This window comes from Sphaeramia orbicularis, chromosome 15 (assembly GCF_902148855.1).
Source record: "Sphaeramia orbicularis chromosome 15, fSphaOr1.1, whole genome shotgun sequence".
NCBI lineage: Eukaryota > Metazoa > Chordata > Actinopteri > Kurtiformes > Apogonidae > Sphaeramia > Sphaeramia orbicularis.
Window position 1 is genome coordinate 46669465 of NC_043971.1, and position 144179 is coordinate 46813643.

General features: G+C 40.3%; 1 protein-coding gene and 1 long non-coding RNA gene across 8 annotated transcripts; both read left to right on the top strand.

Moving 5' to 3' along the window:
- Nucleotides 1-28718: 28718 nt before the first annotated feature.
- On the top strand, nucleotides 28719-111453 carry LOC115434130 (polycomb group RING finger protein 5-B). 7 transcript variants are annotated; one of them, XM_030155876.1, is made up of 9 exons: nucleotides 28719-29223; nucleotides 35219-35866; nucleotides 47341-47437; nucleotides 50283-50338; nucleotides 54412-54471; nucleotides 54744-54928; nucleotides 55110-55208; nucleotides 78568-78653; nucleotides 109292-109921. In XM_030155876.1, exons 2-8 carry the CDS (start codon nucleotides 35752-35754, stop codon nucleotides 78625-78627), a joined length of 672 nt encoding a protein of 223 aa, XP_030011736.1. In that variant the 5' UTR covers nucleotides 28719-29223; nucleotides 35219-35751; the 3' UTR covers nucleotides 78628-78653; nucleotides 109292-109921. The 7 variants fall into 7 exon arrangements, with proteins under 7 accessions (XP_030011736.1, XP_030011737.1, XP_030011734.1 ...); XM_030155874.1 differs by lacking the exon at nucleotides 109292-109921 and adding an exon at nucleotides 111066-111453 and having other exon boundaries at nucleotides 28721-29223; XM_030155873.1 differs by having other exon boundaries at nucleotides 28723-29223; nucleotides 78564-78653; nucleotides 109292-109917.
- LOC115434133 (uncharacterized) lies at nucleotides 95355-98159 on the top strand. The gene is made up of 2 exons (XR_003937480.1): nucleotides 95355-96941; nucleotides 97224-98159. It is a non-coding gene; the product is annotated as an uncharacterized LOC115434133 (long non-coding RNA).
- Nucleotides 111454-144179: the final 32726 nt, after the last annotated feature.

Sequence of the window (144179 nt, forward strand, 5' to 3'; positions counted from 1 at the left end):
ACATTACCCCTTGCCTCCCCTTTGGGAGGTGAGGTGATAAGAAAGTATCTTCTGGCAGCATGGTGGTGCAGTTGATAGCATTGTCACCTCCCAGTGCCAAGGTACTCACCCCCGCTGTCTAAAGACATGCACTTTAATATGTTAACTGGTCAATCTAAATTTCCCATAGGTGTGAATGTGAGAGTGAATGGTTGATTGCCCTGTAATAAACTGGTGACACATCGAGGGTCTACCCTGCCTTAGCCTGTTGGGTTTGTCAACAGGCAAAGAACTAAGATTGGGACTTATTGGGACTAGTATATTTGAACGTCATCTGTGTATTATGAGTCTTTTCTCCTGCTGATATCCATCCATCCATCCATTCATTTTCTGAACTGTGAAATCATCAGGGTCAGGGTCACAGAGGGCTGGAGCCGATTCCAGCCACCAATGGGCGAAGGTGGGTTATACCCTGGATCAGTCACCAGATGAACAACTATTCACTCTCCCATTCACGCTGTGGTTGCCTTTCTGTTGACATGATATCACATATACTGTATATGGTTGATCGGACTGGTTTATAAGGAGCCACAGAGAAGACAGAGATAATTGTAGAAAATGATAGGGTTGGTCAGTCTGTTTTTTTTTTTTGTTTGTTTGTTTTTTTTTAAACAAATGTATTTGCTTCTATTAAAAATAGCAAAGACTTTTTGAAATAACTTTTTAATCAAGTTTTAGCTTTTGTGTTGAAAATAGTTGGCAACACTAAGGAAATTAGCTCAAGAGACTCTGATAGCAGGAATACTAATAATAAAAAAAAAACTCCTCACATGAAATATAATAATACATGTGTTGTCTATCTTAAACTCACACACACGCAGTGCTATATATAAACCTATACACATATATATTTAGCTCTGTATCTATGTAGCTCTATGACTGTGTTACACAATAGGTGAAGGCTGACGAGTGTGATTTAAATAAACCGATAAAAATATAAGCCGATGAGGCTGTTGCCATGTTGAAAAGTATTCTAACAATACACGTCTCTCTTAGACACACACACACACACACACACACACACACACACACACACACACACACACACACACACACACAATTTCTTATTGTTAATAAAAAAAAATTTTATGACTTCTTTCTTTGCAACTGTCTTTCTTTGAAATCCACCCACTTTATCTGCATCATGTCAACGTTGTGTTCTCATATCGTTTACCTTCTCACGCCCAGCTCAGCTTGCATTTTTCACTCTGTTCATCCTCCTTGGTTTTATTCTTTCTGTTTCTCTTCAGTCTACAGTGTAAATCTCTCTCATCACTTACCTCTTCTCTCTGTCTTCATTCCATGTGGCTTTTTTTCCATGTGGTTATTCTGCTCAGTGTGGCACTATTTTTCCCTTCTGTATTCAGCCCCCTCCTTTCTCATATGTAATCTTCCATCTCCATTGTCTGCGATGATAGTTTATACCCTAATTTAATTTGACATCGTCACTACACTAATCCTTATGACTGGAACTAATTGGTCTATTGAGAACACCAAGTGGCAGGTCAAAACTTTTAACTCTAGTTTAACGCTATTTTGATTGACACATTAAAATCCTGTGAAATCATTGCATTCATTTTTTGTTTGCTTTTTTTTCCTTTGCACAAATATTCAGACACACTTTTGCAACCTTTACATAGATACATTTCTGCTGCTAATGTTCATACACCCAAAGTTGCAATATATGTAATACGTTCACATTAAAATGTCAATAAATGATTGGTAAAGTTTTCTATATTTCGTCATCTTATCCCTACATTTTCTAAAATGTTTTCAAACTCAGACACCATTGCATTCTGTGTGTTTAAAGTAGAAATCCTTATTTGCATTGGACTAGTATGACTTCTATTGATTTGGTAATCAGCCTGCCACATCTTTATTCAATGCAGCACATTCACATGGGATAAGCAAAGTCTGTTTTTTTACTTGAATTTACAGACATTATTCCCAGGTTCTGATGTCAAGGGTGGATTCACCATTCATTGCTGAAAGATCAAAAAGTGTTCCTCACTATAGCTGTCATTCATGCCATCCATCTCATCATCTGAGATTTTTGCTTTTAAGGATTTAAGTTTGCTATTTTGGAGAATATCTGGTTATCATGACATGAGCCTCCAGAATTTCCACTCAAACTTTTATTTATCACCAGCAGAGCCTCTATAGTCCTCAACTTAGAAGTAGATTGAATAAACATGCTGTGGAAACCCCATCAAATTAGATCTAATTCTGTACTGGACTAATGCTGAAAAGGGAACGTAATTTGAACTGGAATTTTTATTTACAAATTACAGACATGGCAGATTTATATTTGATTAAGACGATAGACAGCCTCCACAAATACTATTACAGATTACCAAAGGTCAGCAGGTGATACTAGTCCTGTGCAAAGAGGGCTTGAATCTGAAGATTTTTCTATGCATCTGCGTGATAAATCCTATGTAAAGACTAATGCTGTGTGATTCAGGCTCCTTGATAATCATCAGCCTGATTGTGGTCCGTTCTGGCAGATGTAGTCTGTTGGTTCGTAACAACCCCAGTGTTAAGGCTGGTGGTACGTGAACTGAACCCAGATGCAAGACCCTCAGACAGGAATACAGTTAAAAGGAATTTATTAAATACAGTCAGAGTAATTGGTTCACACAGGAAAGTAATGAATAATTCTTCAGTGGGACTGTGCTGGGGAATCGTCACAGCTTCAGATTCCAAGTGAACCACTTTACAGCCCAGGTCGGGAGCACACGAGGGGAACCCAGCTAGGAGAGAGCAAAGGAGAGTCAGGGGACAGACCAGGTCATACACGGGAGGACAATCAGACAGGCAAACGTACATAGGGATAGGCAGGCTCACGTACCTATAGTCCAGGCAGGGGGTCAAAACCAGGATAGAGCACGAAGGCGGATGAACAGACAGGGGTCAGGCGAATACTCAGGTGTGGAGTAGTGATGGGTCCGGCAACACTGATGCGTCGGCACATGCGTCGAGCTCATGGAGCAAACCCCGTGTCGGTGCGCGTATCGCTTTAAGAGAGTCACGTGACCGATACAGTTGCTGTGTCGCTGTGGCGCCAAACTGTGTTTAAAGGGAAGCGCATCTGTCACCGGGATGTATCACAAACGACTGCCAACATTTTGTAGCGCTTTTTTTTTTTGCTCTATCTTGTCACTATGGAGCCCAGCAGGAACAGAAAGGTTTCGGCCGTGTGGGATCACTTTGATCTTGTTTCGCCAACGAAGGTATTTGTTTCTATTTCCTTGTTTCTTCCTGATCCTCAGTTTCCACTGGATCTGTCAGAATTAAAATCCATTTCAAAGTTACCATTAATTCAGTGAATTAAAGTAAGTTTTATTCATTCATTTCATTTTACTGCAGGTTAAATGTGGCATCTGTCAAACAGGACTATCATACACAAACAAAAGCACATCTTCAATGCTCAGGCACTACAGAGCACTTCATGAAAATGAGGGCGCAGAACTTCCAATCTGGAGTCACTGACTGTGTTGACACTATCAACACTTCTTGACCCAAGATTTAAATCACTCGGTTTCCGAAGTTCCAACAAATGTAGCGAAGCAATAAGTAGACTGAGAGCTGAATGTGCTGCTTTAATGAGCCACACATCAGCCCAGCCACAGCCTGGACCTTCCTCTGCAACAGCTTCAGGCATGTTATTCAGCCTTATCTGTTTATTTGTGCATTTCATTGTTTGCAAATCAGGTACTAAAATACCCATCTGTTGTTTCTTAGACAACCTGTGGCAATATCTGGACAATGAAGTTGGCAGGCAAACCACCAACACCAGAGCAGATGCAATAACTGAGGTCCAGAGATACATGTCAGAAGGCAACATCCCCCGTTCCAGTGATCCACTGAAATACTGGGACAGTCAAAGAAGAAATTACCCTCACCTGTTTCAGCTCTCTTTACAGTTTCTTTGCACACCAGCCTCCTCGGTGCCATGTGAACGATTATTTTCTAAAGCCGGAGAAATTGCATCAAAAAAGTGAAATCAGCTGAAGGCCAAAACTTTGGAAAGGCTTATTTTTTTTAAATAAAATTTTGTAAAAAAAAAAAAAATCCCAGTCCACAAGCATCCTCATTCACAACACGTTCACTTAGATTTTCATATAATGATACATGTTCACATTATTTATTGACTGTATCTAAAAATATCAAAGATATTTTAAATTTAAATGAAGATATGAAATAATACAATATAAAATACAATGACTTAAATTATATTATTGTATATACTAGGTCATTAAATCAGTGTCAGTTGAGTCTGTACACTAGGTTGCCTGCAGGGATTTTTAAAGTCCAGCAGGTGTCAGTATTCAGTGACACAGTATCAACACAATGTGTCATTGTGTCGACACGCTTCATGAGGCCTCATCAACCCATCACTAGTGTGGACGACAAACCAGGTCGAAGTCAGACGAGCAGGCAGACGAGGAACAGGCAGAGTCGGTGGTCGAAGGGCAAAATGGGTCACAACAGGTAGACAGACAGACAGGATCCAAAACGCTGGTAAGTAATCACACCGAGACAGAGGAAAACAAACTGGCACAGAACAGGGGAAAACACAGGGTTTAAATACACAAGAGGGCGGGAAGACAATTGGACACAGGTGGAGACAATCTGGGAGGAGTCAGGTAATCAGCACAGGTGGACACAATCAGGGAAGGGAAGTAAAGACACCAGACATGACACATGAGGGAAACTTAACAAAATAAAACAGGAAACGACACACAAGACAGACAAAACAAGTAAAAGTCCGGGGACTGATATGACACCCAGAGCAGGCTATCTCAGGCTGTCTCTGTGGGAGTTTATTTGTGCATCCAGTCTCTCCTGCTCTTCTCCTGTTTCCGCCTCTTTGTCTCTCCTCTTCTCAGGTGCTTGGTCAGGTGGGCGTGGTCCTACAGCATTTAAAGTCTGGCTCTCAGCGTCCGCGCACTCTCTCTCTGCTTCACTGCATGCTCTCTGGTGCTGCTGCTACTGCTTGGCTGCCTTGCCTTTGTCTCCCTTTGTTGTTCACTCCTTAGTTGTTTTTCCACATTTGCTAAATGTTAATACATTGTTTGAGCACTCTTATGTAAATAAATCACTTTACATTGGTAACCTTCCCATCCCATGCTTGTTTGTGTCAAACTCTTTGAGCCAAGTTTGACAGGCTTCTGTCAGGAACAATGGCAGATCATCTAGTGTGACAATCATTTTATTTCCCGTAGTCCACAGAAACACTAATGTGTGATTTTTTTGGTTTTCAACAACTAGCCTTCTTCAGTTGGGACTGTGACACTGACCAACAGGAACTAAGAGAACTCTTTAAACATGGCAAACAATTGTTATTTTAAATTCTTTCTGAAGGACTGCCAGCATATACTGTCCTCTTTGTATGAAACAACAACATCACTCATTTAACTTATGGCAAATGACGATTGGCTCAGGAGCATCTGTCAAAGGTGAGAATTCATGACATTGTAACTGTGTGATATGCCCCAGTGACCATATTGACAGACAGAAAAATTGTATGGCAAAATCCTGATGAAGTAGCATAATAGCCCCTCATCTCATCCTCCCCCATCATGTCCACTAAAGTTGTGAAAGACCCTCGTTAGATTTATGCCGCGTTTCCACTGCGTGGTACCGGCTCGACTTGACTCAGCCTTTTTGCATTTCCATTACAAAAAAGGACCTGAAATCTGGTACCCGGTACCAGTTTTTTGGTATCACCTCCACCGAGGTTCCAAGACTGGGGAGCAGATACTAAAACATGACGTGTAAACACTGCAGACCGCTGATTGGTAAAAGAGTTGTCTCTGTGACCCGCCATTTTACAAAAAAACAGATGCGGAATTTGACAGTAAATATAGCGGTAGGTTAATCCACATGATGACAGCCCGCAAAACGAGCGAATTTATCAGCAACTCTCTGAGCAGATGACACGAAAGTAACGCGCTGTTTTGTCCAAGTACTCTAAAGTCGGTAGTATTCTGTAATGGAAACGTCCTCCAGGAATAGTGCCTGGTATCCGAGTTGAGCCGAGCCGGTTCCACATATTGGAAACGTGGTATTAGTGTTTGTTTTGTCCTTGTTAAACCTAGACCTGAAGCAACCTCAGATCATCACACAGATATCACAGGCTTGTGCTGTAGGCACTAGGCACAATGGGTAATCACTTCATTAGCCTCATTTCTCCCCCTTATGCACCCATCTGTCTGGAACAGGGTCAGTCTGGACTCATCAAACCACATGACCTTTTTCCATTGAAACACGGTCCAATCTTTATGCTCTCTATCAAACCAATTGAATTGATTGATTGATTGATTGATGGATTTTATCTATCATTAGACAAAACAAATCTTCCTTGCATCACCAAAAAAGGAACAGAAACGATTAGCACAATCAAAATCTGGACGGCTAGAAAAAAGTACCACTGCAAAATTCTGAACATGCCCTGGAGTTCAGTTAAATCCATAATTAAGAAATGCAAAGATATGTAAATCTGCCTAGAGCAGGACAACCTCACAAACTGAGAGATCATAAAGGTAGAGACTAGTGAAAGAAACCCCTGTGAGTACTCAGAAGGAGTTAACGGATTCAGCAGCTGTGATGGCATGACTGTGCAGACAAAGTTGGTAGGTTAATTCACCGGTCAAACCTTTATGGAAGAGTGGCAAGAAGGAAAATGCTGTTGAAGAAATTTACATTAGAGTTCACCCAAAGGCATGTGGGAGACTCCAAGCTCAACTGGAAGAAGGTTCTCTGATCTTACCAAGAAGGAACTTTTCAGCCAACAGAATATGCACATCACCACAAACACAACATCCACACTGAGAAGTGGGGTGGTGGCAGCATCATACTGTGAGGACACTTCTCAGCAGCAGGACCTGAAAGGTTTGTATAGGCAGAGGATAAAATGAATGCAGAAAAATGTACCTGTATGTTAAAGCCCAGATCTTAAAAAAAAGTGTATCTGTTTCATTTTGTCATTTAAGAGGATTTTTCTCCCCCGGTGATTTTTTGTCAAAAAATCCAAACCTTATTGGCCATGACTGTATTGCACATTGGATTGTACTTAAATAATATAAAATAAATAAATAAATAAAATAAAGGTGCATCTAGGACTTGGCAATCTCACAATCTTAGATATTAATGGTTCTTCTTGTTTTCCTATGATCTGCTTTTTGATCTAGGAATTGTGTAGATTCCAAATCAAACGACTAGTGGTCAGTTGACAGCTCTGCACCTCTCTTCACCTGAGTGTCCAAAACATACGGTTGCAGGTCTGATGATATGACTACAAAGTCAATCATAGACTGGCGACGTAGGATGTCCTGGTGCCAAGTACACTGATGGGCATCTTTATATTTGAACATGGTGTTATGTAACCAGGTGGTAAAAGAAGTATATCTAAAGGATGGTGGTTCCATGTGGTTCCGGTTCTAAGTTGTGGCAGTGTGGCTGCAGTTCTGATTTTGGTCAGCAGAGGGCGTATGGATGCCGTTGAACAGCGCCGTATGTGTGCTGAGAGCACTGAATTATTGGAAAGTTCAGGAAGTAGCCAGCGTAACGTGGTCTTTCCCATGGTAGATAGCCTGTTGTTTGGACGGTGAAAAACGTTCATGAAGCATCCTATGTTGTTGATTACCGATGTTTGTGGATCAGAAACCTAGCATACAGAGGACGTTTGCTGTCTGAATTTGAAGTGTGCCACTGCAGTACTTTTGTACTGTATTTACACTTCAAGTATTCTACATTTGGGTCGAATTGTCATTTATGTTCGAGATGTTTTTTTGGACTGAAACGGCACTGAACTATTTCGTTTTTGGAAAAATTTGAAAATCGCAATTTGAAGGACATTACAGCAGCAGAGAGAAAATAAAGTCCCCACAAAACTGTATTTGAAGTTGAGTGTAAAATTTATCCCAGCTTCAGTTAGTTAAGGCCAAACTTTCATCACACAGACCCGGTAGGCCCAAATGAGCAATGCAGGTCTGCTGGGAAGAGGAACCTGTCAGGTTAATCTTCAGCTCACACCTCTGGCAGAGCTTCAACCCCATCCCGAGGGCAGAGGGGGACATTGAGTCCAAATGGGCTCTGTTCCACTCTGCCATTGTCAAGGCGGCTGTGGCAAGCTGTGGCTTGCTACGGTGAACATGCTGGCGAACCTGCTGGTGGATACCAGCAGTGAAAGGAGCCATCAGGCTGAAGAAGGAGGACTACAGAGTGTGGCTGGCATGTGGGTCACTGGAAGCAGCCGACTGGGACCAGTGGGCTGAGTGGTGCGTGGCTGTAGTGGTCTCTGAGACAAAAACTTGAGTTTGGGAGGAGTTCGGTGAAGACGTGGAGGAAGACTACCAATTAGCTCCATAGAGATTCTGGAAAACCATCTGGCACCTCGGGGGGGGGGGGGGGGGGCAGGAACTTGCCCACACTGTGCACAGGGGGGATGGGGAGATGCTGACATCAAGTGAGGATATAGTGGGGCAGTGGAAGGAATACTTTGAGAAGCTCCTCAGTCCCACCAACATGCATTCCATGGAGGAAATGAAGCAGAGAGATCGGGAGACAAATGGATCAATATCCGGGGCAGAAGTCACCGAGGTAATGAAACTACTCTGTGGCAGCAGAGCTCCAGGGGTTGATGAGATCTGCCATGGGTATCTCAAGGCTCTGGATGTTGTAGGGCTGCGTTGGCTGACACGCCTCTGCAACACTGTGTGGACATCAGAGACGATGCCTTTACAGTAGCAAACTGGGGTGGTGGTCCTCATCTTTAAGAAGGGGGACCAGAGGGTGTGTTCCAACTATAGGGGGACCACACTACTCAACCTTCCTGGTAAGGTCCCCACCAGGGTACTGGAAAAGAGGGTACGGTTGGTAGTTGAACCTCAGATTGAGGGGGAGCAATGCAGCTTTCATCCCGGACGTGGAACCGTGGACCAGCTCTATCCTCCTGCTAGGGTGCTGGAGGGGCATTGGAGTTTGCCTACCCAGTTCACATGTGTTTTGTGGATCTGGAGACGGCTTACGATGGTGTCCCTGGGGCATCCTGTGGGGGGTGCTCCAGAAGTATGGGGTGGATGGCCCCTTGCTAGCAGCCATTCAGTCCCTGTACCAAAGGAGTGTGAGCCTGGTCTGCGTAACCGGTAATAAGTCGGACCTGTTCCCAGTGAGGGTTGGACTCTGCCGGGGCTGCCCTTTGTCACCAGTTCTGTTCAATAACTTTTATGGAAATAATTTCTATGTGCAGCCAGATGGTGGAGGGAGTTGAGTTTGGTGGCGGGAGGATCTCATCTTTGCTTTTTGCGGATGATGTGGTCCTCTTAGCTTAATCAAGCAGTGACCTCCAGCTCTTGCTGGGGCTGTTCGCAGCAGAGTGTGAAGCAGCTGGGATGAAGATCAGCACCTCCAAGTCTGAGGCCATGGTCCTCAGCCGGAAAAGGGTAGAGTGCCCACTCCAGGTCGGAGAGGAAGTCCTGCCTCAGGTGGAGGAGTTTAGGTTTTATTATCTCGGGATCTTGTTCACAAGTAAGGGTAGGATGGAGTAGGAATTTGACAGGTGGGTCGGGGCGGTGTCTGCACTGATGTGGATGCTAAACTGGTCCATTATGTTGAAGAGGGAGCAAAGACGAAAGGCAAAGCTCTTAATTTACTGGTCAGTTTATGTTCTGACCCTCACCTATGGTCATGAGCTCTGGGTAATGATCAAAAGAATAAGGTCACGAGTACAAGCAGTCGAAATGAGTTTCCTTCACAGGGTGGCTGGGCTCAGACTTAGAGACAGGGTGAGGAGCTTGGACATCCAGGAAGGACAAAGACTAGAGCCACTGCTCCTCCATGTCGAGAGGAGCTGGTTGAGGTGGTTCGGGCATCTAGTGAGGATGCCTCCCTGTGGAGGTGTTTTAGGCATGTCTATCCAGGAGGAGACCTCGGGCTGGCCCAGGACACGCTGGAGGGATTATGTCTCTCAGCTGGCCTGGAAATGCCTCTGAATTCCCCTGGAAGAGCTGGTGGAAGTGGCTGGGGAGAGGCCTGTCTGGGCTTCTTTGCTGAAGCTGCTGCCCCTGCAAACTGGACCCGGATAAGTGGATGAAGACAGTACGGTACGGTACAGTATGGAATTCTGTAGATTGTGTCATCAAAAAAACAAAAAACAAAACAAAAAAAATTAGGATTACGTATAATTTTATAGAGAGCATTGGACTAATGCATGGTTTCAAGCTACTTAATGTTTTTCACAGTGGCCCCAAGTGAAACCCAAATGAAACTTCAGGTACAGTGAACATCAGTATATCGTAGGTGCAATATGACCTGCTGAACAGATGGTCCGGCTGTAGGTGACACTGCTGTGACCCCTTCACTACATGGAGAAAACCCACTCCCTCTGTACATATAAATGACCCATTCAAAGGTGAGGAAAACACTTATTTACAGTTAATTACACACTATTGAAAATTTCATTTCTGCAATTAAAGCTATACCGTATGATGTGGCATTTTTACACTCTTCTTTTGTAATCTTAAAATGCTCCTAATAAGCATGTGACAAACTAAAATCTATAAGAAATTCACCAGGTTTTGAAACTCAAAAATGTTTAATTCTCATATATTTCTGACAAAAGTCTGACCAATCATTTTATTCGATCAGAATGGAATAATTGGCCGAGGCTGGCTGAGCCTCCTGTCAGTCATCCATTACCGCCATCCCGCATCTGATACCGGTACTGTCATACCTGCAGCCAGACGTTAGTCTGGTTTTGTCTGTCTTTTATGTTTTGTTTGTCACTTCCTGTTTTATTTTGTTAAGTTAACCCTCATGTGGCTTGTCTGTCGTCTTTACTTCCCTTCCTTGATTGTGTTCACCTTTCCCCTGATTACCTGTCTCCGCCCTGATTTGTTCCACCTGTGTCTAGTTGTCTTCCCTCCCTTTTGTGTATTTAAACTCGGTCTTTTCCCCTCGTCAGACGCCAGTTTGTAACTCTTGCAGTTCTTACCAGCGTTTTGATCTTGTCTGTTCGTTTGACTACCTGTTTGTGACCCGTTTTTGACTTCCCGGTTTTTGCCTACTGCCTACTCCCTGTCGGTTTTGTCTGCCTCATCTGATACCCTGGTTCTGATCTTCTCGCCCTGACTACTGGTACGTGAGTTTTTTGCCTTGTCCTTATGTCCTGTCGCCTGATTGCTAGCCTACCTGTGTATGACCTGTTTCCGTCTCTGACCTCCCTTTGCTTTTCCCTAGTTGGGAAAAAGACCCCAAAAGCCGCACGGGGAGACGGATTGTCGTTCTCGGTCCGGAGGACGAATCCGAAGAGGAAGTTACCACCCATTATCCTCAAGATTTTGTCACTGATATTTTTATTACACCTGTGTGTAACTAATAAATCTTTTGAACTTTATTTTTTGAGTCTGTGTTCTGCATTTGGATTCAGTGCCTGTACTTACGTTATCACAGGTACCTCTGAATCTCACGCTTCACTCGCGCTGCTCCTGTCACTGACCGTAGTCTCCTGTCTAGGCTGTGAATGAATAGGACTCAAATGCAGGGTGTGGAAGGGAAACAACTGATTTATTAACAGAAACAACAACAACAAAGGGGAACAAACAGAAAAACCCGATTGCAGCAGTCAGAGTCCAGTGAATGAAGGATGGAGATACAGTCTGGGAGTTGGATGTACTTGACTCCACAGACAGGTCTGCGCAAAGCGACCGCAGTGTCACTCAATGTAGAATTATGTAGGATGATAAATGTATGAATGCTCAAATGTCCACGGACAGACTCCACAGACCAGACCCTTAAATACAGGGTCTCCTAATGAAACAGTCCGTCACTGCTGTGCAGCAAGTGGATGACGTGTCTGATTACTGAGGGAGGGGTCCGTGGCCATGCTGAAGTGGACCAGACCACCACCTCCACCTCCGCTTCCATCAGGTAAGAGGAGGGGAGCGTCCGAGCTCAGGCAGGGGGACGCGGGCAGGGCTTTGAATGGAGGTGGGTTGTTCATGTTCAATTTTTTACTAAGTGCTCTTTGAAATGCAAGATGGGTAGGAATAGCTTTAAATGTATTTGGATTGGGGAGATGACTTAACGACCAGTGTCCCCGCCCCATTTTGCCATTTTTAACTTACAGGCGCCAACAGTCCCATAGCAGTGCGTTCATAGTTTTGGTAAATGATCTGTAAAATCTGTCTGATCAAAGATGCCTGGGAGACACTGCTGCGTTAAAAACTGTTTTAGTTACTCCCTTGATTGACAGCAAACATACAGACCCAGAAGTACGTTATTTTGGGTTTCCGACTAGTTTAATGCATTTACAATTCCCTTACACTAACCCACTCACCACACTACCAGGCTATCACTAAACTAGAACTGAACCCCAGTCACGTCACAGATACATGGAACAAGAATGTAGGAGGAAACACTAAAAACATAAACAATGCTGTCTATTGACTATGACACAATATTGACAGTATTTCACCATTACTACCCCCTTGATTATAACACATACACTCAGGCTTACCTCTGACAGCACCACAGTGTTTTCATAGTCATCAGGATTGTAGATCGCCAAACCTTGAACTCAGCCAAAACTGTCCATAACTGTCAAGGGACTTGAGGCTTTTGGATTCTTGCACTGTGTTGTAACTTAAGCTGAAAACGAGATAGTTAACTAACTGCATGTAGGTACAGGGTGGTGGAGAGTCCAGATCCCTGCACCAGTCGGACACCGGTGAACACCGGTAGTTCGTAGGGGTCTATATCCTTCATATCTCTGATCTTCTCCAAATACTTTTACTTAGCAGTTATGTTGAGCTTCAGCTGATAGGGACCCTTTACTTTTGCCACCGCCTTCTCCTTTTTTTGTTTCTTAAATCTTGATTTATATGGCTCTTTCCTGCACGTCTGTACTATGCTGTTGCCCATAGCAACCTATAACTTGTAAGTTCAAAATGGTGCAGCCTTCCAGATATGTCACGTGATATGACGTATGTCCTCATTCCTAATAGTAGCCTACCTAAATATTACACAATAGACTTTACAATACATTTAAAACACTGGAAACAATTAACCTATGAAATCAGTGTCCATCTTCTCATGTTGTGTGTGATCTGCATCAAATGATGTGCAGATTCAATTTTGTCACTTCTTGTTTTCACAAATAAACTCTACAGCATATATTGTTAGTGACTGACTAAATAAATGTTTGCATTGCTCGCACAGGATTGCACTGTTTATTACTGAGTTGGTTGGCTTATTACTGTAACATCAGTGTAAAAAATGTAGGGTACCAGTTGTCACTTGTAGAGGAAGTTACATGTATTCTGTATATATTTGCATGCATTCTATTTGTCACATAGGCTTTTACATCTATTCCCTGTGTCTTCACACAGACCACATAAGAGTGGATGACTTTCTTTGTAGTTTATGACACTTGTAAATTCTTAACCTTTCATGACCTTTCTTATTTGTTGTGTTTAGGTCACAGACCAGTGTGACACTTGGGGGGGGGGGGGGGGGGGGGGGTAAAACTGAGATCTCAAAGACTCTCAGAGAGGCCTTATCTCTGAGTTCTGGGTCCCTCTGGCTCTGGTATAAGACACAGAAACTCAGATGATTCTTGGGACTCTCAGACAGACAGCCTCAGCCTCTTTCTGATCTGTACCCCTTTATTGGAGCTCCAATAAAGTTTCTTCCTTGAAGACACTGATCGCTTGAACTGACCCTTCTTTATTTTAGACAAATTAGTAGAGTATTATTTTTTCCATAACACACTCCCTCCAGGATATACACCACACCAAAGTTGTCCATCACTGATAGATTTATTCATCTGAGCTCAACACCGGTAAATCCACCATTGAACTAAGCAACACACATATAAGTACACAATAAAACACACATACACATTGACTGACACAAATACGTGTGACACAATATAACATAAATAAACGTACCTCGCTGGCTGCACAAAACCAAGAGGGGGTGAAAACGGCAAACACAAATCCTTCAGGGAAATGAACAATGCAAAATCCTTTTTGAAGCATCGAAAGACAAACTCTGTTTTGTCTTATAGAAGTCATTTTCACTGTCTGACAGAAGTAATTTATATTATCTGATGAGCGTAGCAAAAATGTCTCATTATGGTCTTCATGCTGTGGCAAATGCTGTGACAACTAAAAGTGTCCCTGTGCAACACAGACCACGAACAAAGTTCCTACCCATTAAACAAAGTCACAAAATAAATTATATACATAAAACATGTCATCAAACATAAAATTACATAAATGAACATCAATGCCTTTTATGGCAGTTAAACTCCCACTAAATCACAAATTTGTGATTTCCTTCACAAGTCAACATTCATTTTATTTGTAATCCTAATAATTTCAATAACCTTACCAGTCATATGAACAACCATGACCTTTATTCTGCTACAAGTAGTAAAACAGTCTTGTGTACAGGCCTATCAAGATAGACTTGTTTAGTGATGCATTTCCCATGGTTGTCTAATGTTGAGTCACCCATTAACAGTTTTACTTTTTTGACTGTGCTATCAGCAGTGGGATGCACCTCTGTTACTTTTGCCAATCTCTACTGATTTCGTGGAGAATCATCCTCATGAAGGATAATGATGTCGTTGACCTTTGTGTCTCTCTTGTCCTTTTGCCAGACTTGTCTTTGCTGAAGATGAAGGAGATACCCCTTCTTTCACCTAGTCCAGAATTCCTTTGCTAAGTACTGCACCTGACGCCATCTCTTACGTAGGTACAGATCCTGACTTACAAACTGACCAGGAGGGGGCGATATTATGCTGGACTTCATCATGAGGATGTGGTTTGGAGTGAGAGGTTCAAGACCTGTAGGATCATTTAGGTATTCTGTTGTCAGAGGTCTGCGATTTACAATAGCTATCACTTCATACAGAAAGGTTCTGAGAGAGGCGCTGTCAAGTCTCTTAGCAGACTGATCAAGGATTGCAGTTAGGACACTTCTGATTGTTTTAATTTGTCTCTCCCATACACCTCCCATGTGAATTCATGGTATGTTGATTTTAAGCTCACATCCATGTTCTTTTAACTCCTCATGATCCAGGTCTTTCATGGCATGGATGAACTCTCTCTTCGCGCCAACAAAGTTGGTACCTTGATCACATCTCAGCTGTCTCACATTTCCATGTATCGCAATGAATACACGTAATGCATTAATGAAAGCATCTGTAGTCAGATCATCTAACATTTCAACACGTATGGCTCTAGAACACATACAGGTAAAGAAAGACCATACTTTTTCAGTTCCTTTCTTGCTTCTTTCACATAGGACGGTCCGAAGCTATCTATGCCACAATATGTGAATGGAGGTGTCATTTCTAGGGATGTCCGATAATATCGGCCCACCGATATTATCGGCCTGATATTGGCATAAAAATGTAATATCGGTGAATTTCGTTTTTTTTGCCTATCATTAAAACCGATAAAATAATGCTTTGATGTCACCGGCACTTACCGACGATTAAATGAAGCATTGTTTGTAGCTGAAAGAAATGTGCAGTTTTCAAAATTGTACAGTAGAGTTGCCACACTGTAATAGACTCATGGAGGGAGGGAGAGAAAATAAATAAATATGGCATTTTTTCCACAACTTAACTCTGTCCCTGCCAATGACGAGATTTTCTGTCAGGCCGTGTTTTCACTGTCTAGTAGTAGTCTAGTCTAGTAGTTGAAGCTGTTGCGGATCGTGTGAATTACTTTCCTCAGTCCAGAAACAAACAATTAAGCAGCTTTTTCAGAAAAATGACGGACCGGGTTTAATGTTTTTGCACTGGAGTCTCCGTATCCTATGGCAACGCATCCAGCGGCAGTCACTGAATGAGGAAATGCAGACTGTGCAGGAACCGCGCGCAGTTTCAAAAGCCTTAAAGATGATTATGGAGACAGAGTCCGACAATTCAATATATGATGGAGCTACAAAAGAACCATTTAGAGACAGGGACGGAGAAATAGAAGGTGAGGGAGACGGACACGGAACACGGGAAACACGGATCGGCTCAGGTCCGACACGGAGATGAGGAAGAGGAAGGGCAAGGAGCCACACGGAGACAATGACAGACAGGAGGAAGAGAGAAGAGACATTTATAGAGAACATTGAAGGAGAAGACAGACACACAGACATGGGACAAGACAAAGGACAGCTAGTCTGCATCTGTTAGAGTGAGTTCAGATTCAGACTGTGGAAAGAGAAGAGATTCAGCTGTATAATGTCAGCGGGTACACAGGTAAGACACTGTTTGATTTGGCTTTAGTAGGAAATAAATACATACATATATTCATACAGAGATAAATAACTAGATGTCCGTATAATTATTTACAGATCAAACACAGCAGGTAGGCCAACAGGAGGATGTGGTACAGCCAAGGAAAGGCCAGAAATCTACAGTATTTAGTGAATTTGTTTATTTTTTTCTTGAAAATGAGGAATATTGAAGTGTTTATATCAAAAAACTAAACTACTATGTGGAAGACTTATAACTGATGTATGTAAATGTGTAAAGTTTAGAAGGAACCTGGTGCTTTAGAAGATGTTTGGTCTAAAGTTTGGTGTGGATTCCTCTAATATTTTGTGGAATGATGGGATATCTGAGAGCTGTTTGTTATTATTATTGTTATTATTATTTTATTTTGTGATTGTGAATACAGTGTTACTGTTGGTAAATGAGAAAGAGTCAAAAATGTAAATAGGAAATCAATTTTATCTTGAAAATCAATATCTTTGGAAAAAAATGCAGTTTTCTCAGTTTCTTGCTCAAAATTCATTTTTTTCCTGAAAATGACCAATATTCAAATGTTTATATCTCATGAACGAATGAAGATAGAATAAAATCGTTTTTTGTGTTTAAAAGTTGATGTTCTGTTCTTTCGTTTGATGTATTCAGTGTTCACATACTCCTAACACAACATTTTCAGTGAGCCTCCAAAGATTAGTGAAAATGACCAAAAAGGCTGGCGCTGGCTACCAACTCACTGGAAAATGCTCTGGCGTGGAAAGAGTTAAGTTGAAGTATGTATTCTTTGCACAGACAGTGTTTACATTTTGAAAGCCTTGTAGCATTTGAGAATGCATCCAATGGGGCATCACAATAAAATTAGGCATGATGTGTTAATTCCATGAAAGGAGATATGTGATGTTACCTAAAATTAGTTTAATATCCCACATATATCGGCAGCGATATCGGTAGATATCGGAATCGGAAATTAAGCGTTGGACAATATCGGCATATCGGTTTTTGGCCCAAAAGCCAATATCGGACATCCCTAGTCATTTCCATTCTTTCTTCTGGCAAATCTGACATCTTTGGACTTTGGGTGTTCCATCTGTACCTTCTGCACCTTGTGCACTTGTGGATGTGTGAGGCAACTGCTCTGCTGCACCCTATGACCCATACACCATTGGATCACAGTTCATTTACAGTCATTCCTCTTCCATGGTGATATCTTCTCATGATGGTGCTTGATAAGTAAAGAAGACACATGACTCTCCTTTGGTAAGATGGCAGGATGCTTAATATGTGGGTGAAGACTAGATCTTCTCAAACGCCCTCCAACCCTTAGCACACCATACTCACCTACAGATGGACTTAGTTTATGTAGCTTGTTTGCCTTGTTGTTTACTTCTTTGCATTCCTTTAGAACTTTAATCTCACTGCTGAATGCTTCAGTTTGAACCAATCTGATTATGAAAAGTTCTGCTTCCTCTCTTTTCTCAACACTTGTGCCTTCACTGATTTTAGGTTTGTGACCCTTGATTTTTCTACCATAGTGCTTGAGGCGAGCAATGGCTTTGACAGCTCTTTTCCAGTCAGAAAACTTTGTCAGACGGTCTAGCAAAACACTGCCTTCCTTTGTTCTGGTGTTGAGTACCTGAACCCTTCAAAGTTCTGGATCATTGTCACTAACATCTTGCACCTTCACATCTCCTGAAGATAGCTCTTTTTCCCACAGGAAATCTGAGCCAGTAAAACAGTTTGAGGAGACAAGCTGATCTACCATCAAGCCTCTCGAAGCATGATCTGCAGGATTATCTTCAGAACGTACAAATCGTCATTGCTTGGGATCAGTAGTGGACTTTATTCTTTGGATCCAGTTTGCAACAAAAACATGAAACCGTCTGGCATCATTATTTATGTATCCAAGGATGACTTTTGAGTGTGTCCAAAAATACTCTTGTAGACCATCAATTTCAAGCTCGTTTCTGAGCATTTCACTTATTCTTGGTGCTACCACCACAGCAGATAACTCTAGGCGTGGTACTGTGGTTACCTTGGTGGGGGAAACTCGCGCTTTCCCCATAACTAGAGAGCAGTGGACATCTCCATTGGTATGGATTGCTCTGAGATAAGTGCACTCCCCATAATCAGTGGTACTAGCATCTGAAAAGTGATGGAGTTCATACTGCTTGACATCTGTAAAGTTTGCTGGAACATAGCACCTTCTGATCTTTCCACTGGTCAAATTCTCAAGATCTTGTAACCACAATATCCACTGTGTTCTTAGCTCTTCTGGGAGTGGCTCGTCCCACCCAACCATGTCTCGACAGAGCTGCTGTAAGATTTGCTTCCCCTTGAGAATTAAAGGTGCTAAGAACCCCAAAGGGTCGTAGATGGAAGCCACAGTGGATAGCACTCCTCTTATTGTCAGTGAGCATTCCTTGGCAGTAACTCTGAACTGAAAGTTATCAGAGGATACGCACCACTGGATTCCGTGAGTTTCCATGAGTGGCTCTCCTAAAGCCATATCCAGATGCTTGACACTTTCTGCACACTCCTCCTTTGGTATTGATTCCAATACGTTCTTGCTGTTGGTGACGAACTTATGTAGTCTCAGCTTGCCCGTGTTGCAGAGCTTTCTTGCTTCCTCAACAAGCTGGATCGCCTCAGCATCAGATGTTACACTCACAAGTCTATCATCAACACAAAAATTTCTTTGGATGAATTTAACAGCGTTTTGGTTAAATTGATCCTGACCTTCTGTGGCTAGATATTTAAGGCCAAAGTTGGCACAGCCAGGTGAGGAGGTTGCCCCAAAAAGATGGACTTTCATCCAAAAAACTAATAGCAGAGACTCCATATTGCCGTTCTCTCACCATAAGAACCTCAGTTAATCTTGATCTTCAGGCTTTACATGAAACTGATGGAACATTCATTGGACATCACACAAAACAGTGATTGGGCCCTTACGGAATCTACAAAGAACTCCCATCAAAGAATTTGTGAGCTCTGGTCCAGTAAGAAGGTGTTCATTCAATGACTGGTCTTCAAACCTTGCAGAACCATCAAAAACTACACAGATTTTTCCGGGCTTTTGGGGGTGGTATACCCCATGGTGGGGAATATACCAGACAGGTTGATTGCCGATTTCCTCCTCTGGAACCTTCTCTGCATCGCCTTAAGCAGTAATGTCTTCCATGAAGTTGACATAGTCAGAGCAGTACTGCGGATCTCTCTTAAGCTTCCGTTCTAAGCACTTCATACGCTGAACAGCACATGCCTTATTGTTGGGTAGATTTGGTCTGTCTTGTTTGAAAGGTAGGGGCATTTCATGATGACCGTCTTCTTTGTGCCTGATTCCATCTTTCAGCTTAGCCAGAAAATGAAGGTCTTCCTGAGAGACAGTTGTATCTTCAACTCTTTCACTGAAGTCAGACTCAAGTGCCTTGATGATATTATCAGCAGTGATCATTTCTTTGATCTGAGTCTTGCATACATAGTGAACTTCATTCTTAAGTGTGACTGATGGTCTGGTTTCAGGCATCACTTGCCTTACTATGATGCGATGACTAACTCCAATTGCATCACCATAATGCTCACATGGGTCCCCAAAACTCACTATGCTCCAACCTAAATCAGTTTTCTGAGCAAACGGTTGGTTTTCCTCCCCACATACAACTTACCTAAGCATTAGAGCTTGTGGTCAGTTGTATTCAATCAGAAGACCTATCTCACATTCCTTTAGTGGAGCAATGTGTTCAGCAAGGTGTTCCAAGTGAGGCCATGCTTTGACGGTCTCTGGAGTTGGGATATGCATGTGATTAACAGGGATGAATTTATGCTTGTAAACTGATGGCACTGTGAGCTTCTTAAAAGAGAACAGCCTTTGAGTTTTTTTTTTACAGGATACTATTGTCGCCTTTGATGACATTGTTGATAGTTTCAACTTCACTTGTTCTGCATTCATATCTAGAACATCTGCCACTTCCTCTAGAATGAATGAATGAAGAGTCACTTTGCAAATCTAACAGAGCATAAGTGAGAACTTCCTTGTTTGAATCACCTGGTGTTGATACATAAACAGGTACTATAGCTGAGGTTTGCATACTGCTTCCATCCTGGAGAACTCTGTTAGATGGGGTTTCTTTGGTGACACCTTGTAGTTGTGTTGACTGTGATTTTCTTTCCTTATTGTGGCTTATTTCCTTACATTGTTCTCTCTGTGGTTCTTGTTTTACACGATTTTCATGTGGCGTTTGGAGCAGGTGTCACAGACCATACGGTTACTGCAGCTCTTGGATTGATGGCCAGGACTCAAACACCCGAAGCACAATCTCTCACTCTGAACAAACTTGACTCGATCAGCAACTAGCCTGTCAGCAAACTTGCGGCACTTACGTAAACCAAGTCCTGCTTCTTACAGAACATACAGGTGATCATGTTCACTTCACTGGTGTTGGTTGTGAAGATTTTTGCACCTACAGTTTGGTTCTTGGAAGCCACTATGTTTTGGCTCTTGATCTTGGCTTTATCAGGTTTGCTTTGCCGCAATGCATGGTAAGATATTATGGGGTTGCATGCAATACTAGCTTCCACTGATAAAAATGTTACAAAGAAACTGAAGCTTGGGAACTTCTTGTGTTCCAGTTGGTATCGTGTGGCCTTTCGGTTCCATCTGGTGCTCAACCAGTCAGGTAGTTTGGCAGTGAGTTTTTGATTTTCCACTCCATCAATAAGAACATTTAGATTGTCATTATTAGCGATTGCAGATACATAACTGCGTAGGAAGTCCACAAATCTTATCAACTCAGTAGTCTCCTTTGAGGCTATTTTTGGCCAAGCATATAATTTATCTCAGAAGGCTTTGGCAATGACAAAGGGTTCGCCGTATCACTGGTTGAGAAGGTCCCATGCTGAGGAATATGAATCTTCTGAACTAATCAGAAAATAACCTTCAAAGGCCTCCTTGACTGCTCCTCCAACATACTTTTGAAGAAAAAAGATTTTTTCTGAAGTTGGAATATTTTTCCGTGCGATTAATGTCTCAAATGATTACTTCCAAAGATTAAATTTAAGTGGATCCCCAATAAAGATGCCAGGCTCTGGAATGGGTAGCCTATTTGCTAATATTGCCCCAGCCAAGACCTTTACAAGTTCTCCTGAGTCCTCCTGAAGCACACTTATTGGTTGTAAATACTGATGCTGATAGACAGAATCAACCAGATTACTTGTTTGCTCCACTGTTGGTGGTTCAGGGTTCTGTGCTGCTAGTTCTTGAAGTGGATGAAAGTCTGTTTCATTATAGACCTGAAGCCTTGCCTTAGCTGCCTTTAGCCTTTTTAACTCCTCCAAACGCTCAAGTTCTCTTTTCAAGTCTTCTACAGACCTTTGTCTTGCAGCATTTTCTTCTTGCTGTTTCTTTAAGAGAGCAGCTTCTTGCTTTCCTTTTCTATTTTACGTTCAGTCTCTTCCTTTTCTCTTTGAAGATGGCGAGTTAATGCAGCTGTTTCTTGTTCTGTAACTATCAGCTTTTCCATAGCTTCAAGTTCTCGTAGTTTCTCCTGGTGGTGCTCTTGCTCAGCCATAATCTATAATACAGCTTGTGTAGCTGCATACTCAGCAGCAGCTTCTTGCCTTTTGACAGAGGATACATTAGAGTGAATGGAATTAGCATTAGTACAAACAGAGGCTCGTGGTGAAATGCTCAAAGTTGAGGATGCAAATGCAGAGTTGGCTTTGGGTCACATCAGCTCCTCATTTGTTCCCTGAATCTGAGACTGAGCATTCGCTACAACAATCCTGGTGACTGATGCACAGTTGTCCATCTTGCGGCGCATGTCATGCGGTGGGCTGTCAATCCTTCGATATTCATCGTAGGCGACAGTCAGCTCAGATAACTCTTTCTGAATAGTGCTAATGTGTACTTGTAGGATGTTACTGGGATCCTGTTTTATTACAGATCTTTTTGTCACCTTAGTTAGAGCTTTCCTGCGTTCATAAATGCCATCAAAACGAAGTAATAGCCCCTTGAGCTTATCTTTCTGAAATTCTCTTCCTTCTTCTGTTAACGTACAGGCTTTTTCACTTCTACGAGGCTCTTCAGACTGTACTGCTTGTTGTACAACAGATTTGTTTGTCTGCTCTGGGTTTGCCACTGCTTCCATGACAGTTACTTCAAACAAAGTTTCTTCATATGTTTGTGACATTTTGAATTATGTGACAATTCCCTTACATAATCAACTTGTATCACACAAAGCAGTGTAGTTAACAACAAACATTTACACAAAAAAAGCTTAAGTGAATGAGCTAAACTAGGTCAAGTCACTTTCTTTCCAAAAAATTGATCCATTGAAGCAAAAGAAATCTTGAAATATTAAGCCATAGGATCAATAACAGTTAACAAAGGTCCTTATGACACTAGCATCAACTTGCATAGAGAAATATTAAACCATGAACAGAAAACTGCCGTTCAAAATACATCAGCTTATTAACTCTTTCCCCACCAGAGCATTTTCCAGTGAGTTGGTAGCCAGTGCCAGCCTTTTTGGTCATTTTCACTAATCTTTGGGGCTCACTGAAAATGTTGTGTTAGGAGTATGTGAACACACATACATCAGAAGAAAGAACAGAACGTCAACTTTTAAACACAAAAAACGATTTTATTCTATCTTCATTCATTCGTGAGATATAAACATTTGAATATTGGTCATTTTCAGGAAAAAAACTGAATTTTGCGCAAAAACTGAGAAAATTGCATTTTTTTTCAAAGATATTGATTTTCAAGATAAAATTAATTTCCTATTTACATTTTTGACTCTTTCTTATTTACCAACAGTAACACTGCATTCAAAATCACAAAATAAAATAATAACAACAATAATAATAACAAACAGCTCTAAGATATCCCATCATTCCACAAAATATTAGAGGAAACCACACCAAATTTTAGGCAAAACATCTTCTAAAGCACCAGGTTCCTTATAAATTTTACATATTTACATACATCAGTTATAAGTCTTCCACATATTAGTTTAGCTTTTTGATATAAACACTTCAATATTCCTCATTTTCAAGAAAAACAAACAAACAAATTCACTAAATACTGTAGATTTCTGGCCTTTTCTTGGCTGCACCACGTCCTCCTGTTGGACCACCTGCTGTGTTCTGTAAATAATTATATGGACATCTAGTTATTTATCAGTGTATGAATATATGTATTTATTTATTTAATACAAAAGCCAAATAAAACAGTATCTTACCTGTGTCCCCGCTGACATTATAGAGCTGAACCACATCTGTGTTGAATCTGTTCGGTGTCCACAGTCTGAATCTGAACTCACACTGTCTAACAGATGCAGACTAGGTGGCCTTTGTCTTGTCCCACATCTGCGTGCCTGTCTTCTCCTTGAATGTCCACTATAAATGTCTCTTTGTCTTCCTCCTGTCTGTCATTGTCTCTGTGTTGCTCCGTGTCCCCCCCGCCCCCTTCTTCCTCTTCCTCCATGTTGGACCCGTGCCTCCGTTTTCCCGTGTCCTGTGTCTGTCTCCCTCACCCTCTATTTCTCCGTTACTGTCTCTAAATGGTTCTTCTGTAGCTCCATCATATATTGAATTGTCAGACTCTGTCTCCATAATCATCTTTAAGTCATTTGAAACTGCATGCGGTTCCTGCAGAGTCGGCATTTCCTCATTCAGAGTGACTGGCACTGTATGTGTTGCCATGGGATATGGTGACTCCAGTCCAAAAACGTTAAACACCGTCCATTTTTCTGAAAAAAGCTGCTTGTTTGTTTTTAGACTATGGAAAGTAATTCACACAATCTGCAACAGCTTCAACTACAGTATAACAGTGAAAACACGGATTGACGGAAAATCTAGTCATTGGCGGGGAAGCGTTGGGAAGCAATTGACGGAATATCTCGTCAATGGCGGGGTAAGAGTTAAAGAATGTGCACAAAGATTTCCTTTTTAGGTAAGAAAATTAATCAGCCTTCTTCAGTTAAACAATCAGTCAATATAAATCAACCTATAATCAACCATATGCCCAATAATATCTTGTGAAACACAGTTATCATGATTAGGTTACACACAGACCGTTGTAGTTTTCAATAATTAGCCATGTCCCTTCAAACACAAACTTTAGTGTTTTCCTTATAGACGTCTTCATGCAAAACAATGCTGATCTTGTGTGTCCTTCACGCTAAAAGTGTCTTATTTGAATCTCCTGTCTTGACGAAGTGTCAGGCACAAGCAGGTAAACTGGCGACACGAGCAGATTAGGGAAAGTTCACGCAGGTCCAAATTTGGCTCTCACTCCCTCCAGGAAATACACTATGCCACAGTTCTCCATCACTGATAGATTTATTCGTCAGAGCTTAACACTAGTAAATCCACCGTTGAACCAAGCAACACACATATCCTTTGAGTTAATAAAACACACATACACACTGACTGAAACCAATATGTGCGACACAAAATAAACGTACCTCGCTGGCTGCACAAAACCAAGAGGGGGTGAAAATGGCAAACACAAATCCTTCAGGGAAATGAACAATGCAAAATCCTTTTTGAAGCATAGAAAGACAAACTCTGTTTTGTCTTACAGAAGTCATTTATACTGTCTGACAGAAGTAATTTATATTATCTGATGAGCGAAGCAAAAATGTCTCATTATGGTCTTCATGGGGTCAAAATGCTGTGACAACTGAAAGTGTCCCTGTGCAACACAGACCGCGAACAAAGTTTCTACCTGTTAAAGTCACAAAATAAATTATATACATAAAAAATGTAAACAAACATAAAATTACATAAATGAACATCAATGCCTTTTATGGCAGTTAAAACCAGTTACTGCTCTTGAGGAAATCCGGAGTTATTTCTATTTTGTCAAGTCATGTGGCAGGTAGGGAAATAATGCATGAAGTTTGGGCCAACTTTAATGAGTCCTACATGCACCTCTGCTGGGAGGGGTGTGTGTGCCATAATGACATAGAAACACTATTGCTTGACAGTGTTGATTTATGTCCCTCAACAGAACATTACACATTTTGAGTGAAAGTGGTGCCATTATTTCACTTTCTCATTGACCGTCTCCAGTTCTGTCATGCAGTATGACTTAGAAAGTAGCTGTTGCCATGGACTACTTCCTGAAACAAGAGGTCACATCCCGCAGGGTGATGCCACTGAAGGCTTTGTTTTCCTTGCGCTGGCCCCTGATGTGCGTCAGTACCACAAAAAAAAAAAAAAAAAAGTCTGCAAGAAGAAATGCGTGAGAAAAAATACTGGCAGAGTGCTGTGGATTTTACACATTCCAACTGAATCACTGGAAAACATGGTTAAGTTGTGGGGTTTTAATTGCAAACTTGGCTTAAGCTATCCATATATTAGTTTTATGTTTCCATTTATTATCAACACAGTGTTTCAGGATCATGTTTGGAAACACCACTGACTCTGACTTAGTTTGTAAACTCAAGGGATGCATTCCACCAACAACACATCTTCATGCCTTAGAGACAGAATGAGTTCATTTCCACTCACTCCCAAAATGATATCCTGTCTGTGCATGAAGCAGGCAAAAATATGATCACTAGTGTTGACAAGTACTGCATATTGTAAGTATTACATTTAGGTTGTGTGAATGTCAGAAATGTAAGAAATGGAGAGCAGCATTTTTTTCTGACAACTGGGTCTGGATGTCTATACACTTTCATCAGATTTTTCGTGAGAAATTTTAAAGGAAATAAACTGAGATGCATCAAGACACTGGCAAAGTTTTTACTGAACCAAACCACATGTATTTAATTAAAAATACATAATAAGTACTACTAAAATCCCAGCACATGGAAATGCAAATGGTTTTTGTTTTTGGCAGTTTGGTTTGTGATTTCAGTTTCACTGGATTTTATGCATTAAGTGCAATAGTAGATTGGGGCTTTGTGTTGATTACTCTGCCCCCGAAGGGGAGGCAAGGGATATTGTTTTTGGTTTGGTTTATTTGTTTCTTTGTTTCTTAACACTCTAGCAGCAAAACTATTGGTTGAATTCAAACCAACTTGGGTTCATAGATTGCCAGTGACCCAGAATAGATGTGGTTACATTTTGGGAAAAATAGGTCAAAGTTCAAGTTTTTCCCCCTATTTACTTAAAATTGGCGAAATTTCAAATGTCTGAAACATCAGTTTTACAGTTCAACAGTGGGTGAAACTGAACTGATTTTACCTGCAATTTTACAGAATTTTAGTTTGTGTAGCATTTTAGTTTGACTTTGCATTCTTAAAAAAAACTCATCTTTATTTATTACCTTTGCCAAGGAACGGCGGAGGTTATGTTTTCATCAGGGTTTGTCTGTTTTTTTGTTTGTCTGTTAGCAAGATAACTCAAAAAGTTATGGACAGAATTTGGATGAAATTTTCAGGAAATTGTGATACTGGTACAAGGAAAAAATTATTAAATTTGGTGGTGATCGGGGGGGGGGGGGGAATCTGCCTTGGCAGCGGTCTGCGCTCTCTGAGTGCTTTACTGGTTAATGTATTTTTTTAATGACAATGTTTTTCACCCATTAGTTTCAGTCTTACATTTTGTTGCTAACTCCTTTATTTTGACAAATGCATTGGTACCAAAAAACTTTTTTTAACATTTGGTGCCAGGCACAACAAACCCCTCACAAGCATTTTGCCCATAATAAGTAAATAGGAAGATTTTTTTAATTTTTTTTAATCATAAAAAATGTGAACTTTGACCTACCTTTCCTAAAATGTAATGACATCTATCCTAGGTCACTGGCAATCTATAAACCCAATTTGCTATGAATTGAACCAATAGTTTGGCTGTTAAAGTATTAACAAACAACAAATCGAACCAAAAACAATAACCCTTGCCTCCCCTTCGGGGGGCCGGGTAATTTACAAACAAACAAGCAAACAAGTGGAACCAGGCACAACAAACCCCGCCACTCACACATATTGTAGCTTATTTTGGCATCGATCCAGCTGATGTCATCATGTCTATGCATATGCTGATGTCAGCATATCAATTGCCTCTAAATATATGCCAAGTTTTAAGTAAACTGAAACAAAATTGATGTTTTTATAGATATGTTAAATGTCGGCCATTATAAGTAAATGGGACAAAAAAAAAAAGATTTTAAAAATTCTTAAAAATGTTTAACTTTGACCTACTTTTCCCAAAACATAATCACATCTATATTGGGCCACTGGCAATCTATAAGACTAATTTGGTATGAATTCAAACAATAGTTCCACTGCTACAGACATTTGAAATTTTGTCCATTATAAGTAAATGGGGAAAAAAAGATTTGACAAATTCATAAAAAAATTTAACTTTGACCTACTTTTCCCAGAACATAATCACATCTATACTGGGCCACTGGCAATCTATAAACCTAATTTGGTATAAATTCAACCAATGGTTTTGCTGCTAGAGTGCTAACAAACAAACAAACAAACCTAAAACAATAGTTGGCAACAACAGGAATGCCAACAAACGTCACATCTGGTTAGAACCGAAGAGGAAAACAATCCGGTCTCTACCATTAGCTGTAATGCTGAAGAGTTGTTGTGTGCCCTTTTCCACCGCAAATAAACAAAAAAAGTCACCTATTAAAGTCTTACATTTTACCAAATAATAAAATGGAATCACAAAGGAGGACAAAATGGCTTCAAGCTCTCACAAGAGGGGATTGGTCTGGCAGATTATGGGATCCAACATCAAAACATGTGTATGTCTGCAATCAGCACTTCACTTAAAGTAAGTTTAATGTAATGTTAACCATTTCCAAACAATCAAAGACTGTCAGGGGTAGAGGTAGATTAACTGTTTAAACACTAGTGAACTTGTACTACATTTGTAATTTGTGTGGATTTCCCCACAACGTGTACAAAAGTACACATTCAGCACCTAAGAAGAAGTACAGATCCTTGTGTACACAAGCCTGATAAAAGTAGAAGCACTAATTAAAGTTCTTTTCTGAGTACGATATTAAAAACAAAAAAACAAAAAAAGTACTGGCTCTGAAATGTACTCCAAGCATAAAATAAAATATAGCCCCCTGATGGACATTTCTATTGCCTGTTTCTATGCAAAGCTAAAAGAAGCTCACATCATATTGGACCAACAATTAGATGATTGATTGATTTATTGCTAACTTTTCAATCAGTCACCAACTGTTTTAATGTTTATTTTATATTAAATTTATCATTTTGAGTCATTTTAAGAAGAAAAACAACTTGTTAGCGTTAAGCAAAACAAATTTAAATTTTGTGTTTTACAGTATGGCGGACGGGAGAAGGATTGTTTTCCCCCTCGGGTTTCCCCGTGACGTCATTGCAGACTGTATATTATTTAAGTCATCACATTAAGCCGTCTGGTGCAGTTACGGCACTACTCATTAACAGCGTGCTTCATACTTCAATCTGGGGCATGTTCTTTTAATGAAGATTAACATGATCAAGTGCTCTTGGATGTATATTTTACCACTTGTTCTGGTCATGGCCCTTTTATTAGCCTGTATTTTGTGGGAAGTGAATAATCAAACCAAACTGAGCAGACATTGGTCCTGAGCAGCTGAATAAACGGAGTTGCGGCGCCTCCGCGCTTTGTGCATGTGCGCGTATGTGTGCGTGTTGTGGGCCAATAGTCACTCAGTTACACAACCGCTTTCAGTTTCCGAGCCCTGCCTGCCTCCCTGGTGGCTCCCCGCCCACCGCTGCTCTCTGCTGCTTGCCTGTCTGCTTGCCTGGCTGCTGGGCGGACTGGGGTAGATCCGAGCCGACCAGTTCCGTGTTCTCTCCTCGCCCAGTACAAGGACCAGGACTGAACGGGAAGACCTGACAGTGTCATGGTGGACATTCCTGGGCAGCCACGGCGACCATAACTCTGGGGGCAGCGGGGAAGTGTTTCCGGAGGTGAGGAATGTGTTCTTATTTCGGGTTCTTTCCGCTGAATTGACGAGCCGACGTCGGTCGCGTTTGGTTCCAGCCAAACTTTGACGCTGCTGACTGGACCTCCTCTCTCTCCCCCTCCCTCGCTCTCTCCTCAAACGCAAAGTGCACACACGCATGCGGAATTACGGCACTATGTTCACGCAAACGCCAAATACCCCGCTTGCCTTGCGCTTCCCGTCCACATCGAAGAAAGGCCGTGACATTAAGCTCTACAACTTTTCCGTCGATACGTGTCGCGTGCGTGTGTCTATGTGTGTGTGTACATTTGCAGCTATACAGTAAGGAGCTGCGGCGCGCGTGTGTTCGTGCATACACAATCATTTCTACACGTATCTAAAGCCGTCTTGTGCGTGTCCGCGTGGTGTGCGTGTTTGTCGTCCATTGATGTTATTGTGACACGGGTGACGTAGACCGTGACGCGCCTTAACGATGAGATAAGCAGATCTGTGTGAATAAATACCACTCCGCGTGCACGTCAGGGCACGTGTGCATCTCATTCAGGGACGTTGAAGGGGGATTTCTGAGCTGCGCACTTAAGATTTTTCTAGCAAGAAGCTACCCACGCTGAATGAAGCCGGAGTCTGGAGTGAAGTACTCACTGTTTCCTGTGTGTAGTTCGTTTCTGCAGGGAGTAAGCGGCTTGAATCCACCTCTGCACTGTTTACACACCTGACACTGAACAGATGTCCACATGCAGTTTAGCTCATGTGACACCATCTCAAAACCAAGGAAGAAGTACATGAGAGGGGAGCCCTGGGTGAAAGGCACCACTGGGTTGTAACTAGGTCCTTTTACTCAGGTCATGTACTGAAGTACCATCATACTCTGGTAGTTGGTTCATTTTAGTTGTGGCTGTGGCAGGTAGAGGTGGTTGTCGGTAAACCGGAAGGTTAACCTGTCTTGTCCACATCCAGGAGTGTCCTAGGGTAAGACACTGAATCCTAAGTTGAAGTTGTCCAAGAAGCTGTGCCACTATTGTATGAATGTGTGTTTGTGTGTGAATGGGTGAATGAGAAACATTGTTGAGCACTGTGAGTGCCAGTGAGATAGAAAAGCACCATGTAAATGCAAGTCCATTTGCCATTAATGAGTGTATTTTCTGCTACTTTATAATTATGCTTCACATCTGAGAGGCAAATATTATTATTCCATTAGATTAGTCCATTTACTCATTGCTTTTTACATTTAATATTGTAAAAGTGCTTTGCCATAAAGGTTCAAAAGGAGAGTGCCTTGGAAAGTGTACGTCAGTCAATTTGATTGAAATTGAAACACATTGATTATGAAGTTTAACTTTTTTTTTTACAAAAATAAATCTTTTTTTGGGGTAATTTAGTATGTGGTTCCCCCATAGGACGATATACTAAGGAAACAAATGTATTTCATTGAATTCTTTCTGCATCACATTGAATTACATTGTACATTGTACATATACTGTATATGATTCAGATGCACCCATCTAGTACTGTTACATGATGTCAGTGTGATACTGACCCAAACACTGGATTTAGGTGTCAGTGAGAGTGGTTTTGATCTTTTGTTGTTTTAGGAAAACTATTCAGACCACACATTAATTTCTCGATCTATACATTAGGATACATCCAGGATCCAAAGACATTGATGTAAATACAACATTAAAACATTGCAATGAGTAAATGGACTAATCTAATGGAATAATAATATTTGCCTCTCAGATGTGAAGCATAATTATAAAGTAGCAGAAAATACACTCATTAATGGCAAATGGACTTGCATTTACATGGTGCTTTTCTATCTCACTGGCACTCACAGTGCTCAACAATGTTTCTCATTCACCCATTCACACACAAACACACATTCATACAATAGTGGCACAGCTTCTTGGAAAACTTCAACTTAGGATTCAGTGTCTTACCCTAGGACACTCCTGGATGTGGACAAGACAGGTTAACCTTCCGGTTTACCGACAACCACCTCTACCTGCCACAGCCACAACTAAAATGAACCAACTACCAGAGTATGATGGTACTTCATAAAGACCCAGTGGTATTTTTGTGTCAGTTCCCAAATGAATTTTCTCGCTATTTAACATTTGTTAAGTGATTTATCATCATTTATTGCAATACTGTCTCCTTTATTTTTGCACTTTTTCAGTAAAAATCAGGTATTTTACTACATTTAATTCAGTGATCATGTGGATGTTCATAAAGGCTCAGATTAAAGTTAGGGTTTTTATATGGAAAACAGAAGAAAACATGACTTTTTTTTTTAGCAAAATATGTAATTTACTGAACATAAACCAAGTGTCTCTATCCACTGTCATTGATCAAACTCCAGAGATTTTACTGGTGAATCGATGTAGAAAATTGTGGTGTTTCCACGGTAACAACGGAGCCTCTGATCATCCAAATGGGTCATATCTGATGACCATGAAAAGATGAATAACTGCATTTACACCAGTTATTTACATTTATTGATAGAATTATTAGATCAACAGGCATTAAACATTATAGATAAATAGATGCTTTTGGTCACCAGTGGCAGTTTGGGTCTTTATGGGTTAAAAACAACAGTTTCATGAAACATTTTCCAGAAACTGAAGTGTCAAGTATTAATCTGACCTCCATTTACAATTACCATGTTTTTAACAGTTGCTTGTAACTCAGTTGTATGTGATTTACTGTATTGTGGTGTTTTTCACCAGGTTTGATTCAACACATGTCAATCATTTCATTTAGGTTTCTTTTTATTATGGGAACAGAGGTCATACCAAGTACTGACTTATGCCTGTAGAAGATGTTTAGTTCAGATGTTTTTGTAAGTGTTTAATTCTGTGCACATTTTTCTAAATATTTCCTTGGAGTATATAAAAGAGACTGAGAAGTAAATATGTAAGCTCAATTTATCCCAATGTACTACATTTTCTGTACATACTGTATATATTGTCCTAAATGACTATTTTTAAGTGGTAGGGACAGTGCAGGCAGTATCAATATTGAGATTTTATAGCATTTTCTAATTTTCAACCTTTGTCCTAACACTTACATACACTGTGCTGGAATTGTTTGATATTTTACTTCTGCCTCTAGCACTGCAATATATTTATAGCTTAAATCTGTGTTTTTAGGACTTTTAAGCTCTATTGAGTTTAAAACATTTGTTAGAAGAGTAGCCTAAATTAGAGAAGTAGAACTTGGCACTAAGCTTTAATACTGTTATGGCACCACCCAAATTGCTCACTTTTGAGTAATGTAAAATTCCTGGTGTCATTAAATAAGAGTTTTCAGTACCTAAAGAGTAAGCCCCATCAGGTTTGAGCAAATGAACAAATAAAAGCATTTTTGTTTTTATGGAAGTTTAGAAAATAATCCTGTAAATGGGGTACAGATGTACAGCTAAGAAAACGTGGACAAGTGCTTACTCCATCGGTGAGCACATCTCATGTTTCTTGTCACTATTGCAAAAATAATGCAATAATATTAGTCCATAACAAGGAGCAAAGACCTCTTACCTTTAGAGTACCTCTGTAAAGCTCTCTCTCTCTCTCTCTCTCTCTCTCTCTCTCTCTCTCTCTCTCTCTCTCTCTCTCTCTCTCTCTCTCTCTCTCTCTCTCTCTCTATATATATATATATATATATATATATATATATATATATATATATGTATATATATATATATATATATATATATATATATATATATATATATATATATATATATATGTATATATATATATATATATATATATATGAATATAATGTTTTGTTTTGATTTTTTTTTTTTTTTTTTTGGCAGGAATCATTCTGTAGTTATTTATTTTATCTGGACCCTCTAATAACTGATGTGGTCCACTCAGATTTCAGGGTGAATAGAGGACTTTGGTGGGTGTCTTCTCTGTCACGGTTTGATTGACAGGTCTGTACAATGGCTCACTCAGCTGCAAGTCACAGTTTATATTTCTTTAATAAAACACACTTTCCTTAATAGTCACCTTCCATGTAATTGCAGTTAACAGGTTCATGTGGTTCCATCTGGTTCCAAAATGTCAATATAGTGACAGCCAATCCCAAACTACTGACTTTAAAGGTCAGGTCAGACACTGGTGGGTGATGTTATAAGGCCTCTGTCCACACTACTTATATATAGAGTGTAATATTCATGGAAAAATGATAGTAGTTTTTAATGAAATAACAACAAAAAAGCCCTCACACCATTGAAACTTAAGACAACTAGTAGAAAAGTGGTTTGGTTGTAACTACAATACATTTTAGAAAAATTCAGAAGCTGTGATTCAGCGCATGGGTTATTATAATAGTCACAGATCTTTTTTTGTATCCTGGTTTTATCACAATCTTTTGGCTCGGTTGGCCTGTCTTCCAGTTTCAGTTCCATGCTTCTATCTCCCTTTGAGCAAACTCCGGTGACTGATTTAACTCTGACCTGAATCATAGATCAGCTACATTCAGCGATGGTTGGTGAGTGAGAATCACTAACCATCAGTCGTATACTGTGAACGACTGCAATGTCTGATAGTCATTGCAGTTGTTCACAGTATAATACCTTGTTTGATGTTATAAAAGAATATACGCAGACAGCTTTGTGTTTGCCAAAGTAATGAATCAGACCTGAGATCAGTGACTAATGGCATGCAGATACATTTACTGGCTCACTCACTTCATTTACTGTAAGTGCAGCTCTGACACCTTCCCACTAAAATAAATGATTCATAAAAGGCTGTCTGTGTGCAGTAAATATGAAGCTCGTGAGAAGGAGTTGTAGCCACCACTTTAATACTTATTATTCAGACCAATATCTATATTTGAAGCAGGGAAACCAAAATTCATTCAGATCCATCAATGTGGGGATAGAATGGGGGCAAATTGGAGAGTTTAGCTATTCATAGTAATGGAAATCCAGAGACGAATGCATGTAGGTCAGGCAACTATCCTCTGGATGGATGTTCTATTCACTGTTATTTAATAATATTTATAAATGTCACCAAATGCTCCAATCATGCCATGAGTCATACTCAAACTACAGTTCATTATTATTATTATTATTATTATTATTATTATTATTCTAAGATTCTCCTCTGTTGGTGAAGAATCATACACAGTTCCTAACAGGAAAATTGATGTCAGATGTGTTGTTCAGGTGTATATAAGATGTTGGATAATATAAGATGTGAGTGATGTGATGTGCTGTGTCTATTCTGACAGTCAGAAGACACAGACTGTCTATTTTGTTGATTTAATGGTTACTGTGTTTCTTTTGGTTTAATATTATTTATCAGTTGCATGTTTTTATTTTATTTAATGCTTATTTTTTCATTTTTTATTTAGTTCTTATTGTTTATTTTGAATGTTTATTTTTGGGTTTATTTAGCATTTACTTTGTTGATTCAATGCTTATTTTTTTCACTGGAGAGGTTTTTAGTATTGTGATTTAATGTTGATTTAGCCCTGAAATAATATATTCAATTTTTCGAACGTCATTCTTAACATTCATTTAGAGATAAAAATTGTTAATTCTGTTTCAATGCTTAATTGTTCATTTGTTAAATTAATGCTCATTTGATTTGTTTTCCTTCCGTTTGTTGCAGTCGTGTTTATTTAGTTTATGTTGCATAATGTTTCTTATGTTAATTTTTGTTTATTTTGTGTTTATTAAATGGTTAATTTTCATTTTGAGTTGATGTTTGTTTAGAATTTAGCACAAACCAGGAGGTAAATAAATCATTGCATTCACACAAACAGAAATAAACAATACTATCAAGAAATGACCTGTAGGCACAATTTCTTAAAAGGATCTAAATATCTTGTGCAATGTTGTTAAGTTGTCGAAGTGATTATTTATTTTAATTGTATTTGTATTTTGTTTGTTTTATTATAAACAGATGCATAATTCTACTCTGTGGACATCATAAAGGACACTTATGCACCTGATCCCATGGTATATTCTGCCTGTCTCTCCCCAGTGACTTCAGCCTGGGGTTCAAAGGTCATCATAATGATGAATGAACAGACGAGGATGAAGCAATCGACACAGAGGTGTTAAGGATCTCAGCCCTTTGGATTAAAAATGGATCTTTTGCTGCAAGAGAAAGGAAATTCTGGGGATTCCAGGAATTTCATGAAGTTGTTTATTTGAAACAAGACTGGATGACCTTGATCAACCTTTTTTTCATTTGGACTAATATGGATTAACAGTCTATAGGGTTGGAGGCATTTCTAACGCAAAACTGGCTATGAACTAGACTTTGGGTCAAGATGGAGCAGGATTTTACACAGTAACAGCAGCAGCTCTTAACTGCAGTTAGTGTAGATTTGAATATATTAGCCTGTACTAACATTAGCCGCTGCTTGTTCACCCAGTAGAGTCAAGTGCTATTAGTAACTGGATTGGCCAACTATTCCACTCAACATTATTGTGAATGGACGTCTGACATTTTCCCTCAGCTTTGAACTTTGCCTTCTGGTCACCACAGCATCACTAACACAATCTCAAAACATGGCTGCCACAGGAAGGAAGCACTTGGTGAAAGACTTCAATCATTTCATCACCTGTTACCTGTGCCGGGGATACCTGATTAAACCGACCACAGTCACTGAGTGCCTGCATACCTGTGAGTAGAACAGCACACACATTCCCTGTTGCTTCAGCAGACAGAATGCCTGCTTGCTTGTCCTATAATACATTTTTCTGATATTAGTTTAATTTACCAGTTGGCAGTTATCTGCTTTAGAGGTCAGGTAATGACCACTACAGAGGGGCCTTTCACACCAGAGTCAGAACTGAATGCCATGTTTCTGTTCCATCTATTCACTTGATCTGCTTTAGCGAACACACAAAAGGACTTTGCATGTCATACCTGTTTCCTGTTGTGCTGTCTTTAGGGCTTTCTGACAGAAAGACTCTCATTCTGCTGTTGTAAAAGCATGACCTTTTCCTGAACTCAACCAGCAAGTTCCGTTACCTTAACTTGTATTGTGTTGCCTAAACCTAATCAAGTGTTTTCTTACCTGAACCTAGCCAAATGGAGCTTACAACAGCTTAAAAACAAGACAGAGTTTGCAGACCCTTGACCTTGTAGATCATGACCATCAGACTGAATAATTCCACTATGTTGTGAATGCATCAAAAGAAATATATACACTACAATGCAAATATCTTGATGCCACCTTTAGCTTTGTTATTTGTGCAGGGTTGAAATGACCATACCCATGTATTTCTCATTATTTTTTCTTCAGATACAACAAGAAAATACAGGAAATATGTACACAAAAAAATAACTAAATACGTTCTAAATGTAAAAGTCACAATTTGGTGTGACACCTGTCCCATTGACAAGAAACACGAATGGTTAGAAACATCTGACATGCTGAATAAAGCTTTGTATAAAACATCAGAAAATTAATACAATAAATGTTATTTGTTTGTAGAAGCTGGTTTTTCCCTGAAACTTTTGTTTTTGTTGCTGTACATACTTCCCATATATCCAGAAATGCATATGCATGGTCATTAGAACTATATTAATCCAATAAACCTTATATTGTCCTCAGACTTTTGCACAGTAATGTATGTAGGGAACCACGATCAAATATGGTGGATATCAGGGGGAGAAAATATATTTTCAGCTCTGGGTTGTCTTCAGGGGCGTAGAATTGGATAGGAATGCTAGGGACACAGCCCTACCAATGTCCAGCCACTACCATGTTGTCATTATCAATGCAACCACTGTCTGAAGTGTTTAGTCAATGGTTATGGCACACAAAGGGTTTGCAGTTAGTCTCTGCTACAAGTTCCGACTCTAACCTAACTATTGCTCTCCGGTTGGCTTTGCTGGTTTGTCACTAATGTACATCTGATTAACCATCCCCGCTGACACTTTATCTGCTTGCAAAAGCTACTTGCAACCTGCAAGTTGGACAGGACAGGAGGCAGTTCATATGTATTTGCAACCAGTGTAAGTTGTCAACATGTTTGGCATTTGTAAATATAGTTTTTTCTTTTGTTCAGACAAGGAATAGTTTTTAGTTTTTAGATGTTACCTGCTCGACAGTTTTGACTGTGACTCCAGTCTTCCTCAGAAGCATCATCCGATGTGTTGCTGACGTGTCATTTATCAGCTGGTCGGCTCGACGGACCAATCAGAGCCCGTTGAGCCGACTGTGCCTCCTCCGCCTTGGGTGGTCTCTGGAGGAGGGAATCCCAGGTGTGACAGAGGGTGTACGCCCCCTCGTCCTGGTTGATGGTGTCACTTGCCCGCTTCCTGATCTCTATTGCCTCCTTGATCCAACGTTTGAATTTGTTCGTTTTGGATGTTATGATTGTGCCCTTGTCCCAGTCCATGATATGGTTATGTCTTCTGCAGTGGTCCGTGATGGCCGATTTTAAGTTCTCCTGTTCTGCTTTTTCCTTTTGAGTCCGTGTGAATCTCCCCACTGTCTCCTTTTCACATTCTTTTTGGTGTTCTTTTTTCCTTGTGTTGAGTGATTGTCCCGTTTCCCCGATGTATGTTTTGTTGCATGATTTGCACGGTATCTCGTATATGACATTACATTTCTGTTCCGGTGCTATTTTGTCCTTAGGGTGTACGAGTAGTTGGCGGAGTTTCGTGTGTGGTTTGATGACAGTGTTGATGTGATGTTTTTTCATGACCCTCTGTATTTGTTCTGTTATCCCCCGGATGTATGGTATGGTTATGAAATCTTTTGGTTTATCATCGGTCTTTTTTTTTTATGCGTTTTGTTTTGTTGTCCTTGCTCTTCTTGTCTTTGTTTTTGACTTGTTGTCTTCCTTTGTTGATGGCCCATTTGGGGTACTGACACAGTGTAAGTGCGTGTTGAATATGTTTTTCCTCCTCCTGTCTGTCGTGTTCATCAGTTATGATGGTGGCTCGTTCATATAGTGTTCTGACAACTGATAGTTTGTGTGCTGTGGGGTGTTCTGATGTCCAGAGGAGGTACTGGTCGGTGTGTGTGGGTTTTCAGTCCACTGTGATTTTAATGCTGCTGTCTTCTCTGTGGTGGATGTTCATGTCCAGGAATGATATGGTCCGGTTTATTTCTTCTTCGTGGGTGAATTGTATATTGCCAGTTTTATCAATGCTGTTTAAGTGGTCTGTGAGTTCTTGTGTGTGTCCGGTTTCTGTTTTTTCCAGAATGTCGTCTGCATATCTTTTCCACAGTGATGGTTTGCAGTGGGTGGGTGCTGTGTGGATGGCTTTGGTTTCCAGGTCCTCCATGAAAAAACTGCTCATGATTGCAGATAGTGGGTCTCCCATAGCGAATCCTTCTTTCTGTCTGTATATTATGTTTTTGAACTGAAAGTATGTGGATTTGGCAACGAAATGTAGAAGTGTGGATATGTTATCAGCTGTCAGGTTTGTGCGTTTTTTGAGGGTCCGGTCTTGTTTTAAGCGTTCTTGTACGATGTGTAGTGTGACGTCTACGGGGGTTTTGGTGAACAGGGATATGACATCGTGTGAAATGAGGATTTCGTTTTTTTCTACAGTTATGTTGTTGAGTTCTTGAGCTAGTTGTTTTTAATTCTTACAGTGGTGTTGTGTTGTGCCTAGGAGGGGTTTGAGTATTTCTACTATGGCTTTGGAGAGATTGTATGTGACTGAACCGATGCTGTCTGCTATTGGCTGTAGAGGGATGTCCTTTTTATGTATTTTGGGGGTTCCGTATATCCGAGGGATGATGTTAGCTGTGGGTATGAGGTGGTCATATGCGTCCTGTGTTATTTTATTGTTTTCCAGTAGTGGTTTCAGTAGTGTTTTTAGTGTCCTTTTCTTTTCTTCTGTGGGGTCCTTTTTTCAGTATTTCATATGTGTTTCTGTCTCCTAACATTCTGTCCATCTGTTGTTCATATGTTTCTGTGTCCATTACAACTGTGGTTCTGCCTTTGTCGGATGGTAGGATGGTGATGGTGATCTGACAGTAGATAAATGACACGTCAGCAACACGTCGGATGACGCTTCTGAGGAAGACTGGAGTCACAGTCGAAACTGTCAAGCAGGTAACATCTAAAAACTAAAAACTATTCCTTGTCTGAACAAAAGAAAAAACTATATTTACATAAACAGAAGACAAAATGAACGTCTTTAGCCTTATGTTTGGCATTTGTTCTGCCTTGGTCTAGCCTGGCCAGCCATCCATCTTTCTCACTGAGAAATCTATCTGGAATTGTGGGGCTTGAATCCAAATATGATGGTGGGACTAACAGGCACTGAGTAAACCAATCACAGATAAGATGGACATAATGCTTATGTCAGAAGGTGTAATCTGTAATTCAGTTCTTATTTCTGAATCGAACAACTGACAACAGTTGTAAAGAGATTTGTGGACTTGGCACTGACTTTGACTTGCGACAAAAAGAAGTCGTGCATATGATGCATTGCGAAACACTAGCCCCCCAGACTTCTGATTGGTCTGGTATAAAATAGATCTGGCATATTTCACAGCGACTGGCCCAATTCCAGACGGTTTTCTCAGTATTGAATACACTGAGAAAACTGGATGGCTGGTCAGGCTAGCCTGGGTCATGTCAGCTAACGGATTTTAATATCAGTGGTGTCATTTACATTTGTATTTGTATCTGTTTGCGTGCGTGTTTGCGTGTGTTCATATGTGTTTGAAGGATGTCAAAGAAAAGAAAACTGGACATAAGACACTTCTTTAGGAGTCAAAGTGTAAATTAAGTCCAAGTGCAAGGGTATATAACTGCGAAGGCTCAACAAAACAGATATTGAATAAAAGACAATATTTAATGCCAAAGAGATACACTTTTTTATAGTTATTTTTACTTATTTTCATGTATTTGTGTGGAAGAGAGCAACTGTTTAAAAAACAAAAATAAAGCAAATTTGTGGGAAAAATACAATAAAACCTCAGATTCTAGATGCTCATGTGAATTAATATATCCATATTTTTGGGGAATAAATCAGATGTAATAATTGAAAGTAAAAGCCTTTTTTGCTCAGGCAATAACTGTACCATTGAACTCTATGATCTTTGTATACCTAATCTGTTCATATGTCATGCATCAACATATTTTTGTCAGGTGACAGACAGTAGAGAGGCTGGAGGAGATGGAGGAGGAGAGGCCAGAGAAGGTAGAGGAGGAGAGTGGAGGTGGAGAAGCTGAAGGAGAGGCAGGAAATTCACAGCTGAGGTTAAATAATGATGGATGTGTTAGCCATGAGATTCAGCATTGTGACAAATTTTAGTGTGATGATGATCTGAGTAACAATGCATGCGGCTTTAAAATCAGAGTTTTACATTAAGACTGGTGTTCTAAGAGGCCTCATCATGTGAGCACTTTTGTGTCCCCACCAATGTCAAAATCAAACCTACTCCCTTGGTTGTCTTCTGGATCTGCCAGAGATAGATAATATCATGTAGATACATATTGTCATGCATCATCTTTGAGTAAGACAAAGATAAACCAATGAATGATGCACGATCTGAGTGCACTGGTAGAGAAGCTGTGAGTGATTGAAAATTTTGGAGTGATATCAAGATGCATCAGTTTTTGAATGTTTGTAGTGATAAAATTCGATCCATTCAATAGAATATATTTTTACTTGCAATTAATAAGTGTTACTGTTGCTTGTTTGCTAAATTGAGTCACAAAATATGTTCCAGAAGATTGCTGTGACGTCTTCTTGGTCAAGAGTAGTTGTTTTCTGTCCAGGGCCTTTACTTTCCGGAGTGATTTTTCTACTGTATTTCTTTTGTATCCTCTTTCTTTGAAGGGGTTTGCCATCTCAGAGGCCTGGATATCAAACTCTTCCTCTGTGTCACATAATGTGTTTTAATCGCTGAAACTGGCCAAAAGGAATATTATCAATGAGAATCCTTGAGTGGAAACTGTCCGCCCTTAAGATTGTGTTCCGATCAGTGGCTTTTCTGTAAATAGTTGTGTGTAGAGTCCCATCATCAGTTTTTGTAATTCTCAAATCCAGAAAATGTATTTCCTTTTTGCTGTATTCCAGAGATAATTTCAGATTCTTGTTGGTGTTATTCAAGTATTTATGAAACTCTATTACCTCAAGCACACAGACAACTGAATGACATCCACTACTATTCCCGCATTGACAGAAATCCACTGAACAACCTGCAGTGTGAACTTATGAATATGCTAGATAAAGCTAAAGCTGAAAAGTGGATCACAGATAAAGAATTTACATTTCTGTTTGGAAAAAACCCAAGACTACCTTGTTTCTACATGCTGCCCAAAATACACAAAAATCTGTTAAATCCACCTGGCTGACCCATCATCAGTTGGAATGGCTCAATTCTAGAACCCATTTCAAAATACATTGATTATCACATTAAATCCTTTGTTCCCGAACTGAGATCTCACATCCAGGACACTACATATGTATTAAACAAATTAAATGAAAGAAAAAATATTGGAGACACATATATGATCACAATGGGTGTGGAATCTTTATGTACTAACATAGATCATGAGGAAGGCCTCCAAGCCATGCAGCATTTCTTACAAAAGAGACATGAACTTACTCCTCCCACAGACTTCATTGTGGATCTCACAAGATGGACACTGCAAAATAACATATTTATTTTCCAGGAGCAGCTGTACAGACAGACACGAGGCACGGCGATGGGGGTCACATATGCACCATCCTATGCAAATCTGTTCCTAGGAATATGGGAAGAGAAATATATTTGGAGTCCATCTAACCCCTTTTTGCAGAAAATTGAATGGTTTGGATGCTACATTGATGATCTGATTTTCTTTATGCACTGTGAAGAGGATGAGGTAATAGAGTTTCATAAATACTTGAATAACACCAACAAGAATCTGAAATTATCTCTGGAATACAGCAAAAAGGAAATACATTTTCTGGATTTGAGAATTACAAAAACTGATGATGGGACTCTACACACAACTATTTACAGAAAAGCCACTGATCGGAACACAGTCTTAAGGGCGGACAGTTTCCACCCAAGGACTCTCATTGATAATATTCCTTTTGGCCAGTTTCAGCGATTAAAACGCATATGTGACACAGAGGAAGAGTTTGATATCCAGGCCTCTGAGATGGCAAACCACTTCAAAGAAAGAGGATACAAAAGAAATACAGTAGAAAAATCACTCCGGAAAGTAAAGGCCCTGGACAGAAAACAACTACTCTTGACCAAGAAGAAGTCACAGCAATCTTCTGGAACATATTTTGTGACTCAATTTAGCAAACAAGCATCCCAAGTAAGAAATATCATAAAACACAACTGGAAAATTCTTCAGAGTGATGCATCTCTCAGACCACTGTTCATGGAGCTACCTCAGTTCTCATACAGACGTGCACCAACCCTGAGAGACAAAGTGGTACGGCATTATCTCCCTCCCCCTGAAAAAACTTCTTGGTTAAAAAAAACCCTATGGAACTTTCAAGTGTGGAAGGTGTAACTACTGTGACAATGTGAAAAAAAACTGATGTATTCCAAAATGTAACAACATCTCGCATATATAAAATGAGAACTTTTGCCAACTGTAACACCACACACGTGGTTTACAGATTGGAGTGCCCATGTGGCTGTTTTTATGTCGGACAAACAAAAAGAAGGCTCAAAGATCGATTGGCGGAGCATAAAAATGCCATCCGTACAAGAAATGTTGATTATGCTATGGCATCACATTATATGGAGGTGGGACATGGAAACCCCACACACTGAAAGCGGTCGTTCTGGAAGTTGTAGAAAAGGACATCAGAGGAGGTGACTGTGTAAAAGACTACTCCAACGGGAGACTTTCTGGATTATTGAACTACAAGCAACAAAACATCCAGGCCTCAATGGAGATGTGGACCTCTCTCCTTTTTTTTAAAGGGTTATTTCATGAGGGATATTTGGTTATGTGGGATTGGTAATGAGAAAATATGAATTAATAAGATTTTAAAGTGTATTGCATTTGAGAATGTGGTACTAATAGTGAGACCTAACTTTAGAAGTGCCCCCCCCCATATTATTTTGTTTTATTTTATTATATATGTTTATATATGTGTATGCATGTATGTATGTGTATATGAATATATTTGTGTGTATGTATGTATGTGTGTGTATATATGTGTGTATATGTATGTGTGTATGTATGTATATATATACTTTTTTTCTTTTTTTTTTTTTAAATACTTTTTTTTGTTTGGTTTATTGACTTGTTTTTATTTAATTTTTTTCCCTCTTTTTTTCATTTTTTTCATTTCTATTCTTTTTTTTTTTTCTTTTTTTTTGTGTATATATGTGTATGTGTGTGCATATGTATATGTATGTCTGTATGCATTTTTTTTTTTTCCTCTCACATCTCCCTCCTTCAGGTCATTAAAGTGATTGTATGAAGGTGTGCAACTCACTAGTGAAAAAAGCCCTGATGAAGACCAGAGGTCGCAACGTGTTGGCTGCCATGAATTAATAAAGGCATTTTATTTTTATTTATAGTGTGCCTTGGATATATTTTTTGAAATCTAGCATGCTAATGCAAATTTTTTTGACTCTAAATAACCAGACACACCACAAGTTTCCAAAGAGCACCTGTGGATAATCACCAAGAAGAAGACCCAGCAGCACTTCCACTTTGTTGGATTAGTATTTTATAATAAACTTTTCTGCATTTTGTGATAACATATTACATATTGCAGCAGTTGTTATAAAATGCGGGTGTAGCACTTTTTTAAAGGAAATATAATAATTTGGTGCATTAGGTAATAAAGCATTGAAAAACCATTGATATTGATGCCTTCACCCTTAGGTCCCCCTCGGGCATTTTTGTATGTTTTTCTCTCTCCTTTTTTTTTTTCATTTGTTGATCATTTTGGATGTGTTGCAGCTTTTGGCATGAAATTTGGCAGAAATGTTTCTTTTAAGTTATATTTTTGAAATCCAGCATCTTTTACTCTTAGATGTGTTTCATTTTCCCATGAGGCATTTTGCACCCTCTGGTCACCCTCAAAAATTTACATGCACAAAATAACTGCTATAAAATCATCACACAAATGTGATTTGTTTGTGTGTGGGTATATGCAAAATAGTTTTAAAATCAACATCTGATTCATCAGTGTGAACATTCATTAATTTTCTGATTCCGCTTCATCCTCACTAGGGTCACAGGGGTCGCAGGGTGTACTTATGGGTGAAGGTGGAGTGCACTCTGGACATATCACCAGTTCATTGCAGGGCTGACATATAGAGACAGACAATCACTCTCACATTCACACCTATGGGCAATTTAGATTAACCTATCGGTGCATGTCTTTGGATGGTGGGAGGAAGCCAGAGAACCCTGAGAGAACCCATGCAGACACGGGAAGAACATGCAAACTCTGCACAGAAAGGTCCCACCCTCATCGACTGGTATTGGAATTGAACCCAGGTCCTTCTTGCAGTGAGGCACGAGTGCTATGTACTGCAGCACCGTGTCGCCCTAGTGTGAATTGTAACATCTTTGAAAGCTTCAACAACAAAAGAGACACAACAGAAATATGAAATACAGTATGAACAAATGAGAAACAGAAACATACAGGCTTTGAATATGTGACGTACTGTATATGGAGCAGATGAATGGATGTAGAGGATGTATGTGCGTGTGTTAGTTTGCGGGTGACCCCTAGGCATCCTCATGTCATCTTCATTTGCTTTGATGTCCTTCAGTGTTTTGATTCTGTTCACTGTAGATGACTTTATAGCAATTTTTGTGTGTGTACATTTTTGTCCACAAGGGTGACCAGAGGGTGCTAAATGCATCATGGGAAAATAAAACACATCTAAGAATAAAAGACGCTGGATTTAAAAAATATAACTAAAAATAAACATTTCTGCTAATTTTCATGCCAAAAGCTGCAACACAGCCAAAATGATCAACAAATAAAAAAAAAAAAGAGAGAGAGAAATTTACAAAAATGCCAGAGGGGAAAGGCATCAATTAATTAGTTAAGGCATCAATTTCAATGATTTTTCAATGGTTTATCAAATAATGCACAAAATTATTACATTTCCTTTAACCCTTTTTGAGAACCTTAATCAAGATTTTCTTTTTCCTGATTGTTTTTATTCTTCTTTAGGCATGAAAAAAAAACAATGTGATTGAATTTTTTTTTTTTTTTTTTTTTAAATCAACCTGTTTTTCATGGAGTTACAAAAATGTCCACTCAGCTACACCATGGATTTTATTCTTGACGCAAGAAACATGTATTCAAAACCCAATATCATAAAGTGATATGAAAACAGTGAAATGAAACCATGTTTAATGCAGCTAATCTGATGTTTTCTCACATTTTAACATATTCTAATACTAGTTATTACTCACTTCATGGAGATAATATTTAAAAAATAAATATTAGCAATGATTTCCACTCAAGAACCAATCAAGAACAGCAAAGTTGCAATAATGGTATGAATTGCAGTTAATGAGATGATGCATAAGTGTCCACTGTGTTGGTTGATATGGAACTAAAACAACAAAACCCATGAATATACAAGAGTAAACCTGTAGAATAACTCTCCACTGTAGTGACCACTATGCATGAAAGTGTTAAAAAAAAAAAAAAAAAGTGCTACACCTGCAATTTGTAATAACTCCTGCAGTATGTAATAAGTTATTACAAAATGTGGCAAAGTTTATTGCAAAATGTGTTCTAGAATTTTATTACAAGATACAGTGTTATTACATAATGGGGTGAAAAATTGTTACGAATTGCACCATTATTACATCATGCGGCACTACACCCTCCTTTTACATGTTAATTTTCTTCACCCTATCTAAATGTCTGGGATTTTTATCTGTATTTTAACTCTACTAAAATGTGGGAAAATGTGCCTAAAAAGAGGAAACTAAAGAAATGCTTTTTAAAATGTGTTGGTAAATTCTAATTAATAATTTATTTATGAGGAACAAGTTAGGACACCCTTGTCTTCATTATTTAAAAGATAGAATTTAACAATCTTCAACTGGTTTGCACCTGGCCTGGTGCACTCAAACTTCACTGTAGGCATTGTAAGTAGTAATGAACGTAAGAGTGTCCCAACTTTTCCTCCCAAATGTATTGAATTTACCAATATATTTTAAAAAGCATTTCTTTAGTTTAATCTCTTTTGGTATATGTGCTCCATATCTTAGTATTGTTATAAAAAAAAATCAGAATCCCAGATATTTATATGGTAAAGAAAACAAAGATTTAAAGGGGGTGTCCGAACTTTTTCATGTGACTGTTTGTGAGGCACATGTTCTGAAATTGTTTGTGAAAAGTTATGGTTTTATTTGATAAATAAATAATCAAGCTCATTGAATTGCACTGCATATTCTTTTACAAGAATGAATTTGTTGAATCAGAATGTGTTAATCGCTCTGTATCATGATTTGGGTGTGAATCGGATCGGATCACTGGATGCCACACATAAATCTTTAATAAAAATCTTTAATATCAGATTGGAGATGATGTATTGAGATGCGTATCGTATCGGCCTTACAACTAAGATTCCCAACCCTAGTGAATATACAAGAGATCAGCCTCTGAATTGCTGTCCACTGTACTCACCACCATACATGAAAGGTTTAAACAGTGCCACTACTTAGTTAAGGTAAAATCTCTGTAAGTTTGCTACTGTTGTTATACATTGTTGCTTCGCTCAGTGATGACTGTTTTGCGTTTACAACATTATTTCCGTCTACCAAACTGCTGCTATCCATGCTTCTGCTCAAACTGCATTGTTTAAATGTCCATCACATGAAGCCAATCATCGGGGCTGCACATTAGGCCATACAGGTCAAATGGATTGTGTACAATTGTCTTTAACTCATAACTCAATAGTTTTAGGACTTAACTTTGTTTCGTTTTTTGTAAGCGCCCAGGCATACTGTTTGATGAAGCTACATACTATCAAAAGTGCCATTGTTAACAGACTTTGATGTGAACGTCCTGACAAAATGTTCAGTGGCTTTTTGCTGCCTGTGGTGCACTCTGGGATATATTTCCGAAACTTGGAAAAATGATGATGTCAAGCTATTTTTATGAAACACCAGTCATTTGACACACAAATGTTGTCATTAAACATGTGTGTGTTGTGTCTGTTGCAGTCTGTAAGAGCTGTATTGTGCAGCACTTTGAGGAGAGTAATGACTGTCCTAAATGTGGCATTCAGGTGCATGAGACGAACCCTCTGGAGATGCTCAGGTGAGATGTGATCTTCCAAACACTGGTTATCACTTATCTTTGTAGCCGTTCCTTTGTTCACTCCCTCCCAACTTCTTCCCTTCATTTCTCCTCACTTGTGGGCCTGCTCTTCACTATCTCCTCCTTTTCTCTATTCCTTCTCTTCTCTTTATATTGACCTTTCTCTCTTTTGCACAAGCCACTTCAGTGTGTCCTCTTCCTTCTCCTCTTCCTCTTTAACAGTGCTGTTATTCTGGCAGAGTGAAGTTGGTTCCATTCTCAAAACCATTTCCAAGAACCATAAACGGAACCGATTATGTTTACGGAACCAGTTTTGTTTATGGACCTCGGAACCAGTTCCGTTTACAGAACCATTTCCATTCGAAAATGGTTCCAAGATCTGTACATGGCACCAGTTTCATTTACAGAACTCGGAACCAAGCTGTGCTACAAGCACCGAACCCCGGCTTCACCCTGCATCAAGCCATGCTCCAAGCTCCAAGCCCAACTCCTGCCGGGCTTGTAGGTGCACTAAGCCACGGTGACACGGGACACCAAGCTGCAGTACAGATCTCCAAGCTCCAGGCTCCATCAGCTCCCAGCATGTTTGACTTAAACGGTCCTCGGATTCAGTTCCAAGTAAGGCTCCATCAGCTCCCAGCTATGTTTAATAGCCAGTTGTGAGGAGCGCACAGCCGGTGCTGTCTGGCACACAACTGGTGCTCTGTGAATCTGTTTATTTGCAGCTTGGTGCCGGGGAACCAGATGCTGAGGCTTGGTGCTGGCATCGTGCCCCCAGGAACTGTGGCTTTGAGCGTGGAGACTGGCCTTGCTGGGGCACCATGGCTTTGTGCACTGGCAAGCACAAAGTAAATGCTGGTTCATGATGCTGGGTGGTACCTTTATTTCTATTATAGCATTTCCAAATAAAGATAATTATGGAACCCCGGAGGGGCTGTTTACCCCTCATATACAGTGTGTAATTCAGCACCATGGACAGGGCATGAGTCTAACCATAAAACACTCAACTTACAATCACATGTCTTCATATTATCAATGTTCCTCAAACTTCTACCATATGACTTTATTCTGTTTCCCATGGAAAAATAACAAGAGTCAGGTCTTAGGCTCAGAGTCTCATATTGTCCCATCATTCATAACAGCATTTGTGACTGAGGCTTTAATCAGAACTGGGGGCTGATGGAAAGCCTTAAATGGAATGAAACCATCCAGATGGTGTCTGAGACAAATAGGGAAAGGTCAAATAAATTTGTTAATTATGGAAATAAAGTGACCACCATTACTTTATTCCTTATATCACATTGTAGATCAGATTCCAAAACTCAGGATAAGATGTTGATATGCTTTATGCGAGCACGTACAAAAGTTCATTGGTGAATATTGCAGGAAGTGGAACCGCAACCGTATATAACTTTAAACATGTCATAAAGTTCTATAATTATACCAACTGTTCAAGGAAAATATGACAGTATGACACAATAAGTCTATGTAACCCATAAAGGCCCAAACCATCACCGACCAAAACCATCTACTGATGTAAAATGTTTAACCCTTTCATGCACGAATTGTGAGAACCTTAATCAAGATTTTTTTTCCCTGAGTGTTTTCATTTCTCTTTAAACATGAAAAAACTATGTGATTGAAAAATTTCTTACATAAAAAAAAAAAAATAAATAAATAAATAGATAAAATAAATAAAAAGTAAAAAATAAAATAAAAAAAGAAAGTAAAAAAAGAAAAAAAAATCAGCTGGACACCTTGTGTTTTATTTTTGAAGCAAAGAAATATGTATTTACTGATAAACTGTGTGAAAAGTATGAGGGGGGGCTTGTGATTCTGGGGGTTTATGTTCAGGGGAGATCTATACAAGGTTAACAATTCATGTCAGAAAATATATGTAATGTCTTAAAATTTTAATAAAGATATGTGGAAAAAAAAATCCATGAAAATACAAGAGAACAGCTGTAGAATAGCTGTCCACTGTAGTGACCAGTATACATGAAAGGGTTAATAACTTCTTAACCACTAATCCTATCAATACATGTAAATAATTGGTGTAAAATGTAGTTTGTCGTCTTCATGGTCAAAGTGGAACTTGGTTCTGAGTTCTGTAAAGGAAACTGGTTCTCGGAACCTCTTTTTGTTTACTTCACTCTGCATGCCGGGCTTGCCGGTTCAAAAAGTAGCAGTGCCCCAGCGAGGCTGGTCTCCACACTCCAAGCCACGGTTCCTGGGGCACGATGCTAGCACCAAGCCGCGGGTACCCCGGCACTGAGCTGTGAATAAACAGACTCACAGAGCTCCAATTGTGCGCCGGACATCACCGGCTGTACACCCATCACTACCGGCTGTTAAACGTAACTGGGAGCTGATAGAGCCTTACTCTGAACTGGAGCCTTACTCTGAACTGGACTGGAGCCCAGATTGCTGGGACCTGGTGGAACCTTACTCAGAACTTGATCTGAGGTAGCTGGGAGCTGATGGAGCCTTACTTGGAACTGGATCTGAGGTCCGTCTAAGTTAAGCGTAGCTGAGAGCTGACGGAAAGACTGGAGCTTGGAGATCCGTACTGCGGCTCGGTGTCTTGGGTCACCGCGGCTTTGCGCACCTACAAGCCTGGCAGGAGCAGGGGCTTGAAGCACGGCTTGGTTCTGAGTTCTGTAAACGAAACTGGTTCCCTTTACGGATCTCGGAACCAGTTTCGAGATCCGTAAATGTAACTGATTCCAAAATCCATAAACAGAACTGTTTCTGTAAACATAACTGGTTCCATTTACGGTTCTCGAAACTGGTTTTGCAAATGGAACCAACTTCACTCTGCCTGTTATTCTTCCCATATTATTAGGTTGGACAACACACTGGAGGAGATCATTTTCAAGCTGGTGCCTGGACTTAGAGAAAGTAAGTTTTCCAGATGGTTTCATCATTCTGTCTCCTCAGTTTGATGTCCAGGTTTAATTATGTGATTCATGGGTGGTAAAAGCATATAAGCAGCTCATACACCTGGTCTGCATGCATTTTCCAGTTCTAGCTCTATCCCTGGCATCTATCCCTAAATTGAGAAAATAAGACACAGCATCCCGATCAGTATCAACATATGTTAACTATTTGTATAGTTTCCTTATAAACAATAAATAGATTAATTAATGCAATCCTGCATCCAGTTCCTGCATAGATCTGTAAAATGTTAATGTCAGTGTCACATCGCTCATAAAGAGGAAGAAGATTAGCAGCTTAAAAAGAAAGATGGTGACATACTATACATCGTTCTCTTTGCAGAAACTCTGATGAGAAGCCAAATCAACACGTCTAACTAGAGTTGTGATGGCACTATATTGTTATACCTCTGTTACTGACAGAATGCTCTGCCAGCTGCAGTGAACACTAGATGTATGTGTAGCTTATGCTGTTTTGTCATTAGTTTTAAAATCAGCCTCTGGATTTGATTTTTTCAATATTCCTGATTTGCTCCACTAGCATGCGTAAAGTCCACTGGGTTGTTCTGCCATATTCATGCTGAACTGATGATGTCACCTCAGCATAGTCTGTATGATTAGTAGAGGAACTGTGACATCACCCATTGCTTTCTGATCTGCTGTTTTAAGGCCAATAGTCTGTGATCTGGCCATCGCATTTTGGCTTTTTAGATGGAGCTAATTTCCCCAAGCATTTGCAGAACAAAGTCAGTCAACATTAACTTCATTTTAGAGTTGAGGTCCTTGCTGCTTCCACCTGAACTACAACAAACAACAGCCTAACATTTTTTAACCTTTATTTAACCAATAAAAAAGACTCGAGATTGAAGATCTTTTTTGCAGTGTCCTGGCCAAGACATAGATAGATAGATAGATAGATAGATAGATAGATAGATAGATAGATAGATAGATAGATAGATAGATAGATAGATAGATAGATAGATAGATAGATAGATAGATAGATACATACATACATACATACATACATACATACATACATACATACTTTATTAATCTCAAGGGAAATTCAAAAGCAGCAGTAGCAGAAGTTACAGACAATAGAATTTTCATGTATACATGCACTCTAAAATGTACATAAAACTCAGTTCTAAAACCATACATAAAACACAAAAAAAACATACATATATAATATAATTAGCAATTTAAAAGGTACTAAAAGTATACAGCAATGTCCCTTAAAAGCATCTCAAAGCTGAGCCAGATTCAATCAATTAGAAAAATGTCTACATAAAGATTTAGCCCTTTCCCATAAATTTAAAATGACTTTGAATGTATTTACAGAGTCCCAGCTTCTTCAGTTTTAGCTCCTTCAGTAGGTTGTTCCAGGCAGTGGAACCATAACATTTTAAAGCTTCCTTTCCCAGTTCTGTTCTGACTTTTGGAACAGATCCTGGGACCAGAGAGTGTAATTTTTAAAGTCATTCCAACAAATCTAAACTAGTAAATATGATGGAATCAGAAATAAAATCAATTCATAAATAAAAGAATACCAATGTTTCAGTCAACGTTTAAAAAGATCTGTCCATCCAACTCGAGTGTATAAAACACAGTGATGAGTTAGTGCCAAACCTAAGAGCACAGTGATAAACCATATCAAGAGCATGTGAACACTGTGATGAGACATTCAAATAAATAATGTCCCCATAATCCAGTACAGAGAAGAAAAGTTGCAACAGTGTACTTTTAGCCTCAAAAGACAGGCAAGATTTTATCCTGAAATAGAAATTCAATTTTAGCTTCAGTCTCTTAAAAAGTTGCTGAAGGTGAGGAGTGAAAGACAGTGAATCATCACTCAAATTACAAAGATATCTGTACTCAGATACACACTTCATTTGATGGCCATGAGAAGTGGTGATTAAAGGAAGGCCCAGTAAAGTAAAATTCAATAGATCCGCAACAGCATCACCAGTTTGATTCTCAAAATAGAGTTCCAAGAAAGTCTGGGGGAAATTGACTTTTGAAGCATAGTTTTTGGTTCTTCTGTTATAGAAAACACAGTCTAATACAGTTAAAGGTTCTTTGTTAGACGTTTGTGTAATTTGCGCTGTGCTGGTCTGTTGACAGATGATTGGATTTGTAAGCAAACAGTAGCTAGTGTTGTACACAATAGAAAGTTTGAGGATAAACCTGGGAGCCAGCTCAACATTATTTATGGAAAATCTGACCACAGTCCTGTACATAGAAATCAATATATTGTGGCTGTTGTTTTGGATGTAGACAGTCATTGCGTCAGTATTTTAGTAATGGTCCTAGCTAACGTGAAGAAATGACCAGCACCAAATTTGAAGTAAATTCACATGCAAATCTAGCATCGATTTAGAACAGACGCTTCCACTCAACATCATTTAACCCTCCAACTCCTCTCACCTTATTGTATCACACAGTTTCCAATTGTGGTTTGATCCATATATGCCTCATGTCAAACATACTGGCCAGTTTTTGAAAAGCAGGAAATCTGTGTCCATGGGAGTAGAGCCAGACACATCTGCCAGAGCAAATAAAATATTAGTTTTCAGATTTGTGTGTTTCCCAGGCTAATGAATTGGTACATTTGAGAAGCAAAGGTAAAATCATTAAAACCCAAAATCCATTATTATAATATTTGCAGAACTGTGAAAATGCACAGATAGACAAACATATTTTTTTTCAGACTATGCTACAATTTAAAACATAACTGTTTGTGATAAGTATTACTCATATTTTCTTTCATCTCAGGGCTCAGTTGGTAGAGTCCAATGACCAAAGGGTCAGCGGTTTGAATCCTCGCTCCAACTGTCCACATGTTGAAGTGTCCTTGCACAAGACACTGAACCCTAAGTTGCTCCCAGTAGGGTCTGGCAGTGCCTTGCATGGCAGCAGCCGCCTGCTTGTGTGTGTGTGTGTGTGTGCGTGCGTGCATGCATGCGTGCATGTGTTCGTGTGTGTGTGAATGGGTGAATGTGAGGCCTTGCAAAGCACTTTGGACACCAGGAAGGTGTATAAAATGAACTAAATAAGTGCAGTCCATTTACCATTTTACAGATAATAAATATAGTGAAATATTGTAAGTGTGAAATTATTGCTTATGGCTCATATTAATCATTTGGTTTTCTATCCTTTGAATCACTTAATACAAATTAGCAGGTCTTGTCAAGAGCTTGTATACACTGTAATTTAACATGAACCTCTTCATATTTCCCTTTCCAAGAGCTTCAGAGTTTGCAAAAATGTTAAACAAAACCAAAGCTTAAACCTTTGGTTCCCAACCTTTTTGGCTTGTGACCCTATTTTAAAGTCACAAATTTCTGGCAACCCCAGACATCCAAAACAGAGACATTTTTTTGCTAAAATGAATTTGTTTTTGATAATGTCATAGTTTGCTGTACTATGTTGCAAATAAATGTTAATTTTAGACGACATTTAGGCTATATAATGTATATTATTAGGGACGGAGGCAGAAAAGCCAGATGTAGATTACTGCACAAAGTGATAATTTTATTTTCCTTGGTCAGGATATGTACAGTCAGCCAAGCTTGTATTTACAAGGCTGCAAATTAATACTGAAAAACAATAACTCAAAATATGAATTATGAACGAGCTGCAGCATCTTAACCCAGCCACAATGAACATTTGAAAGATAAACAGTACCACAGTGATTCAGTTTCAGCTTCACAGTTTGTCATGTCTTTTATGTATTGTGAATGTCTATCTCAACTCACCATATATTTTTTTTATTAGTAAGTGTTTTCTTTAATTGTTATTAATTACTAGAAATTTCAGGTGACTCCATTTGAATTCCAGGCGACCCCACGTGGGGTCCTGACCCCAAGGTTGAAAAACACTAGCTTAAACAAAAGCTGTGTATCTTGATAGGATATCAATCAGTGAAATTGATCATATACCATCAATATCCCTCTCCCTCCTCTGAAGAAATAAATGGTACCGGTGTGAAGCTGGTTTCTGTAACACCATCTGCCTTTTTGTCTCTGTGTGAACTAGAAGAGGAACAGCAGGAACTCGAATTCTGGAGGAAGAACCAGCCCAAAGAAAATGGCCAAGGTAAAAGCTCACTGATATACCTACTCACAGGGATGTAATATGTTGACCGTTAAAAAAGAGCTGTGCAATAGGGGTTTTGTCTCTGGTACATAGTTTCTGTGTTTACCTAAGGAGCGAAGTTAAATCAGTATACTGTACATGGGGAAGTCAGAAAGACCAGAAAAATACTAAAGCGAGTCATTATGTTTGTTGGTCTTTAATACCTGTGGGAGGGGATGGGAAAGAAGTAGCAGTGTCTCACCTTTCTGTCTGTGTTTGCCTCTAAATCCCAGTAGAAAACCTGATGTGTCAGAGACTCGGGCTACCCGATGTTGGGGGTGATGGTGATGGTGGTGGTGGTGATGGTGATGATGGGGAAGGTGGTGGTGATGAAGACTACCACAGGAGTGATCCTCAAATAGCGATATGTCTGGACTGCCTGCGCAACACGGGACAGTCGGGGGAGAACACAGTCACGGTGGGTTTGTATAAATGGAAAGTTTGGAAAGTGTTTCACCTGTTTGTGATCCCTTTGGTGTGACTTTTCTGTTGGATCTTTTTTTTTGTTGGATCGAAACATCAGCTCATACATACATCATACATCAGCTGTTAACAGTGTGTCAGTCGACACTAATGCAGTATGTCTCTCATCTAATTAGGATCTGATGAAGAGGTTCATCCGTTGCTCCAGCAGAGTCACCGTGGGAACAATTAAGAAGTTTCTCAGTCTTAAACTCAAGCTTCCCAGCTCTTATGAGGTGAAGGACACAATCACTGCACCAGTTTGCAACTAAACACATTCAGCTTTTACTGTAGAGCCATTTGCTGTTTGCTTACATTTTATTTTATATATCAAAGAACATATGAAAAAATATAAATATAGTATGAAAATATAAAATACCAGTCTTTATTTATTTACCTTTATTTAACCAGTAAAGTCCCATTGAGATTAAGAACGTCTCATACACCAAGGGAGTCCTGGCCAAGATTGACAGCCAAAAATACAAAACACAGTTACAAGATTTCACAGTTAAAACACAAATAACTGACACATTTCACAATATATAGTTTGTAATAATGTTATTTATGAGCAGATTAAGAAAAAGAAGTCCATATTAGATTAGTCTACATTAGATTGAACTTTACTGATAGTTTGGGCAGAGCCTTCAGGAAATTAAGCTTCTAGTAGCAGCACAGCACCGAATGTACTTATATAAGAAGAATTACAAGACAAAAAGGAAAGAAAATACGAATAACAATTAAAGCTGCAAGCGGCATTGAAAGGCCCTCACCACGGGCACATCCAGTACAAGTATGTCCATCATTTAGCAGGCTCTAGCACCAAATTTTATGTCTTCTGAGGAATGGGTGTAGGCATGTGAGATTGATAACTGATTCAAATTTGAGGCAAATCGGAGTTAATATGTACGAACTGAGACAAGTTTTGTAAAGGTAAATTTTTAGGGGGCGCTATAGCAGCAAATTTCAATTTCTTCTGATAAATGAGTATAAGCCTGTGAGATTGACAATTGACTCAAATTTGAGGCAAATTGGCGTTTGTATGTCCGAACTGAGCAAATTTTTGTGTAGGTAAATCTGTAGGGGGCACTATGGAGCCAAAATTCAATTTCTTCCATTGAATGGGTGTAGGCCTGCGAGATGTACCACAAAGTAAAATTTGAGCCAAATCGGTGTTCGTATGTCCAAACTGATGCAATTTTTGTAAAGGTAAATTTGTAGGGGGTGCTATTGAGCGAAATGGCAATTTCTTTTGATAAATGGATGTAGGCCTGGGAGATTGACAGCTGATTCAAATTTGAACCAAATCTGTGTTTGTATGTCCAAACTGAAGCGGTTTTCATAAAGGTAAAGTTGTAGAGGGTGCTATAGCGCCAAATTTCAAATTTTTCTGATAAATGGGTGTAGGCCTGGGAGATAGACATCTGAGTCAAATTTGAGCCAAACAAGTGATCGAATGTCCGAACTGATGCCGTTGTCGTAAATGTACATTTGTAGGGGGCCCTATAGTACGAAATTGCAATTTGTATATATATATATATATATATATATATATATATATATATACATATACAGGGTGTCCCATAAGTCTCCATACATAGGAAAAATAAACGTTTCTTGACATAAACCATTTTTATTTATATAATATGCTCTATATGACTGCCATTTTGTCGGGAACACATTTCAATGCGTGTCCTCCACTGCTGAAGAACTATAAAGAAGAAATATAAAGAAATACATGTTAGAACCAAATGTATTATGTCTCCTGTGTATGGAGACTTATGGGACACCCTGTATATATACTGAACAACAAAAGAAACGCAAATTTTGGTCGTTAATTTAGGCAAGTTAGCTGTCGTGTTAAGTTGTCAACTGAGATACACATTAAAATAAGTGAGTTGTAACCATTGGAGCGAGTGTTTGCAGGCAAACACGACCACGAATGGTGTTGAGCATGTGTACAAAGTATCGGAGGTGTGGTACATTTTGAGTGATATGGTAGTGGGAGCAACAAATGGGAGTGGCAATTCCCTTTGTTTATCCGGGGGCTATAAAAAGAAATGGTAAGATTCAAAAGTTACTGCATTACCACGATGCCTCGCCTTAATGATAATCTGAGAGAATGTGCCATTGGTATGCTTGATGCTGGTTTAACGGCTCGCAACATTGCACAAGTCCACAACAAGTCTGAACAAGTGCACGAGTCCACCATCAGTAGGCTGAGGACACGATTCCGTGACACAGGGACCACTCGGGACAGACCAAGATCTGGAAGACCATGTGTGACCACCCGTAATCAGGATCGCCATATTCGCTTGGCCCATCTCCGTGACTGTCAACTCAGTGCTCATGGACACAATTCAATGTACTGCCACTGTAAATTTCACAGCTGGATATAAATATCTCATATGAAACCAATATTCATAATAAAACTCCCATATAAGCCAATACCGAAACATACTTGCGTTTCTTTTGTTGTTCAGTATATATATATATATATATATATATATATATATATATATATATATATATATGTATATATACTTATATATATATATATATATATATATATATATATATATATATATATATATATATATATATATATGTACAGGGTGGGGAAGCAAAATTTACAATATTTTGAGGCAGGGATTGAAAGACAGTGTATGACCAGTTAGTTTATTGAAAGTCATGAGAATTTATTTGCCACAAGAAAATTTACATAATAGAAAATATTCTTATTCTATGTGTCCTCCTTCTTTCTCAATAACTGCCTTCACACGCTTCCTGAAACTTGCGCAAGTGTTCCTCAAATATTCGGGTGACAACTTCTCCCATTCTTCTTTAATAGTATCTTCCAGACTTTCTCGTAATAGTTTTGCTCATAGTCATTCTCTTCTTTACATTATAAACAGTCTTTATGGACACTCCAACTATTTTTGAAATCTCCTTTGGTGTGACGAGTGCATTCAGCAAATCACACACTCTTTGACGTTTGCTTTCCTGATTACTCATATGGGCAAAAGTTTCTGAAAAGGTATGGATAATAGTGTTAGGTATGATTATGACATCAATATATGTTTGGTTTCAAAACAATTGATGTAGTGCCTGCTGAGAAAAAACAACTAAATGTTCATTGTAAATTTTGCTTCCCCACCCTGTATATGTATATATATATATATATATATATATATATATATATGTTTATAAAATCTCAGTTGGCTTCAAGGTGGCCTCCAGAGTCATGTTGCACAGCCTCATCGAGTTCTGGATGAACTCTCTTGGGGCCTGATTTACTAAAATCGCAAAAAATCAGTGCAAATTTGCTTGCTCGCTGCAAAAAATGCGCATGCTATTGATTTGCGTGTCACAGGTGATCAACTAAGGGTGTATTCACACCTACCACGTTTGGTCCGTTTAAAATGGACCAGAGTTCGTTTCCCCAGAAAGTCCGGACTTTTTTTAGGTGTGAATACAAACATGCGAACTCTGATTCGAACCAAAGAAGCGGACCGAGACCACCTAGAAGAGGTGGTCTCAGTCCGCTTCCAAACGGACTCTGGGCCGGTTCACTTCTGGTGTGAATATAACCGACCTCGAACCGAACCAAACCAAGGAATCTTGCGCCTTTTTGTGCTTGATGAGCCACCATAGCTGCTGAAAGTAGCCGAGGTTTATGGGTGGTCAGAGCTAATAGCAGCAGCTATGAGCTATGGACAGACGTGGAGCAATGAGGAAATTGAATGTGCCATTGACTTTGGTCAGATGCCCGTATTATGAAACTGGCTCCGACTGAGCTTTTCTCGAGTGTTAACATTATTTTCAAAAATTTGTGTCAGTAAAAATACAATTTATATTCCGAAAATGATAACTGGATGTAGGAGTACCACGATTATTTTCATCAACACCGGCTGTCTCTGGTTCACCCCGCCCCCGACTTTTCTGTCCAAGGCTAGCGCAGTTCGTCACATGCGTGCTTGCGTTCACACATTTTGGTCCATTTGCAAAAAGTGCAATGTGAATGCGATCCGACCCAAATGAAAAAAATAAAGTCCGCATTTGATCCGAATCAAATAAGCGGACCAAAGGACTGTTCAGGTGTGAATACACCCTAAGATTGCCTGCGCAAATGACAACAGGTTCAAAGTCTTGGAGACCACCCTATTCAAAGGAAGGTTTTGTGTGCGCTACTGGTTGTTGTCACAGAGACAGTACTGCTGTGGAATATGCCAGCACTAATGGCAAAAGTATGCTGGAATGATCCAGATGCACAAAAATGTAACGTTGCAGGGAGTTTTTTCATAGAAGGTATTGCATGACTCCTCCTTGTGACTGGCCCCAAATCATCCCCTACTTCGTCTAGAACAGTGGTTCTTAACCTTGTTGGAGATACTGAACCCCACCAGTTTCATATGCGCATTCACCGAACCCTTCTTTATTAAAAAATAAAATATGATTTTTTTCAAATTCAAGACACAGGCATATGTTTTACTGGTGCACAAAATGAACCGTGCATTAACATCACTGTTCAAAGAACAAAACCAATACAGTGCATGAACTCACAACAAATTACATACCTTTTCACAAACACATGACCTTTTTTAATACCACCACACTGAAATGGTTTTAATTTTTAACCTTGTGTATTCCAATAATGAACTTATTGTATTTATGCTATTTATCATTTTTAACATTTTAACACACACCCATCACCTAATTTCCATCAGGCTACATGTATGCATGTATGTAGTGTATCAAAAAAAAAGTTCTCGTTATACTCCTTCAGTATTTTTGTGATCGTTGTTTTATTACGGCACTAGCTCAGCTTTAGCGTAATACGATTTCTCCATCCGCGACGGAGCGTCGGTCGTCACATGATTGTAACTGACCAGTGTGGTGACCGAAAAATGTAAACAAACGCTACACATGGCTGCCTCCGTGGTTAACAGGAAGTAGCAAAAGTCATAACAACGATGTGGAAAATACTCAAATAATTCATCGTCAGACAAGTGGAAGAGATTATAAACACTTCCAGATGTGTTGTAGTGCTATAAGCAACAACAATACACCGCGTATATTGGATGTCAATCAGAGAAACAGTCTCCGAAGCCGTTTGTTTACATACACGGACCTAGCCCGACACACACACCCGACTAATGAGTCGAGTGTGTGTCTTGACCTCCGCCGAACCCCTGAGACTGACTCACCGAACCCCTAGGGTTCGATCGAACCCAGATTAAGAACCACTGGTCTAGATTTTGTAAAATGACATTGCTGGGCAGCAGTGCCAGATTCATTTTAGAGGTGGGTGCGCCGTGGGGATTGTTGAATTGAATGACTGTCAGGCACACAATATTTTGTCACACTGTAGCCCAGGGGTCTGAAACCTTCATTATCAAAAGAGCCCCTTTGCCCCCTCTTCCACCAAAAAAAAATAGTCTGGAGCCGCAAAAAATAATAGAGCTTATAAACTTCTAAAAGTTTTAATCTTTTTTTACATTTTATCTGTTACAACCACTGAATACAACAAACAGAAGTGCAGTGTGGAATGGATTCTGGAGTATGATTACTCTAAAAGTACACAGTAAAAGTAGTTCATAGTATTTGTGCTAATAGTATATGAAGTACTAATACCAAAAATACCAAATTCACGAGGTACTTATTGGAAAAAATAATTTTATTCATCATTATTTCAGACAAAAAAACAAATACTTTTGGAGCTTGGAAGGGATTTTTGAGTATGATTACTCCAAAAGTACACAGTTAAAGTAGTTCATAGTATTTGTACTAATAGTATATGAAGTACTAATACCAAATATACCAAATTCCCAAGGTACTTATCAGAAAAATTAATTTTATTCATCATTGAATTTAGTCTTTTACATTATTTCAGATGAAAACAAACACTTGTAGCTTGGAATAGATTCTGGAATATGATTACTCTAAAAGTAAACAGTAAAAGTAGTTCACAGTATTTGTGCTAATAGTATATGAAGTACTAATACCAAAAACACCAAATTCACAAGGTAGTTATTTGAAAAATTAATTTTATTCATCATTGAATTTAGGGGTGGTGGGGGCGACACGGTGGTGCAGTGGTTAGCACTCGTGCCTCACAGCAAGAAGGTCCTGGGTTCGATTCCAACACCAGTCGACGGGGGGTGGGACCTTTCTGTGTGGAGTTTGCATGTTCTCCCGTGTCTGCGTGGGTTCTCTCCGGGTACTCCGGCTTCCTCCCACCATCCAAAGACATGCACTAATAGGTTAATTGGTTAATCTAAATTGCCCATAGGTGTGAATGTGAGAGTGATTGTTTGTCTCTATATGTTCAGCCCTGCGATGAACTGGCGACTTGTCCAGGGTGTACCCTGCCTTCGCCCCTATGTAGCTGGGATAGGCTCCAAGCGACCCCCGTGACCCTAGTGAGGATAAAGCGGGTTCAGAAAATGAATGAATGAATGAATGAATTTAGTCTTAAAGCCTATTCAGACGAAAAACACACTCTTGTAGCTTGGAAGGGAATCTGTTGTAGGATTACCCCAAAAGTACACAGTACTCATACTCATACAGTCGCTCTATGAAAAGTATCGCTGTTTATGCAACTGATTCTCTTCAAAACTCAACACTGCCTCCGCAGTTCCCAGGTGTACTGCTTCATATTCTCCATCTGGGTTCATGTCCGCAAGCTCCCGGAAAACGGACAGAATTACTTGAGTAATATACAAAGGACGGACAGAACCCTCCGTCCATATCCGTCTGCATCTTTAACGTAGAGCATAAATGAGCCCTTACTTTTGTTTTCTGGAAGGCACATTCACTCCATGCAGCTCATCTACCGTAACTGTCGAATGAGTAGCGCACAAGAAAAACACTAGCGGCTTCCTTGACCGTGCAGAGGAGAATCGCGGCAGGCTTGACCGCAGTAAAGGGAGCCACTACAAGGAGGCTGAAAAGCCACATGTGGCTCTGGAGCCACAGGTTGCCAACCCCTGCTGTAGCCTAATGTGAGTGCATATTTTTAATCACAATCATCAGATCAAGTGGAAAAGTTGCCTTTGTTACAAGAGTCTCTTTTGAAAATGGAATTGAGAATGTATGTAACAAACTGCAGCAATCATGAATATGAAGTTGCTCTTTTTCCACACAGAGGGGTGGATCTGTTGTTGTAGTGTCAGTTGATGGAGTGTCAGTGGTAAAATCTGTTATTAGTGAAATACAAAGCTCCTCTCTGTATGTCACTCTGTATGGCGAATGAAACTTTTAAGCCCTTGGGCATGATACAGAAACCCTCTGTGTGCTTATATAGTCAGTTCAGGAGTCCAGTCACAACACTGTGGACAGCAGTGTGTGTGTGTGTGTGCAGTGCTAGAACCCGTCCTGTTAGGTCTCCACTGGCTCTCCACCCATAAAGAGAGAGAGAGAGAGAGAGAGAGAGAGACGCCAGTCAGGTCCTGGCCTAATAGTGATGTGCCACTGGTGGAACCAGGCATGGGAGGTAGGCCCGCTAAGTTGGGGGGGGCGCATACATCTCAATTATTTTTTATTCTGTCATCCCAAAAATGTTAATCTGAGCAGAAAAGATAGGTTCTCTGCGTTGCCTTTGGTTGTGCCTCTGCCACCTCACCACAACAACTGCAGCCATTTTTGCATGAAGCTGTGCAAGTTAAAACCTGCTTTTCAGACGTGCTATATATAGATGCAAAATCAGCCACCGCAATCACTCGGTAAATAAATATTTGAATTTACTCCTCCCAATAATTTTTCGCATTCTGGCAGAAATGCCCATATTGCATTTTCATCAAGGCAAACACGCTAAATGGGTTGTGCAAGCTATTTTGCCCATTTAAGAGGAGCAACCCTCAGTTCGTCCTGTTAGTAGATTATCTTCAATGTGTTTTTGCGTGTGCAGTCAAGTTTGCGCATGTTATAAAGCTTTAGGCACTCCAGTATCCGCGTGTATTGAGTCATAGGCTTCCATGTTCTCAATCCAGACAACGCACTCATTGGTGTTCCTTATCTTACAGCCTCGGACAATTGCACTGTCAACCAGTAGCTGGTGCTTGGCTCCTCTGGTGTTGCTGCCAATTCCTTTCTTTGCTCTGCTCATGTATTGATCCATGTGCCTACTTATTGTAGCCACTATGATGCCTGATAGGAGCTTCCATGTCATTCTGAGGCAGGTTATAGGCCAGTACTTGGATGGTATTGTTCCCTTCTGGGGGTCCTTCATTATGAGGACTGTCCGGCCTTGAGTTAGACACGCTCTGTGTTTTCCCGACATTAGCAGTTGGTTCATCTGTGCTGCTAGGTGTTCGTGGAGTGCAGTCAGCTTCTTAAGCCAGTAGGTGTGAATCATGTTGGCCCCTGGTGCTATCGAGGTCTTCAGTTTGGACACTCTTGTTTGGATGTCTGCTAGGCTGATGACTGCTTGGTTTTGTTCTACTACTGTGCCATTGGGCATTAGTGTTATGTGTTGCCTCTTTCTTCCAGATACTCTTCCAGTGTTGCTCAGTCTCAGCCCTGGGTTGATCTGTTGTCACCTTGTTACCCTGCCATTCAGAGTAGACCTTAGCTGGGCTGTTGGAGAACAACTTGTTTATTCTCCTTGCCTCTACTTCTCTTGTATACCTCTTTAGGTGGGTAGCTAGGGCGGTGAGCCTTTGCTTAGCAGTCTCCAGTGCCTCAGTTATGGACAATTTCTTATATTTCCTGGGCAGCTCTTTTCTTAGATTCACACCTCTGCTTAGTTCTGTTAGAAGGCTGACTTCTCTCGATGCTGCCACGATCTTTGCCTCTTGCCTTCGCCCCTTCTCATGCTGTTCATCTTGTAGCCAAGCATCTGTAGGATGACTGTTGCTACTGCACTAGTTTTGCCTTGGCAAGCAGGAGGTAGTTTAGTTCCCCCAGGACTTCATGATTTTCTCTCTCAGGTCAGCTGTACTTGTAGTCAGTATGTCTGTCTTTGGGGCATGGTACCCAATCTTGATATTTGGGGGGCATAGTTTCACCATCAAGCTGACCTGCCATCCTGCCCCCCACCCCCATCTTTGTACTGTGGATGAGATACAACGCTGTACCTCATCAACCTCTAACTGTGATAGCAACTTCTTATTGCAGATATTTGAACACTGAGCTTAGAGCTGTTTCTTAGTCACTGAGGGTGTGGGGTTTCAAAGCGACCATTTCTCCCAAATCCTCTGCATGCACCGTCTCTCACTGGGGATGCTACTATAGTAACACTCCATCAGTACCATGTTCTCTGCCCTGCTCTATGAATGTCTTGTTCCAGTAGCCAATTTGATTCGATTCCCCCCTGCTGTTCTGAATAGGCCTAAACACCCTCAGCCAGATCATCACAAAGAGTGGCTTTAGGTACCGGTTTCTGAAATTGAACAGCCATCAGCCACATCCTCTACATGGATGACATCAAGCTGTATGCCAAGAATGAGTGTGACATTGACTCCCTGATTCACTTCACTCAGATCTAAAGCAAAGATATCAGGATGTCATTTGGACTAGATAAATGTTAGTGGATGGTCTCTAGAGGAGGAAAGGTGATCGCAACTGAAGGGGTTGAACTTCCTGAAGGGAACATTGCAGATTTGCAGGACAGTTACAAATACCTGGGGGTCCCGCAGGCAAATGGCAATCACGAGGGGGCACCTCAGAGGTCAGCTACTCCCAAATACCTACAAATAGTAAGGCAGGTTCTGAAAAGTCAGCTGAGCTGCAAAGTAAGATCCAGACCATTGACACCTATGCCCTTCCAGTAATCAGATACCCCATTGGTATAATATCCTGGCTCCTGGAAGAGATACAAGCCACTGGTATCAAGACAAGGAAGCTCCTTACCATGAATGGACGGTTTCACCTAAGTCCAGCATCTTGAGGTTGAACACAAAGTGAAAGGAGGGGGGGCAGAGGACTAGCAAGTGTCAGAGCTACTGTCTAGGAGGAAACAACAAGCTTCCAGGAATATATCAAGAAGATGACCGTTAATGACCAACTGCTGAGTGAATGCCTCAGGCAACAAAAGCCCAGTATCTGTAACCCATATCTTGCACTGTAAAGCACTTTGTGACCCCTTGTCTGTGAAAGGTGTTCTATAAATAAAACTTACTTACAGTAAGGAAGAGGAGCCTGAGCGTCTTTCATGGAAGAACAAGTGGTTGCATGGCATGTATCACTGACAAATTGAGGAAGTGGTTGATATTGAAAAAACTTAACAGTGGCTGGAAAAGGCTGGACTGAAAGACAGAACAGAGGCACTACTCATGGTTGCACAAGATGAGGGCCCTGAACACCAGAGCAATAGAGGCTGGGGTCTACCACATGAGACAAGACCCAAGATGTAGGCTGTGTAGAGAAACCCCTGAGACAGTCCAGTACATCACAGCAGGGTGCAAGATGCTGGCATGCAAGGCATACATGGAGTGGCATAACCAGGTAGCAGGCATAGTGTACAAGAACATCTGTACCGAGTATGGACTTAAGGTCCCAGGGTCCAGATGGGGGACACCCCCATTGAGAACAAACAGGCCAAAATCTTGTGGGACTTCCAGGTCCAGACCAACAAGATATTGATGGCCAATCAGCCTGACGTAATGGTGATCAATAAACATCAGAAGATAGTGATAGTGATAGATGTAGCAATTCCAAGTGATAGCAACATCAGAAAGAAAGAACAAGAGAAGCTCAAGAAATACCAAGGGTTGAAAGAGAAGCTGGAGAAAATATGGGGTGTGAAGGCAACAGTGGTACCAGTATTGATCGGGGCACTAGGGAGTAACCCCAAGCTGAGTGGATGGCTTCAGCAGATACCAGGAGCAACATCAGAGATCTCTGACCAAAAGACAGCAGTCCTAGAAACAGCTAAGATCCTGTGCAGAACCCTCAGGCTCCCAGGCCTCTGGTAGAGGACCTAAGTCTGAAGGACATACCAAAAGATTATTATATATCAAAAATTGTGTTCTCGTCCACCTGGGCAGTGCATCCTTCACGCTCGGTTCCTCTACCAGACAAGATGGTCACAGTGGGGCACACAAATCTCAGAATCCATTCACAACTGAAAAATGGACGCCGGGATGTGGACAGCATCTCCCAACAGGCATCAGCACCTTGACAGCTGCAGGTGCTTAAGGCCGCTGACTGAGGCTGGACTAAAAGGCTGCTGGAAGTTGGAGAGGGGGAGAAGAGTACATGGCTGGAAAAGAGAACAAAGGAGTGGGAAACGACAACAAGGGAAGGGATTGACAGGAGCCTTTTGGACACAAAAGACACTTTATGTTGAACTTGGTTGGACTGTTTTAATCACTTTTCAAAGCGCGGTTACCAACCAACACGCACGCATCCCCCGGCCGTACTGCGCACGTGCAGTCGGGTAACCTCCCCCCCTCCACTCCCACCCACCCCCACCGATGAAACACACGTGCGTGCACCCCCCCCATTACACACCGCCACATCAACAGATGAATTCCACAGGAAACACTGACTGTGTCCAATGGGTCAATAAATCAATCATTAAGGAATTTGGCATGCTTTTTTCATGAAGTATCTAAACAGTATTTAGCTTTTATTCTTATAGACCATATTGAAAAAGAAATTCAGTTTCTCAGGAAAATCACCGCTTATCAATTAATCATTAATCGATTAATAAGGTCAACCATCTAATGATTCATGAATTAATTGATAATTTGCATCCCTATTTGAGACTGTGAATTAATACAGGAATTGTGCAATAGCTGTATAAAGGAATCCAAGATTTATCTAAACAGTACACACCGGGGTAAAGAATTAATGTAAATGAACAACAAGTACAGGAGAAGTAAGTCTAAGAGAAATAAATATACAATGAGAAATATTTTAAATAAACTGTTTAGATACTTGGCATGTTTTAGAGATCATGTGAGTTGGAGTCATGCCTTTTGATAGTGAATAAGAAATAAATGTGAATGACAGAATCCACAAAGTGTAATAAAGATTTGTCATATTTAGGTTTAATTATGATTTATTTAAGAGAAAACATGTCAAGGAAGTGTAAAGGGTGAGTTTCAAGTTAATTATACAGATATTCTAATTTATCTATTTATTTATGTATGTATTTATTTATTTATTTATTTATTTTTGTCTGTAATTTGGTGCCCCCTCCAGCAGATGGTGCCCTAGGCAGCCGCCTGTGTTGCTTATACACAGAGCTGGGCCAGGCTCTAACATTGCATTATTAACATTATTCACTTTCAACTCCCGTTCTAGGGAGGACGCTGGCATTGAACTGCACTGTTCGCTGCTTCCCCATTTGTGATTTTCTTTAAACTTTATCATTTTCCTGTGCTTCTTTTGTTTAGCTATTCACTCTATTTACAGCTCACATTAGTACCTTTGCTTCTACACTTTTCTGGACCTTGGATACTACTATTTTTACCCATTTTTACCGGTGGAGTAGATGCCTACCTACAAGGCAACCTTTGACTGTCAACTTCACCCACCGTGAAAAGGTCTCTGGATCCCATCACTATTGCCAGGTTGCCGACCGAAGGGCCACTATGGTTACAAACTGTTTCTGTCATCCTGTCATGGTTTAGATCAGGGACGTCAAACTCATTTTCGTTCAGGGGCCGCATTCAGCTAAATCTGATCTGCAGTGGGCCGAACTAGTAAAATAATAACATAATAACATATAAATAATGCCAACTCCAAACTTTTCTCTATGTTTTAGAGAGAAAAAATTAAAATTACATTATGAAAAGGTTTACATCTACAAACTGTCTTTTCAAAAGATGTGAATAACGTGAACAAACTGAAAAAATAAGTGTAATTTTAACAATATTCTGCCTCGGATTATCATTTACACATGTACATTATAATTTACAGATCACAGTGGATCTACAAACACACAAAACATTTAATAACAGACAGAATATTGTTAAACTTGCACTTACTTCTCTTAAGACATTCCAGGTTGTTCATATTTGTTCAGGTTATTCACATTTTTTGTAAAATTATACTTTGTTTTAGTGTAAATACATGAAAATATTTACATTTGCAAAGAGAAAAATTGGGAGTTGTCATTATGTATATGTTATTATGATAGTATTTTACTGAATCCTGCCCACTGGAGATTGAATTGGTCTGAATGTGGAACCTGAACTAAAAGGATTGTTCATATCTTAGTGTAATTTTTGCATTTCACAAATTAATCCCAAGGGCCAGACTGGACCCTTTGGCGGGCCGGATTTGGCCCCCGGGCCACATGTTTGACACCTGTGGTTTAGATTGTCTTCATCTGCCTCTCTACTCTCCATCTCTGGGACATCTGCCTGAGATTCGCTGGCAGCTCTGGCCCGTGGGAAAGCGGGCTAGCGGGAAACTGTCGGCTAGCCAGCCAGTTGACGGCTGGCTGGCTACTACCTGTCCGTGTTTTGCTGTCAGCTGTCTGGGACTCCCTGCCATCAGTTTTGGGCATTGGGCCATCAGTGAGCAGGCTGCCGGGTGGCTGGCTACAAGCTAACAGGTCAATGGCTAGCCAGCTTCTGCCTGATGCTAGTGCTGCTTGGCTAGTGGTCACAGGGGCTTGGAAACAACCATCCGTGGTCAGCACGTGTAGCTACTCCATCCTGCAACCCCGCCAACTCAAACCCGCTATTACCCCTGGTGTTAACGGCCTCAACACACCCAGACCTCCATCATCCACCTCTGGCACTGTCACAGCCCCAGCTATGGTGCTATGCTACACATCCATGCAACTCCTCCAGTTAAACCACCAAATGTTTCCTTCCATGTAACTCATCACCTCACTAAAAAGCTCCAGACTTCATCTCCGTCCCCAGTACATCCACCAAAGCTCACGCTGCAAGTTTAGTTACCATTCCACCACAATAAACAGTGTCCCCTCTCTCTGGTCCGACCGCAGCATGGACACCGGCTTCCGCACTTCTGCATTGCATCATCATAACAAATCCAGCTTGAACTCTTTCAACCTCCAATCCCGACTTCTGCATCATCAATTTCAAAACAAAAGCACCTGAAACTCACCCTCTTCAACAGACGATCCCTTAACAATGAAAGCCTCATTCTTAATGAATTCATCACTGACAATAAGCTGGATCTCCTCTGTCTTACTGAAACCTGGCAAAAACGCTTGGATTATATTGCACTAAACCAAACCACCCCTGCTGGATACTCATACTTGGACAGGTATTGCTGCTATTCATCATTCATTCATTCATTCATTCATTTTCTGAACCCACTATTCATCATCATGACCTCAATCCACGACCTTTCTCCATACCTGCTGTTTCTTCTTTTGAACACCTGGCTTTTAAACTGCCTGGCCCTAAACCTCTTCTCATCGCTATCATCTACCGCCCCCCCCAAACCCAACCCATCCTTCCTATCAGATCTCTCAGAATTCATCACAGTACTGTCGTCAACATCACCATCTGTTCTATTGCTTTGTAATTTCAACTTTCACATTGATTCCCCTGACTGCAAAAATGCAAATGATTTCCTGGACTTACTCAAGTACCTCGTCAACGTCTACAACAACACGCTGTCTACCTCCCTAAACCAACTGGCCCCCATGAAAACAAAAATCGTTACTTTCACTCACTCAGCCCCCTGGTACTCCCTGGAACTTCAGAAACGGGAGGTGGTCTGGATTGCAGATTGGGTCTTCAATCAATCAATCAATCAATCAAATTTTATTGATTTCAATCAATTTTTTTTTATATAGCGCCAAATCATAACAAAAGTTATCTCATGTCATATAGAGTTGGTCAAAACCAGACTCTAAGCCAATTTACAGAAACCCAACAGAATCCTCCAGGAGCAAACACTTGTGACTGGTGACAGTGGTGAGGAAAAACTTCCCTTTAACAGGCAGAAACCGAGCAGACCCAGACTCCTGGAGGATGGCCCTCTGCCTTGACCAGTTGGGGTTAAAGAGAGAGAGAGTAAAGGGGGAGAAAAGAGAGAGCGATAGAGATAGAGAGAGATTGGGGGAGAAGGGGGGAAGTAGGGGGAGACACATGGATGCAGTTGATGCACAGATAACTGAACTAGAACATCTATGGAACTACATAATAAACACTATCGTAACTATATGGATAAGTGAGTGATGACGATGAAGGCAGGAAAGAGACAGGACCACAGCAGCAGGTCCAGAGATGATCCTGGGAAAACCAATCACTTGTCTGCTTCTGCAGCGGCTCCAGCCCCTACCACAGAGCCCCAGGTAGGGGAGCCTGAGCATTACTCTGGGGATCCTGAGGGCTGTAACCCTTTTCTGACAAACTATTCATTCCTGTTTGCCCTTCAACCCCATACGTGTGCTTCGGAAACAGCTAAGTTTGCTTTCACTGTAAATCATCTGACTGGCAGAGCTTGGCTGTGGGGAATAGCGACATGGGAGAGGGGTACAACCGCCTGCTCTTCATTTCAGGCATTTTCAGATGAACTACGCAAGGTTTTTGGACCTGTGTCACAGGGTCCTGATGTTACCTGTGGACGCATGAATTTAAAGCAGGGGAGTTGCTCTCCTGCTGACTATGCCATAGACTTTTGTACCCGGGCCCTGCTCAGTTCCTGGAATGCTGACACCCAGTGTGATGCCTTCCTCAACGGTCTAGCACCCCACATCAAACACCATCTCATCTCTTTTGACCTGACAGCATTCCTTGATGGTCTCATTGAACTAACAACTAGGTTGGACAAATGTATACAGGTGTGGAGAGGGGAGCAACGTCAGGGGAGGACAGATCGCGGCTCATCAGCACGCCTTCATGGGCCACCTGCCAACCCCAACCCTCTCTCTAAACCCTCAGTCGCGGGGGGTGGAACCCATACAGGTGGGGCACAACAGCCTGATTCTGGAGGAACGGGAGCATCGAAGCCATGAGAACCTCTGTCTATACTGCGGCCAGGCTGTACAGTTTGTCTCCGGATGTCCTGTAAAAGAGAAGGGCTCAGCAGTCAAGAGGGGCATCCTACTGAGATGGTCCCAGATATCCGCCCCTTACTCCCGACCTCTGTTCCACATTCAGCTCCTGTTGGCTGGAGGTCCTCTTACCCTTGCAGCCTTCATAGACTCAGGGGTGGATGTTGACCTGATTGATGAGCATCTCATCAGGCAGTTGGGCATTGATCGGATTCCTCTGTCTCGCCCTGTGCCAGCCAGTGCTCTGGATGGACACCTCCTGGGAACCATTACTCATCAGACAAAGCCCATCCCGATGCTTCTGTCTGGAGATCACCAAGAGACCATCCAATTCCATGTTCTGAAGTCACCTGATCTACCGTTAATCCTTGGTTTCCCCTGGCTTCAGCGTCATAACCCACACATGGACTGGTCTACGGGGTCCATCCTAGGATGGAGCCCCGCCTGTAAATCCATCTGCCTCCAGCAGAACTGTGGTCTGAAACCCCCTGTCAGCGCCCGTTCCACCGTAGATCTGTCCCGTGTTCTGTCTGAGTACCACGACTTCCAGGAAGTATTCAGTAAGGCCAGAGCCACATCGCTGCCCTCGCATCATCCATATGACTGTGCCATCGATCTACTGCCGGGCACAACTCCTCCTAAGGGCCGCCTCTACTCACTGTCAGCTCCTGAGAGGGAGGCCATGGAGACTTACATAAACAATGCCTTGGCCGCAGGTATCATTCGGCCATCCTCATCCCCTGCTGGGGCAGGACTCTTCTTATGGATAAGAAAGACAAGACCCTCCAACCCTGTATAGACTACCAGGGTTTAAATGACATCACCGTTAAGAACCATTATCCTCTCCCCCTCATATCCTCAGTGTTCGAGCTGCTGCAGGGTGCCACCATCTTTACTAAACTGGATCTCCGCAACGCTTACCACCTGGTTTGGATCCGAGAGGGGGATGAATGGAAGGTGGCCTTTAACACACCCACGGGCACTATGAGTACTTGGTGATGCCCTTCGGTCTAACCAATGCTCCCGCAGTTTTTCAGGCGCTCATCAGTCATGTTCTCCGGGATATGTTGAACAAGTTTGTGTTTGTCTATCTTGATGACATTCTGATTTTTTCGCAGTCCAAGCAGGAACATGTGCATCACCTCCAGGCGGTTCTGCAGTGCCTTCTTGAGCGCTCCCTGTTTGTGAAGGCTGAGAAATATGTTTCACGCCACGTCAGTCTTCTTCCTGGAGTACATCGTGGGACGGAATCAGATGGAAATGGATCCCGCAAAGGTGTCAGCTGTCACCTCCTGGCCTGTTCCTGAATCCCGTAAGCAGCTGCAGAGATTCCTGGGGTTCGCTAACTTCTGTCAGAGGTTCATTTGAGGATATAGTACTGTGGCCGCCCCTCTCACCGCCCTCACATCATCCAAGATCCCATTCTGATGGACTACAGAGGCAGAGGAGGCCTTTAGACATCTGAAGGATTGTTTCAGTTCAGCACCCATTCTGTGGGTTCCCGACCCGGAGAGACAATTTATAGTGGATGTGGATGCCTCTCATGTGGGGGTGGGGGCAGTGTTCTCACAGCGGGCAGCCAATGATCGTAAAATGTGCTTTCATGTGCTTTCTTTTCCAGGTGTTTATCTCCAGCAGAGAGGAATTACGACATTGGTATTCGTGAACTTTTGGCTGTGAAATTAGTGCTGGAGGAATGGTGGCACTGGCTGGAGGGGACCAAGGTTCCGTTTCTGGTTTGGACAGATCATAAGAATCTGGAGTACATCCGTACAGCCAAGAAGCTCAACTCCCGTCAAGTCCGTTGGTCATTGTTTTTCACCCGCTTTAACTTTTCTCTCTCCTACCGACCAGGTTCCTGTAATATCAAGCCGGATGCCCTGTCATGCCAATTCCTGGTTGGGGAAGAGAGCAGTGACCTGCCAGACCCCATCCTCCCAACCACACACCGCATCGCTGTCCTCACCTAAGTGGTGGAGGAACAAGTGAAAGCCGCCCAGCTGGGTCCCAGTGCCTGTCCCCAGAACCACCTGTTTGTTCCTCAGTAATTACGGTCAGAGGTTTTACAATGGGTTCCTGAATCTAAACTTACCTGTCACTCTGACATCCAGTGCACCACAGAGGTGTTGCAGCGGCAGTTCTGGTGGCCATTGCTGGTGGAAGACACAGAGGAGTTTGTTAACGCCTGTCCAGTCTGCAATCAGCACAAGACTCCCTGTCGCTCCCCAGCCAGTCACCTACGCCCACTGCCTATTTCTCATCAACCCTGGTTGTACATCTCTCTGGACTTCGTCACCGGGTTACCTCCATCAGAGGGAAGTACGGTCATTCTGACAGTGGTGGACCAGTTTAGTAAAATGGCACATTTTATTCCCCTACACAAGCTTCCCTCAGCAAAGGAGACCGCTGAGTTAGTTTTGCTAAATATGTTTCGTATAAACGGCATCCCAGTGGATGTGGTGTCCGATTGTAGCCCCCAGTTCACCTCAGTATTCTTGCAGGAATTCTGCCAGCTGCTTGGTGCCTCAGTCTGTCATTGGGGTTCCATCCATAGTCCAATGGCCAATCGGAGAGAAGGAACGAAGAGCTCGAAACAGCCCTCTGCTGTATGGCTTCCAAGCATCCAGCTACCTGGGCCTAACAGCTGCTGTGGGTGGAATATGCCCATAATACCCTCTCCTGCTCCGCCACAGGACTCACCCCGTTCCAGTGTGCTTACAGGTTTCAACTTCCACTGTTTCTTGCAGCGGAGGAGGAGTCTTCCTGTCCGTCAGTCGCAGCTTTAATTTGCCACTGCTGATAGACATGGGCCCAAGCTAGAACCGCACTTAAGCAAGCTGTGAACAGGTATTCAACTACCGCCAATCACCATCGCTCGCAGGCTCCTCATTATCAAGGAGGGCCAGATGGTCTGGCTGTCCACCCATGACCTGCCTTTAAGGACTGAGTCCAAGAAGCTGGTCCCAAAGTTTATTGGTCCGTTCCTCATGGTTAAGGTGATTAATTCGGTGGCTGTTAGGTTGAAGCTTCCTTGCGCTATGTGCATTCATCCTACCTTCCACATCTCCAAAGTGAAATCGGTTCTTGAGAGTCCTCTGATGCTGGCCTCTCAGCCGCCCCCTCCTCCACAGATGATTAACAGTGCCCCTGCCTTTACCGTGCACCATTTTCTGCACTCTTGGTGCCAGGGCAGGGGTCTCCAGTACCTGGTTGACAGGGAGGGGTATGGCCCCGTGGAAAGGTGGGTTCCGGCTCATCAGATCCTGAATGCTCAGCTTATCCATGAGTTTCACCGCCTGCACCCAGACCAGCCATCAAACAACCAGCATTGCACCACTGACAATGATGTGGTGTCTCCACATTCCCATGCTCCTGAATCGCCGGCGGTGGAGGAGTGTTCTTCGGAGGAGGAGGAGGGATCAAGATCAGAAGAGGAGGAGCTTTCCGAAGAGTACTGACCCTCCTCCAGACCCTTCCACCCACCCGGCTCTGAATATTGTGTTTTGGGACGTCAGGGGCCGTCCCTTGGGGGGGGGGGGGGGGGGGTCACATCCCTGTCTGCTCTACTCTCTGTCTCTCTCTCTCTCAACCACACCTCCTCATCAGTAAATTACACTCACCTCTGAGCACAGCTGGGGCTCATCAGGCAGGGTGTATATATTCACCCCTTTGTTCTTTTTGCTTTGCCAGATTGTTCTCTACCTTGTCTGTGACTATCCAGCATTTTTTCCTGCCTGATTCTTGATCCTGACCGTCTCTGACCTGCCCTGCCTGCTGCCTGGATATCCACCTGCCTGTCTGTCTGACAACGTCTGCCTGTCTGCTCCCTGGTAACTCACCTGCCTTTGTCTGACCACATCTCTCTGCCTGTTCCCCGGATGACCGACCTACTTTCCGTCCCTGACCACATCTTCTGTCTTCGGCCCTGTGGCTTCGTCTGGCTTTCCCAGTTACCAACCCTTCGCCTGTCCCCGACTCTCCTGCTGCCTGCCCCTTGTCTGTTGCTTGTTTGCTTGACAATAAAGACTGTTCATATTGAGCTCCTGATTCTGCACTTGGGTCCTCTGTTGTACTTGTTTCAGTTAACTACATCTTCATCTGCAGATGTCAGTACCTGACCAGCAATCTTTGGTCTTTAAATATAGTTACTCTGGCATGTATGTTCATTTGTTTGCTTATTTCGGGCATTTATACAATAAAAACAAATTCACAATTCCCAAAAAAAAAAAAAAAAAATCATTCATTTATGCTCGAAAAAGAGTGGGAAGAAGAAAAACTTATTTAATCCCACCCCCATTCTCATCATCAAATAACTGAACATAATAACATTTTAAATACTCACTCCTGTCCTTTGACTTCAAGCCAGAACAATGAACAAAATAGAACAAAAATAGGTCTATACCAAAGTAGAATAAACTCATTTGACAGTATTTACATTGCATAACCAAAATGTGTGTAAAAACATAGAAATAGAAAGTACATTCCTGGTGGTGTTGCCACAGGTAACAGTTAACCGTCAACTTACATGACAATAACTACATACCAACAATGGTAAAAACAAAAAACCTGCAATACCGCAAGTGGCAAAGAACAGCAATAATTTCATACTAACAATGGTAAGAAAAAAAAACAAAACTACAATAGCACTAATGGTAAAGGGCAGCACATACCAGCGATGGTAAGAACAATACCAGATGGTAATGGACAACACATACCAACTAGATGAGAAACAACAAGCACACATTAACATATAAGACAGAATATTGATGTAACATCAGTATTAAGACCCTCCATCTTTATACTGGGACCAGACCATATTTTTGTATAGCAGTTTAAATCGGTGGATATTTTGGCATTGCTTGTGTTGGATGTCCAGACTGTTCCAAAGTTTCACACCACATACAGACACACAAAAACGTTTACGAGTGGTATGAAATTTGGGTAATGTGAAATCTCCAAAGCCTCTCAAATTATGAGTACTCTCCCGAATTGTGAAGTTTTTTGTATATTACTTGGTAGTAATTTATTGAATGCTTTAAATAAGGTTATTGCTGTATAATATTTTACAAGATCATGGATTTTTAATAGTTTTGACTGAATAAAGAGATTATGAGTGTGTTTTAGAAATCCAACCTTATGTATGTACTGCTCGTTTCTGTAATATGACTAATGGATTTATGGTGCATTGGTAACCATTTCCCCACACTTCAGTATAATATGTAAAGTATGGGAGGACCAAGGAACAGTATGAAGTACAGAGTGCATTTTCATCAGGGTATGTTTTCACTTTATTTATGATTGAAAGGCTTTTGGAGATTTTTGTTTTTATGTGTCTGATGTGGGCTTTCCACGACAGTTTACTGTCTATTATGACTCCTAAAAATTTATTTTCATTTACATTTTCAATTTGAATTCTGTCAATCATTATCTGTAGTTTTGAGCTGGTTTTAGAGTTTCCAAACGTCATTGCCTTAGTCTTATTTGAATTTTTTGACAATTTATTATTATCCATCCACTTTTTCAGTTTACTTAATTCCTCATTTACTGTGGTTACAAGTTCATTATGAATATCCCCACTAAAGAATATGTTAGTATCATCTGCAAAGATTATGAGTTTAAGCAATTCAGATACATTAAATGTCATTAATATGAATAATTTGGGTCCCAAAACAGATCCTTGGGGGACACCACAAGAAATGCCAAGATATCCTGATAAGTATTGTCCCATTTTTACATACTGCACCCTCTCTGTTAGGTAGCTTCTAAGCTACTCCCCAGCAACCCCCCGATACCATATAGTTTTAAGTTTACTGAGTAGGATTGAATGATTGATTGTGTGAAATGCTTTTTTGAGATCGATAAAAATTCCAGTTGTATGTTTTTTGTTATCCAGTGCATTAGTGATTTCTTCTACAGGGTGGGGAAGCAAAATTTACAATATTTTGAGGCAGGGATTGAAAGACAGTGTATGACCAGTTAGTTTATTGAAAGTCATGAGAATTTATTTGCCACAAGAAAACTGACATAATAGAAAATGTTTTTATTCTGTGTGTCCTCCTTCTTTCTCAATAACTGCCTTCACACACTTCCTGAAACTTGCGCGAGTGTTCCTCAAATATTCGGGTGACAACTTCTCCCATTCTTCTTTAATAGTATCTTCCAGACTTTCTCGTAATAGTTTTGCTCATAGTCATTCTCTTCTTTACATTATAAACAGTCTTTATGGACACTCCAGCTATTTTTGAAATCTCCTTTGGTGTGACGAGTGCATTCAGCAAATCACACACTCTTTGACGTTTGCTTTCCTGATTACTCATATGGGCAAAGGTTTCTGAAAAGGTATGGATAATAGTGTTAGGTATGATTCTGACATCAATATATGTTTGGTTTCAAAACAATTGACGTAGTGCCTGCTGAGAAAAAACAACTAAATGTTCATTGTAAATTTTGCTTCCCCACCCTGTATTGCATCAGTTATTGCCATTGTGGTGGTAGTTTTTGTTCTAAAACCGTATTGATCTGAATTTATTATAAGATCAAGAAACTTTTCTAGTCGTGAATTAAATAGTTTTTTCTAAGATTTTGGAAAATTGTGGTAATAGGGATATTGGTCTGTAATTTGTGTCACTGTGTTTAGTCTCATTTTTGTGTAATGGAATGACCTTTGCTATTTTCATTTTATTTGGGAAACAGCCTGACTGGAATGATAAATTACAAATATGGGTTAGAGGTGTGGCAGTATGTTGAAAACCCAATGGAATTGACTTAGCATGAATTTGGTAATTTAAACATATAGTTTCTTGTGTTTCTTGCCATGTTAAGTTGGCACAGCTTACAGTAGCTTCAGATGTAGTGAGCTACTTCTGTGGTGTTTGTGTAACTTAGCTTGCTACATTTGACTGGGTGGTAGCTTCTGTGTAGTTAAGCTTCATTCATGGCAGAGTAACTGGTAGCTTAGCTCACTACATTTTCTAAGTGGCTTGCCCAACACTGCTTTTGGATGACTTTTTGTCACTGCTATTTGACTAAAACCTGCATTTTTACATAATTTTAAAAAAGGTAATGAGGTAATTATACTGAACATAATTATTACATTAACATTACATTAACTATTACTCTGACTACAATTAGAGAATGAAAAATGTTGCTGTTGAATTTTCATATAATAATTTAGCAAAATTCGACTTCTCCCAGTTCAATGTTGTCAACAGTCATGGAAACAACATTAGTTGTGGAAAGGTTGTGGAAAATTACTGAAATTTTTGAAGCTATGAGGTGCAGATGATGTCAGACTGTACCAGGTTTGAGTAAGACGCTCAGAAACCAAACTCTTGTTTATATTTTATTCATCATTATCAGTAGCAAAAAAAGTTTTAAAGTCTGTTGGCTTTCACATTTGCTGAGCTTTAACTGGTTCATTATTCACTCCAACAGTTTCACAACATCACACATTCAACCTCCCACTCGTTACCACACTAAACTTCTTCACTCCTTTTGTTTCATGTATTAGGACTGACACCCTTTTTATATCCATTTCTCTTCATTCACAGGTTTTACACCATGTTTGTCTTTTTATATCATCTCATTCGATCAAGTTTTTAATTTTCTTTTGCATTAAACCAACCCTCTGTGATGTTGTGTATTTCCCTGCGGTCTCCAGCTAGACGTGCTGTGTAATGGGGAGATCATGGGCAGAGATCACACTCTGGAGTTCATCTACATGACCCGATGGAGGCTACACGGAGAGAATGTGAGTATGACGGTCTCACTTTTTGCTTCTGTATAGTTTGCATGTGGAGACACAGCAGTGCAGGAAATCATTTAATGTGTGTGGAATGTGAGATGTAATTATTATTTATCATTCATTTTACGGCAAAGATTTGGGCTTTTTGAGTGAAGTGTAAAAATGGCATATCGTTCCCCTCATACCAGTACTGCGTAAGTCATATTTTTTTCAGATCGTAGCCAATAATGCAAAATGAAGCAGCAGTGTTTGAAGAGTAAAGTTACACAGATACTACAATTCAGCCAAAAAATTTGACTTAGGCAATTATGCTTTGAGGCTAACGATATGTAACTATAATTTTTGTGTGGTAACAGCTCATTTCAGACTTCTAGCAGGAAGACTGTTTTTGCTCTGGAAATGTATTACCCATGTTATCTAAAAGTGCAAAATGTTCCTTCATTTTATAAATCGATAGACAGACATTTCAAACATTTTCAACATTCACTATACTTCCATAGCACTTTCCTTCTCTTCCCATGTTTGTAAAGGAGTAGCAGAGGTATAAACTGATTTGTTCCTATTACACACAACTCAAATCATTTTGTTCAAATGAGGAAGTCACCCTCTTCATGCAATGTCTGCCATCACTTACTGTTGCAATTCATCATTTGCAGAAAAATTAAAAGAAAATCAATGTATTCTTGGATTTCTCAACAGCCAAGCATGTTATAAAAACTGCACAGAAAAGCTTAACATCAGCATAAAACATTTAAATAATAAACAAAAATAAAATTTTAGATCATTTTAAACATGCAAGCATACATATGAACTTACCAAATTTTCATACATCAGCACCTAACTGATTGAAAAAATATATATATAAATTCAGTTTTAATTAAAGAACAGAATGGCACAGAACAATGCAGCTATATTTGTTTCTTTAAACACTTCTTTTACCATCCGAGATTAAACTGGTTTTCCTCACCCTTATATTTACTGAAAAATTGTATTTTATATATTCCATCAAATGCTGCTGCTGTTCCCCCATCTATCTCAAGATTCAACATGTTGTGCATTTAGATATGTTCTTCTGCATAAGTTCATTGTAAACAATGACTATATGATTTGCTGCTGCCTTTCTATCAGCTTCAACCACTCTGGTCCATCTTCTCCAATATCAGCAAACAAAGAAGTAATGCTCACTGGATATTTTCTCTTTTTCGAATCGTTCTCTGTAAACTCCACAAATGCTTTTGTGTGAAAATCCCAGTAGATCTGGAGTTTACAAAATACTCAGACAAAGCCAACAACCATGACACATTCAGTCACATAAATCACCTTTCCTCCTCAGTCTGATGATCAGTTTGAACTTCAGTAGATCGTCTTGACCATCTACATGCTTAAATGCACTGAAATGTACTGCCATGTGATTGACCTATCAGATATCTCCACTATGTAACAGCTGAACATGTGTGCCTAAGGAAGTGGCCACAGAGGGTAATTTCCAGTTTGTCCAGTTTGCCTCAATGTCAAAGTCTTCATATTTTTACCAAATCAGCTGGATATGTGAACAAAACATCTGTTCATCTTTGCATTGGTTTGATAGAAAATGCTTTCACTCATGACTTGTTTGAAAATCATTGAGCCTGTACATGACCATAAAAATCTGATACCTGGGAGTAATCAGATAATTGTAATAATCAGAGCTGGCACATTTACATGCACTTAAAAAATGTGATAATCAAAACCCTGGTTTATACGCTCCAGTCCATTATCAGATTTCTTTTGTAGTACCTACATACATAGTGATGGGAGACCCCAACTTCCTGTTATTGTCTTTCGCTCACGTTTGACTATGTAAATTCCGTTTCTGACTATTTTAATTGTTTTTACACATGTGCAAATGTAAAAGAACAAAATAAATCCATTTAATGTATATACATGCAGGAAGACATTCACATATTGTTGAGAAATCCAGGCATGTGGATCCGATTTCACATAATCAGATTACTGGTGTTATCTGATAAAGCATATCAGATTATGCTGTTTACATGATCACTTGAATAATCTGATAACTCCAGAACTGATTGGAGTGTTAGTGTACATATAAATGGGTTCATTGTATCAGTAGAGGTAGCTTGATTCAAGGAATGCATGGATATTAAGCAAAACAAACTGCTTAACAACATAATCAGTGTCAACCAGCCATACTCAAAAGTGTAAACCAGACATTACTATCACTGTAAAAACACAAAAGAGAAAGACAAATCTGTGCAAAAACACTAAGTAAAAATCTGCTGGTGCATAGATCCCTAAATTTGAGTCAGTTGAATCTGATCAGATTATAGCCACTTTTACACAGAGATCCTGGAAAAAAGGTGATATGGTGTTGGGATTCTACTTATGAATCTGACTCCAATTCTCTATCCTCCGCGTCCGTTACATTGGTTATTACCTTAATCATAAAACAGACCTGAAACAGGATTTTAGAATAACAATGAATCAATCATTTAATAAACATTAATCAAACTTCCACAGATCTGTGGTCTCCCAAGGATACAAAGAATCAGTTTTCCAGACCCACAAACATAAAGTCTCCAAACATAGAACCCATCTCTCTGGCTCCCTGTCCTCAAGAGCCCAGAGAAACCTTTTTCCTCATCCTTTATAGTCATACTTGAGGTGTTGTCTCTTTCTGGCCTCAACCAATAACATTGCACACCCCCACCACCTTACAGCTGTCATCCCCTGTCCTTACCCCACAGGCCTCTTAAACTCTTATTATGTATAATAAAACAATAAAACAATAAATACTCCACACTCCTTAAAACTAAACTAACCAATCTGTGTCCCTTTGTCTGTGTTTTCCATTCTACCCCTTGAAGCCTGTAACCTTCTAACACAACTTATCCTCAAAAATGTCCTCAAAACAACCTTGGTTGCGGAACGAGAGATGTTCCTTTTACATAGCATTCTGGAATCATGATTCCACCTGTATCACAGCTCTGTTACTACCTCCAGAGGTGTTACAGAGTCGTGACAGAGGTGGGAACAAATGATCCCACCATTTCGTTTATATACATTGTTCCGGAATAAAGGTGAAATATCCCCGGAACAGAGGTGCTGTGTAAAAGGGGCTTATGTTTTCTGTGAAAGTATGACATCCATGCTACTGAACCTGCAATTCTCATCCTTCCATTCTGTGTGCAGTATGTATGCGTTCACTTGAAAGATTAGCTAATGAACGACCCCGTGCACTTGTGGATGGTGACAGAGGAGTGAGGACAGCTGGTATCAGTGACATCAGATAGAAGGTCAGCAGCACAAGACGATAGTGGCAAGAGAAAATGGCAAGAAAACAGAGGGGAAAAAGCAGTTAAATAATGTAGTATCTGTGACGTTAATGTGCATGTTATTTGTACTTTCTCAGCACTTTGTCACACATGTTGTATTGTGACACATTAAAACAGCTTGTATCTGCTAAATGATACACGTATGCATAGCAATCACTTAGGGGCATGTGCTAAGAACTGAAAGTTGAAATGAAAAGACATGTAATTATTGTTGTGTTTAAGGGACATATAAGCACAGAGCAAATTACAGCCTGTTTTCCAACAGACGTCATTTGATGTCTGTTTGTCTAGTTTGGACTGACATCTTTCTTATACTGTCATTAAAAACACAGTTTCTCTGCAACATGCACAGACTGACAGATGTGTAGGCCATAATGATTTCCATTTTGGCCTTTATTCCATGTAGAGACACTATGGAAACATTACTTAAGTTGACTTGGGAAAAAAAAAAAAAAAATCTGTAATTGGCCCACTTTAACATGGTAGTCCTAGACTGTTTGGTGTTCTGGACAACAGTTTTGGCTGTTTAGTTTTTTATTGCTTAATCATTGGTAGGGGGATATTTCCAAACTGGTAATTTGTTTCTACCAAAGGCATTGGAGGACCAGGACATGATGAATACAAACTGGCAACAAAAATACAGTAAAACAAGTTTGCCCCTGAAAAGTTCTGAGTCCATGGATCTCTGTAAGGTGCATGGACTGTATGGTTGGTCTCCTTTACATTTAAATCAAGCAGAAAACTAAAATGAGAAGCATGCTGTTCCTATAATGAGACCTTTTGGGATATAATTTGTCATTTCTTCATCCTATTAGATATTTGTGTAAAATATTTTTAACATAGAGGATGAATCCTTGAGATACAGTTATGCTTGAGTTAGGGGTGGGCAATATGGACAAAAAAAATTTCTCGATTATTTTTTTAAATTTCCTGATATGGGTAATCTGACGATATCCTTTAAAATGTGAATTTCTTTCTTTCTTTCTTTCTTTTTTTTTTTTTACAAAAAATGTTGTAAAACTACTTGCTTGCCAGGACATCTATGGATAGACATAGCGTTTCAGAGCAACAGCTCTTGTTTGTTTTTTAAGTGCTTCGTACATCTTCTGCAAAACATGCTTGGCAGGTGGGGTGGGGGTGGGGGTGGGGCAGTAGTTATATATGTGGGTGTGCGGTCCATAACTAATGTAACCAACGCTGGAACGAAAATGAAACCTAACATGCTTTCAATGTCCGACTCTCAGCTTCTATGCCTCTATTTTACAGCGGATCTTACACGAAATTTTCACAACTTCTAACCTGTATCCACCGGACCCCCTCCACATGAATTTGTCACATTAACTTTTCGGTGTCCTAGTTTGCATATAACATTATTTTGACCGACATTAGTCTCGTCAAAACTAAACCATTTCCAGGCTAATGATGTGGACCCACGTCTGCTATGAAATTATTCACTGAGACAGGAGACCCCTGCATATTTCCTTTATGTGAAACAATGTTGTGTTTTGGGTGCCACTGAGTCACCAAGAGACTGAATCCTGTCCACTGAGGCACACATTCGGCCAATAAGGACTTTCATGCACCTCTCCTTTACTGTCTGTGCACCGTCCGTTTGTTTTCATTTTGAGACAGTATGAATACACGATAATGTAAAATTGCACATTGTTAAATCAACATTTATGAAATTATCGTAGGTGATATATATTGTCCACCTCTAGCTTGAGTTATATTTTGGTCACAGTGATCACAAGTTACAGCAACCTTACAACACGGCTTTTACCTTTGGCCACCAAACACTATCCACTTCATCCTTGAGTCCAAGTGCTTGTTTTAATCAAATGTGAATGCATTCCTTCCAAGACATTCCTGAGATAATGTATTGACTGATATCGTGAGTGACTTCAACCCTAGGCCCCACAAAATTTTTCCACTTTATCCTTGAGTGTAAATGATGACTTTCATTTTGATTTTGATTTAACCTTTATTTAACCAGGTTGGTTCCACTGTGATGGGGGCTCTCTTTTTCAAGGGAGACCTGGTCAAGACAGCAGCGATACAGTCACATCATTGCAGTTTACAATAAAAGCATTAGCAAACACACACACACACACAACAATTTCACTCTCTTTAAAACCATTGAAAGGAATCAGTGTTTGCAGATGGAGCTCAGACTTAACCTCGTTCCTGACATCAGGAGCTGAAAACCTAAAAGATTTATTTCCTAATTCTTTGGAACAAACAGTTTCAAAGTGTCTATTGAGTGGAGATTGTAACTTCCATGATTCCTGGTTAACAGTGAACATAAAAAAGGAAGTCTCCCCAAAATTCTTTTGTAAATTAGAATATACCAGTGACTGAGGCATTTGTGCATTATTTTTTTTCTGTCTAGCTGTCCCTGCCATATTACAGTTTGAACAGTAATGGGGATGGACTTTATTATGGGCCCACCACTTACAAGGCGACATGTGTTGCACTCATCAGTGCATTGTTCATGGATGATAGATCATTTCATGTTTCACTTTCTATTTAAAAAGGAAACATGTTTACCTCATTTAATAAACTTTAACGGGTCTATAGAGATGTTGAGGGGGAACACATACAAACCTAAGATATTACATATTGCCATCCTATAACAAGCTGCATGAATGTTACAGCATGACTGTTACCAAGATGAGGGTTTTTTTATCCTGTGGACTTGCCAAAAACACAAACTTGTGATGTATATACAGTAGGCTGTTGAGAGTCACTCTCAGACCATTAGAGTGGAAATATGATGAGCATTGAGGCCTTTTAGGCACTTCTAAAATGAGCCTTTTTCAGACATGATCTCCAGTCAATCTTCCTTGTCTGATTGGATGCCTCCTCATTTGCCATGTCGGTATTTTTCACAGTATTTGCTTTTCTTTTTTTTTTTCACAGCAGACTGTGCCAAGCAAGATGCACACATCATTGATGATGATGTGATTATGTGAAAGGCCAATTATAGTTATACTGAGAACTGCCATTTTAGTTGGATAAATCCATTATCCTTGCATCATTATCTGCTCATGCTATTCTTTCAAATACCAGTTTCATGAGGTCACCGTGACCTTGACCTTTCGACACCAAAGTCAGGTTATCCTGGAGTCAAAGTGAATGTTCATGCCAAAGTTGAAGACATTCCCACAAGATTGTGCTGAGATAGGATCATTTAGAGTCTGAACATTTTCCTTAAAGGCACTTAACCAATAATAATCCTTATCAATCATCACTTCTAACCTTGTCAGTGTGTGGTGGTGTATTTACCTGCAGAGACTTTGCCCTCTGTCTGAATTTTCTATTTTTCTCTTGTTTTACTGTGTTTCTGACTTCCTGGGAGTTTGGACCTCAGCCAGTGTGTTTGCATCTCCATCAGATAACAACATCAAGCAGCATGTGCTGGCAGGATAATATAAACATAATGTGCTACACACTTTTAATGCCCCTCGGCCAAATATAGTGTAAGATTATATTGAAAGTTACTGCCCTATAATTTAGATTGGATTGTCGAAGGTTGTATAACTTTGGTGCAGATATCTCAATGCATTCTTCAGATAAAGTGATTACGTTGTTGAAAAGACATGTCACCATTGGACCTTGAAAAAATAGGTCAACGTGACCTATTTTCTTCTTCTGTTCGCTTCTGCTCCATGCCAAGATGCATCCACAGTGTAAATTTGGTGCAGGTATCTTAATGCATTCTTCAGATAATGTGATTATGTCATTGAATAGACAGTCAGACAGACAGACAGACAGACAGACAGACAAACGACAAAACGTAACCCTAACCCTCAGTGTGTGGTATTTGGCGCACCAATTCAGGTTGGAGTGGGGACTAATAACAATGTGAACATACACACAGAAAGCTTATAACTGATAACATGCCAAGTAAAACTGGCTTGACACAAGTCATGATATCACGTTGCAAACATAGTAGATATCACGTTGCAAACATAGTAGATATCACGTCGCAAACATTGTAGATGCAGCTGATTCAACTCACTGTTCCTGTGCATTGATTTAAATCTTTCCGTAATGATTTTTATCTATGCAACTTAAAACTTTACACCAAAGCACTAACCTAAAATAAAAAAAGATGTGAAAAGTTTTTCTCTCACTCGTGCTTGCATGAATTTTGTGTTGGAGTTGGTGATGTGCTGAGAGCCAGTTGTTGACACTAGTGAAGACTATGTTTTTCCTGATGTCCCAGAAAAAACACAAAATCAGTCCCTTCAGAATTATTCATGTCCTGACTGTTGAGCCAGAAGGATGGACACTTTCTCTGTGTGAACCCGGTCCAGTTAAGGACAAGGTAAGAGGAGGGTGAGACAGACGCTAGTTGGGAATGGAGAAAGAAAGAATACACGAGTCATTCACCGATCTCATCCATTCCACAACTCTACAGCTCAGCTTTATTTTCTGCCTTTCTCCTCAACAGCAGCCACACAAGACATATGTAATGGTTTCAGAGGTTTTATTGACGCTGTTTCTTTTTCCAGCCCCATTTGTGTGACGTTCTTACAGCGAGAAATCATGAACATGAGGCTGAGTTTGATTTATTCAGTAACATGGTCAGTCTTGGGATTCAAGTTAGTGTAGATGTTTACATTTGACAAAACATCAATTTTTCCTAACCTTTAATACAGTGAAAAAGCATGTTTCAGCTGCCATGAGAATTTTTTTTTTTTAATTTTTATTGAGAAGTGCAGGATTTTTCTTGGCACCATCCTGATCATGTGTCTTCAGCTAATATAATAGTTATGCGATTGAAGAAAAAGAAACAATTCAATTCAATTTTGTTTATAGAGTCCAATATCACAACAAAGTCACCTCACAGCAGTGGTGGCTGCTCGTCTTTCAGAGAGGGGAAGCTCATTGTTGGCTTACATAAAACAAAAAATGGTCAAGTTATTTAAACATAAATTCGGCCCTCTGTTCCTTTTTAAGAAAATGGTCAGTGACCTTATCGTACCAAGTAAACAAGAAAACGCTGGAATTGTGTTAAATTGAAAAAAGGAAGTACAATGAGTGTGTTTCATTTACAGTGCAAGAAATGAACAAGTAATTTCGTAGTGGTTTCTCTCTCAATTTCACAAATAGAATGTGCGACGGTATTTAACTGAACTCTGTCAAGTGAAGCAGTAGATCTCAAAATAGCTGTCAATCAAACGGGATTCAGCCTTTCGACCAATCCTCCAATCAGCACGTGGAAGCTTGGCGTCCAGCCCAGCTGAGCTCCGCCCACAACTCCATTCACCCCCAGAGATGCCAGGCGTCCAGGGGCGGGACAACATCGTGGCATTTATCCAATTACCGTCCAGTTTTGAGGCAATGAAAAAAACTGTTTCGTGAAGTCCCATTGAAGTCCATGGACGCCGAGGGTCTACGGGCAAATGCACTGACCATAGATCATATGAGAAAACAGCACAACGAGAATGTATGAGAAGTGAACAACATCGAGTCCGCTGATTTTTGATAAAGCTGATTCTGAACGAACACGTCCTCGAGATGAACGTGTTCCATCACATTTGTAGTCAATGAAATGTCAACACAACTGTACATATTTAACCATTTAATTTTCGTAATTTTAGGGGAAGCTGAGCGTCCCTTGCAGTCTATGAGAAATTGCGACTGCCTCACAGGGCTTTACAGAAGTTGTTGAATTGATATGAAAAAACACACACACAATGAAAATAAACAGTCAAGTAATCAGTAAACAGTCGGTGAAGCAAAAGGGTCAATGTCCTAGGCATCCCCTGTCTTTGGACCCTCCTTTTCAGCAAGGAAAAACAAAGGGTCAGTTCAAGCGATCAGTGTCAAAGAAATCACTTAATTTGGAGCTCCATAGAAAGAGACATCACTCAGACAAAAGACTGAGACAGTCTGAACCCAAAAATACAAATCACAATGTAGTCTTCTGTCTCCCATGAGAAAATTATGATGTGTCGAAAGTGTTTTGGTTAGTGTCAGGAACTTAGAGATAAGACCCCTGTGAGAAATGTTGGTTTGGCTTTCTCCTCTGGACAAAACACAAAAGAGGTCAAAACTGCTCTATAATACACAGTGACATGAATATATCTGAAATGGAGTTAGAAGCCTATATGATATATGAAATATATGAAAATATACATGAATATATATGGATATAAGTAATTTTGCCATTACATACTCCCCCCTTTTGATCAGTCATTCATCACTAACAATAAACCATAACAAAAAGACCGATTACACACATCCATCCCTACACCCCCGTCAAAGTTTACGTAGAGATTTCCTAAACCATCATAGAGGAATGCTTTGTTTTCCCAGAGGACAGACTCTTAAGTAATTATCAAGCAAAGGTATAGAAAACAGAGAGATTTTCATATTTACATGTTAACAGGTTTACCAAGTACCAAGATAAACAGGCTCATCATTTGGAAAAAAAAAAAGAAGTTGTTTAAGGAATATCTGAAATAGACAGTATCTGCAAACACTTCTGTGCACTGTCTGTGTTTCTGTGGGGTGTCCAATTCAACAGAGGTCATTGTACATATGGACAGGAAAAGGGACCTAAAGGTCAACTCAATCTCCAATGGCACCGAAGTGCAACATGAGTTGGGAGTCGGTGAGGTTCACTGGAAAGGATCTGAAATATGATGTTTGTTCAATTTGTTTTGATTTTGTTTCATTAGGTTAAATTATAAAAATGGGTGCTTTTATTTTAAAAGACGCTTTCATTTTGAAGGTGGTAGGAAGTAAAAAGACGTTTATACTGGTTGCTTCTGGACGAAGAAATATAGCCACATCTTAAACTAATCCCTTATGTCTTGAACCGAGTTGGAAACCAGAATATTGTAATCAGTGAGATCAACTAAACCTTTGTGACCGCAATTAAAAAACAAACAGATCTTGACAAGTGTAGTCTGATCTAGTTCAAAGGAGTGGCTTGAAGTTCTGTATATCAAGAAAAATAATTAGGGCTGAAAGGACTAATTGACAAATAACACAAATAATCAAAATTAATATGTCCATCAACAGGTCTCTAGTGACGTTATACACTTTTGTATAAAGGAAAGTTATGTAACTCTTGAGTATTTAGTTGTGTGTTTAAACTTTGTCAGACTCTGTAATTGTTAATCACAAAGTGCACTTTTGTTTAACCCATAAAGACCCAGTAGTATTATTGCCCCAGTTCCCAAATAAATGTTTCTCTCCATTTAACTTTTCTCAGGTGATGTAGCAGCTTTAGCTGTAATATTATCCTCTATATTTTACATTTTCACCATAAATCATGTATTTTTCTATATTTAATTTCCTATTTTTTAATTTAAATCTTCATGAATATTCATAGTAAATTCAAAGGTTATTGTATCTAAACAGAGAAAACTGAAGAGAAAAAAAAATATAAACAACTGAGCATAAACCCAGTGTTCCCATATACTGTCACTGATCCAACTCAATGGGTTTTACTGGTGACTTAATGTTGTAGAAGATGAAAATGTTTCCACGGTAACTACGGAGTATCTGAACATCCAAATATGGACTGATATCTGATGACCATGTAAAGATGAAGAACTGCATTTTATTATTGATAGGATTAGTGGATCAGCAGGTGTCAAACAGTTGAGATCAGTAGATGGTTTTGGTCACTGGTTGTTGTCCGGGGCTGTATGAGGAAAGGAAGGAATTTGTTTTGAATTTTGAATAATGAATTGAATATTTGTTAAACAAACTGTAAGAATTCAAATTGTTGTGCAATAAGTGTTCCCCTTAAAGGAAAGAAAATGTATTTAATCACTGCAATAAACATAAATAAGAGCCAGTTACGCTTTGACCCATTGCACCTAGTTGAAAAGCACAAGGATTGTCAGTGTGTTGCCGTTAAGGCATATTTCGTAAGAGTTTATGTGTTCTTGTTAGTTTGTTATTGCAACATTGTGTTTGTGTAATGTTAAATAAGCAAGATAGTTTAAAAAGTACGTTAAATGTGAATTTCAGTGATTTTATTTTGTTATACGCGAACTTCCGGTTCACGATCTATCACTTCCGGTTGTAATATGCACGAACTTTACTTCGGAGCTCGTCTGTATTCATTCGAAATGCTGCTAAATCATTCTGCAAAGTCACAGCGAAATATTGGAGAGGCAATGCTGTAAGTTTATGAAACGTTGTTAAAATATTTTTGGGATGTGTATGTTGAGAGATTACGGATCCCGGGAGGGGACATGCAAAAAATAAAAATTATTGCGTTATAACGCAAAAGTATTGCGTTATAACGCAAAAACTATTGCTTTATAACGCAAAAACTATTGCGATATAACGCAAAAGTACTGCGTTATAACGCAATAGTTTTGCGTTATAACGCAATCATATATGCTCTCTCTTGATTGAGGTCCGTACATAAAACGTTGTAGTCCAGTTCGGGTCCGACCGTGCCAGGTCTGACACGCCCCCCTGTCCTGTGTAGTATGACCATAACTCTTTCATTATTTGTCCGATCGGAAAAATTCCAAAGGTTTCTGAATGAAATTCATATTTGCCCAGCTTCGCGTCTGTGTGCAGCTTCATGGATACAGGTGGATGTGCACTAAGTGTGAATGATCTGCGCATGAGACAGGAGGATGTGCGCATTGTATTAAAATCCTTTATACTCCTGAGCCTAAAATGGTCCACCTGGACTGATTTTCTTATTTTGATCATAAAAAGGTCGGAAAATATGCTTTGAGTCGTTTTGTCAATTTTTGCAGACCACTTCGAACGTTCAATATAGCAGTCACTGTTTGTTTTAATACTGTAATAACAGTTTAAAATGACGAAAAACACTAAAATGGAATTTTTTTTGTTTTGTTTTTTGGGTTTTTTTTTTTTTTGTTTTAGCAGAAAAACACTGAAATTACACATGGATACAATATTTGAAAGTTAAATAGGAACTTTGAAAGTATAAAAAGTATTTAAAACAAACTATGAGTATTTTCCTTTTATTGTGCAAAAACAGGGTAAAAATGCAAACTCTACAGGTGTTTTACCCCCCACACACAGGGCATTTGTCAGTTCTATGTCTGCAGAGTGCCTTCATGTTCATGGCTCTGCAGAAACAGTTCTGTCAGTTCATCCAGGCAGTGCTCCTATGGCACAGTTTGCACATGGAAAATAGTCTGTTCACACCAAAAGTCAGTCCTCCTGTGGATGTGTTGAATGTCTGTGGTATTTGGACTGATCATCATCAGGCTCTGCCTCCGTCCTTCATCTGTGATGTGGAGCGTCTTCAGTATCTGCTCTCATCACCAGAGCCTTTGCGCATCACCGTGGCTTCTCCCTCTTCATCCTTGAATGTGACTGTGGACACATGGAAAAATAACACACACAGAACAATGTATCAGACAAACAAAACAAGGTCAAATTGTACTATTGAAGAAAAAAAGTCACCGAACATCAGCGTATGCGCTCTTATTTTGTAGAGCGTCATGCGCACTTTTACGCACAGAAAGTCCGACATACTACAAACTAACACATACTCTACACGGTTTGTACTTTATTCTATAAAACCACCATGCAGTATACAGTGGCGTGCAGTGGGGTTCATGGCTGGGGAGGCACTGACTCTTTCAGAGCCAGATCTACAAATATATGGTGGCCTGAGAAACTGGAATAGAGAGAGTGAGCAAAAGGAATGGCCTGGGTATATGGGCTGTGCATCAAGTCAGCATAGGTAGACTGGCAGGAACTCAACAGGAAACCTTCAAAAAGAGCAATTTCAAACTAAAAATAAAAAAAAAGTTTATGGTCTTACCTTTATTTGTACATGAAATGTAATCCTCCATTTTTGATGAGGTGAATTAAAGTGTATAAAAAAGAATGAAGAAGATTATAAGCGCATGAATCTGTGGACTCACTGGCGCCATCTATCATGAGGCAGGGATACTGTTGGCCTCCCCTAGTGACTTTTTCACTGCGGTTTTCTGATTAATCTGCGAGCCTAAACACATTACAGAAATACATTCCATATGTTGTGCAGATTATGGAAGGATAGAGCATATAATCACAGTGTTTGAAAGCATTTTAACTGCGATATACAGAGGGACAGCGACACAATATTTTCTTCGGGTACCAGCAGAGTTCATGAGGGGAGGAGACAGTTCTGCGGGAGGCACAGCACAGTGCTGCCTCCTCCCTGTATTTGAACGGAGCGTGCGGAAATTCTGCTATTCTAATTGACAAAAAAAAATTAATAAGAATAATATTGGATTCGAACGGAAAATGAGTTTATAGGACATACCAGCTGACAACTATCAACATTTATTATATTTTATAGTTAAGTTTTTTTTCTTTTCAAGATTGACAAGGGAGGCTCTGCCTCCCCTGCCTCCTCTGACTGCACGTCACTGGCAGTATAAGCGTCAGTTTACACATACAATAAAGTAAATCAAGTAAAAACTCCATAGAAAAAAGCAGAGAGTGCTTCGGTCATGTAGACAGTCCACTAAATGGAACCGGGTGAACTTTACCTTTCTTCTTCAGATGTTGCTCCATCAGTCTCTCCTTCGGTCACAAATCTATCTGTAAACCTCCAGGGGGACTTGGAACTGTGGATGTCCATCTTGCCTACATTTTCCAACACTAGATCTAATCCGTTCTGCACTCTGTTATGCGCTCCAGTTCTCCGCTCCATGAATCCGCTCTGTTGTGTGCGTCCCCAGTCACCGAATGGCTTATTTTGCGTCTTCTAGGATGGGTGCCCGGGAAATTTTCGCATTGACCTGAGAATGTCCATAAAGCACAGTGTCTCAGGTTTCAGAAACTGTTGGAATTTTTCCGATCGGACAAATAATGAAAGAGTTATGGTCATCTGAACTACACATGCATAGGGCACAGGACTGCAGGTACAGGTGTGTCTGACCTGACCGACCTGTCCGATCCAGAATGCAGATCCCAATGCAAAAACTATTGCGTTATAACGCAATACTTTTGCGTTATAACGCAATACTTTTGCGTTTAAACGTAATACTTTTGCGTTATAACGCAAGAACTATTGCGTTATAATGCAATACTTTTGCGTTATAACGCAATAGTTTTGCGTTATAACGCAAAAACTATTGCATTATAACGCAATACTTTTGAACTATTGCGTTATAACGCAATACATTTTTTTTCTCTTCGTGTCCCTTCCCGGGCTCCGTAAGAGATTGTTACATATGTTGTTTTTATTATTTACAGTTTTCACCGGTTGTATGAATAACATGCATGTTGAAGAGGAAACTACAGTAAAAGGAAAAGCCTTACTCTACGTCTCATCTTTGACTCCGGTTTAACTTGGTGTTTAGTCTGTGTTTATACACACTGTACAAGACACTAAAGTCAGTGTTAATGTTATTTGTGTGCAACACTGAGTCACATTATAATTTACTTTAATTAAATTTTTTCTTTTTCCAATTTAATTAATAAACAAATACTTCAATTGAATAATTGGTAAAAAATTTGTCTCACCCTTCAGACGAGGAAGTAGAGTATTGAGTTCGTTGAATAGATGTGAAGTCGACCAGTTTCACTCCAGGCGTCAGACCCTCTCGTCGCTTAAGATTTTCAGTGAGGTAGAGGAGAACCTGTAGATTGTGGATTCTTGGTGGCTAACCTGTCCGACGCCTTCGAGTGTCACATGGCAGATCTTCAGCTATCCCACTTCTGACACCAATTGTTACTTACCGACATTGGGGGCTAAAAAAAGCCGATATCCAATATATCGGCTGATATCTGATATTGGTCGATAACCGATATATTGGCCGATATATGAAATAAGAACACTGATCTACACAGGATATAATAATCTTATATTTAGATAATTGTGGACATGTGGATAAACAGTTGCATAAATCTTTGCTTATCTCACAAATATGATTTACACAACTTTCAAATGCAAACTATGCAATTACAAAAATAATTAGAGCAAAAAATATCACTTACCACACAATTATGTTTTCACTCACAAATTTTGATGTGTCTGCCTCATGGCACTACAACTTCTTATGTGGACTAAGGACTAAACTGAGCATGTCCAGAGTGAATTAGGTGAGTCCTAAATTGTTCCTGATTGGAGCAATAGCAAGAGTTACAACTGACCCGTGTTACAACTGTCCCCAGTCTCCCCTACACTATTAACAGCCAGGCCTGCTGGCAGAATGAAACTGTGAGGTAGACAGGAAGTGCACAGACATGGGTGTGTGTGTGGGGGGTGAATGCTTCATAAGACGGGGGGTAGCGTATCGAGACCAGTTCATCAGCAGCAGCTAGTAACAGGTCATTAGTGACTTTGACTAGTGCAGTTGCAGTGAAATGATGAGCTCGAAATCCAGACTGGAAATCTTCAAATACATTTTTGTCCTGTAGGTGCTGACATAGCTGTTAAACTACCACTCTTTCTAGCACTTTTGGAAAGAAGGGGAGATTTGATATAGGCCTGTAATTGGCTAGAATATCAGGGTCTAGAGTAGTTTCTTTCAAAAGTGGTTTAAAAACTGCAAATTGAAAAGACTGTGGCATGTAGCCAGTTACTAATGGGGTATTTATTATATTTAGGATATTGTCAATAGTTAGGGGCAGAGTATCTTTTAAAAGTTTGGTTGGGATTGGGTCTAAGAGGCAAGTTGATGATTATGAGGATATAATGATTGATCAGCTTGGTGTACAGTGGTGAAATTATTTAAAGATGGGGTATGAGATCTTGGAAAAACAGTTCGAGCATGCTACATTTTGAAAATACATAATTCAAAAGTCCAAACCCCTTTCTTCAGACTCCCCCCCCCCAAGCCACGCCTCCAGAGTAATTGCACATGCAATGCTTGTTCCCGAGGGGTCACGAGCGCTGCACAGCATCAATTCGTCCCTGTACCCAGTCCCAGCTCTGACTCCAACCCTGGCCCCTGCACCGGCTCCGGTCCCAGCTCCATCCCCAGCCTCACGGATCCATGTGTACCTCCTTCAGTCTCCTCCAACACCCCCTTCTTTGTTGGCAGAACAGCCCCAATTCATACCTTGCTGGCTAACGTTACATTCCCTAGTGATTTATGTTAGTGACAAAACAGCTTGCTAGTGAACTTTACATCCTAATATAGTTAATATAGTTTGTCAAGCTCTGGCTCTGGCTTTGTTTCCTTTACCAGTGCTCCAAGCCTTTGAGAACGGGTGATTCATGCCCGAAGAGGGTTACGCGGGGGGCCAAATGGCAGTTGAATTTGATAGACATATCACCTTTCAATCATTTCAATTGACTGGTTAAAATGATTGGATGATGTATTTTCAGTCCTGTTCATTCCACAGGTGACTAAAATTTTTTTTTTTATTTTTGTGTTTCAGCATTTAATTAATTGGTTGGTCGGGGTGTGAAAGGGATTTTAAGAAATATATTAAAAAATGCCCCAGGAAAACATCTCCTACCCCACTTTTAATAATACAGAGGGTTTTATAGAAGATTCTAGGTTTACAGCCTGAGCTTCCTCAGAGCTGATAGTTGCAAGTATTTCATCTATTTTTTCTCTACTAGTTGTGATTTTATTGTTAAAGAATTGTAGGAAGTCATAAATTGTAGGAAGGCTAATTGAAGGCTGGCTACAGTGTGGAACAGAAACCTGGGGTTATTCTTGTTTTCCTCTATTAAGGATGAGTAATATCTAGTTTTAGCCCTATGCAGGGCCTGCTTATAAGTCAGTAAACTCTTTTTCCAGGCACTCAAAGATTCCTCTGAGCTGGAGCAGTGCCATAGCCTCTCTAATTTACGCACTGCTTGTTTAAGGAAAAGTGTTTCAGCATTATACCTAGGAGAAGCTCACATCGTTCTAACAGCCTTAGGTTTTAGAGGAGCTACTACATCCAGAGTAGTTTGTAGTGTGTACAGGGCACTATCAACAAACTCATCACATATAGCTGGACTAGACATTTGGGAGCTGTTCTCTTCATAATCACATGACATGGCAGTAAATATTGGCTGAATTATCTCTTTTTACTTTGAGACAGAACAATCACATAATGTCCTTTTCATCTGAGTTTTAAATATTGGTGTAGAAATATCCTCAAGCATAAACTGAAAGGTAATTAAAAAGTGATCTGAGAGTACAGGGTTACAGGGGAGGACAATAAGGTCACAAATCTCAATACCATATGTTAAGATCAGATCCAGGGTGTGCTTGTGACTGTGAGTTGATTTATTTATTTTGAACTAAGCCAATCCCATCTCGCAGGCCACTGAAAGCATTATCAATACCCCTTTTCCATGAAACTGGTTTCGGACATGTTCAGAGCCAACGCCTGACTTCACACCGGTTGTTTGTGTTTCCACCGCCTAACAAAATGGTTCCAAACAGGTTCCAGGAAAGCACTAACTTCGAGATGGGGTAAACTGCGGCCAGACTAAGAACCGATGAACCAATTCCCTGTGTCATTGGTGGGTGGGGGGTTACAGACCAATACAGGAAGAGCGAAAGCTATGAACCGCCATTTTTAAAACTACAACCACTGGGTTTTTAGTTTAGCTTTGTTTTTAGAGAAAGAGTTATAGATGCCAAAAACAAGCAGCAGTGGACTGAGGAGGAGACCCAGGCTTTCTGGCACTGTGGGCTTCTTCCGAAGTCCAAGACATGTTGGAGGGAGCCTCTTGCACAAAACCGGTGTTCGGAAAAATATAAAGATGGAATGAAATATAAACATAAAAATGAAAAGAGATGGCTACAAGCAGACCCTGGACCAGCTTCTAAACAAACTGGAGAAGTTAAAGAAGGACTACAGGGGCCAGAAAAGACAACTTGGATGCAGCGGCAGGCTGAAAAGAATCCTACATTTGGACCTGCTGGACTGGGTTTTAGGGGACCGATGAATCAGACTACCAGTGCGCTGAACTCAGCCACAGCAGCCACGGACTTGCAACTCTCGATTGTGGACAAGCTTGTTGTTCAAACAGCAGCAAACAATACTGGTAAGTTTTGTTTCTCAAATGCATTGGTTAATGGCTCACAAAAAGTCAACTTTAGAGATTAAAGCGAGCAACAAACATTATGGACGTTGAAATGCTAGATACTGGTATGCTAATAATAACATTTAAGTGTTGTGTCCAAAACAATGTTTCCTCGGGGGGTTCATAAAAGGCACAACTGAACCCAGTAATTAACTTAACCATGTTACAGTAGACAGGGTTGTTGTCCACATAGGGGAGAAAATGTCAAATTAAAGCACAGTTTCTTTGTTTTGTTCTTTACAGTTGTTGCCCATGGACGAGGACGCAGATTCACACAGCAACAGCACCTTGATTTTTCTTCCCTTTTGTAAAGTTTTTTAAGCATTTTTTTTTATTTGAGCCTTTTTTTTACTTCAGTATGAATAAACTCATTTGAAATACAAAAAGTTCATTTTGTCCATGTTTTCCTATGCCTCCCATAAACTTGGGTAATAATACTGCTCTGCTGACCTCACTAATTATCTGTTTACAGACTATCCTTGCATTATGTTTCTATGTATGTAATATAGAAACCCAGATAATTATGTTTATCACAGATGCCACAGAGTGAATATTTGTGTTTTTTGCCTGTGGATTTCAATATAGGCTTGGAAACGCAAGAGCAGCACTTGCTTCTGAGAGCGTGTCTCCCACGCCAGACCCAGTCCTGTGATCACGTTTTACAATGATGTAATGACATGGCTATGACTTGGCTCCGTTTGGCTCTTGGCCTATGGAAAAGCAAACCAGTTCTTTGGAGGCACCAGGTTGGAACCAGCTAAGCACTAGCTCTACCACCAGCACCGAACTAGCACCAGGTTCTTTTTGGTGGAAAAGGTGATAAGTTTTAGGGCTAAGACCTTAATTGGAGTGTGATATTACTGCCACTTCTCCACCTCGGCCAGTGCTTCTAGCTGTGTGGAAATCCACATGACTTGTTGGGGTGGAATCATTTAGTCTCACGTACTCATCCTGCTGAAGCCAAGTGTCTGTGAAAGCCAAAATGTCAATTTTATAATCACCAATTAAGTCATTTACTAACAAAGATTTAGATGAAATTGACATGTTTAGTAATCCACATTTTATATGTTTATTAGGTGTTCTTTTATATTGACTGCTACTCAAAACTATTTTTTATTAAATTATTTGGTCTCACTCCCATAGGCTTTACAGTATTAGGCTTTTTAGTGTGTGCTGCACGGGGGATAGACACACATTTGCTTTCCTAAACATTGGATATGTGACAGCTCAGAAGGAAATGAGTGGTTAACAGAGAAGTGTTTTACACTACAACTCTGCGCCCAGGTCCCAACTCTAAGATGTCAGTTTGGGAGACTAAGGCTAGAAGCCACATTGCGAGCTAATAGAGAGGCCCCTTCCCAAGTAGGATGAATGCCATCTCTGTGAATGAGCCCAGGACTTTCCCTAGAATGCACGTCAGTTGTCAATGAGGTCTGTCGTTTTTGGGGCACCATCTAGACAACCAGCAGTTAAATGATGAAGACCGGAAATACATCTCATCATTGACCAGATTAGGCAGTGGTCCAGAGAATGCTATGGTGTCAGCCATCGTCTAAGCTAGTTTGCACACTGAGGCTGCGTTCAATTTAAGAACCTCAGATTGTCACCGCCAGGCGTCATTACCGCCTGTGTGAATCAGGATACGGCACAACCTGATCCTACTCTGTTCTAAAATCACAATGAAAAAATGTGTTAACAGTTTAAGTTTTGTTATCAAACCAAAACTCTTTTTATTTATTTTTTTAACAATACTATTGTTCCTAAAGATGCAGCAAAGACCAAAGTTATGAGTCTGTACAGCTATTCTATACATCTAATGTCTTCATCTAATTGTTTGTTCTTTTTTCCTGAACTCTAGCGCTTTAGGCTTGAATTAATTAGTAATATGTACCAATCTACACTTTTTTGGGTGCACCACACAGCATTTAACAGCAAATTTAGCCTGTTCACCTGTGGCACATTTTGCTTGTGCATGCAAGCAGGTTGAGTGATTTTACATTTTACTCATTTGGTAGCAGAACAAAATCCCCACCCCTTAAAGTAGTTGACAGTCACAGAATGTGTGTTAGTGTGGTATAATTAAGGTGTTTGGAGGCAGAAATGCTGAATGAAGGTGTGTCAGAGATGCAGATACAGAGGCTCAGTGACAGACTGCTCAGATTGGATTTACTGTTGTTCTTTTACTTATTAATTTATTTATTGAGGCATGATGCAGCAAAACACAGAGATGACAGCAGCTGCACTCTGCTGCACCAGCAACCCCGAGCTGCCAGAAATAGGAGACGGATTCCAACAACAGGAGACACACTCTGCACTTTGGAGATAAACACTCACCTTTTTTTCTGCCTGAATCTTTTATGAAAAGACGGATCACATCTTTGACTCTTTCACTGACATGCAGAAATAAAGACTTCAGTCTGTGTGCTGTCATGTGTCTATGTCTACACGATAGGAAAAAAAATCCACATCAATGATTGATTTAGGCTGTGATAATGCTATGGCTCAGGATTGATAAGATGTGGACACAAAAATAATTTGGATGATGAGATGATGGGTAGGATGAGGGGAAAAAATCATGAGTATTGGTAAAATTAGAAAGTTATATGATAACCAAAACGAACAAAACACAGTATATACTTTTAGATTGAAGCACTATGCAAACATGGGCTCCTGTGTGCAAGTCTGCACAGTTTGGGGCTCCCTCTGAGAATTGTCCCTTTCTGATAACTTCTCTTTTTCTTCCTCTCATTCTTATTTCGCTCTTATTCATACTGAAGGCAAGAGGTTGCCAAATAACTATAAGATGCATAAACATGTTTTGTTTTTTTTTAAGTCCTACTCATTTATCCCTGGAAGAACTCATGCAGACAATAGAAGAGCATGCAAACTTCACACAGAAAGGCTCACACCAGCCTGCATTGGAATCAAACCCAGGACCTTCTTGCTGTGAGGTGACAGTGTAAACCACTGCATCACCATGCTGCCCTGGCATGGAAACCCCCCGTTCCCAAGTATATTAAAGTTCCAGCACTTTTAAAATGTTGTCTTTAACTACAGCACCACACATACCCTATTCAATAAGGTCCATATGTAATGTAATTCACACATTATATTTTGTAGATTCATACATAATGTAAAACTAAACCTAAAACTAAATGACTGAACCATAGTTATAGTCATTTATCCCATACAATTTGGCTTATGCTGTGCTGGCATGTGGCAAAATCACAGACTGTACATCAAAAGGTGGATGCATTTTGAAGCCTTGAGCATGGATTTTTGGACATTGTCATCTTGCTTTTTACTTCTTACTTTTTACTTAAAGCAAACCCCTGTCCATGTCTGTTCATATATCATTATTTTGTTTCTCAAGCAGAACCAGAAAACTATTCAATATTGTTTCAATAGAGAAATGGCTATAATTTATCCATTATGCATATGTTGCAGTGGCTCATTTTGCTACTTAGAAACTTGTGAGGTACAGTCCCTACGTGATCAAATTTTTAAGACCAGTTGAAAAATTGCATGAATTTACATTATGCACTGTTGGATCTTTAAAAGATTCTAAGTAGAATTTCAAAATGCAAAAAGAAGAAATGGGAGTGAGACAAAATAATATGAGTAAGCATTTTATTGAAAACAGCAATTAAACTGAAATAGGCTACTTACCAACCGATCAAAAGTTTAAGCCCACTGCCTTTAAAAGACAAAATCTGCACAAAAATATGGATTCAATGTCATTTTCTATCAGGTATTCACACTGTCATGACCTCCTGATGGCAAAGGCTAAAAACTTTCTCTCTTTAAACGTGGTCGGATTGTTGAGCTGCATAAGCAAGGCCTCTTGCAACACGCCATTGCTGCTGAGGTTGGATGCAGTAAGACAGCCATTTTGAATTTCTTAAAAGATCCTGAGGGTTATGGAACAAAAAAGTCAAATGGTAGACCCAAAAAAATTTCACCAGCACTGAGCTTGAGGATCCAATTGGCTGTCAGCCAATGCACTCGACCAAAATTAAGGCCATTCCTGGTGCCGACTGCAGCCCAATAACCATCCAACGGCATGTTCGAGAGAAGGGCTTTAAGAACAAAAAATGTCTTCAAAGACCGCATCTCATTTAACACCACAAAATTGCCATTTGGACCTTGCAAGAGAGCACCAAACATGGAGCATTGAAAGGTGGAGGAAAGTTTTATTCTCTGATGAGAAAAAAATTTAACCTTGACGGTCCTGATGGCTTCCAATGTTAGTGGCATGACAAGGAGATCCCACTTGAGATGTTTTCTTTGTGGCGGAGTGGAGGGTGCTTTTTCCTTTTGTGGAACAATGGAGCTTCAGGTTGTGCAGTGGCATCAAACAGCGGCTGGCTATGTGGAGATGTTGCAGGGGGCATCCCTCATAACTGAGGGCCCTGGTCTGTGTGGTAATGACTGGGTTTTTCAACAGGACAATGCTGCAGTTCACAATGCCCACCGGACAAAGGACTTCTTCCAGAGGAATAATGTCACTCTTTTGGATGATCCAGCGTGTTCCCCTGATCTATATCCAATTGAGAGCATATGGAGATGGATGGCAAGGGAAGTTTACAAAAATGGACATAAGACAGTGGATTCAACATGGCTGTCATACTGTGTCCAACCTCAGCAGCGATGGCACATTGCGAGTGGCCTTGCTAATGAAAGCCTTTGCCATCAGGAGATTATGACAGTGTGAATACCTGACAGAAAATGACATTGAATCCACATTTTTGCATATATTTGGCTTTTAAAAGCTGTGGTCTTAAATTTTTGATCAGCTGATGAACAGCCTATTTCAGTTTAATTGTTGTTCTCAATAAAATGCTTACTCAAATTATTTTGTCTCACTCCCATTTCTTCTTTTTGCATTTTCAGACTCTACTTAAAAACTTCTTAAGGTCCAACAGTGCAAAATGTAAATTCTTGCAATTTTTCAACTGGTCTTAAAATTTTGATCAGGAGTGTACATTGAAATGCTTTGACGTACCACTTTGCTGAATAGTGTTTGCACTGTTGCCTCAAAGCAAGAAGGTCCTGAGTTTGATTCCGTAGTGGACTTTCCATGCTTTCTATATGGAGTTTGTAGGCTTTTTCTTCTGGGGCCTCGTGTTCCCTGCTATCAAAAACCTGTTGGTGGTCTTGGCAAAGGCACTGGTTTGGAGATGGTTTGGGGGTCTTCAGTGGCAGTTCAGTGATCCCTATGTGTCTACTATGCACAGTTGAATATCCCAGTAATGAGAACTTTACTTTAACCCACACATTGCTCAAACTGAATTATATCTGCAGATGAAGACCATATACATGTCTTTGACGGTTGAAATGTCTGAATAAACACACATATGTACTTTGAAACATTTTATCCGTAGCCATCAATACATAATTATAAAAAATGGTAACACTTTATATTAAAACACATTAATTAGCTGCTTCCTAACATGTATATTAGTAGAATACTAGCTATTTGTTAGTCATTATAAATCATTAATTGATACCTTATTCTGCAAGACCTTATTTTACCCTTATTAGACCCTTAACTAAGAATTTCCCCTATATAAGCTCCTAATTACTGCTTATTCATAGTTAGTAAGTGGTTGTATGTTACGATCTCAATATGATTCAGCCAGTATGGGGCTTATAAGGTAGTAGTATCACAGGAACAGTTATTCTTCTCTAATAATACTTACCAAAGGTGGTCTATTCATATAGAGCGAAACCCAAAACCACAAGTACTAGTAGGGTACAAATAACTCATAATTAAGTCTTTGTAATGCAGAAAATGTTCCCTATTCTAAAGTTAGGTCTTTGTTCATATTTTACTGACAAATAATTTGGCACTTATTAACTCCCATGTGTTCCCTAATCTAAAGTTGCCTCCTCTTCACACTTAGTAAATGCATTACAGTACACAATTACCACAACATGATGACAGTCCAGTTAGCGCAATTACAAATTTCTTTTTATTAATGGACATGTGAGAATATACATATCTTTTCAAGTATTTGCCTAAAGTTTCTTGGCTACTAAATGACTGAAAGTCTTACACTCAAAACAACTTTTGTGTTTAAGGGGCTATGCATATTCTTAATGGTACTAGGTATGACAAAATTATGTACACGCATGTCAATATTTTTCAGGCATGTGGTTTGTGACTGAACAGATTGTACTGACATGGGAAAAGTGCATCATGCCATACCATAAATACAAGATCCAAACTTGTTATACATACAGTAACACTAGCAAAAAAATAAATGTGCAAAGGTGAAACCATACAAAGGCCAATATAAAATGTTCTTCAGTAGCTGGGTAAAGCTTGGACCAATTGTACTACAATTACTTGAACATTGTGCACTAAACTTTCACAGACCAAAGTTACTCTCGAATTTAGATAATTTTACTGTGTGCTGCAAGACAATACTGAAAGTAAGAACATCAAATGTCAATATGAACTCTCTAAAACAGCATATTCTCTGTGCCACTTTTTTGACCCAACAGTCACCTACCAGAGCTTTTACTGAACAAATAAGCTCACTTTTTAATACTTCATTAATAAGGGAAGTTTGCCTCCGGATTTCATATCCTCTATTGTGATCCTTTTCTCAGGGGTAATGTGAGCAGTGCAGGTCTTTGCAAAGGACTGCATGGTGTCAGTAGTAGAATTAAACTTTAGGCTGTTGAATATTTCAGGGTCCACAATCTTGAGCTCTGCAATAGGAGCAGTCACCTTTATGGTTCCTCTATCCACATCATTGATCCTGAAGGCTTTGGTCATTGTGTGAACGCTGCTGAAGGTCTTCAGAACTTTTTGGTATCTCCGGATAGCCTCATCTGGTCCTTTGACTAATACAGAGAGAGAGAGTGACCAAAAAAAACATAAAAAAGAAATACACACTTGTGGCTGATGTTGCTCTGACCCTAAAGGGCATAACACATAAAAATAGTTATAAGAAAGTATTCTTATCTGAACTTTTATTGGAGGAGGTGTACTGTACTTCTCCTGGATCTCTTTTTTTCAGAGCACATTTTTGAAGACATACCATCTTGTGTCAATATTGTATCTTGAAGGCAGGTAAATATTTACTGCGCTGGGGGTTCAAGTAAAGCCACTATTACCTCTCATATGAGCTCTCCAAGACACAGTTGCACCTGGAGGTGACTGGATGGGATGAGGCTTGTGTCTTGGGTTGACATCACTATCTGAGGACTCACTGATATTTGGAGAAGATGGGGGAAGGTATTCTTCTTCCAGGTCATCATCATTTTCATCCTCTTCGACATTTAAGACTTTTGGATGGACTTTAAGAAGCAGACAGATGACCCAACAATTAACTTCAGTTGAGACACATTTCATTTGGGTTTCGTTCAATTTGAAAAATATTATTGTTAAAAAAAAATACTCACTTGATATTGACTTGAGCACATAAAAAGTTGTGCTCTTGTTCGAGATCCTTGATCCTTGATCTTGCCATTGGATTTTTGCTTCCAGAAACTCCACCATGGAGACTGATGACTGATGCTTGACAGAACAGTAAAAATACAAGTCATGATAATGATTTCTAGTATTGATTTACAAGACAAATGAGAGAACAAGAGATATTGAAAGATATACAACAAAGACCATGAGCTGATATCACAAACAGGGGCATGGTTGTGACAAATTCATTTATATTCATTTTTTAAAAGTATTAAAAAGTACAAAGCTCAAATCAATAATTATTTTAAATATTGGATTCTCTTTCCGCAGTACACAGCAGTGTTGCCTGTTGTCTGTAGGCCTATTCCATACAGTTCTTATAACTCAACTACAGATATGCAGTATAGGCCTATGATACACAAAATATCCCAAAAACTTTCATGTGAGGCCAAGAAATCATTGTTGAGAAATGAAATCCTATTATTTCAAATGTAAACATTCATAATATATTGAAACATTGTTAAAGAGTGAGAAAAGATTACCTATGCCAAGACTGGGTGTCGAGTCTCCATTGTCTACAGGACACACATAAACACAACAAATGCATATTTAAATATTTAGATTAAGTTGGACAAGCTCATTTTTTAGTATAAAAAGTACAAATAGGCTGTATGGATCATCACCTAGACTATTTGGATCATTTCTAGTCATTTCTGTTACATCTGTCATCGCCTCTTTTTTTGGACCACTATCTTCTTCTTTGCCTTAGGCTGTAAAAAAGATTAGGCTAAAACTTTTAGTTTACATAGATTTACACTGAATAATTGTGTACATTAGGCTTAGGGCTATACTCTAAGCTTTTTTTTCTTCATGAATACAATTGGGCACTATGGCTTATAGGCCTGTTAGATCCATTGATAAACAAAATCTACCTATAGCAATGCTTAAGTTGACACTAGAGTGTCACACTAACCAATAAGATGATCTGTCACCATATGATCTGGTCCAGTAGCCTACCAGAGAAATAAGGTTTCCTTTTTTCATACCTAATTCCCAAAATAACATGCCCACATTAGCAAAGTTGCTATTTAAACACAGTTTTCCCGCATACAATGAACACATCTGATGCGGTTAAACTACATGTGAAATAAGCTGAATTTACTTTGATGAAAAGTAAGAATCGGTATCCAGCACTGCAAACCTAATATACACTCTACAGCATGCCCATGCGTCACTACTCTACAAACTAATACGTGTGTGCCACAAATGACATTCTGAATTAGCAGGCAAAATATACGTTAGACCCTCTATCCCAAACACAACAGTAGCCTTCATCAATCAGATTACTCCCCAACACTACTGCGGTCAAGCCAGCTGACTCTCCTTTTTGCGAAGTCAAGCCAGCCGCTCCAACATGTCAAGTGCTCCCGTATTACAGACTTTACGGCAAATACACGGAGGTGGTTGAGAAAGTCAGCGCTAGGATGCTACAGCGTGGACCATCTTCCGGTTTTCAAAATAAAATGTGGGTTATTGATGGGCAATAAACAGACGTGTCAGTGTGATTCTTCACTGGTTTTTAACCATTATATCGTCTGCGGTGACTTGCCGTACGTGTTTGCTGGCAGCGGTGATTCAGGATACACCCCAGACCCTTTGAACAAATTAAAACATTTTGTTTCCATCTCTTCAATAAATGTTTATCTTGTATTGAGCTAAAATGCTAAAATTTACAATGTTAATTTCATTAAAAATAAGGAAATTATTCAAATGTAATAAAAAGAGGTGTAACTCAACCAGCCCATGTAGTACTATGATCCTGCACTGATTTTGAGTCAATAGGTCACATGACCTGGAAGCTATTGAGCTAATATGCTAATATTTACATTAAAAAAATCATTTAAAATAGCAAAAGTGTTAAAACGTTACAAAAATGACCGTAACTCGTTCAGCCAGTACCGTACTACAATCCTGCAGTGATTTTGGGTCAATAGGTCACATGACCTGGAAGCTATCTGCTCTGGAGGTTTTGAAGGCCTACAATGGTTTTCATACATGACCATGCGGAACCTAGATTGTTTGCAGCCATCTTATTTTCAAGAGTGGTTTTATAATGTTTTGCTTTCAAAATCTCAATTTTCAAGTCTTTGGTGGCTGACTGAAGGTCAGAGACAGCCCCTTCTTTGAAATCTAATTTCTTGTTCTTCAGACAGGTTTTAACATTTTTTGTGACCCATGGCTTGTTGTTAGGGTACACTTTTAACACGCTTACGGGGTATAATCATGTCTTTGTCATTAGACATAGAGTGAAATAATTCAAGCTTTATTTCTGGAAATTTTGATGATTATGGCTTACAGATAATGAAAAATCTAAATTCAGTGTCTCAGAAAATTAGAATATTGCATAAAATCAATACAAAATGGATATTTTAAACAGAAATGTCAAGCCTCTGAAAAGTATATTCACTTCTATGTACTCAAGACTTGGTTGGGCCTCCTTTTGCATGAATTACTGCATCAATTCGGCGTGGCGTGGAGGCGATCAGCCTGTGGCACTGCTCAGGTGGAATGGAAGCCCAGGTTGGTTTGATAGTGTCCTTCAGGTCATCTGCATTGTTGGATCTGGCGTCTCTCATCTTCCTCTTGACAATACCCCATAGATTGTCTATGGACAGGTGAGTTTTCTGGCCAATCAAGCACTGCAACACCAAAAGCTGGTTCAATGACCATGGTCATTGAACCAGCTTTTGGTACCTTTGACAGTGTGGGCAGGTGCCAAGTCCTGCTGAAAAATGAAATCAGCATCTCCATGAAGCTGGTCAGCAGAAGAAAGCATGAAGTGCTCTAAAATGTCTTGGTAGATGGCTGCGTTGATTGTGGACTCCAACAATGCAGATGATCTAAAGGACACTATCAAACCAACCTGGGCTTCCATTCCACCTGAGCAGTGCCACAGGCTGATCGCCTCCATGCCACGCTGCATTGATACAGTAATTTATGTAAAAGTAGGCACCAACCAAGTCTTGAGTACATAGAAATGAACATACTTTTCAGAAGCCTGATATTTCTGTTTAAAATATCCTTTTTTTATTGATTTTATGCAATATTCAAATTTTCTGAGACACTGAAGTGTGGGTTGTCATTATCCGTAAGCCATAATCATAAAAATTTCAAGAAATAATGCCCAAAATATTGCACTCTATGTCTAATGAGTCTATATAATATATGGGTTTCACTTTCTGAAATGAGTGACTAAAATATTGAACTTTTTCATGATATTCTAATTTTTTGAGATGTACCTGTAAGTGTTTAGAGGCTGGTGGGGAGGGGGTCTGGGCTGCCCTGCTGTGGGGGCGGGGCTCTGTGTTTGTCTGTAGGGTCTGCAGGGTGGGCCTGGGGCGGTGGGTGGGTTGGGCGGGGCTCTTGGAGTTTGGGGTCTGGGTGCTGACTCTCCCCTACACCAGGGGGTCAGGCATGCCACTGTGGGGGTGAGCAGGTGTACACTCTGGTGTCTGGCCGGTGCCTGGGGATCCTGGGGTGGGGGTGGGGGAGTGTGTGTGTGTGTGTGTGTGTGTGTGTGTGTGTGTGCGCATGCGTGCATCTGTGTGGGTGAACATGTGGGTGTGTGGGCGTGTTTGTGTCAGTGTGTGGGTGTGTATTGGTGTGTGTCTGCGGGGGCTGATGGAATGTGTTTGTGTGTAGGTGTTTGTGGATGCTTGTGGGTTTTGTGGTTAAGGGAGGGCTGTGGTGTGGTAGCGTGTGCACTGGGGGGGTGGCGGGGTGGGGACTCATGTCGCAGCTGTTGTGGCCCGGGGTGGTTGTGGCTGTCGTCACTGTCACTGTGAGGTTGGCCCGGATCATGGTGTATCTGGGCTGTCGGCTTTGTCCCTTTTGGGGGAGGTGGGGCTGTCTGGGTGGGTGTGTTCCGTTGGGCTCTCAGGGGCCAGGCATCGCAGGCTGTGCATGGGCGCCTGGGGGGCTGTTGCCTCTCTGGGGGATGGGTGGTGTGGCCAAGGGTTTTCGTAGGGTGGGGGTGGGTGGGGTGGGGGGCGTGGCTGTGGCGGTGTTTGGGGCTAGGGGCGGCGGTGCTCGCCGCCAGGGTTCTTGCAGTGGTGTGTCAGCGTGCCGGTAATTGCTACATCCCTAGGTCACATATGAGTGGGGAGTTCAGGAGGATGGTGGGTTCCCACATGTGTTTGGGGGGCTCTGGGGCGGCTGTTCCCAGATTCATGCCCCTGAACCACATGGGAGAATTAAGTGCATGGGTGGCCCCTGGGGTGGTCAGAACTATCTGGCTGCAGTCGCTGGGTGCCCTGGACCTCTGAGCGGCCATGCTCCTTGGTGGGTCCTGCCCCTCCCCTTCCCACCCCCTGCATACAAGCATATAGGGTCTTGGGGAGTGTGCACATTCTGGGGGGTATGACAGGGGGGTCATTAAAATGGCCCCCTTCTGTGATACCCTATGACGGCTTACTCCTCATTTCTAATTACACCCACTCACAACACAGGAACACTGACACCACACACTCACTTTTGGGGGGTGGGCTGCATGGCACCTGGTGGGCGATGCTGTTCGGGTAGGCGAGGCTGTCCATGCAGCATCACCTCCAGCAGGGTGCAGAGGAGATGGGAGGGTGGGCCTCTGGGTCCCCGGGGCACTTAGCCGGGGCATCGGGGTGCAAACTGGTGCATAGTGGGTGGCTGTCTGGGGCGGCCTGGTTTCCCAGTGTGCTCGTTTCTTGTTGTGGTCATTGTTGCCATTGTGGTTTTCACCATGGTTGTTATTTTTGGAATTGTTGGTGTTCTCCTATGGGGGTCCTCACCACTTTCTTCTCCCTTTTTCTCCCCCCTCCACTCTCTCCTTCTCTCCTCCCCCTTTTAGAATGCATCTCACTGGACAGCCTAAAACGAACCACCACCATGCAACACCCAGCAGTAGAGCCCCTCTCTGTTTGGTCCCCTTTCCTCACAAACACACACACACACACACACACACACACACACACCAGTTTATAATGATGAATATGTAATTAGTGTCTGTTTTTGTCTTGTCTTACTTGTTGTCATGTCTTTCACGTTTTATTATGTTTTCAACAGGAACAACTTAGCTGGCTTGTCCTACTGTCTTGTCTTATGTCCGTTTTGTCCCACTGTCTTGTCTCGTCCAGTCCCTGTACACTTTCGTCTATTGAGGTTTTGCACATATTTCACATGATCATGTGGTTTGCTGTTTATGACCCCACATTGGTAAGCAAGCTTTCCTTGGATTGTACAATGTGTTAAATGATGGACCTGCTAAACTCCTGTGTGCCATTTATTACTTAGCTTTCACCAATTATAAGTTAGGCAGAAAGACCGCTCGGTTACATTGGTGGTAGCAGTGGTTTTGTTCTGCCGACCACTGTTTATAGTTATTACCGCAGTTAGCATAGCTTCTCAGTATAGTTAGCCTGCATGCCTGTTGCGCTTAGCGGCGTGTAAGAAAAGAAGTGTCATCATGTGGTACGGTGATGAAGACCCCTTTAATCCTACCAGGAGGGCTTCCCCTGGCCTATCATCCTGTAGAGAGAGAGTGATTGTGGATCTACCTGCTCCCTTTGAGTTTCCTCAGCTAGGTTAGGCAGCTGGAAATGGCAGTCGGAGCTACGGCGGGCGACGCTGGTGAGTTCAGTGGGGAGCTGGTGAGAATATTCCCCACCCATCTATGCAAGTCTGCTTTTCTACTATGGGACAGCCTTCCCAATGTGGTCAAGTCAGATTATGTGGCCGTGAAAGAGAAGATGGGATCGACTTTTGGACAGAGACAGTTAATGGACCGTTTTAGAGCAAACATATCGGCTCGTTCACGAGTTCCGGGGGAGAGCCTGGAGGTGTACATGGCTGATGTGAGCCGGCTGGTAGCTGGTACTCGTGTTTTTGCCTCCAAGTTGCGCGCGCATCACTGTTGTTAGTAAACACTGAAACTCATCTATGGTGCCTTTATCACAAGCAGACATACTTGCAAATAACAAAACACGCAAACACGAGTCCAAAGAAAAACACGATATAAAGCAACAGTTCTGACTTTCTGGATCCAGATAGCGTGCCTACCAATATGGCGGTGTAAACAACAATCACATGACCAATGACGTCAGCTGCAAGTCCTCAATAAGAGCCCTCCCTCTATGTATATGTATACAAGCAAGGAATGGATGAATATGTGAATATAAAGTTTGAAATTGTTACTTAAACACAAGTTGTAAATAAAAATAAACTTGTCCTCCAAAGAGTGGCGGGTGGCGGGTATAAAAAAGAGAAAAACTTATGCCAGATTGTAAACATGTTTATTTCTGGACATTTGGACATTTAGACTTTTTACCATGGGGGTCTAGGGCAATGGACTTAATTTCAAGTGGATCTTTAAGTAAGTGCAGTCTGATTGACAGAGAAACTCTAGAACCTTAATAGACGAGCATTTTCATAAAGCACTAATTAAAGCTGAACACAAAGGCACAAAGTCAGGCAGAATTGGAATGATGAAATAAAGTACATAAATATAATATTTTTGGTAAACTCAGAATCATTGGTACCATCCACAAGAGTTATGGACCGAGTATTTACATGAGCTTTCTGTTACAGCAGCAGCGCTAATGGTTTTTCTTCCCTTTTTTCCACAGACATATCCCATGGTTCTCGAGTACCGACCACGCATCGATTTCGGCTGAAACACATTTGCAAGAAGTGAAACACATGCACATACATGAAAAATATCCATTAGAGACATGTACATTTGCACATGAACACGCACACACACAGATACACATAATGTGCAGCGAAAGAGAAGATTTAAATGTATTTTTGTACAGCCAATGATGAAGTGCATACGTTGTTATGGTAAAGAGGTTTTATGCTACATAGAATAATATATGCTATAATATGATATTTTTAAATGTATGTCAGTGTGCCTAAAAACCTGTTCAGATGAGACATGAAGTATGACCATATCTTCACTTGCCTGTCTAACTCTAGATTAAATGGTGATTTTCTACTGTTGATGTCTGCTTCTTTCTTAATATTTTCACTCTTGCAATAGTTTGCAATGGTCACCAACCATAGAAAATTAAGTTTTCTTAGCATTCATTGTTAAGACTCATTCATTGTAAAACTTTTTTATCTTTGAAAAATAAAAGTGAAATTAGATGAAACAGATGAATTTCTATCAAAAATTGAGTACAGAATACAGATCTGTGAGTAAAACAAACAATATAGAATTGATACCTGAAGAAACATTGGCTCAAGAAACCAACTTCACATTTTGTGGATATCTTAATGCTTTCTCTTGAAGTTTTTTTTTTTTTTTTTTTTTCTTTTCGTGGTAGACATTGTCATACATGAACAATATGCATTTGAATTGCATTTTTAAATTTTATATGCCTCATAAGTCACAACATTTTATATCCTTTAGAAAATTATTCAGTCACTACAAGAGTACGACAATCTGAGAAATAAGTACTAAATTTGAAATTTGTATTTTAATTTAAAGATACACCTTGCCAAAATGTTTGTTAATGTTTTCAGCAACCTGTAGTTTGAGAACTATGTAGATCTTGCTTTACAGAGGTTCAACTGAAAAGTGATTGGGAAATTTTAGCCCAGTGTCACCAAAAACCAAACAAATCTGTATTGAAACAGTGTACTTGGGTGACGGGATGCGTGCATGAGTGTCACGAGAGCCGGACAGAGGTGAGATTTGAAAATGATGGCGTCCCACTGTTGACAAGTGCGGCAAAGGAAGATCTCTCCAACGCCAAAAAAAGATACCATTACGGATTAACTCGCCAGCTCTTCACCTCCACCACATATACAAGACGGACCACTTCCAACTCTGGAGGATATAACGAGCTAAGAGGCTTTCATCGACGACTACTATCTACAAACAACCATGGAGTTGGACACAGACACATCCGACCTCAAAAAGAGAAAAAGGGACTCAGCCACAGACACGGAAGATCTACACACCACCTGAGATTAGGTCAGTGTGCCAACGAGCATCAATAAAATACTGGACTTACTAGTTTCAATGCACGAAGAAATAAAAGACATGCGTAAAAGCTTGGAATTCGCTCATAACCAAATCGAAACACTGCAGAAATCAGATCAGGAGCTTCAGTCAAATGTCAAAACACTCACTCAGCAAATGCAAACTGTCACTGCCGAAAACAGACAAATGAAAGACACAATTTTGGACATTTAAACACGCTCAATGTGCGAAAACCTCATCTTCTCAGGCATCCCGGAAACTACACCCAATAACCCAGAACTACTGATAAAAAACTTCATGTCAACACAACTCAAACTCCCCAGTGAAACGGTGCAAAACATCACTTTCCACCGTGTACACCGTCTCGGCAAACAAGAGGACAATAAAACAAGACCCATCATAGCAAAATTCGACCACTTTAAACTAAAAGAACTGGTTCAAAGCAAAGGGAAACTACTCAAGAACATAAACCATGGAATGAACAATTCCCACAAGAAATCAACGAGTGACGGAAAATCCTCTACCCAATCCTGAAAGAAAAATGAGCCAACAATAGACGTGCAGTGTTGGTAGTGGACAAACTTTACGTGGATGGGCAGTTATTCCGAATCTCGGAATTAACACCATAGCTATTTTAATCTATCACAAGCCTTCTGATACCTCTATACGGCCAACATAGCGTGCTCAGTCTATTAATACTGCTCTTTATTTTATTTTGGGTTTTTTTTCTCCGCTTCTATTTTGTTGTTGTTTTTTTTTTTGTTTCTCCTTCTCATCTTCTCTATAGCAGTAATAATTTTCACTCTCAACCCATTGATAGCTTTCTGATGTCCCCCTCCTTCTCCCCCAGCTTCAAGTTCTCTCTCCCTCTCTCTCTTGCACACGCACATTCTACACTTTCTCACTCTCATACATGCACCCCCCCCCGCTCTCTCCTTCCTCTCTAACAGACTAATCGCATCGCATTTCTCTTTCTTTCTACTTCCCTCCATCTTAGCCCCTATTTCCTGCCCTCCCTTTTTATTCTGGTGTGTGCATCTGTTTTTGATTTTCTTTTCTTTTGCTCTCTCTTCTGTTTTTTTTGTTTGTTTTTTTTCTTTTTTGTTTGTTGTTGCTGGGTATTGACAGTTACTCCTGGGGCCTGTTTCACAAAACTAGGATAAGGGATTAAGCCAGGATTTGTTGGTTATTCTGGCTCAATTTATCCATGATCCGGTTTCACAAAAGCAGGATAGGGGAGAGCAGGATATGTTTTGATATAAGTTACCATGGAGATTTATTCTCAAGAGCTAGCATGCTCCAGACCAGGCTAAATTCCAGGATTTATTTAATCTCATCCCTTATCTCAGTCAACAGTCACCACCAATGGAAACCGATAGTTATTCCACTTCCCATTAAACAATGGAACAACAGGAACGAGACCCACTGTCAGTATATAAACATTTGTGATTATAAATTTCAATAATTTTACATAAATGATTTTAGATGATTTTGTAGTCATTAGATCAGTTCAATTGTGTTTATTCAGACATTTCAAACATCAGACATTTATGCAGATACAATGTTTAAAAACTAAAGATTCTGTAAATGAATAGGTTGAAGCCTAAGATCATTCTGCCCCCCATTCATATCACCAAGCAAAATGAAATAAAATAGTTAGCTATTAGCTTAGTAACAATAGAAACAACAAAAAAGTAAACAATTCAATAGTTTGAGTGGAAAAATGAACATTCACATTCTTTATATATTTTCATGACATTTCTTTTAAACATAGTTTTAAACATAAATAGTGTTGTACAGGCTTTGAAATTGAACAAGTTAAATCCTAAGCTCAGGATTTAACTTGTTTCAAACATTTCCTCCAACACACAGACTAAATGTGTTCATATTTGTTCTAACATAGCGTTTGTTGAACACATGACTTCCTCTGAAATTAGAAATAATTTTCCAAATTTTAATCAAGCTCTGAATATGAACAGGCAACAGATTTTTTTTTTTTTTTTTTTTTTTTTTTTTTTTAAACATAAATTGGGTTGTTTTAAAGTGGTCTAAGTCACTAAACTTTAAAATATTTAATTTGATCATAAACTGATGTGTGTGTTCCTTATAGGACACTTTATTGATCAGTGGTATTGGCCTTTTCTGAATAATGCTGATTGGATTTGTATTAGTTCTGTTTATATTCGCCCACACCTCCATGCACTACAGCATAAAACAACTTCACTTCTTTTGTATAGTTATTCCAAGGAATTTGATTACATTTACCCTTCCAGTCTCTGTATTATTTATACTTAGATAACTGACAGTTTCCCATAGACTATATAAATCATATAAATATAAATACACAAAAAGTAACATGATGTTCCTTTATTGAATAAGGATCAATCAAAGCAAGTAAAACCATTAAAACCTTTAAAACTGAAGTCACACAGTGACTCTACAAGATGGAAGGAACAGAACCAAAGAACGACAGAACAGAAGAATAACTACACAATCAAAGGTAGAATACAACCCACATGTCTGCACACTGCAAGAAATACACATCTGTACACTGAAAGAAATGCAGGACAAATCCATACGTAACAAATGAACAGACAAATGAATGCAGTAGCCTCCCTGCAACACAGTACACACAGTAAACACACAGTATATACACAGTATAAATACAGTATACATACAGTATACACACAGCATATACACAGTATGTAGCACAAACATCAAAACAAGCCAAATCAATTTAAACTGAATAACAAAAAAAAAAAAAAATTCCTCTGCCCCTGCAGGACATATTTAACTTAAATCATGCATGTTAGCTAAAATAATTAAACAGATATTGGTCCCTGACCAGCTGACCACTGCGGTCATCAGGGAAGATGGCAGGATTGTCCCAGTGAATGTGTGATGCACTTTGGGGGGGCTCCCTCCCTCTCCTTCCTCAGGCCGCATTGTGGAGGACAGTACAGGCCACAGTAATGTCACATGACCTCAAAGGGCTGGCCCTTAAGTGGTGAAGACAGTGAAAGCGTGTCTTAAGGAGGCCAAAGGTTGTTTGGATCCTTGCCCTTGTCCTGGCATGGGCATGACTGTAGGCCTGCTGTGATTCCTGGGGGTTTGTGTATGGTGACAGGAGAGAAGGCTGGTAGGTAGACCCCCTGTCCCCCAGAAACACACCAGACAATTCACCTGTCAACACAAAACCTCAGCATCACAACCTCATAAATACAGAGACATTCTGGACACAGATCTGATGTAAAAAGTGGTTGTTAATAGAGGCTGTGTGGCTCACCTTGTGATAGGCACTGACAGATTCTAGAGGTCCGATAGGAGTCATGGACTGAGCCAGAACCAGACCACTGAGACACGACACTGATGAGACAGTCAGCGTGGACCATCTGAAATGATAAGATGAAGAATATTAAACCAAACAATGAACATCACAAACAATGAACAGTGTTCATTAACCCATAAAGGCCCAGCACTACTTTAGTGTCAGTTCACAAATGAATATTCTTTATATCAAACCTTTCTTAAGTGATTTATCTCCATTTGTTATAATATTATCTTCTGTAGTTTGTATTTTACCAGTATAAATCAGATATTTTCCTATATTTAATTCACTGATCATGTAGATGTTCATTAAAGCTCTGATTAAAGTTGATGGTTCTTATATCAGAAACAGATCAAACTGAAGCAACAGTGTCTTTTTCATTCCAATCTATCCTTAACTGAACATAAACCCAGTGTGTCCATCCACTGTCATTGATCCAACTCCATGGGTTTTACTGGGGAATCAATGTTGGAGAAGATGACGGTGTTTCCACGGTAACTACTGAGCCTCTGAGTGTCTAAATGGGTCATATCTGATGACCATGAAAAGGTGAAGAACTGTATTTTACACCAATTATTTACATGTATTAATAGGATTAGCGGATCAACAGGTATTAAACAGTTTAGATCAGTAGATGGTTTTGGTTGGCGATGGATGTTTGGGTCTTTATGGGTTAATTGACAATATCATACAGTCATGAATCCCGAGAAGATAAGATAAATTTATTTATCCCAAAGGTAAATTCACTGAAGTCAGTGAGCTCATCTGTTTATCAGAGTTATTCAGTCTGATGCAGTTACATTTACACAGTTTCACTCACATCTACAGTCAGTCTAACTTACAATTTCACAACTACGTTTTTGGAGATGTTAATTAACTATTTGGGTTGTAATTGTGATGGTTTCAGTGGAACAGTCAGTGTGTGTTTGTGCACTATTTACTCATTCAGGCGGTCTGTAGTCCTTCGCCTAGTTGTCTCTCATTGTTTTTGTAACTGTGGCGGTGTTGTCTTTCTTTTTGATTCGGTCCTTTACTTCCTCGTAAGTCAAAATGAGGAGTTTTGCATCCGACGGGGGAAAGTCCGCTGCTCTAGTTACTATGGTGAATCAGTGAATCTGTGATCGATGTCGGGGTCTATTGAGGAAGCCAGATGCGCGCACTTATCCAGGATGAGTTACACCTGGCTTGATGAATCCTTATCCGTTCATCCTGGCTTGGTCTTTGTGAAACCGATTAAGCCTGGACACCCTTGTTTTGGATTCGTTGAACGTGGCTTACTCAGTTATCCTGGATGACGGAATCATAGTTTTGTGAAACAGGCCCCTGTTTGTTGTTTTTGTTTGTTTGTTTGTATCTTCCCCCATCTCCAACTTTCCTTTCTTATCAATATATATGTTCTGTGTTCCCCATTTATGTCATGTTCTTGTGTGTGCGAACATCCCCTTGTGGGCGTTGTCTTTCTCTGTTTATTGTCTGTTCATTTTCAACTCATGTTTGATGCATCTACCATTCCTCAGCTCAAGTACACTCACACATACTCTTGAATCACAAGGTGTATGATACAAGAGTCACTTACCAAACACAAACACAAACAGAATCTTGAGGATAATGGTTGGAGATTTCCCCCTCTGATTCGTCCTCTGGATCGAGGGCAGCAGCCCGTCTCCCCGAGCGGTGTTGGGAGTATTTTCCCCGACTGGGGAAAAGCAAAGGGAGGTCAGGGACGGAAACAGGTCATACACAGGCAGGCTAACGATCGAGCAACAGGACATAAGGACAAGGCAAACTCATGTACCGGTAGTCAGAGCGAGAAGGTCAAAACCAGATCAGATGAGGCAGACAAAACCGACAGGGATCAGGCAGAAGACGAGAAACCGAGGAATCCAAAACAGGTCAAAAAACAGGCAGGCAAACAAACAAACGAGGTCAAGTACGCTGGTCTGAACTACTGGAGTTACAAACTGGCGACTGACAAAAGGAAGAGACAGGGTTTAAATACACAAAAGGGAGGGAAGACAACTAGACACAGGTGGAACAAATCAGGGCGGAGACAGGTAATCAGGTCAGAGGTGAGGATGATCAGGGAACAGGAAGTAAAGACGACAGACAAGACACATGAGGGAAAACTTAACAAAATAAAACAGGAAGAGACAAACAAAACATAAAAGACAAACAAAACCAGACTATCGTCTGGCTGCAGGTGTGACATAGGGGCTGACATATGCTTCTAACAAGAAACACATCTCACGGACATAGAATTACAATTCCTCCAACTCAAACAATTTGACCGAAAATTTTCATCCACATATAACAGTAAACAAAGAGGAGTCTCTATACTAATAAATAAAGACATTCAGCTTACACTCAACCAATCTATCACTGACCCAGATGGGAGATTTATTATTCTCAATATATCTGTCAACCACACAACATTTACACTTGCAAACATATATGGCCCAAACAGTGATGATCCAACTTTCTTTCACAATTTCTTCTCTGCATTGTCCAATTCCAATTACTTCATTATAGCTGGAGACTTTAGGACTGTAATTAACCCAACAATCGACCGCTCAAGCATCTCTGGTAAAGTAAGGAACTGGCACTCTACCAACATAATCAAGCAATACATGGAGGACTACGGCCTAGGCAACAGCTGGAGAATAAGGAATCCATCTCTAAGAGAGTATACAACTTCTCCCCAGTTCACCAATGCTCCTCAAGAATTGATCTATTTATAGTCAATAACTCACTCTTACCTAATATTTCAGATAACACAATTCACCCAATCGTGATCAGTGACTACGTGCCTGTTTCCTTGTCTATTAATACACAAACACACGTCAAAACCCCAACATGATGGTGCCTCAATACTTCATTATTAGAAGACCCAAATTTCATAACTTTAATAAGGCAAGAGTGGGCATTCTATCTGGAAATGAATGACTCTCTAGACATCTCACCCTCACTGTTATGGGAAGCTGGGAAGGCATTTATCAGAGGTAAAATCATTTCATACTCCTCATACACTGGACTTCTGTGCTACTCACAGTTTGTCTATAACAAACACCATGTTTGAACACAGGGATGTCCATAAGTGCACTTGGCACCAGAACACCCTAGGCCGGTGGTCGATGATCGACTTTGTTGTTGTGTCATCAGACCTCCGGCCGTGTGTTTTGGACACTCGGGTGAAGAGAGGGGCAGAGCTGTCAACCGATCACCACCTGGTGGTGAGTTGGATCCGCTGGCAAAGGAGGAAGCCGGACAGACTCAGCAGGCCAAAACATGTTGTGAGGGTCTGTTGGGAACGTCTGGCAGAGCCCGATGCCAGCGCAGTCTTCAACTCTCACCTCTGGGAGAGCTTCTCCCAGCTCCCGGGGGAGGTTGGGGATATTTAGTCCGAGTGGACCATGTTCTCCACCTCCATGGTCGAAGCGGCTGCTCTGAGCTGTGGCCGCAGGGTCTCCGGTGCCTGTTGTGGCGGCAATCCCCGAACCCGGTGGTGGACTCCGGAAGTAAGGGATGTCGTCAAGCTGAAGAAAGAGTCTTATCGAGCCTTGTTGGCTCGTGGGACTCTGGAGGCAGCTGATGGGTACCGGAAGGTCAAGTGTGCTGCACCCCGAGCGGTTGTGGAGGCAAAAACTCGGGTCTGGGTGGAGTTTGGGGAGGCCATGGAGGAGAACTATTGGTTGGCCTCGAGGAAATTCAGGCAAACCGTTCGGCACCTCAGGAAGGGAAAGCAGTTCCCCACCAACACTGTTTACAGTGGAAGTGGGGAGTTGCTGACCTCGACCGGGGATGTTGTTGGACGGTGGAAGGAATACTTTGAGGATCTCCTCAATCCCACTGCCACGTCTTCCATGGAGGAAGCAGAGGCTGAGGTCTCAGAGGTGGAACTCATCCATCACCCAAGCTGAAGTCACCGAGGTGGTTGGCAAGCTCCTCGGTGGCAGAGCACTGAGGGTGGATGAGATTCACCCTGAGTACCTATAGTCTCTGGATGTGCAGGGACTGTCTTGGCTGACACATCTCTGTAACATCGCGTGGCAGTCGGGGACAGTACCTCTGGACTGGCAGACCAGGGTGGTGGAGGATGTGCTCCAACTACAGGGGGATCATACTCCTCAGCCTCCCGGGAAAAGTCTATTCCAGGGTACTGGAGTGGAGGATCCGACTGATAGTCGATCCTCGGATCCAGGAGGAACAATGCAGTTTTCCTCCTGGTCGCAGAACACTGGACCAGCTCTATACCCTTCGTAGGGTGCTCGAGGGTTCATGGGAGTTCACCCCATCCAGTCGACATGTGTCTTGTGGATTTGGAGAAGGCGTTCGACTGTTTCCCTCATGATATCCTGTGGGGGGTGCTTCGGGAGTATGGGGTCCGGGGCCCTCTGCAAAGGGCAGTCCGGTCCTTGTATGACCGAAGCAGGAGCCTGGTTTGCATTGCCAGCAGTAAGTCAGACCTGTTCCAGGTGCATGTTGGACTCCGGCAGGGCTGCCCTTTTTCACTGGATCTGTTCATAATTTTTATGGACAGAATTTCTAGGTGCAGCCAGGGGCCGGACGGGGTCCGGTTTGGGGACCACACGATTTTATCTCCGCTTTTTGCGGATGATGTTGTCCTGTTGGGCTCATTGAACCTGGACCTTCAGCGTGCCCTAGGGCGGTTTGCAGCTGAGTGTGAAGCGAGTGGGATGAGGATCAGCACCTCCAAATCCGAGGCCATGGTTCTCAACCGGAAAAAGGTGGTCTGCCCTCTCCGGGTAGGTGGGGAACCCTTGCCCCAAGTGGAGGAGTTCAAGTATCTCGGGGTCTTGTTCACGAGTGAGGGAAGGATGGAGCGTGAGATTGACAGACGGATCGGTGCAGCATCTGCAGTGATGCGGTCGTTGTACCGGTCTGTCATGGTGAAGAAGGAGCTGAGCTGAAAGGCAGAGCTCTCGATTTACCGGTCAATCTACATTCCTACCCTCACCTATGGTCATGAGCTTTGGGTCATGACTGAAAGGACAACATCTCGGATACAAGCGGTCAAAATGAGCTTCCTCCATAAGGTGGCTTAGGGATAGGGTGAGGTGCTCAGTCACCAGGGAGGAGCTCGGAGTAGAGCCGCTGCTCCTCCACATTGAGAGGGGCCAGCTGAGGTGGCTCAGGCGTCTGTTTTGGATGCCTCCTGGACGCCTCCCTGGGGAGGTGTTCCGGGCATGTCCCGCCGGGAGGAGACCTCAGGGAAGACCTAGGACACGCTGGAGAGACTATGTCTCTCGGCTTGCCTGGGAACGCCTTGGGGTCCCCCCGGAAGAGCTGGAGGAGGTGTCTGGGGAGAGGGAAGTCTGGGCACCCTTGCTTAGACTGTTACCCCTGCGACTCGGCCCCGGATAAAGTGGAGGATAATGGATGGATGGACTCCTCATACAAGAAAAAACAATAACAACTGGAAAATACAACAGAACAGAAAATCAAACATTTAACAAACAAACTATCCTGCAATCCCAGGGAACCAAAACAGATGTAATTAAAAGAACTTTGGACCAAATCCGCATCTCATCCGTCTTTCAGCTCTCTCCAGCAGTTCTGGAGTTGTGCTGGCATACGGATTTGGCCCAGAACAGTCTCCCATCACACAACCAAGACTTATTTTCAAAGTTGTAATGCTGATCTGGACCAGAATTGTAATATGAATCTGGACCAGAGTCATAATACAAATCTGGGCCAACATGATTCTTGTGTATATTCTAGATGTGATTGAACAGTCACAGTAAAGCTTTAAACCCCGTGTTAGTTCAATATCTAAAGTGTTCAGATGCAAATCTGTGGCCACTGCGCCTCATTTTACTTTTACACATCACTTTTAAAGGCTCTGCTGACTATTCAAATGAAATATTCAGTTAAGATGAAAAGCACAAATGCTATAGAAAATTATTATATTTTCCTCTGTCAGACTGGGGTGGGGGTGGTCAGTGATTGCCGAACTGTGTGTGTGTGGGGGTGGGTGGGTGGGGGGGGGGGCTGGATGTCCGACAATCATGGCCACGCCCCAGATAGCAAAGAAACACTGGGACAGATCTGGAACAGAATTGCATCCTGAAACCGTTTGACAGATCCGTCCCAGTGTCCAAACACACATCGGGCCAAAACCGGTACTGCTCTGCGAAACGGATCTTCTACAGAACCAGTCCAGCTCTGGCCCAGCTCCGTTGTGCCGGAGTCTCCCACATTCCAGATGCATTTCAGATCCGTTTGCCAGATTGGTGTCAGACCCATTAGCCCAAGCTTTGCCTTATGTACGGCATTATTATTGTTGTTGTTATTATTATTATTACTATCATTATCCTCATAAACTGGCCTATTGCTGTTGTCCTTGTTTAGGCTATATGCAAAATACCAAGATCAGATCAGTCTAGACAGGTCATGAATTTGCAGGGGCTCATACCTGACTGTGGAAAAATTAAGGCCAAAAATATCTATACGCAAATGAATGTATGAAGCTGAATCAAGGATGTAGCCTATGTATCTGTTTGAGCCACTCCAACCTGACCCCCAAATAAAGTGACATTTTCTTCACCTGCCCCAACCCCACCCACGGGTCCCACGGGTTACCCCCATCAGTGATCTGTGATCTGTGATCATTGATGCTGAATAATGACAACCACGTCCCCAAATCGCTTTATCCCTTGGAAGTAACTCAATGGAAATGTGATGTTCCTGCCAATCCGCTGAAATGTCATTTCATGGGACTCAGCCAAAAGCGCCCAAACTGTGTGAAAGTGGGATTTGGTCATGTCTCAGGAAATACGGACTTGGCCCACATAAGTATTACAGGTTTAGGCAAGAAGCGCCGGAATTTAATGGAATGGAACAAGTAAAAAAATCACGGGAGTGCATGTCCTCTGATATGTCTAAAACTTTAGGAATTAATAATGCCAAAGAAAGGCATTTAAATATAAAAAGCGTCATAATTGAATAATTATTGATAAGTAATCACATTTTTGAATTAAGGAATGAGAAAATAAAATAAAATCTATTAGTTGTTTCATTAATTCTACCCCATTCAGCGAAGTTCACTGGTCCAGTTTGTCAAGCTCCACTGTCATCTGAATGCTGATGTATGGACACACTCCACATTATAGGTGAGTACTCTGATTTTTTTGTTCTGATTTGCAGTATTTGATTCAAAGTATGTCAAACTAATATGATGATTGGTGTAACAGTTTTTTCCAAACATAACTCCGTTCACCTCAGTCAGTTGTATGTCTGTTTTGATAGAATAGTCGGTTGTTACAGCCTGGAAAGGGGAAAGCTGTGGTGATTGTGTCTGATGAAAAATTTGGGTTAAGAAACCAAAGGGAACACTAAGATTTGCCTCTACACCAATTATTGTGCTTTCTGTGTTTAAATAAGTTTAAATATTAGCTTTGAAAACTCATACTTGGAATACTTGAATCCAACATGTTTTATGATCCAGGGTCCGTTTGCATTCTGATTTATGTCCAAAATACTGAACGGATAAATTGAGGACTTGCAGCTGATGTCACTGGTCATGTGATTGTTGTTTACACCGCCATATTGGTAGGCACACTATCTGGATCCAGAAAGTCAGAACTGTGGCTTTATATCATGTTTTTCTTTGGATTTGTGTTTGTGTGTTTTGTCATTTGCGAGTATATCTGCTTGTGATAAAGGCACCACACTTGAGTTTCGATGTTTACTAACAACAGTGATGCGTGCATTTCTCGGAGGCAAAAACACAAGTACCAGCTACCGGCCAGCTCACATCAGCCGTGCACACCTCCAGGGTCTCCCCCGGAACTCGTGAACGAGCCGATATGTTAGCTCTAAAATGATCTATTAACTGTCTCTGTCCAAAAGCCGATCCCATCTTCTCTTTCACAGCTGCAGAATTTGACTTGATCGCATTGGGAAGGCTGTCCCATAGTAGAAAAGCAGACTTGCACAGACAGGTGGGGAGTATTCTCACCAGCTCCCCGCTGAACTCACTGGTGTCACCCGCTGTAGCTCCGACTGCCACTCCCATCTGCCTCACCCAGCTGAGGAAACTCTGGCTGCCATCGCCGGCAAAGGGAGCAGGTACATCCACAATCACTGTCTCTTTATAGAGTGATAGGTCAGGGGAAGCCCTCCTGGTAGGTTTAAAGGGGTCTTCATCACTGTACCACTTGATGACAATTCTTTTTTTCCACGCCGCTAGGCACAACAGACATGCAGGCTAACTATACTGAGAAGCTACGCTAACCACGGTAATAACTATAAACAGCAGTCGGCAGAACAGAACCACTGCTGCCACCAATGGAACCCAGCGGTCTTTATGCCTAACTTATACTTGGTGAAAGCTAAGTAATAAACGGCACACAGGAGTTTAGCAGGTTCGTCGTTTAACACGCTATGAACTCGGCGTGACTTCCTCCTCCAAGACTTAATGTATGCATATGTCACATGAAACTCATCTATTGCAACCAACTGCAACACATGTGGTTACCATGATCACACGGCTTAAAGCTTTACATTATTGTAGATCTACACAGGAGAAAGATAAATATCACCAACAATGGGCAATTGTACAATCAAAGGAAAGCTTGCCTACCAATATGGTGTTGTAAACAGAAGACCACGTGATCATGTGACGTATGTGCCAAACTTCAGTAAGGTGGTATACTGGAAATAATTTGTGGACAGAGCATCTGTGACACCATTCGTTGGTTTCTGCCATTTTTAACCCAATAATTTGCAATTTGGCCATTGTCACGTTGGCTTTTTGGAGCCTGAAGTGACCCTATTTGGACAAAAGAGGAGGAAATACAGGAATTCATCAATCTTAATAGAACCTATTAATCTCAAATATGATGGAGTTGTCTGTCGGGGAATAAAATGTTTTTGTACTAAATAAAATTGAAGTTTAATTCAGCAGGCCACATACTGTCATACAGACCTGTCAATCAAAGCTCAACATGGCACACATTAAGCCTAGGAAACATTTAAAAATGAATCACCATGTAAGTTATGAGAGGTTTCTAGTCAAAAGGACCAGAATGAGTCCCAGAAAAACATTACTTACTTTCAATGTAAATCCATGGGAGTCTGGGCTTTTTGGAGAAAACTCCAATGGTATGGTATCACAACTTTAAAACAATTAAGCATCGGCTTAATTTTGGAGGACCTCGCCTTTTGGATAAGACAGATTGATGACCAACACTCACAAACACTCATGGTGACTTGGAATTTAGTTTAAATATATTCTGTTGCAGAACAGGTGCATCTGAAGGCATGTTGCTTCTATTCCACAATGGCGTCGGAATGTAGCGATGTCTGGGCACACATACAACCCACACAGCCACCAAAGCTCATATTTACTGTGAAACATGTCCTCACACACACATACACACACACGTGATTCCAGCTGTTGGTGTTGACCTTGTAGTTATTTTTCCAGGTCAGAGTTATGTAGATCAGAGGTCCCTGTGATTCTCAGTGTGTCTCCCAGTGATGCTAGAAACTCATTGTCACTAGATCAGACTGCAATGGACATTATCTTTAAACATGCAAAAAGGTCATGGGAAGGTTTTGATCTGATCTATTTGCATCTTTCTTTTTTTTTTTTTTTTGGTTAATAACATATTCATTAAGTCATCTTTCAGAATATTTTACTGACATAGCCAAATGCCCATGAAAGGTCCAGGGGATTGTTATTTGCTTTTGTAGCACTCTTCTGCAGATCAGGAGACAAACATAGGACTCTCATTTCAGCATTATTGTGGATTCTATTTTTTTTCTCATATGTTTCTGATACTGGTTTCCTAAAATCCACAAGGGTAAAGACATGAAGCAGGACTTGAAAAATACCCTCTAAGGAAAGGGCAAGTTTTGAGGAAATTTTTAGTCACTATTACACACTTGTCATTATTTACACATACAGTTCTTGCTGTTTATTAACATCAACTAAAACTACAGTATATTTATTCATTCATTCATTATCTGAACCTGCGTTATCCTCACTAGGGTCATGGGGGTCACTGGAGCCTATTCCAGCTACTTATGAGCGAAGACGAGGTACACCCTGGACATGTCACTGGTTCATCACAGGGCTGACAGAGACAAACTACCAGTCACTCTCACATTCACACCTATGGGCAATTTATATTAACTGATTAACCTATCAGTGCATGTCTTTGGATGATGGGCGGAAGCCAGAGTACCCGGAGAGAACCCATGCAGACACGGGCGGAACACTATTTTTAAAACAAGACAATATCAAGATTCTGAGGGGTTGAGACCAAATCAAGAGTATTGTAACAAATACAACCGGAACCCAGAAGCAGACCGACACAAAGGTATGAGTTTGAAAACCTTTACTGAGGCTTTGTTGAAGCAACAGGAATTCAATATTTCAGTTACAGTTTTAAACACAGTTACAAACTCAGTCTCAGTAATCCGACAGGGGTAAGGCAAAGGGGGTCGTCTGGGACAGGCAGATAGTCCAGTAACCGGGGAGTCCGTAGAGTCCAGAGGGGCTGAGACAGAAGACAGGGTCCGAGGCAGAAACAGGTCGAAACCAGGCGGCAGGCAGAGAGACGTGGTCAGGGACAAAGGGCAGGTCGAGCACCAGGGAAACGGACGAAAAGGCAGAACCAGGCTGACGAGACAGGCAGGGATCAGACGACGGGTAGCAGAGCGGGTCAGGGATGAACGAGATCAGACACGAAGAATCAGGTAGGTATAACGCTGGAAAGTTTCTCACAGGTAGAAGACAATCTGGCGAAGAACAAAGGATGGAGAGGTGAATATAAACCCTCTACCTAATGAGCCCAGGTGTGCTCACAGGTAAGGGGAATGAACTGATGAGGAGGTGTGACAGAAAGAGCAATGAGGAGGTGTGGCTGAGAGTGAGGGGAAAAAAGAGAAAGAAAGAGAAACAGCAGAACAAAAAGACAGAGATGTTACAAGTAGACCAGATACACAGCAAGGGATTTACAGCGACCAAGTTTTTAGTATATTAACCAGATTAATGTGATGTATGGCTATGGCTATAGAATCAAAATTTTCCACAGAAGTGGAAGTACATTACTAGAAAAACAGTTCAGCGTTTGGTAATTTAAGTGGATTGAGAGGACATAAGACGTCCACATTCACTGTTTGGCTGTGTTTTCAGGCTGAAGAATGTCTAACCCCCTTATGACCCCACTTTGGCCACTCAGGCATTTTCAGACAGGGATGAGGGTTAAATATGTGACTGAAAGCTGTAAGTACCAATCACTGACTAGATTCTATTAGACGCAACCTGAAAGTGAGTCCACTGCTCTCATAAGACATGAAACAATGCATGGATCATCTGTATTCACATTTAGTCTTTTGATTTGGACAGAGAGGAGAAAGCTGCAGAAGCAAAATGTACATTCTGGTATTTTTCCTGTACCCTTAACTTTCTGTCTGGTCTATCAGTATATGGCAACCAAATTACCTGTAGGTGGAGAACAGCTGGTAAGTAACTGAAACTATAAATAAAGCTGTTTAAAATGTGTAGCTAATACTTGCAACTTTGTCCAACTTGTCTTTAAGTGAAAGTGTATGGATGCCAGTTGCCAGGGATTAGGCGGGATGAGGCAGCCTGTGGTAAGATGAATGCAGAATTGTCAAAACCTTTACACCTTCAAAGAAATGTTTGAAAGATATTTTTAAAACATAGTTATGATGTTAAATAAATCAGACAATGCACAACATATTGAACTGTTATGGCTATGACCAGTCATAAAATAAATTCTCAATTGTTGTTTGTTTGAGATCAAGACCTTCAGAGAAAACACTGATGTCAAGTTCTATAATATTAGTGAAAATATTGTCATATGATTGTGTGACAGAGGAGGGTGGGTATTGGTAAGAACAAGAAGGTGACAGTCTTTCCAGCTGAGAAACAGTGAGTTTCTGTTTTTTAGTCAGAACAACACCTGCTTTCTGTGCAGCTGCTGTGTTCTTCTTGTTTGATTCATTAGAGGTTATCACAGAGAAAACAGCGCAACTCTGTGTGAAACAGATTGTTTTCACTGAAAAACAAACAATTTTAGACCTTGATAACAGCAGCACAGTACAGTACAGTACAGTACAGTATCAGGGTTAAAGCTTTAACACTACCTCAAACTGATAGCATCCCTCCAATATTTGCCACAGATTTCAGAGCATCAAAGGTTGGGCCAAATTAAACAGCAGATGGCCCAGGATGTCCCACCACAGGGGGAGTCTGGCACAGGGTCTACAGAGTCTTGCTGAGAAAACCTGCATGGTGAGGCATCACCTGGCCCTGATCACACTTTTTCAGGATGCTATAAGGTTTGTAGACCAAAACAAGGCCAGAGCAGATTTGGATTTAAAAAAAAAGAAAGAAATGAAATGATTTTCTACAAAATTTTACTGAATTTGTTTAACATGCATAATACTGAATGCAAACAGTGTTCACAATTATGCAATATTCTCTTTAGATTTGGAAACTTTTACACATCACAGGTGAAAATTTTTCATAAAACCAAGAGGTGCTAAACTACACAAGGCAGCCTTCCGATCACTGGTCCACAGATGATGATCTTGTGGAACATTTTTACCCCAGACACAATCAAGTTAAGGACATCAGGAAACAACCTACATGCATTTAGAAATGGCCTTGGTATTATGTTAGTGTTGCTGGGAGCCACTGTCATGTGAACACACATAACAGTTATTTCTGTTGTGTGCATTTGCTACATATTTAGCATACAGATATCAGAAATTAAGCACATATATTGTCTGGTAGGAAACCAAAGGATAAATTGCAGTTGACCAACATTTCTCGGCTCTGTATTAACCTCTCTGCATTTTCTGTGCTTGGTCAGCTGTTGGGTAAGAGTAGGTAAAAGCCAAATAACCAGTGATGTGCAATGGGGTTCATGGCTGGGGAGGCACTGACTCTTTCATAGCCAGATCTACAAATATATGGTGGCCTGAGAAACTGGAATAGAGAGAGTGAGCAAAAGGAATGGCCTGGGTATATGGGCTCTGCATCAAGTTAGCATAGGTAGACTGGCAGGAACTCAACAGGAAACCTTCAAAAAGAGCCATTTCAAACTAAAAATAAAAAAAGTTTATGGTCTTACCTTTATTTGTACATGAAATCCATGCGCCGATCCTGGTGAATTAAAGTGTATAAAAAAGAACGAAGAAGATTATAAGCGCATGAATCTGTGGACTCACAGGCGCCATCTATCATGAGGCAGGGGTACTGTTTGCCTCCCCTAGTGACTTTTTCACTGTGGTTTTATGATTAATCTGCGAGCCTAAACACATTACAGAAATACATTCCATACGTTATGCAGATTATGGAAGGATAGAGCATATAATCTGTGTTTGAAAGCATTTTAACTGCAATATACAGAGGGACAGCAACACAATATTTTCATCGGGTACCAGCAGAGTTCATGAGGGGAGTAGACAGTTCTCCGGGAGGCACAGCACAGCGCTGCCTCACGGTGCATCTCCTCCCTCTATTTGAATGAAGCATGCGGAAATTCTGCTATTCTAATTGACAAAAAAATAAATAAATAAAAATAATAATAATAATAACAATATTGGATTCGAACGGAAAATGAGTTTATAGGACATACCAGCTGACAACTATCAACATTTATTATATTTTATAGTCAAGTTTTTTTTCTTTTCAAGATTGACAAGGGAGGCTCTGCCTCCCCTGCCTCCTCTGACTGCACGTCACTGCAAATATCAATATGAATAAGAAACGTTGCTGTGATGTTCTATGGTGTAAACAGGTGACTCTAGCATGCTGCCTATTTTACCAGAATCTTGACCAGGACAATTTTTAGGGGATGCCTCTGTGTTCTCTGATGCCATTTCTGTTGTACAGTCAACTGTGCTCCTTTGCACTACCTCACAACTAGTGTCTCAGGGATCTCTTTCTTTTCCAGGTTTGAGATGAGCTGGCGTATTGTAGCAACCTCCTTTGTTGCCCATTCCTCACTGAGACAGCAAGTTTGGGAGACTTCAGGCACCACAACTCACCGACAGGTGGCACTCTCTTGCTGTGTGTTTTGTGGATCCAGGTGGTTTGTCCACTCTCATAGCCGTAGGAGTTGTCAGCAGCAAAGTGTATGGTCCTTTCCACCTTGGATCAGACCATTCCTTTCTCTAGAACACTTTGATGAGAACAAGGTACTCCCGCCTTAAGTCACTCTTCATCTCTGAAATAATATCCCACAAATTAGGTGGTAATACTTTATCTTTACCATTTCTCTGCATCAACGGTTTCCTCATATAATGTACAAGAATGTCCTTGGCTTCTGTTGCAGGAGTATTTCTAAAATTTGGTATCTCATAAGGTCATTCAATGCCATGTTTCCACTTCGTGGAACCGGCTCGACTCAACTCGACTCGGGTACCAGACACTATTCCTGGAGACCATTTCCATTACAGGATACTACTGATGTTAGAGCACCTGGATGTCATAGCAACGGGGTGCGTAACTTCCGTGACGTCTGATCAGAGAGTTGCCAATGAACTCACTGGTTGTGTGTTGCCTCGTCAAGCTCACACTGAATTGTTTTGTTGGCCACTGTAGAGGACCAAACATAAGGAGCAGGACAAAGGTGGTAAAATTAGGAAAAATGATAATTTAGTAAAGGTAGAAAAATGTTAACACAAGCTCCAAAAAATGCCAGTTAACAAAATGAACAAAGATGGGCCCAAATGAGGTCAGCTAAACCAAACTGCAACAGAACAAAAACTGACCTAACCAGACAAAGAACCAAGGTGGGCTTAAATAGAAAGGGACTAACCCAAATCAAACACAAGGGGGAGACATTACACTATGAAATTAAACCAAACCAACCCATTAACTTAGCCAAAATAACATAAAAAACAAATAATCATAACTAGACACAAAATACTAACTGTGTGAAACCAATGTGATTTAAACCAAGAACTTAAACAACTAAAGTAACACAAAGAAACAAACAGTGTTTCCCCCCCTCAGTCTTGTGGTATTAGTTCCTTCCCCTGTCTTAAATGCTAGCCAAGCCCCTTTGTATGGTCTTTTGTCTGCGAACTGAAGAACAATGTGAGTAAACAATTCAAACATAACTAATATGTGTGTACTCACATTAGAATGTTTAAATGAAATACTTAAACTAAACTGTGATGTAATCATTAACTGTAACTTAACAAACCTCATGAAACAAAAACTACTAACACAAGATGGTGGTGGCAAGGGATCCACCACAGCCACCAAGGACAGAAATATTTGAACCTCCTCGACCAACCACGGTGTAGTTTTGCAGGCTGCTATCATGTGGATAAACCTACCAGTATATTTACTGTAAACTTCCAAATCCGTTTTTTTTAAATGCCGGGTCGCACATTGATAACACAATGATGCAGAGACAACTCTCTGGCCGATCAACTGTCTGCAGTGTTTACACATCACGTTTTAGTATCTCTTCCCCCGTTTTGGAACCTCAGCAGAGCAGATACCAAAAAACTAGTACTCGATACCAGATTCCAGGTTCTTTTATATAATGGAAATGCAAAAAGGTCGAGTCGAGCCGAGCCAGTACCACGTAGTGGAAACGCGGCACAAATGTGACATACCTCTTTTGTTTGGTGTTATGTGCATATTCTGTAACACAAAGGGTTCCCTGTTTTTGCCATTGCTTTTCACAATTTATTCTTTATTTTTTGGTTTGATTTTTCCACAGTTCTTTCTTGCCAATTGCAGGTGATATGCAAAATATTTTATTTGTATTTCCAAACTTTGGGTAATTTCTGTTATTACCTTGTTTACATAGTGTATACGATTCCAAAACTCAGTATTATATCTGTTCAGGGCATGTACTGTGCTGTCCATCTTGAGAGTGTATCTACTATGACAAGAGCATGTTTTTTTTTTTTCCTTTCACATTGAGTTAGCTCTGTAAAAGCAATTTCAATTTGTTCAAAAGCATATGTTGGTTTTGGGACAGGGCTTGACTGTTTCATAATTCATAATAATTAATTTCATAATAGTATGTTCTTTGCACATATCAAATATTGTGAGCTAAACTTTTTAAAGTACTTTGTTAATCCTTATGCTGTGTGTCTTTGTTCAACTAGTTCTACTAGGGCATTCAGTGGGCTCTATGCACAACCCCACTACTTCCTGAACTTCAGGTAGGTCCTTTCATTTCCTGTCTTTCATTATTGGACACACTGATTAATCCAGGTGAGTCTGCTACTTGTTGGGACAACTAATTGATTAGGCACACCTAGATTAATCAGTGTGTCCAATAATGAAAGACAGGAAATAAAGGACCCACCTGAAGTTCAGGAAGTAGTGGGGTTGTGCATGGAGCCCATTAACACTGCTTTACCTATCAGTTCTTGTACTATTTCTGATCTATCATCTTCAGCCTCAGGCTTTAGAGGATACCGGTGCACAAATGGCCTGTAATTAGTCTTGAGTGTTTGTTGAATGTTTTTATGAAACTCTACATCAGTGGCTCCTATGGGCAACAGCTCATCTGGTATGTGTTTTAACTTTTCCTCATGCTCAAAGATAAGAGTAAACAGTACATCAGTTTCCTTGACCCTAAGTGTATATTAGCTTGGCCTGTTGCTCTCCAGTTTAGGATTTTCTTGCACATTTGTAACTTTGGATGGTAAAATGTCTTTCAATCCTAACAGTGCACTGTTTCCCAAAACACTAGATAATGAATGCAACAATGTTAAGGTTAATGTTTCAGAGGAGAAAACAAACCGGAAATTTCATTTTATTCTAAAAGATTTATCTTTGTTTCTTAAACAATGACTCACAATGTGCATTCACTTGTATAGAACTCAATCATCAGTACAGAAACTGCAGGCAATTATAAAATACTAATAATTTAGAATCTTACACATTATTTAAATACACTTTATGTGTAAGTATTTGTAATATTGTAATGTTAAGAACAGACAATATGCATTTGTGTTCATTTCTGACTTTGAGGATGCAAATATTTGGGCTGTCACAACATTAGGTGCTGACTTGTGTTTCTCCTGTGTATGTGTGATACTATTTTAACAGACATGTGCATAAGACTGCATGTGATTTCGTATGCAGGAGTTTGCACTTTTTGAGTATCTGTGTGATTTTTGCATCATCTGTGTGTTAACATTTGCCACCGGTCCCACCTTCAGATGTCTCTGCACCTCTCTGCATCACATCATCATGTTTTCAAAGACAAACAACAGCAGATCACAGCACTACTTTATAATATGGCAATGCTGATCTATTGGATCTAGAAAATTAAACATTAAAGGGAATTTAGGCATGAAGGCACAAATCTTATAAAAGGAGAAGTACACATCATTTAGTATCAGAAATAATTTCAATGAAGTTTCATAATGTTGTAACTCATACTGGGTATGAAATATTTGTTTTCAGACAGGAGATTTATTATGCAAGTCATCCTACAAAAACAATGTAATAATTTGTAAAAGTCATTAACCTACATTATATTCATAATAGAACATATGAAACATCAGATGTGAGAAAATGTACAATTTTAAGGAAAAAAATAAATGGTAACTTTGAGTTTGATGGCAGCAACACATGTCAAAAAATGGTACAGCATCAACAAAAGGCTGGTTGTAAAAATAAATGTCAGAAGGAACATTTTGAAAGTAATTAAGATAATCATCATATAAAAGGAGCATCTTAGAATCTCTCAGAGGTAAAGATGAGCAGAGGTTCCTCAGTCTGTTAAAAACTGGATCTACAAATTCTTGAACAACTTCAGAATAATTTTCCTCAACACTGAATTATGATTACATCATATATCTCATCATCTACAGTACATAATACTACTGAAAGATTCAGAGAACCTGGGGAAATTCCTGCTTTACAATCTCTCTGATTTTTGGGCCCTCAGGCAACAATACACAGACATGTGTCTGTGAAGAAACACAGACACGTGTCTGTGAGAAAAACACTGCATGGGCTCAGGAACACTTCCACACAGGTCACTGTTTCATTCACAGATGCTGGTTAAAGCTCTGTCATTCAAAGAAGAAGCCCTTTGTGAATGTGATCTAGTAACACTGCCATCTTCTTAAAATGGACTTAAAATGGAAATGGACTGAGGCAAACTATTCTGGGGTCAGATTAATCGATACTTTTTGGCGTCTATGGACATCCTCCAGATTAAAGAGACTGTCCGACCTGTTATCCGTGCTCAGTTGAAAACCCTACATTTCTGATAGTATGAGGTGCATTAGGACGTATGGAATGAGTAGCTTACACACCTGGAAGTGCATCATCAATGCTGAATATTTAAAATTTATATTATACAGGTTTTAGGATAACAAGAAATATTTCAGCAAGACAATGATAGCAACACACTCCATCTGTTACGATAGCATTACAACAGTTCCCCTCAGTTCCCAGTAGTTTACAGACTGTTGTTAAAAGAAGAGGAGATGCTACACACTGGTAAACATGGCCCAACTTTTTAGAGACATCAAACTCAAAATTATCTTTTCATTTTCAATGTTTGGTATTTTCCATGCTCTACTGTGAATAAAATATGGGTTTATGAAATTTGTAAATTATTCCATTCTATGTCCCAACCTTGTTGGAATGAGCTTGTAATTACCTCCGCCAAGGAGATTATGTTTCTGCCGGCGGTCTGTCTGTCTGTGTGCAAGATAACTCAAAAAGCTATGGATGGATTTGGATGAAAATTTCAGGAAATGTTGACACTGGCACAAGGAACAAATGATTAAATTATGGTAGTGATCGGGGGGGCACTGATCTGCCTTGGCAGAGGTCTGCGCTCTCCGAGTGCTTTTCTAGTTCGTTTTGTTTAACAGACAGACAATATTCCATTTCTGATGGGGAAGATATTTTTTCTCGCTTGTGGATTTAAACATTTTGAAATCAAGCCACTATTTTTCCACTGTGTTTAGTAGATTTTACTGCTCTGTAAGTGATTGAACGGCATGATAATTGCACTGCCACATTTCAGCGGTGAGATTACAGATGCTGATATTTTTCTTAAAGTGAATGATTCATGCATGATTCATACATCAATAGCCCGACTGTACCAAAATGCATGACAAGAATAACATATTGTCAATATGACCCCCCACCCTCTAGAGTTTGATATATCATATTTTTAGCTGAGTTAATTTCTCATTAAGAGGAGCCAATCCAGAACTTTAACATTGGAATATTATTTTTACACCCAGACTCTTCTCAGGTTTATCTTCGATGGTTAGGGTTACGAAAAGACCATGGTTTGGTTTAAATATTAATTAGTAATTTCTTCATCCAAATTCTTATTTTCATTGTTTTCTTTTTAATGTTTCTTCTTAAAAATTAGCTGATAAAACACTAAATGTCAAAATCAGGGACTATAGATTGAAGATCAGATTTTTTTTTATCTTGCTGCTCCTTGTAACATCTTTTAACTTATTCATCATATTTTGGTTGATTATCGTCTCATTTTGTCTTTTAAATAATTTCCTGTTATTTTATCATTTTAATTCAATTAAAATTTATTTATAGACCCCAATATCACAACAAAGTCACCTCACAGGGCTTTACAGAAATTGCTGAATTGATTAAAAAAATTAAAAAAAAAAAACACAAAGGAAAATAAACAGTAAAATAATCAGTTAGTAAACAGTCGGTGAATCAAATGGATCAATGTCCTGGGCATCCCCTGTTCTTAAACCCTCCTTCTCTGCAAAGAAAAATTCCAAAAAACCCAGTGGGAAAAAGAGCAATCTCATGGAGAACCACAGTGAAGGAGAGATCCACTCCCATGGACTGCAGATGTAGATGAAACCATGACTGACGGACATCCATTTGCTGATGTAATTCCAGTCTGTAGGAATGCAGATGTTTTACTTTTGATTAATATTATTATTATTTTTTTTGTCTTTTGTCATGTCTTTATATCTTTTGTCTCGATACTGGTTTTGTCTTGTGTCTTTCACAATGAGTTCATCTTGGCTACCCTACTTTTCCTATGACATGGGTGCATTTAAAAATGTTTCATCTGAACTCTTCAGTTCCCACCATAAAGTCTTGTTTTTCACTATCTTGTTGTCCTTCTGTATCATCCATGCTCAGTTTGTCTTTCTTCTTTTCATTCCAGCAGGTAAAATATAACCATCAGATAACAATCTCCTGCAGTTACAGTATCCCTATAATTAATGATCCCTGAACAGAATGGCTTGATAGAGCAACAGCCTAAATTTAGCATTTACCAAAGTGGTGTGATGAGTGACTTACCAGAATCAGCTCAGGCAGATGAGTCAATTTCAAGGCTTGTCTCCAACCCAAAGCTGCTGCAGCACTTCTACATGAGGCTTATTTTTACCTCCTTCAATCCTTTCAGGGGTAGCGGTCGCTATAGTGGACATAAGCTGTTCTCTTGTATATGCAGGAGCGTTGAATTGGGTAGGGATGCTAGGGGCACGTTTCTACCAATATCCAGCCACTACTGTGAAGTTACTATCAATACAACTGCTGTCTGTAGTGTTTAGTCAATGATTATGGCACACAAGGGGCTAACAGTTGATCTCCGCTCGAAGTCCTGCCTCCAACCTAAGTATTGCTCTCCGACTGGCTCTGCGGTTTTGCTAACGTACATGTGATTGGCTGTCCCCACTATCACTCCATTTGCTTGTAAAAGCTACAACTGTCATGACCCACTTTTTGGTTTGGTTTGGTTGTCTTGTGTTTCCTCCCTTCCCCCTCTGTGTTCGGATCAGGTAATGGCACATACCAGGAGCTGATCTGCAATCCGGCTCTCCTCCTGCTTAAAAGCCCTGCAGCTCCTGTGTTGTGTGCCAGAGTGTCTTCTCTTCCATGCTGGTAAAATGGTCTCTCTCATTTAGATATATTTTGTATGGTGGTTACCTGGTGCTTGGGTTTTTGTTAGGTTTTCATCCTGTGTTCTTTTCTTGGTGTGTGTTTTTAGTTTTATATTCTGCTGTGTTTCAGGTCCGGTTCCCTGGGTTTAGTTCGTGTTTGTCTCCCGGTTCGGTGATGCCCTTGGCTCTCCGTATTTAGAGTTTGTTTCTCTTCTGTATCTTAATTTATACATGTTAAAAAACTTTTATTTGCATTTACGCTAATCGTGTCTGTCTGTTATTGTTCACCACATGCAATTGGGTTCCTGTAGTCCCTGGTTCATAACAACAACCTGCTAGATGGACGGGACAGGACAGGACAGGACAGGAAAAGAGGCAGTTCATATGTATATGCAACCACTAACATAAGCTGTCAACATTTTTGGCTTTTGTTCTGCCTGGGTCACGTCAGCTAGATGGATTTGAATATCAGTGGTGGTATTTACATTTACATTTGTATTTGTGTCTGTTTGCGTGCATGTGTGTGTTTGTTTGTGTGAGCGTGCGTGCAGGGCCATTTCAAGATATCTGGGGACCCTAGGCAAGAAAGTAAAGTGAGGCCCATAATACGTGAACATGTGGTGGTCGAATCACTGAAGAAGAAAAATAAAATCCAGATGCAATTTCCTGTTTTCTGGTGCATTTAATGAGTCATGAATTACTCTGTATTACGCTACACAGAGCATCCACTAGAGTGTAGTATGGGACACGGTGTCTTCAATTAGGCATTGTTGATGGGAATGACACAATTTGGTTATATTAATGTTTATTTTTGTTAACAAGTCAAAAACATGCTAAAACATTATTTTATTATTATCGTCATTCTTAAAAAGAACTATACATGCCAAGACTTTTTGGAACAAAGTGCATTTCTTTTGAACTATACAATATATGTGTTAAGAGGTGTATTAAAACAGTGACATAACACACACTATCTTTAACAACATGGTACAACAAGGATTGCTGTTAAAGAATAACCATCAAAACTTAAGAGTTTTAGAAACGTTTGCGGACTTTAGCTCACACAAAAGCAGTGACCATGTTCAACGACTTCATGATTTTGCGCTCTATTGATATAAGTGCCAGCCATATAGATAATTGCAGAGGTTAAAATGTAAGATTGTGATTACATGGTTCACAGACACCGCCATTCATTTTTTTTTTTTTTTTTGATGTTGTATTTGAATATTATGAATATTTGACGATTTTGAAAAGTGTTGTATTGTGTAGTGTTGTAGTGTTATTCTAATTGTTCCTGAACGCCTCATGTTTTGTTTATGTGTGCCTGCCTTGAACGTGAAGAGAACTCAGTTCCGCAGTGAGGGCACAGAGCTGATGTGAGGGACTCTAACAAATGTTGGCTTGAAAATAAAAACTTCTGCTGCAGTCCTACTCTAGTCCTCTTCTGTGCCTAAACCAGCTGCAACACAAGGAACATACGTATTGATGAGGTGGACAAACACAATGGAAAAGGGACATTTTTCTCCTAATGGGATGGAGAGATCACCAACGGAAATTGCTAGCTAACCAAAAATGTACATTGAACTTGATGGATTATTTGGCCAAACTGGATGGGATTCATAGGACCAGACAATTTTGTTTGGAATAAAGTACTCTCCGTGACTGCAGCAGGAGGCAGACAACCGTCAAGAGTAAGTGAAAACACTTCAGTAGGCTTAACTTTTGGTTTTTCATGACAAAATACTTTTAATGCTGTCCTACTTCGGTCCTCCACATCAAAATTATTTAGCTCAAAAGAAGTTTTGGAACGCTGCAGAACAGTAGAAAAGGGCGATTGAGAAGTTGTGTTTATTCTATACTTAAATTCTTCAAACAGAACAAAGTTGTGTTGTGTGTATATGATTAGTTCTTGAACTGAATCATCACCCTTTCATGCTAACGTCTATTTTTGTGTTTGGTCACTGATGTGAGGGGTTTTGTTCGCAGAGTTTAAAACATATCACACAGTTGTGGCCTATTTGGAGAAAACAATGGTTTACTTAATACTTACTGCGGTGTCATTGGCATTTTCCCTTTTCTTTCTTTTTTTTGTCTTTTTGCAAACCCTAAAGGGTAGGAGTGCTTCATCATTGATGTTATTTTTAAATGCCCGCGCCGCCGTGCTCAGTGTGGACAGACCGTTTCTTCCTCCACTGACAGCAAGTGGGGGATGTGATGGGGGGGTGCTCGAGGGCGGATGTCACTTCTACATTTATCCTCATAGTGTTTGTCATTGCATAGGGGGAATCCCTCTAGTCACAAAACAGTACAGGAGAGGGTTAGCGCTGCCTCACTGTGGTGGTTTGTTTACAATGGATGGTTTTTAATAAGTTGTACAGATGACCATGCAGCCATCGAGGGCCCTCTTCAGTGGAGGGGGCCCTAGGCAGCTGCCTACCTTGCCTACGTCATCCCGGCGGCTCTGCGTGTGTGTGTATGTGCATGTGTACTTGGTAATTAGGATTTGAAGGATGTCAAAGAAAAGAAAACTGGACCGAAGACACTTCTTTAGTACTCAAAGTATAAGTTACTTCAAGGGTATATAACTGTAGAGGCTCAACAATACAAATAATCAATAAAAGACACTATTTAATACCAAACAGATACACTTTTTAAAGTTATTTTACTTATTTTCATGTATTTCTATGGAAGAGAACCATTGTTTAAAAAACACAAATTAAAGAACACTTGTGGGAAAATACAATAAAACCTCAGATTCTAGATGTGATGTGATGTGAGTAGGAATAGAATATGTTAAAATGTGAGAAAACATCAGATTTAGAAACATTTAAAATGTTTTATTTCATAGTTTTCACACAGTATATCATTTTCTGATATTGGTTTCTTAAATACATATTTCTTTGCTTCAAAAGTCAAATGCATGTTGTCCAGTTGAATGATATTTTCATTAATTTTTTTTTTTTGAATTGTGTTGTTTTATTCATGCCCAAAGAAGATTAAAACACTCAGAAAAAAAAATAAATCTTGACTAGGGTTCTCATAATTCATGCGTGAAAGGTTAATCAGTCAAAGAAATGGCTCTAAATACGAGTGAATATTTTAATATTACAACACCTTTCAAACTGATGCAATATTCACTTCACTACATTTATGACAGTCATATGGCAAAAGAACTGTAATGACTTCTGTATGTGAAGCATTGTTGGACATTCTAGACATGTGTCAGTGAAGATGATGATAACATACAGAGCTGCCGACTCAGCAATGACATACTTTTGTAGGAAGGTCAAGTTCATCTATGGAGTCAACCACATGTGCTGTAGCAGATGACACACGAGGATGCCAGAGCGGTGACTGTGTGGCTGCAGACAGGCTGCAGGTCAGAAGTCATTCAGATGTACAAGGGTGTGAGGGTTCGTGCAGTACATCAGTCAGGCTGCTGTGTGTGTGATTTTTGATACTGTGAAGTGCATGTGGAGTAGGGACTCGCTTTGAATTGATGACAGATGACAGATGGCACATTGATTTTTCTTTTGTTCTGTTAAAAACTACTGATACTTTCTGTTTGATCTCTCCAAGAGATTAATAAAGTTCATGTGAATATGAATCTAAATCTGAAAATGGTTTCTTTTTAAAGTTTTGCTAATGGTTGTGCTTTTGCAGACAAACACTGCAAAAACAGCCCTACTAAAAATAAATCAAGTATAGATTAATTGTTCAATCTAAATCTCCCTTAATTAATGTGTCGATTCTTGAAGCATGAAAATTAAAGTAAAAAAATTATTTACACCAGCACTATTGAGAAAACAGAATACTAATTCTAAGAAAACTTTTCGTACGTAACTGTTTATTTGCTTGTAATACAGAAGAGTTCCTTTACTCACATTGATAATAATTGTGTTTATATATATATATATATATATATATATATATATATATATATATATATATATATATATATATATACATATGTACAGGGTGGGGAAGCAAAATTTACAATATTTTGAGGCAGGGATTGAAAGACAGTGTATGACCAATTAGTTTATTGAAAGTCATGAGAATTTATTTGCCACAAGAAAATTTACACAATAGAAAACGTTTTTATTCTATGTGTCCTCCTTCTTTCTCAATAACTGCCTTCACACGCTTCCTGAAACTTGCGCAAGTGTTCCTCAAATATTCGGGTGACGACTTCTCCCATTCTTCTTTAATAGTATCTTCCAGACTTTCTCGTAATAGTTTTGCTCATAGTCATTCTCTTCTTTACATTATAAACAGTCTTTATGGACACTCCAACTATTTTTGAAATCTCCTTTGGTGTGACGAGTGCATTCAGCAAATCACACACTCTTTGACGTTTGCTTTCCTGATTACTCATATGGGCAAAAGTTTCTGAAAAGGTATAGATAATAGTGTTAGGTATGATTCTGACATCAATATATGTTTGGTTTCAAAACAATTGACGTAGTGCCTGCTGAGAAAAAACAACTAAATGTTCATTGTAAATTTTGCTTCCCCACCCTGTATATATATATATATATATATATATATATATATATATATATATATATATATATATGTATATATATATATAAACCTTTTTCTCACCCCCCTGGGTGGTGTCTCCTTCAGACTTGGGTCCTCTACTAGAGGCCTGGGAGCCTGAGGGTTCTGTGCAGGATCTTAGCTGTTCCTAGGATTTGGACAAAGATCTCTGATGTTGTTCCTGGTATCTGCTGGAGCCATCCTCTCAGCTTGGGGGTCACTGCCCCTAGTGCCCCGATCACTGCTGGCACCACTGTTGCCTTCACACCCTACATTTTCTCTATCTCCTCTTTCAGCCCTTGGTATTTCTCGAGCTTCTCTTGTTCTTTCTTTCTGATGTTGCTATCACTTGGGATTTCTACATTTATCACTACCACTCAGAAGTCGCGTTAACTGAAAATATTCCGTCATTGATGGATGTTTTTTTTAAATGACGGAAAATTCTGAAGGCCATCCGTCATTTTGACAGATTAAAATACTGAGGGCAATCTACTGTTAACCTTTCCTGCCTAGCTCGTCCAACCATAGTCAGCGAGCACAGGGGAGATTTCCTCCAGGGCCGATGTCGGGGTTAACTCCCTTGCCAATAGTGGAAGACAGCAGCTTTTATTTTCAATTCAATTTCAATTCAACTTTATTTGTATAGCCCAATGTCACAACAAGGTTATCTCAAAGGGCTTTACAGAGTCAGTTGGAGTAAACAACAGTCAAATAAACAGCAAGAAAATGAGTAGTGTCCAGGGCATCCCCCGTCCTTAGACCCTCCTTCTCGGCAAGGAAAAACTCAAAACCCAGTGGTACAGTATATCGATATTAGTACACTTTTTCCTTCTGTCCCTCTTACACACTCATACTCAAAACTGCAGCTCCCTCACCTTGCTTGACCACTCACACCATACGCACACCGCTCTCGCACTTGAAGAAACACACACACACACACACACACACACACACCAGTCTCATAACACTACCAAAGAAAGTTTTCCCACAACACTGTGAACAGAACCTGCTCACAGAATCACTGGTCTGTCTGTCTCTTAACAAGGCATCAAACAGTCCATACCAGCATCCTACCTGTACAGAACCTAACAGCACCACTGTTCACAACTACACTGAATATAACACAGGTACTTCAGTCACATGACTCACCATTAGTTCACCTGTCCAGCTGATGGTGAGTGTGAATATTAATCAGTCAGTGTCAAGTCTTGTGTCGTTGTTTTGCTGACTTTAGCCAAAATTAGATGCTACTTTGCTAGTGCAAACTGTGAAGACAGCCGAGTCTCCTTTTTTTAGAAAGCCCAGTAAATGTGATGGCATTGATAAATGCGGTTAAAAAAAAAGAGGGACTGATGCGGTGAAGGATGACGGGCAAGCAAGGAATACACCAGTTCTTATGGCATTTGGTGTGCTATATGTACGTATTTTCTACCTTTCATGTGTTATTTGATGGCATGTCAATTTGTGCGTAGATCTGTGGTTCACATAACCCGAACCCTAACCGTCAGTGCATGGTATTTGACACTGCGTGAACATACACAAGGATAGCTTATAATGTCTACAGATAACACACCAGTTAAAAGTGACGTATATAATTATGCGAGTTGTGCTATCACGTTGGTTTATTAGCCAGCAGCAACTACAGTTGCTGCATCATTGAGATGTTTTTGAACATTAAATACTACTAAATATATCTCTTTATCATTAAAAAAAAAAAAATTGAAATGATGGATAATAATATGTTCTGACGGAATTTTTACAACCCTGTCCGTCAAAATGACGGACAATAAAAATGTCTAGCGCAACCTCTGCTACTACTGTCTTTTGATGTTTATCCACCACCACTATGTCAGGCTGACTGGCCATCACCATCTTGTTGGTCTGGATCTGGAAGTCCCACAGGATCTTGATTTGTTTGTTCTCTGTCAACAGGATCTTGGCTTGTTTTTTCTCTGTCACGAAGCAGAAAGAAACAGCTCTTAGCTCAGTGTTCATATATACTGTATATATATATATATATGTGTGTGTGTGTGTGTGTGTGTGTGTGTGTGTGTGTTTGTGTGTGTGTTTCAGTAGACAAAGGTCATGTGGTCTGATGAGTCCAGATTGACCCTGTTCCAAAGTGATGGATGCATCAGGGTGAGAAGAGGGGAGAATCAAGTGATTACCCATCGTGCCTAGAGTCTACCGTACAAGCCAGTAGGGGAAGAATTATGATCTGGGGTTGCTTCAGTTGGTCAGGTCTAGGTTCAGTAAAGTTATTTGTTCATAAAATGAGGTCAACTGAACCTACACTGTAACAAATTTTACCGTTAAATACCAGTTAAAATACTGGCAGCTAGAGTTGCCAGCATGTTACTGTTATTCTACAGTAACTCTGCTGTAATCTGCAACTACAGTTTCTTGCTGTAAAAAGTATTATGGTACTGGGCTGTATTTAATGTACCTTTTACGGTAAAATACTGTTAGCCACAGTTGCTGCATTTTACAGTAACTACTGTCTTCCAAGACACAATATATTGCTGTCAAACATATTTAATGTAATATTTACAGTATAACACAGCGAAAAGCTAGGATTTTAACATTTCAAATTACATTTTAAAATACAAAATCATGAACATTGCTAGAAAAAGCTCAAACAAGAGGTAACATTATAACATATAACCATGTAAATTGACACGCTGTTTGTTTAACGATGTCCACTTTGCAGCTAACAAGTATGCTTCAGCTTAAATTAGCTGCATGTTTGCCACATACGACTAACACCCCGAAATATAAACATGATTTTCACGTGTTATACTGTGCAAGTTGCATCCAGTTTATGGAGGCAATTTAATGTTTAATAAACCGAAAATGCCACAGTTACGTTGATAAAATCACAATTTCCTTGATAAATGAACAACTGGAGCAGGATGGAGTTCTGGCAGTGTTTGTAGAAGCATCAGGTGGTTCTGTTCCCAGGCTGTATGGGGTTAAATCCAGGTGAAA

Coding starts and splice junctions, on each gene's coding strand:
- LOC115434130 (XM_030155871.1), top strand. CDS start 35,752: ATGGCTGCCACAGGAAGGAAGCACTTGGTGAAAGACTTCAATCATTTC. Junction 35,867..47,340: donor CACTGAGTGCCTGCATACCT/GTGAGTAGAACA, acceptor TGTCTGTTGCAG/TCTGTAAGAGCTGTATTGTG. Junction 54,929..55,109: donor CGGGGGAGAACACAGTCACG/GTGGGTTTGTAT, acceptor TCATCTAATTAG/GATCTGATGAAGAGGTTCAT.